Below are 137,951 nucleotides of genomic sequence, written 5' to 3'. Positions count from 1 at the left end.
GATGATGAATCCCAGCTTGTTCACACAACTTCTGGAACCTTTCAGACAGATACTTAGTGCCATTATCTGTTCTTAAAGCCTTAATCTTGCAACTAGACTGATTTTCAGCCAATACCTTAAATTTGTTGAAGGCTTCAAACACTTCAGATTTCTGCTTCAAGAAATAAACCCAGCAAAACCTGGTTAGATTATCTATAAACAGTACAAAATACTTATTTTTATTTAAGGAAGAGGTCTTCATTGGTCCACAGACATCAGAATAGACTAACTCAAGTCTTTCTTGAGCCCTCCATGCCACATTAGCAGGAAAAGGTAACCTGGTTTGCTTACCAAGCTGACAAACCTTACAGACAGTGTCTTTGGCATCAACTTTTGACATGTCTTCAACTAAGTTCAACTTGTACAACTGATCAAGTGACTTGTAATTAACATGTCCTAATCTCCTGTACCATAGACCAACATCATCAATAAGGCTGGTGTAAGCCTTCTTCTCAAGTTGATTGACATCAAGCATAAAACATCTGTCTGTCATTGCTACTGTGACCAACTCCTGACCATAAGAGTCTTCAACAATGCATGAGTCACTCTTAAAAGCAAGTGAGTAACCTTTTTCTACAAGCTAACCAATACTAAGTAGATTCTGATCTATGTCAGGTACAAAAAGTACATCAGAAATCACTTTGTTACCTAACTTTGTATTGATCACCACATTGCCCCTGCCTTTGGCTTCAATCAGGTTTCCATTACCAATCCTGATCTTTGAGGCAAAACTTCTGTCGAGCTCCTTGAACAGCCTTTCATCAACTGCCATGTGGTGTGTGTAGCCACTATCCACTAGCCAGTCACAACTAACCTTGCTCGAGGTTGCAAAACAGGAGGCTGTAAAAAGATGCTCCTCCTAAGGTTGATGATCCTCAGCAGCCTTAGCTTGCATTTGTTGCTGAGCTTATGCCTTCCCTTTATTTTTGCATACCTTCTCAACATGTCCCAGCTGTTTGCAGCTCCTGCACTGAACATCTGGTCTGTGCCAGCAGTTCTTCTCCAAATTTGAAGTCTTCTTGCAGTGAATGCATGGTGGAAATCTATTATTCCCTGCATCTCTCCTTGATTTCTCCCTTCTATCGACCCAAGGTTTCTTCCCCTTTTGACTAGAACCTGAGCCTTCTTTGGCCTTTGCTTGAAAAGCTCATTTAAGATGCTCTTCTTGCCTATTGGCCCTCCTTTGCTCAAGTGCATATAGGGAATTTACCAACTCAGACAATGAGATGGTTGATAAATCCCTCGAGTCCTCCAATGAAGAAATCTTTGACTCAAACTTCTCTGAGAGAGTTGTAATGACATTTTCAACAACTCTGCTCTCACTGAAATTATCACCAAGGAGCCTAATGTTATTGACTATGGCCATTATTCTGTCAGAGTACTGCTTAATGGTCTCTGACTCTCTCATCTTTAGATTCTCAAAATCCCTTCTAAGGTTGATCAGCTGTTACTGCCTTGTTTTGTCTGACCCCATAAACTCCTCCTTTAGCTTCTCTCATGCTTGCTTTGGTGAATCACAAGCCATTATTCTTGTGAAGATCATATCAGAGACCCCAATTTGCAAGCAGGCCATTGCTTTATGCTTCTTGGCACACTCTTCACTGTGTTGCCTTATCTGAGCAATGGTTGGATTGGCCCTCAATGGGGGTCGTTCAGCATCATTCTCGATCACACTCCACAAATTATGTGCTTGAAAGTATGTCTTCATCTTAACTACCCAAATGTGGTAGTTTTCTCCAGCAAACACAGGTGGTAGTGGTGGTGTGAAACTCATCTTTGCAACAAACAAACAGACCAACAAAAAAACAGCTTCTGCTTCTTTTCTCTCAAACACAACCAAGGTCCTCAAAGACTTAGGCTCTTGATACCATTTGTTAGGTTTTTTACACAGGAAGAAAAACAGAACTAATTTACCCGGATAAAATATGAAGCTCTTGTTGAAGCTAGAGCAACAAAGCAATAATTTCGGATAAAATATGAAATAAGTTTGAGATTCAAAGAAATGAAAGTTGCAAGGAAAGTAACCAAAAATAGAAGCAAAAGGGGTGAGAAAACTAAGAGAACAAGAATCGGCTATTCTCATTACATTCATTCATCAAATGTATGATGCACATATATAAAACTACAACAATATTTTTAACTTGTAGAAGTGAACAAACATTAAATTCATCCTAATGGTAACCTAAGACCTGTCTAAAACTGGAAAGTATTTGACCAACTCTATCCAGTCAAAAAGTTTTCTGTCATATCATATACAGATCGTCTGTTGTAAAAAAAAATACTTCATCTGGATAGCATACGTACATTTGTAGTTGCTATATTTCATCCGGGTAACATACATACTGCTGTTTGTTGCCACTTTTAACAATTTGAAACCCTGAAATAATTTCCTCTCTAGTCGCAAATTTTTTAGCACCTGACGGTTCATTTGCTACCTGAGTTATCGTATCATTCATCGTACTCGCCACTACCAGGCCGAAGCGTTCTGATTCACTAACATTCTGAGCGTTATATGTCGAATAACTAGGTGTTTCAGCCACAACGGAAAATATATTTTTATCCGAGTATCGTAGGAGACGTTGGTCATCCCAAACCACCGCCGTTGTTTCAATAGGACAAAATCGGGTAACATCGGTGACAACAAAAGTGACACACGCTTGGCAAAGGCTAGTTGAAATATCCCTACGGCAAAGAAAAAGACCGTATACTATGTCAGGGCTCTTGCCTGAGGTTGTGTTGTAGAAACCATCTCTATGGGTGACATTTGATGACAGTGAAGACAAGAGGGTATCGCGGTTGGCTTGACAAGTGCTGTTTATGGTGAAAGTGGTGGTGTTTGGACAATCGTGGTGGATATAAGTAGGCGGTCGAACCTGAGCTTTAGTTGCAGGACTAAGCAGGGAAAGGACTATTACTAATAGCCACAAGTTTATAAAAGTCATCACCTTGTTTTAGCTTGGATTATAAGACAAGAGATACCAGATTTATAAATTATAAAATGGGTTGTTGTATAAAGGGCAATATTTTTCGCCATTGCAGAAAATTCGTTGATCCTTTACTAAAAAAATTGAGTCAAATTTTTGGATTGTATTAGTCTACAATGAAGACTAGAAATCTCAATCAAACTGGAAGCTAAGAACTTAAAAGAGTAGGGTCAAAAATGAATACTCAATGAGCCAGTTGGCCACGACTCTCGGTGGGTCGAAACACTCAAGTAATCGGATTGCAGTAGTACTGAGTAATCTAATCTGTTCCACTTGAAGGGGTTTTTGGATTGTAGTAGGCAAGCACTTTCAGTTTGTTGTTTTCTCGTGCATATGTGTAATAATAGAGAATTTTAAGTCATGGTCTTGGTTTTTTTAAAAAAAAAAAATTATTTCCTCTTTTGTTATTAATTGATCGAAATCTCATAAATATGACAAAGCAGTTTATGGTCCAGGAAACTACACTAGTCAGCCACAATTTTGCAACACGACTATGGGCAGTAAATTTGACAAAAAAAAGAACAACATTTCTTCATTGTTTTTTTCTTCATAAGCAAAAATTTCCACTTTGTCATGAAAACAAAAATGAACATGTGTATTCTTCGTTTTTGAATCCAAAAGAAGATTTCTATAAGAAATTCCATTTTCCCATAGAAATAAGTTTGGTTAATAAAGACTAATAAATGAGAAGATTAATTGCAGAGAAAATAGAAAACGATTCATACATGAGAATTACACAAAAATCCAAATGAGGCCAGTGACCTAGGTTGGGTCATGACACTCCTTTTTACATTTAATTCTAAGTCTCATCGACACTATATCCTAATTATATTATATTATATTATATTATATTATATTATATTATATTATTCTAGCTAAGGAAATAATAATCTATATTTACATTATAATTTTATAAAATTGATTTTAAATAAATTATCACTTTATTTAAAATTTTACTTGTTGACGAACGTCGGTAGATAGCTATCTACCTTAAGGTTGAGGATGATGATGCATCCGTTAGCCATATTACCGAGGGTATAATTCCGTAATAGATACCTCATTGATAGACGACGGCGTTGATTGAGTAGTAGATTGGTCCAATTCAAGCCCCTTGTTTGGCATCCTCCCATCTGTTCTACTATCAATGACAAATGCTGGTCGTTTAGGCATTAGTAGTTTGGCAGAGTGCCTATTAATCCTTAGAACAATGGTAGCCATCGTTGGCCTGTCAGCTGGATCTTCCTGAGCACATAATAATCCGAGTTGGATGCATTTGGTGACTTCATTTCTCGAGTAATCATTCCTCAGAACAGGGTTCAACAATTCTAAGGGTCTCTCATCCTTCCATAGTTTCCAAGCCTGCATTGGTTCATCAGAGATTCAATAAGTTCTATATAAAAAGATATTTGAACAAAAAAGGCGAAAAGAATTATACGCACGTAGCTAATGAGGTCCTCAGCACCATCTGTTTCATAGAAATCTCTGTTCCTTAGGCCACTTATGATTTCTAGAACTAAAACACCAAAGCTATACACATCCGATTTCATCGAAAATTGCCCATGCATTGCATATTCTGGAGACATATAACCGCTGTCGAACCAATACAATTTCAAGGTAATTGAGGTATTAGATTCAACAATTAGGCTGAACAAAGTCAGAACTTACTAGGTTCCAACAATCTTTCTAGTGGTTCCTTGAGTTTGATTGTAACGCCCCCACACCCGAGACCGTCGCCGGAGTCGAGTATGAGGTGTTACTAAGCTTAGTTTAACATTTTTAGAACTTTGGATTATTTGTTTCTACATTCACAGTTTTTAAGCTACTTGCGTCACAGTCACAAGAAAAATCATATCTCGAGTTACAAAACTCAAAATTAAGATCCGTAAATTTTCCCTGAATCTAGACTCATATAACTATCTACTAATTTTTTTCTAGAATTTTTGGTTGGGCTAATTAGTACAGTTTATTAGTTAAAGTTACCCCTATTTCAGGACTCGACTGGTCTGACCTCTGTTTACTACGAACCACATTTCTATCTGTACAAAATTCATATGACTATGAGATTTGTTTATACTAAAACTAGACTCAATAAGGATTCTGAAGATATAAAATACACCACCTAATTATATCTTTACAATTTATGGTGAATTTCTAAAGTAGGAACAGGGGATTCTGAAACTGCTATGACTCTGTTTCACTAAAATTAAAATATCTTCTAACATATACTTCCTTTACTTGTTTCATTTGTTTCATGTGAAATTAGACATAATAAGCTTCAATTTGATATGTATTTCACCACCAAATTCAATTTCTATGATTTTTAGTAAATTTTCAAACTCGCATTAGTGTTGCTGCAGTATTCTGTTTATGGTAAATTTCATCCTTTTTATGAGTTTTTATGCACTAAGTATCTTAATAGTTTTCCTTAACATCAAACATAATCTAAACTAACCATTTTCATAATTTATCATTATCAAGCATTTCCTCAACCATTTCATAACCATACCATAAGATCATTTACACAAAATGGGTATATTACTATACATACCATACTTAAATTTACAAGCCATTTACCAAAAGTCTTCTGGATAGTGTGACTGAGCCTTCGACCTATCCCGACTCCTGAGCTGGCTTGTCCAAAACTACAATGAGTAAGAAGGAGGGAGTAAGCATAAATGCTTAGTAAATTCATATGCAAATAATAAGTAACATAACAAACAGTTATACCAGTCAACATTAGCATACATCACTAAAACACATATCACATTTTTAATCATTCTTCATCATCTTATTATCTTATCGTGGTTGTATCAATACTCAACCCGAGGGTTAAATACATACCTGTCCAAAATATCCATTTCATATCACTTACCAATATGTCTCTTTACATCTCGAAATTTTCCTCCATTTGAGTAGAACTTTACCCGTTGAACACATCGAATATAATTCGGATACATGGATAACTTGCACATAAGTGCCATATATACAATCAAGCAATCATGTAACCCGCCCATAAGCGAACTCGGACTCAACTCAACGAGCTCGGCGTTCGCATCCATAAGTGAACTCGGACTCAACTCAACGAGTTCGGATGCCTAGTTACATCTCACGAACTCGGACTCAACTCAACGAGTTCGAACATTCGCATCCATAAGTGAACTCGGACTCAACTCAACGAGTTCGGATGCTCAACCATCCTAGTGACATGTCACTTGTATCCTAATCTATTCCTAAGGTTCAAACGGGCTTTTCCTCGAACACTTATCCTTGCCGTCTTCCGTAGAATGCCAAATCAATACTCGGTAACAATTATATTTAACAAGTAGTTCACATAATTTACATATTATTTGAAATTAACCACAAAGCATACATTTCATAATAAAATTCAGCATAACACATAATTAATATCAATAACTTAAAAATAACAACTATGCTACATTATTTACACATGAACTTACCTTGGTACCAAAATACAAAGATTTTGCAATTTAGTCCACAATCTTTTCTTTTCCTCGATTGAGGTCGATTCCACGCCTTTCTTGATTATGGAGCTTGGAAGCTTGAAACAAACCCTAGCTATGGAGAACCCTTGAAATTTCGGCCTAATGAAGAAGATGGACAAAATTGGCTTTTAATTTTGTTTTTAATTCATTTTAATAACTAAATGACCAAAATACCCTTACTACTAAACTTTCCAAAATTCCTTCCATGTCCTAATTTTGTCCATGAACTTAAAATTGGTCAAATTGCTATTTAAGACCTCCTCATTAATATTCCAAAACAATTTCATACTAAAACTTCTAGAATGCAAGTTTTGCAACTTATTCGATTTAGTCCCTACTTTCAATTTAAGCACTTTAGGCATAGAATTTCATCACGAAATTTTCACACAATCATGCAATCATATCATAAACATCAAAATCATTGTAAAATAATTATTTCTATCTCGGATTTGTGGTCACGAAACCACTATTCCGATTAAGCCCTAATTCGAATATTACAACTCTCCCCTTTTAAAGATTTTCGTCCTCGAAAATCTTACCGTAAAAAAAGGGTATTGGTTTCTCATAGTTTCTTCAGTTTCCCATGTGGTCTCTTCTACCCCATGCTTTTGCCACAACACTTTCACAAGTGCAACACTTTTATTTCTTAGTTGTTTGACTTCTCGAGCTAAAGTCTTAATCGGTTCTTCTTCATAAGTCATATCCGGTCGCAATTCAATTTCTGTCGGTGAAATTATATGTGAAGGATCCGAACGATACCGACGTAACATAGATACGTGAAACACATCATGAATCTTTTCTAATTCGGGTGGTAACGCTAGCCGATATGTTCCCGGTCCAACTTTTTCAATTATTTCATACGGTCCAATAAAACGCGGACTTAACTTGCCCTTTCGTCCAAATCTAAGGACTTTCTTCCATGGAGACACTTTCAAAAATACCTTATCAACAACTTAAAACTCAATGTCCTTTCGCTTTAGGTCTGCATAAGATTTCTGTCTATCTGAAGCAGCTTTCAAACAATCTCGAATTATCTTCACTTTTTCTTCAGTTTCTTTTATTAAATCAACTCCATAAATCTGATTTTCCTTGAGTTCAGTCCAATACAAAGGCGTTCGACACTTGCGACCATACAATGCTTCATAAGGTGCCATTTTCAAGCTCGTTTGATAGCTATTGTTGTAAGCAAATTCTACCAACGGCAAATATCTTTCCCAACTTCCTTGAAATTCCAATACACAACATCTGAGCATGTCTTCAAGAATCTGAATTACTCTCTCGATTGTCCATCGGTTTGTGGATGAAAAGCAAGATCGAAATTTAACTGCACCTAACGCGTCTTGCAACTTTTGCCAAAACCGCGAGGTAAACCTTGGATCTCTATCTGAAATAATCGATAATGGTATTCCGTGTAATCTAACAATTTCTTTAATATACAGTTTAGCCAACTTGTTAAGAGAATAATTCGTACGTACCGGGATAAAATGAGCCGACTTAGTTAATCTGTCAATTATTACCCAGATGGCATCTTTCTTTCCCGAAGTCAATGGCAATCTGAAACAAAATCCATAGTAATCCGATCCCATTTCCATTCGAAACCATAATAGGTGGAGTAATCTCAAGGTACTTGGTGTTCACTTTCACCGTTGACAAATTAAGCATTTGGACACAAACTCGATATATCTCTTTTCATTCCATTCCACCAATACATTTTCTTCAAGTCATTATACATTTTCGTACTACCGGATGAATCGAGAAATAACCACTATGTGCTTCCTCTAGGATCTTTTGAATCAATTCCTCATTCTTGGTACACAAATCCGATCTTTAAACATTAAGCACCCATCGAACCAATTCAAATCGATCCGTATCGACTTCACTTTATTTTCTTTTGGCTAGCAAATCTTGATCATTTTTCCGAGTTTCGAAATCTCTTGTAAAACATTGGTTTTGCTCTTAACTCGCTAGAATCGAACCATCATCGACACTTTCAACCGAGTGTTCATAACTCTCAAAGCAAACAACAACTTTCGCTCAAAGCATCAAGAACCACATTCGCTTTTCCGGATGATAATTAATAACAAGCTCGTAATCTTTCAACAACTCCAACCATCTTCATTGTCTCAAATTCAAGTCTTTTGTGACATCAAGTACTTAAGACTTTTGTGGTCGGTATATACCCGACATTTTCACCATACAAATAATGTCGCCAAATTTTCAAAACAAACACCACCGCAGACCAATTCCCAATCGTGAGTAGGATAATTCCCCTCATGAGGTTTTAAGCGCCTCAAGCATATGCCACCACTTTTCCTTCTTGCATGAGCACACACCCCAAACCATTTAGAGAAGCATCACTATACACCACAAATTCTTTACCGATTCGGTTTGTACTAACACCGGTGCCTCTGTTAATAACTTTTTCAATTCTTCAAAACTCGTTGACATTCTTCCGTCCATTCAAATTTAACATCCTTTCGAGTAATCTAGTTATAGGAGCAGCAATTATAGAAAATCCATTTACAAATCGCCGATAATACCCACTAGCCCCAAGAAACTTCTAACTTCGATTACGTTTTTGGTGGTTTCCAATCAACAATGGCTGAAATTTTACTAGGATCAACCCGTATACCATCACGAAACAATATGACCCAAAAATCCAACTTCCTGAGCCAAAATTCACTTTTACTAAACTTAGCATACAAATGCTTATCTCTCAAAGTTTGCAAAACTATCCTCAAATGCTCAAGATGCTCTGTCTCATCTTTTGAATAAATTAAAATATCATCTATAAACACCACAACAAATTTGTCCAAGTATAGCCGAAATATGCAATTCATTAAATCCATAAACACAGTAGGAGCATTTGTCAATCCGAATGGCATAACTAAAAATTCATAATGACCATACCTTGTTCTAAAAGCGTTTTAGGTACATCCGACTCCTTTACCCGCAGCTTGGTAATACCAGATCTCAAGTCAATCTTTGAAAACCATGTCGCTCCTTTTAGCCGATCAAACAAATCATCAATTCTCGGTAACGGATACTTGTTTTTGATTGTCACCTTGTTTAACTGCCGATAGTCAACACATAATCTCATAGAACCATCCTTCTTTTTCACAAATAACACGGGAGCACCCCAAGGTGAAAAACTCGGTCTCACAAAGCCTTTATCACCAACTCTTGCAATCTGCGACTTTAATTCTTTCAACTCTGTTGGTGCCATTCTATATGGAGCAATCGAGATCGGAGTGTTCCGGTATCAAATCAATACCAAATTCTACTTCCCGATTGAGGCAAACCCGACAATTCTTCCGAAATACATCCGCAAATTCACACACAACCCAAGACCGATTCAACTTTCTTTTCAACTTCTTTTGTATTAATTACATACGCCAAATAAGCTTCATAACCCTTTCTCGATATCTTTGAGCCGACATTGAAGAAATCACACTAGGCAATGCCTCGATTTATCCGATTCAACCCAGAGTTTCACCATTTCCACACTTTAATTCTATAACCTTTTCTTTGCAATTTACTATAGCATCATGCAATGTCAACCAATCCATACCCAAAATAACATCAAATTCATCAAACGGCAACAACATCAAGTCGGTTGGAAAGTAATGATCCCGAATCATTAAAGGACATTTCTTACATACTTTATCAACAAATACACATTTTCCTAACGATTCGACACTCTAATCATAAATTTCGTATTCTCAACGGTATATTCATACTAGACACCAATTTCATGCACACATATGAATGAGTAGAACCGGATCAATCAAAGCAATAACATTAACATTATAGAGAAAATGTACCAGTAATCACATCGGTGAGGAAGCATCTTCACGCTTTAATAGCATAAGTTCTAGCGGAGCCCTCCTTCAGGTCTAACCGGTGCATCCTCGGCTACATTCTTCGCTTGTTTCACTTCCAACTTTTCTGGATACCTCCCCGAGTCCGCACCACTAGCTTTTACATTCTGAAATTTTTCTTTCTCAGCTCTCTCTGGGCGGTCTCTAATAAAATGATCCGGAGAACCACATCGAAAACATTCATTTGCTCTGCACGGACCAAAATGATTTCTACCACACCGCTGGCACTCGGGTTTAACAAATCTCGTATTTCCCACACTAGCCGCAGAAGTAGTCTGAGATTTAGGACCCACATTTCGCTTCTTAAAATTTCCATATGATTGCCCAGCTGAAACTTGGGAACGAGGATTCATATTTCTTGACTTTCCGGTTTCTTTGTGAGGTGCATTACTCATTGGTCTTTTCTTCCAATTTCGTGTTTGATTCTACCTTTTCTTTTCCTTCAGTAATTCTTCAGCCTTGCAAGCTCGATCGACAAGTACCACCATTTCTTTTAGTTCAAGGATCCCAACAAATACCTTAATGTCTTCGTTAAGCCCGTCTTCAAATCGTCGGCACATCTTGGCTTCTGTAGGAACATATTCCTTGGCATACTTACTTAATCGAACAAACTCCCTTTCATATTCTAAGACTGTCATATTACCTTGCTTCAGCTCAAGAAACTCTTTACATTTCTGATCAATAAATCTTTCACTAATATATTTCTTCCGAAACTCTTCTTGAAAGAATTCCCAAGTTACCCTCTCTTTCGGTACCACCGAAATCAAAGTCTTCCACCAATTATAGGCTGAATCTCTCAACAAAGATGTAGCACATTTCAAACATTCTTCAGGTGTACAAGATAATTCATCAAATACCCGGATAGAATTTTCAAGCCAGAACTCTGCTTTCTCTGCATCATCATCAATATTTGCTCTAAATTCTTCAGCCCCTTGTTTACGAATTCTATCAACGGGGGTTCTGTGAAATTTTATCATATCCACTCCTTGAGGCATTGGAGGCATAGGTTGAGGAATTGGGGGAGGTGGGGGAGGTCGTACATTTGGGTTCGTACGAACGAACTCAGTGTACCATGCACTCATCATTTGGAGAAAGGCTTCCCGATCCCTTTCTCCTCCTCCCTGACCAACAGTAGGGGGTGGGTTTTTAGTCGGCGCTGCTCCATTAGCCGGAGCTGGCGCATTACTCTGTACTTCATCTGCCACAGCTGGATCGGGATCCATTTACTATATAAAAAAAAATTCATTTAAAAAGGTCAGAAGTCGTCACACTATCACAATTCATACATATGGCATGTATAGCAAAATCCGTACATACAACACGTAGTCCGAGAACCGACTAAACCTGGCTCGATACCACTAAATGTAACGCCCCACACCGAGACCGTCACGAGTCGAGTATGAGGTGTTACTAAGCTTAGTTTAACATTTTTAGAACTTTGGATTATTTGTTTCTACATTCACAGCTTTTAAGCTACTTGCGTCACAGTCACAAGAAAAATCATATCTCGAGTTACAAAACTCAAAATTAAGATCCGTAAATTTTTCCTGAATCTAGACTCATATAACTATCTACTAATTTTTTTCTAGAATTTTTGGTTTGGCCAATTAGTACAGTTTATTAGTTAAAGTTACCCCTATTTCAGGACTCGACTGGTCTGACCTCTGTTTACTACGAACCACATTTCTATCTGTACAAAATTCATATGACTATGAGGTTTGTTTATACTAAAACTAGACTCAATAAGGATCCTGAGGATATAAAATACACCACCTAATTATATCTTTACAATTTATGGTGAATTTCTAAAGTAGGAACAGGGGATTCTGAAACTGCTATGACTCTGTTTCACTAAAATTAAAATATCTTCTAACATATACTTCCTTTACTTGTTTCATTTGCTTCATGTGAAACTAGACATAATAAGCTTCAATTTGATATGTATTTCACCACCAAATTCAATTTCTATGATTTTTAGTAAATTTTCAAACTCGCGTTAGTGTTGCTGCGGTATTCTGTTTATGGTAAATTTCATCCTTTTTATGAGTTTTTATGCACTAAGTATCTTAATAGTTTTCCTTAACATCAAACATAATCCAAACTAACCATTTTCATAATTTATCATTATCAAGCATTTCCTCAACCATTTCATAACCATACCATAAGATCATTTACACAAAATGGGTATATTGCTATACATGCCATACTTAAATTTACAAGCCATTTACCAAAAGTCTTCGGATAGTGTGGTGAGCCTTGACCTATCCCGACTCTGAGCTGGCTTGTCCAAAACTACAATGAGTAAGAAGGAGGGAGTAAGCATAAATGCTTAGTAAGTTCATATGCAAATAATAAGTAACATAACAAACAGTTATACCAGTCAACATTAGCATACATCACTAAAACACATATCACATTTTTAATCATTCTTCATCATCTTATTATCTTATCGTGGTTGTATCAATACTCAACCCGAGGGTTAAATACATACCTGTCCAAAATATCCATTTCATATCACTTACCAATATGTCTCTTTACATCTCGAAATTTTCCTCCATTTGAGTAGAACTTTACCCGTTGAACACATCGGAATATAATTCGGATACATGGATAACTTGCACATAAGTGCCATATATACAATCAAGCAATCATGTAACCCGCCCATAAGCGAACTCGGACTCAACTCAACGAGCTCAGGCGTTCGCATCCATAAGTGAACTCGGACTCAACTCAACGAGTTCGGATGCCTAGTTACATCTCACGAACTCGGACTCAACTCAACGAGTTCGGACATTCGCATCCATAAGTGAACTCGGACTCAACTCAACGAGTTCGGATGCTCAACCATCCTAGTGACATGTCACTTGTATCCTAATCTATTCCTAAGGTTCAAACGGGCTTTTTCCTCGAACACTTATCCTTGCCGTCTTCCGTAGAATGCGAAATCAATACTCGGTAACAATTATATTTAACAAGTAGTTCACATAATTTACATATTATTTGAAATTAACCACAAAGCATACATTTCATAATAAAATTCAGCATAACACATAATTAATATCAATAACTTAAAAATAACAATTATGCTACATTATTTACACATGAACTTACCTTGGTACCAAAATACAAAGATTTTGCAATTTAGTCCACAATCTTTTCTTTTCCTCGATTGAGGTCGATTCCACGTCTTTCTTGATTATGGAGCTTGGAAGCTTGAAACAAACCCTAGCTATGGAGAACCCTTGAAATTTCGGCCTAATGAAGAAAATGGACAAAATTGGCTTTTAATTTTGTTTTAATTCATTTTAATAACTAAATGACCAAAATACCCTTACTACTAAACTTTTCAAAATTCCTTCCATGTCCTAATTTTGTCCATGAACTTAAAATTGGTCAAATTGCTATTTAAGACCTCCTCATTAATATTCCAAAACAATTTCATACTAAAAACTTCTAGAATGCAAGTTTTGCAACTTATTCGATTTAGTCCCTACTTTCAATTTAAGCACTTTAGGCATAGAATTTCATCACGAAATTTTCACACAATCATGCAATCATATCATAAACATCAAAATCATTGTAAAATAATTATTTCTATCTCGGATTTGTGGTCACGAAACCACTATTCCGATTAAGCCCTAATTCAGGATATTACAACTCTCCCCCCCTTTTAAAGATTTTCGTCCTCGAAAATCTTACCGGTAATCAGGTGTGGGTATTGGTTTCTCATAGTTTCTTCAGTTTCCCATGTGGTCTCTTCTACCCCATGCTTTTGCCACAACACTTTCACAAGTGCAACACTTTTATTTCTTAGTTGTTTGACTGCTCGAGCTAAAATCTTAATCGGTTCTTCTTCATAAGTCATATCCGATCGCAATTCAATTTCTGTCGGTGAAATTATATGTGAAGGATCCGAACGATACTGACGTAACATAGATACGTGAAAGACATCATGAATCTTTTCTAATTCGGGTGGTAACGTTAGCCGATATGCTACCGGTTCAACTTTTTCAATTATTTCATACGGTCCAATAAAACGCGGACTTAACTTGCCCTTTCGTCCAAATCTAAGGACTTTCTTCCATGGAGACACTTTCAAAATACCTTATCACCAACTTGAAACTCAATGTCCTTTCGCTTTAGGTCTCGCATAAGATTTTCATCTATCTGAAGCGACTTTCAAACAATCTCGAATTATCTTCACTTTTCTTGATTTCTTTTATTAAATCAACTCCATAAATCTGATTTTCCTTGAGTTCATCCAATACAAAGGCGTTCGACACTTGCGACCATACAATGCTTCATAAGGTGCCATTTTCAAGCTCGTCGATAGCTATTGTTGTAAGCAAATTCTACCAATGGCAAATATCTTTCCCAACTTCCTTGAAATTCCAATACACAACATCCGAGCATGTCTTCAAGAATCAATTACTCTCTCGATTGTCCATCGGTTTGTGGATGAAAGCGATCGAAATTTAACTCGTACCTAACGCGTCTTTCAACTTTTGCCAAAACCGCGAGGTAAACCTTGGATCTCTATCTGAAATAATCGATAATGGTATTCCGTGTAATCTAACAATTTCTTTAATATACGATTCAGCCAACTTGTTAAGAGAATAAATGCGACGCAGGGATAAAATGAGCCGACTTAGTTAATCATCAACTATTACCCAGATGGCATCTTTCTTTCCCAAGTCAATGGCAATCTGAAACAAAATCCATAGTAATCCGATCCCATTTCCATTCGAAACCATAATAGGGTGGAGTAATCCACGAAGGTACTTGGTGTTCACTTTCACTGTTGACAAATTAAGCATTTGGATACAAACTCGATATATCTCTTTTCATTCCATTCCACCAATACATTTTCTTCAAGTCATTATACATTTTCGTACTACTCGGATGAATCGAGAAATAACTACTATGTGCTTCCTGTAGGATCTTTTGAATCAATTCCTCATTCTTGATTTACACAAATCCGATCTTTAAACATTAAGCACCCATCGAACCAATTTCAAATCGATCCGTGTCGACTTCACACTGTTTTTTTTGGCTAGCAAATCTTGATCATTTTTCCGAGTTTGAAATCTCTTGTAAAAACATTGGTTTTGCTCTTAACTCGCTAGAATCGAACCATCATCGACACTTTCAATCGAGTGTTCATAACTCTCAAAGCAAACAACAACTTTCGCTCAAAGCATCAGCAACCATATTTGCTTTTCCGGATGATAATCAATAACAAGCTCGTAATCTTTCAACAACTCCAACCATCTTCGTTGTCTCAAATTCAAGTTTTTTGTGACATCAAGTACTTAAGACTTTTGTGGTCGGTATATACCCGACATTTTCACCATACAAATAATGTCGCCAAATTTTCAAAGCAAACACCACCGCAGCCAATTCCAAATTGTGAGTAGGATAATTCCTCTCATGAGGTTTTAACTGCCTCGAAGCATATGCCACCACTTTTCCTTCTTGCATGAGCACACACCCCAAACCATTTAGAGAAGCATCACTATACACCACAAATTCTTTACCTGATTCGGGCTGTACTAACACTGGTGCCTCTGTTAATAACTTTTCAATTCTTCAAAACTCTGTTGACATTCTTCCGTCCATTCAAATTTAACATCCTTTCGGAGTAATCTAGTTATAGGAGCAGCAATTATAGAAAATCCATTTACAAACCGCCGATAATACCCAGCTAGCCCCAAGAAACTTCTAACTTCAGTTACATTTTTCGGTGGTTTCCAATCAACAATGGCTGAAATTTTACTAGGATCAACCCGTATACCATCACCTGAAACAATATGACCCAAAAATCCAACTTCTCGGAGCCAAAATTCACTTTTACTAAACTTAGCATACAGCTGCTTATCTATCAAAGTTTGCAAAACTATCCTCAAATGCTCAGCATGCTCTGTCTCATCTTTTGAATAAATTAAAATATCATCTATAAACACCACAACAAATTTGTCCAAGTATGGCCGAAATATGCGATTCATTAAATCCATAAACACAGTAGGAGCATTTGTCAATCCGAATGGCATAACTAAAAATTCATAATGACCATACCTTTTTCTAAAAACAGTTTTAGGTACATCGACTCCTTTACCCGCAGCTTGGTAATACCGGATCTCAAGTCAATCTTTGAAAACTATGTCGCTCCTTTTAGTGATCAAACAAATCATCAATTCTCGCAGCGGATACTGCTTTTGATTGTCACCTTGTTTAACCGCCGATAATCAACACATAATCTCATAGAACCATCCTTCTTTTCACAAATAACACGGAAGCACCCCAAGGTGAAAACTTCGGTCTCACAAAGCCTTTATCACCAACTCTTGCAAGCTGCGACTTTAATTCTTTCAACTCTGTTGGTGCCATTCTATATGGAGCAATCGAGATCGAGCTGTTCGGTATCAAATCAATACCAAATTCTACTTCCGATGAGGCAAACCCGCAATTCTTCCGAAATACATCCGCAAATTCACACACAACCGGCACTGATTCAACTTTCTTTTCAACTTCTTTTGTATTAATTACATGCGCCAAATAAGCTTCATAACCCTTTCTTAGATATCTTTGAGCCGACATTGAAGAAATCACACTAGGCAATGCCTCTGATTTATCTGATTCAACCTGCAGAGTTTCACCATTTCCACACTTTAATTCTATAACCTTTTCTTTGCAATTTACTATAGCATCATGCAATGTCAACCAATCCATACCCAAAATAACATCAAATTCATCAAACGGCAACAACATCAAGTCCGCCGGAAAGTAATGATCCCGAATCATTAAAGGACATTTCTTACATACTTTATCAACAGTCACACATTTTCCTAACGGATTCGACACTCTAATCATAAATTCGTATTCTCAACGGTATATTCATACTAGACACCAATTTCATGCACACATATGAATGAGTAGAACCGGATCAATCAAAGCAATAACATTAACATTATAGAGAGAAAATGTACCGGTAATCACATCGGTGAGGAAGCATCTTCACGCGCTTTAATAGCATAAGTTCTAGCCGAGCCCTCCTTCGAGTCTAACCGGTGCATCCTCGCTACATTCTTATTGCTTGTTTCACTTCCAGCTTTTCTCGGATACCTTCCCTCGAGTCTGCACCACTAGCTTTTACATTCGAAATTTTTCTTTCTCACTCTCTCAAGCGTCTCTAATAAAATGATCCGGAGAACCACATCGAAAACATTCATTTGCTCTGACGGACCAAAATGATTTCTACCACACGGCACTTTCGGGTTTAACAAATCTCGTATTTCCACACTAGCCGCAGAAGTAGTCCGAGATTTAGGACCCACATTTCGCTTCTTAAAATTTCCATATGATTGCCCAAATTGAAACTTGGGAACGAGGATTCATATTTCTTGACTTTCCGGTTTCTTTGTGAGGTGCCTTACTCATTGGTCTTTTCTTCCAATTTCGTGTTTCAGATTCTACCTTTTTCTTTTCCTTCAGTAATTCTTCAGCCTTGCAAGCTCGATCGACAAGTACCACCATTTCTTTTAGTTCAAGGATCCCAACAAATACCTTAATGTCTTCGTTAAGCCCGTCTTCAAATCGTCGGCACATCTTGGCTTCTGTAGGAACATATTCCCTGGCATACTTACTTAATCGAACAAACTCTCTTTCATATTCTGAGACTGTCATATTACCTTGCTTCAGCTCAAGAAACTCTTTACATTTCTGATCAATAAATCTTTCACTAATATATTTCTTCCGAAACTCTTCTTGAAAGAATTCCCAGGTTACCCTCTCTTTCGGTACCACCGAAATCAAAGTCTTCCACCAATTATAGGCTGAATCTCTCAACAAAGATGTAGCACATTTCAAACATTCTTCAGGTGTACAAGATAATTCATCAAATACCCGGATAGAATTTTCAAGCCAGAACTCTGCTTTCTCTGCATCATCATCAATATTTGCTCTAAATTCTTCAGCCCTTGTTTACGAATTCTATCAACGGGGTTCTGTGAAATTTTATCATATCTACTCCTTGAGGCATTGGAGGCATAGGTTGAGGAATTGGGGAGGTGAGGAGGTCGTACATTTGGGTTCGTCTGAGCGAACTCAGTGTACCATGCACTCATCATTTGGAGAAAGGCTTCCCGATCCCTTTCTCCTCCTCCCTGACCAACAGTAGGGGGTGGGTTTTTAGTCGGCGCTGCTCCATCAGCCGGAGCTGGCGCATTACTCTGTACTTCATCTGCCACAGCTGGATCGGGATCCATTTACTATATAAAAAAAAATTCATTTAAAAAGGTCAGAAGTCGTCACACTATCACAATTCATACATATGGCATGTATAGCAAAATCCGTACATACAACACGTAGTCCGAGAACCGACTAAACCTGGCTCTGATACCACTAAATGTAACGCCCCCACACCCGAGACCGTCGTCGGAGTCGAGTATGAGGTGTTACTAAGCTTAGTTTAACATTTTTAGAACTTTGGATTATTTGTTTCTACATTCACAGCTTTTAAGCTACTTGCGTCACAGTCACAAGAAAAATCATATCTCGAGTTAAAAAACTCAAAATTAAGATCCGTAAATTTTCCCTGAATCTAGACTCATATAACTATCTACTAATTTTTTTCTAGAATTTTTGGTTGGGCCAATTAGTACAGTTTATTAGTTAAAGTTACCCCTGTTTCAGGACTTGACTGGTCTGACCTCTGTTTACTACGAACCACATTTCTATCTGTAAAAAATTCATATGACTATGAGGTTTGTTTATACTAAAACTAGACTCAATAAGGATTCTGAGGATATAAAATACACCACCTAATTATATCTTTACAATTTATGGTGAATTTCTAAACTAGGAACAGGGGATTCTGAAACTGCTATGACTCTGTTTCACTAAAATTAAAATATCTTCTAACATATACTTCTTTTACTTGTTTCATTTGTTTCATGTGAAACTAGACATAATAAGCTTCAATTTGATATGTATTTCACCACCAAATTCAATTTCTATGATTTTTAGTAAATTTTCAAACTCGCGTTAGTGTTGCTGCGGTATTCTGTTTATGGTAAATTTCATCCTTTTTATGAGTTTTTATGCACTAAGTATCTTAATAGTTTTCCTTAACATCAAACATAATCTAAACTAACCATTTTCATAATTTATCATTATCAAGCATTTCCTCAACCATTTCATAACCATACCATAAGATCATTTACACAAAATGGGTATATTGCTATACATGCCATACTTAAATTTACAAGCCATTTACCAAAAGTCTTCGGATAGTGTGGTGAGCCTTGACCTATCCCGACTCCTGAGCTGGCTTGTCCAAAACTACAATGAGTAAGAAGGAGGGAGTAAGCATAAATGCTTAGTAAGTTCATATGCAAATAATAAGTAACATAACAAATAGTTATACCAGTCAACATTAGCATACATCACTAAAACACATATCACATTTTTAATCATTCTTCATCATCTTATTATCTTATCGTGGTTGTATCAATACTCAACCCGAGGGTTAAATACATACCTGTCCAAAATATACATTTCATATCACTTACCAATATGTCTCTTTACATCTCGAAATTTTCCTCCATTTGAGTAGAACTTTACCCGTTGAACACATCGGAATATAATTCGGATACATGGATAACTTGCACATAAGTGCCATATATACAATCAAGCAATCATGTAACCCGCCCATAAGCGAACTCGGACTCAACTCAACGAGCTCGGGCGTTCGCATCCATAAGTGAACTCGGACTCAACTCAACGAGTTCGGACATTCGCATCCATAAGTGAACTCGGACTCAACTCAACGAGTTCGGATGCTCAACCATCCGAAAGTGACATGTCACTTGTATCCTAATCTATTCCTAAGGTTCAAACGGGCTTTTCCTCGAACACTTATCCTTGCCGTCTTCCGTAGAATGCGAAATCAATACTCAGTAACAATTATATTTAACAAGTAGTTCACATAATTTACATATTATTTGAAATTAACCACAAAGCATACATTTCATAATAAAATTCAGCATAACACATAATTAATATCAATAACTTAAAAATAACAATTATGCTACATTATTTACACATGAACTTACCTTGGTACCAAAATACAAAGATTTTGCAATTTAGTCCACAATCTTTTCTTTTCCTCGATTGAGGTCGATTCCACGTCTTTCTTGATTATGGAGCTTGGAAGCTTGAAACAAACCCTAGCTATGAAGAACCCTTGAAATTTCGGCCTAATGAAGAAGATGGACAAAATTGGCTTTTAATTTTGTTTTAATTCATTTTAATAACTAAATGACCAAAATACCCTTACTACTAAACTTTCCAAAAATTCCTTCCATGTCCTAATTTTGTCCATGAACTTAAAATTGGTCAAATTGCTATTTAAGACCTCTTCATTAATATTCCAAAACAATTTCATACGAAAAACTTCTAGAATGCCAGTTTTGCAACTTATTCGATTTAGTCCCTACTTTCAATTTAAGCACTTTAGGCATAGAATTTCATCACGAAATTTTCACACAATCATGCAATCATATCATAAACATCAAAATCATTGTAAAATAATTATTTCTATCTCAGATTTGTGGTCACGAAACCACTATTCCGATTAAGCCCTAATTCAGGATATTACATTGATCAATTCCAAAAATTTTTGCCATGCCAAAATCCGATATTTAGGGTGTCATGTCTCCATCTAATAATATATTGCTGGCCTTGAGATCACGGTGAATGATTTTAAGTCGAGAATCCTCGTGCAAATAAAGAATTCCACGAGCAATTCTTCCAATTATCATGTATTGTCTCGACCAATCCAATTGTCCTTCCTTCGCACGATCTAAACAAAAACAAAAAATTGTGTTTAAAAACCACCCTTAAAGCAAACGCAAATTCTCAAAATGGTCATTGCAAAGTATGTGAAAAATACCAAAAATAAAATAGTCAAGGCTCTTGTTGGGAACATATTCGTAGAGAAGTATCTTTTCATCTCTTTCCAAGCAAAAGCCCAATACGCCGACTAGATTTCTGTGTTGAAGCTTGGCTATCAATACGACCTCGTTTTCAAATTCCTCAGTGCCTTGTCCTGAACCTCTTGATAACCTCTTAACAGCTATTTCTTGTTTGTTAGGTAGGATACCCTAAGCATATGCAAATTAATAACCAATCATTAAAATGCGTATTTAGACCAAGTTTTTTCTCAAATTGGTTGGACTCTGTACGAATAAAATGACCAAGTACCTTGTAAACCTCACCAAAACCTCCTTTGCCTAGCTTGTTGGCATCTGAAAACTTGTCTGTTGCAACTTCAATTGTGGTAAAATCATACTTCAATGATTTTATAGTGGTTATGTCATGTCCTGCCAAACAACAAAATGGTGAAAGGGTGACAAATTTTTTTGTGAAAGACAAGGAAATAAAATAGTTATGGCTCAATAGAAGCACAAGCTTAATCATTCCCTCTACCGTTTTCTCCGTGGATAGTATGGTACTTTCTTGTTCCCCTCTTTAACAGCCAACAAGTCAAAATGAAAAGCAAAATGAAGGCAGCAATTGGAGCAACAATGGCAATAATTATTGACCATGATCTTCGGCCATTCCCTTCTGAAGCCATGATATATACCGTTAATATACTATGTAGTCAGAAAGAGTGTCTAGGTGGTAGACTATTAGATTAAAAATCTATTTCCTCTAGCTTTATCTTTTTCATGATCTAACCCAAAATTATGAATGAACAGTAAGGATAAACCTGGAACTAGAGGAGGTGGAAGAGATGCAACTGCTATTTGATTTAGATTATAGAACAAGTAAACTTCATATCTGACGTTGCAGCTAGGACTCAAATTCTTCCTTATTGGAACCCACCCATTGTTTGAAAAGTCAAAAAGGGTGGGCACCGAAAGTAGAAAGTAAGATTGGTTGGCAAGTTGGGTTAAAAGTTGGCATGGGATAATTGCAATTTTGGTCCCTAATTGTATAGGGACATTGCAAGTTGATCCTTGAACCTCAACTATAAATAGGTCTAACCATTTCTTACTTTCTTCATCCCACATTTGCCATTCTCTACTTAAGGCATTGTTCTCTCTCCCTATTTGTAAATTTCACTTGTAATTTTTTGGAGTGAAATATATTTGGTAGTGTCCGGGACGTAGGCAAAATTCTTGAACCTCGTTAAAATTCGGTGTTCTTTATTATTTATTTTGCATATTTTGTGAATGTGATTGTAGTGATTTATTGTGCTATTAAATTACGATAGAGGGATATTCTGGCTAGGAAAGACTTGGTATTTAAGTGATCTTCGTGATCTACCTCTCTTTCCTGGGAATTGAACTTATTGCTTCTGTGTAAGTAGAAGGAACATCATTATCTGCAATTGGAAGTGCATAGGCCACTATATCATCAAAGCGAGCAGGCTTACGAATCTCTCTTCTTGGCCTCCTATATGCAATTGAATCTTATTGCTGTAGAGGTTCTTGGGTAGGAACCTCTTCATCATTTGTCCCTCCAATATTAGCTGGATCATCGTTAACCTTTTCAAGCTCCACCTGCTGCAAAGTACTACTGGTTTTGTCATCCTTTTGTGAATCATTGTACTTTAACATGGTTGATTCATCAAAAGTCACATCTCTACTAAAAACAATCTTCCTTGTATCAGGACACTAGAGACGGTATCCTTTTACTCCATCAGTTATACCTAAGAATAATGCTTTCTTTGCTCTTGGGTCTAACTTAGATTCTTTTACATGATAATATGCAGTGGAACCAAATACATGTAAAGAATCATAATCGATGTGATTTACAGTCCACATCTCCATAGGAGTTTTTCCATTTATTGCAGCTGATGGCAAACGGTTAATTAGATGGCACGCATATTTAACTGCCTCAGCCCAAAAATTCTTGCCCAATCCAGCATTGGACAACATACATCAAACTTTCTCCAGTATAGTTCGATTCATGCGTTCTGCCACCCTATTCTGCTGTGGTGTAAAGTGGAAGCAAGCAATGAATGAAGAAATGCAGTCTTTTCATAAAAATAGGACCAGGGAGTTGGTGACACTGCCCAAGGGAAAGAAGGCAATTGGATGCAAATGGGTATATGCAAAGAAGGAAGGATTTCCTGGTAAAAATGAGATTCGATACAAGGCTAGATTGGTAGCAAAGGGTTACGCTCAGAAAGAAGGAATAGACTACAATGAAGTGTTTTCTCCAGTTGTGAAGCATTCGCCTATTCGGATTTTGCTAGCCTTGGTTGTGCAATATGATCTTGAACTAGTTCAGTTTGATATGAAGACCGTGTTCTTACACGGTAATTTGGAAGAGGAAATCTATATGACTCAGCCAGATGGATTCAATGTTACTGGAAAAGAAAATTGGGTTTGCAAACTGACAAAGTCGCTTTATGGATTGAAGCAATCTCCGAGGCAGTGGTACAAGCGATTTGATCAGTTCATGAAAGGGCAAAAGTACACAAGAAGTAAATTTGATCATTGCGTGTATTTTCAGAAGCTACAAGAAGGAACTTTCATAGACTTACTATTATATGTTGATGATATGCTAATAGCATCTAAGAGCAAAATTGAGATTAAAAGATTGAAGACTCAACTCAATCTCGAGTTTGAGATGAAAGATCTAGGAGAAGCTAAAAATATTCTCGGCATGGAAATATGGAGAGATAGAGCTCATGATAGAGTTAGCTTGTCTCAGAAGCAGTATTTGAAAAAGGTACTACAGCAGTTTGGCATGAACGAACAGACAAAACCTGTAAGTACCCTGTTGGCTTCTCATTTCAAGCTTTCTGCACAGCTATCTCCTTCGACGAATATAGAATGAGAATACATGTTGCAAGTTCCGTATTCTAATGCAGTGGGTAGCTTGATGTATGCAATGGTGTGTACAAGACCCGACATTTCACAAGTAGTTAGTATAGTGAGCAGGTATATGCATAATCCTGGAAAAGGACATTGGCAAACTGTGAAATGGATTCTACGGTATATTTAGAAGACCGTGGATGTTGGATTACTGTTCAAGCAGGATAATACACTTGGTAAATGTGTTATTGGGTACGTTGATTCTGACTATGCCAGTGATTTGGACAAGCGAAGATCAACCACCGGTTATGTGTTTACACTTGCTGGAGGACCAATAAGTTGGAAGTCTACACTACAGTCTACAGTTGCATTGTCAACCACAGAAGTCGAGTACATGACTAAAACCTTGGGATTGGTCCAGGAGCATGTTAACGTGTATTGTGATAGTCAAAGTGCTATTCATTTAGCAAAGAATCAAGTTTATCATGCACGTACAAAGCATATTAACGTAGTTTCCACTTTGTGCGGAAAATTATTGATGAGGGAAAAATTTGTCTTCAGAAGATCAAGACTGCAGATAATCCCGCAGATATGATGACCAAGGTGGTAACAGTAACCAAGTTTGAAAATTGTTTGAACTTGATTAATATCCTGCAAGTTTAACAGTTGAAGAAGGCACTATCAAGTATTGTTGTCAAAGGCAGAAAGAATTGTGTGAAGATAAGATTATCCTAATCAAATCTTCAAGGTGGAGATTATTGGAACCCACCCATTATTTGAAAAGCCAAAAAGAGTGGGCACCGAAAGTAGAAAGTAAGATTGGTTGGCAAGTTGGGTTAAAAGTTGGCATAGGATAATTGCAATTTTGGTCCCTAATTGTATAGGGACATTGCAAGTTGATTCTTGAACCTCAACTATAAATAGGCCTAACCATTTCTTACTTTCTTCATCCCACATTTGCCATTCTCTACTTAAGGCATTGTTCTCTCTCCCTATTTGTAAATTTCACTTGTAATTTTTTGGAGTGAAATATATTTGGTAGTGCCCGAGGACGTAGGCAAAATTTGCTGAACCTCGTTAAAATTCTGGTGTTCTTTATTATTTATTTTGCATATTTTGTGAATATGATTGTAGTGATTTATTGTGCTATTAAATTACGATAGAGGGATATTCTGGCTAGGAAAGACTTGGTATTTAAGTGATCTTCGTAATCTACCTCTCTTTCTTGGGAATTGAACTTAGTGTGATTTTTTAGTACAATATTTTTACTCTTTCACACGTTTCCGCACAACATTCCTCCTTGGCTTCTTCTTGGAAGGTTTCCAGTTACATATCGCAGGCATCTGTCGCAATCAGAGGTTGGCAAATCCGGTGTACATTGAGCAAGGGTATATAGTGTTCGAAAACTCGATGTAAAATTGGCATCTGCCTCTCTAGTCCCGAATTTTTTAGCACATGGTGCTGCGTTTGCGGCTTGGGTTGTTGTACCACTCATCACTTCTTGAACTTGGCTGTCGAAACGGACTTGGTCACTGATGTTCTGGATGTTGAACAAGATAATTGCAGGTTCTTCAGCCACGGCGGAAAATATATTTTTGTACGAGTATAGTAGGAGGCACTCGTCGTACCAAACCACCGCTTCTATTTCAACAGGACAACGTTGGGAAATGTCAGTAGAGCCAAAGGTGACACACGCCTGACAAACGCTGGTAGAAAGATCCCCACGGCAGAGGAAAAGATCGTAAACCGTGTTGGGGTTTCTGCCTGCGGTTGTGTTGTAGAAACCATTACCACAACTGCCATTAGACGATAGCGAAGTTAAGAGGGTATCACGATTGGCTTGGTAAGTGTTGTTTTTGCGGAAAGTGGTGGTGTTAGGACAAATGTGCCAGAGATAAGTAGGAGGCTGAGCTTCAGTTACAAGGCTAAGCACGGAAAAGACTATTACTAACAGCCGCAGGGTTATGAAAAATGTGGAGCTCTGCATATTTTTCCTTTTTTTTTTTTTTTGCTTTATCTCCTTGTTTGGATCTAAGACGAGAGAGGTCAGCTATATAAAATAATTTATGACATGGCTGCTTTTACTAAGAAAAAACGTTGTGTATAATTAATCTACAAGGACGAAATGGGATGGAATTTAATGATAAATAATATTCAATGTGGAAATTGACTATATTACTTCATCCGGGATGATGAAAGCAATCCATCGACATATATTACGAAAACATGACATATATTACGGTAAGTCATCTCATCTCTCAGATGCCATTCCATCCAATTAGTTTTAGGTTAGATAAATTTGGGTGAATGAATCAAATATCATAGTTTGCGCACAAATTTGGGTGTATAGCTTTCTCTGTGATTGTAAATTTATTGGAGAGAACCGGGTACCTATGAGTAAGTTGATCAATCCCTATCAATAAAGAAAATAAGAAAAAGTAAACTTTCTTCAAACTACTCTATTTTTCCATAGAAACACTTATTGATAATAAATGAGAATATTAATTACGAAGAAAATGAAAAGGGCGTATCCAGATGGAAATTACTGGGGAAGGATAGTGTTATTGTTTTGATTTATTTTTCATTCGTTTTCTTTATATATATATGGATAAAATATTTTTAATTGATGAATTTAGGGTTTTTTTAGAGTTTTTTAGAGTTTGATTTTCGCATATTATAGTTTCAAATGTTTAATTAAATTATAATGATATGATTTGCGGTAAAAGTTCTAACTATTACATATTGTTTTTGAAAATTTTAGGTTAATGATTTGGTGTAATATAGTTTTGGTTACACATGGTTTTATTTTTATTGTATATAAAATCAATCGCAGATTAAGGTTTTTCGATTTTTATGGAACCATTTAGATAATTTTATTTTTGGTTATTTCGGATCTGTAGTACGATTTAAATTTTCAATTTTGACTTTTGACTGTTATGAAATTTTAAATTTAAATATCGGTATATTAATATATATATTATAAAATAACTTAGTTGAAACAATAAGTTGCCAAAGTGACATTTGTTATTGAAATTATTTTGTTTTAAAATATAAAAGTTTGTATGTATATTACTTAAGCTACGTTAATATTGATCAGTCCAAAAGAAACTTAATATTTAACAAAATTACATATGGAACTGTAGTAATAAACATGTGATGATTATTTGGTTTCACATATGAGTAATAAGTCAGTCCAAAGAAAATTTTATTATTCAATATATTTTTATTATTAGCGTTTGATTACTACAACGAGATACCACTTACAAGTTAACAATGGAATGATTGGTATCCTGAGATGGGATTTACCTTTATTCAAATTATTCTAGTTTAAATTTTTAGCCTTAGAGGTTGTTTTATTCAATTTAGCTATTATTACACCTGCCAACATCACAACCAACATTAACTTGATTCTTATGTTAAATGGCACCAACTTTAAATCATGGCAAGAGCATTTTATGATTGTTCTTAGAGTCGTGGATCTCAACCTTGCGTTAACGACTCATTCTTCTTCACCACTTACAAATGAGAGTATCTCTGATAAAAGAAGTGAGATGAAAAGGTGGGAGAGATCAAATAGCATGTGTATGGTGATCAGGGGCGAAGCCAGAAAAATTTTTTAGGGGGAGCCGGAAGAAATTTTAATTTTTTATAGTTTATATCTTTATAATTTGTAAAGGATTAAATCGAATTTTTATAATTTTAGGGGGCAAAGTGCAATTTTACCTTTACTAATTTAAATTTTTTTTAAATTTTTAAGGGCTTAAAATGCAATTTTACATTTTAAGGGGGCTGCAGCCCATGCCAACCCCCCTGGCTTCGCCCCTGATGGTGATCATAAAGGTCATTCTAGAAACATTCAAAGGCATTATGTCTGATAAGATTACCACGATTAAGGAATTTTTGGCTAACATTAAAAAGAGATTGTTGAAAAAAAATGGACATTACATATATAATTAGAATAATTATATATTATATATGATTTACTATTATAAAATGCTAACCCAAACTAAAAGTGATCTAATTTAATTAAGACTTATTTGGCTTCAGTTATTAAATAAAGTAGGAGCCAAATATATGTAAATACTCTGTAATTAATTTCTTATTGGTGACAGACTGAATAGAAATTTTAAGTTTAATGTGTAAAAGTTACATAATAGGGTTATGGTCCCAAATTACATGTACTAACTTTTCTAACATCTCATCTTCAGAAAAAAGAGAGGCACTTTCTCTAAAATACTTGTGTGTTAGTTTAGAATATCAAAACCACAGTACTGTGGTTTCAAAATTCATGTTGCGCGGAAGCGTGTAAAAGAGTAAAATTATTGTACTGAAAAATCACACTAAGTTCAATTCCCAGGAAAGAGAGGTGGATCACGAGGATCATTTAAGTACTAGGTCTTTCCTAGCTAGAATATCCCTTTATCGTAATTTAATAGCACAATAAATCACTTCAATCACACTCACAAAATGTGCGAAATAAACAATAAAGGACACCAGAATTTTAACGAGGTTCAGCAAATTTTGCCTACGTCCTCAGGCACTACCAAATATATTTCACTCCAAAAATAAAAGTGAAATTTACAAATAGGGAGAGAGAACAATGCCTTAAGTAGAGAATGACAAATATGAGATGAAGAAAATGAGAAATGGTTAGGCCTATTTATAGTTACGATTCAGAGATCAACTTGCAAAGTCCCTATACAATTAGGGACCAAAATTGCAATTATCCCATACCAAATTTCAAACCAAATTTTGGTGCCACAAATACTCTTATTTTCAGTTCCAACTTTCTGACACCCATATCTTTGACTTTTCAAAGATATGGGTAGTTGCTAATAATCTCCACCTTGAAGATTTGATTAGGATAATATTATCTAGGGGTGAGCAAAACTCGATTCGACTCGAAAAAATCGAAAAAAAATTCGAATTTCGAGTTAAACGAATCGAGTTATTCGAGTTAATCGAGTTATTCGAGTCAACTCGAATTTTTTTTTCGAATTTCGAGTTCGAATCGAGTTGAGTTTTCGAATTCGAATAACTCGAATAAATCGAATAATTCGAATATCAAACTATAATATTTTACATTTTTACCCCAAACTCCCAAACCTTTTTACTTTTCCCTTAAAACTTTTCCTCCTTCCCACTTTCCCCCCAAAACTTTTACTCCCCTTCAATCCCAACCCCCAAAGCTACCCAAAATCCATTTCCCACTAAAATTTTACTCTCCCATTTACTTTTTCTCAAAATTTTATTCCCAAAAACACTCAAAACTTTTTATTTTTCCCCCATAATTTTTACTCCCTCCCATTTTCCTCTTAAAATTTTTACTTCCTTTTAATCCCACCTCCCATCTACCCCAAATCCACCCCAATTTTTTTTAATATTTTCCTCCAAAATTTTACTCTCCCTATTTACTTTCCTCAAAACTTTTATCTCCCAAAACTTTTTATTTGCCCCTAAATTTTTACTTCTCACCCTATACTCTCAAATAAAAATTAAAATTATCTAAAAAATCACTAAACATAAATAGTAATAATTTTATTTATATCTACTATTTATATTATTAAATTAAATTTCACATTTTATATTATTTATATTATTGGATTGTTTAGTCATATTGAATATTTATATTAAAATTAAATTATTAATTATGCTATTAAATATTCATGTTAAAATTTTATATTGGTATCAATTTCACATTTTATCTTTAAAATAATTTTTATTAAAAATCACATTTTACATCTAATATATTTTTAATTGAAAATACATAGTGACAAGAATCAAGATAATTGAAGCAACTAAGCAAACAAAGAAGCTAACCCGTATATAAAAGATTAATAAATAAATTATGAGGTGATGAAAGTTAATAAAAATTTTAATTAAGGTGGATAAATTTTATTACGATGGGTGACAGTGGTTACAAGGACCCAAAATCATTTTTTAAAATTTAACTCGAACAAATATATTCGATTCGATTCGATTCCAATTCCATCTCACTCGACTCGATTCGAGAAAATTTCAAATAAAGTTAGGATGATAAAATAAGATTCGAAAACTCGATTAACTCGAAAATTTTTGATTCGATTCGATTCGATCGAATGCTCACCCCTAATCTTATCTTCATACAATTCTTTCTGCCTTTGACAATAATACTTGATAATGCATTCTTCAACTATTAAACTTGCAGGATATTGATCAAGTTCAAACAATGCTCGAACTTGGTTGCTGTTACCACCTTGGTTATCATATCTGCGGGATTATCTGCAGTCTTAATCTTCTGAAGATGAATTTTCCCTTCATCAATAGTTTCCCGTATGAAATGGAATCGTATGTCGATATGCTTTGTACTTGCATGATAGACTTGATTCTTTGCTAAATGAATAGCACTTTGACTATCGCAATACACGTTAATATGCTCCTAAACCAATCCCAAGGTTTTAACCATACCTTGTAACCAAATAGCTTCATTTGTAGCCTCTGTTACAGTCATGTATTCGGCTTCTGTGGCTGACAACGCAACTGTAGACTGTAGTGTAGACTTCCAATTTATTGGTCTTCTAGCAAGTGTAAACACATAATCGGTGGTTGATCTTCGTTTGTCCAAATCACTGGCATAGTCAGAATCAACGTACCCAATAACACATTTACCAAGTGTATTATCCTGCTTGAATAGTAATCCAACATCTATGGTCTTTTGGATATACCGTAGAATCCATTTCACAGCTTGCCAATGTCCTTTTCCAGGATTATGCATATACCTTCTCACTATACTAACTGCCTGTGAAATGTCAGGTCTTGTACACACCATTGCATATATCAAGCTACCCACTGCATTAGAATACAGAACCTGCAACATGTATTCTTGTTCTGTATTCGTTGTAGGAGATAGTTGTGCAGAAAGCTTGAAATGAGAAGCCAATGGGTTACTTACAGGTTTTGTATGCTCATTCATGCTAAACTGCTATAGTACCTTCTTCAAATACTACTTCAGAGACAAGCTAACTCTATCATGAGCTCTATCTCTCCATATTTCCATATCGAGAATCTTCTTAGCTTCACCTAGATCTTTCATCTCAAACTCGAGATTGAGTTGAATCTTCAATTTTTCAATCCCAACTTTGCTCTTAGATGCTATTAGCATATCATTAACATATAAGAGCAAGTATATGAAAGTTCCTTCTTGTAGCTTCTGAAAATACACGCAATGATGAAATTTACTTCTTGTGTACCTTTTCTCTTTTATGAACTGATCAAATCGCTTGTACCACTGCCTCGGAGATTGTTTCAATCTATAAAGTGACTTTGTTAATTTGCACTATCAGGGTTACTTGTTACTTCTGTGTAAGTAGAAGGAATATCATCATCTGCAATTGAATGCATAGGCCACTATCTCATCAAAGCGAGCAGGCTTACGAATCTCTCTTCTTGGCCTCCTATATGCAATTGAATATTGTTGCTGTAGAGGTTCTTGGGTCAGAACTTCTTCATCATTTATCCCTCCAATATTAGCTGGATCATCATTAACCTTTTCAAGCTCCACCTGCTGCAAAGTACTACTGGTTTTGTCATCCTTTTGTGAATTCTTATACTTTAACATAGTTGATTCATCAAAAGTCACATCTCTATTGAAAGCAATCTTCCTTGTATCAGGACATAGGAGACGGTATCCTTTTACTCCATCAGTTATACCTAAAAATAATGTTTTCTTTGCTCTTGAGTCTAACTTAGATTCTTTTACATGATAATATACAGTGGAACCAAAAACATGTAAAGAATCATAATCAGTAGCAGATTTACCAGTCTACATCTCTATAGGAGTTTTTTCATTTATTGCAGCTGATGGAAACAGATATATAACTGCCCCAGTACTATGGAGAAATGGATCATTTTTGTACTCAGTACCATTATCTGATCGAAATCGTTTGACCTTTCGACCAGTCTGAGTCTCCACCATCTTCTTCCATTTCAAAAATACATTTAAAACTTCACTTTTTCTTTTCATTAGATACACCAATACTTTTCTTGAATAATCGTCAACAAAAGTAACAAAATAGTGCATACCTCCTAAAGAAGCCACTTTGGTATGTCCCCATAAATCACTATGAACGTAGTCTAGAATTTCTTTCGTATTGTGAATTGCTGGACCAAATTTTACCCTCGTCTGCTTGCCCAGAACACAATGTTCACAGAATTCCAATTTGCAAGAATTCGCACCTTTCAACAAGCCTTGCTTCGCCAAAGTCTGTAAAGCTTTTTCACCAGCATGTCCCAATCGCATATGCCATAATCTGGTAGCCTCTGAATCTGCATCTTTCGCAGAAACTGTTGATGTTGATCCAATAATTGTACTTCCATTTAAAAAGTACAAGTTATTTCTTCTTGTGCCTTTCATCACCATCAATTCCCTAACTACTACCTTTAGTAATCCATCTCTCAAAGTGATTGTGAGCCCTTTAGATTCTAGGGCTCCTAATAAGATGAGATTTTTCTTCAAGCTAGGTACGTAGCGAACATCTGTCAAGACTTGGATTGAGCTGTCGTGATTCTTTAATTGGATTGTACCCACTCACATTGTCTTACAAGCACTATCATTGCCCATAAGAAGAACTCCACCTTCTAACTTTTTAAGACCAGAAAACCAGTCCTTATTAGGACACATATGGTAAGTACATCCCGAATCCAAAATCCACTCATCCATATGACATGCCATTGCCATGCCAACCAAGTTAAAGTCTGACTCATCATCATGCTCCGCTACACATGCATTAGAAATAGCCTTGCCCTTTTGTAACTTAGGACAATTCTTTTTCCAATGCCCTTTCTCACGACAAAAGGCACATTCATCTTTGGTGGGTCTCTTCCGTTTGGACTTTCCCCTTCTATTAGGTTTACTGCTGCGTAAACGACCTCTTACTGTTAAGACTTCTGCAGTTGTATCTCTGTGATCTCTTTTATCTTTCTTTCGAGTTTCAGATCTATCCAACGTACTACAGACTGCATCAAATGTGATCGTGTCCTTCCCATGAAGCAATGCGATGGTAAGATGATCATATTCATCAGGCAGGGAATTCAACAACAATAATGCCTTGTCTTCATCTTCAAATTTCTCATCCAAATTTAGCAAGTTTGCTAAAATTTTATTGAATGAGTTCACATGGTCATTCATCGACATACCGGGCGCATATATGAATTGATAAAGTTTCTTTTTCATATAAAGCCTATTTTCAAGACTTTTCGTTAGAAACTTTTCTTCCAGTGTATCCCATAACTTTTTCGCTGATGTCTCCCTCATGACAGAGTACTTCTACTCTTTGGCCAAACATAGGCGAATTGTACTACATGCCTGTCTATTGATCTTGGCCCACTCTTTGTTATCAATCTTGTCAGGTTTTTCTTCAATAGCTATATCCAGCTCTTGCTGACATAAGACATCTAGGATCTCACATTGCCACATACCAAAATTATTGGTACCATCAAATTTCTCTACTTCAAATTTTGCATTGGTCACAGTAGTCCTTGCTGATGACGATGCTTCTGCCATTTTTCTCCTCAATCCCAACTACTGTATATGTGAACAGTATCGTATACGTGAATAGTACTGTAAACGGTCGTATTCCCCAAGTACGAATCTAGCTCTAAAACCAATTGTTGCACGGAAGCGTGTAAAAGAGTAAAATTATTGTATTGAAAAATCACACTAAGTTCAATTCCCAGGAAAGAGAAGTGGATCACGATGATCACTTAAGTACCAGGTCTTTCCTAGCCAGAATATGCCTCTATCGTAATTTAATAGCACAATAAATGACTACAATCACACTCACAAAATGTGTAAAATAAATAATATAGGACACCAAATTTTTAACGAGGTTTAGCAAATTTTGCCTACGTCCTCAGGCACTACCAAATATATTTCACTCTAAAAATACAAGTGAAATTTACAAATAAGGAGAGAGAACAATGCCTTAAGTAGAGAATGACAAATATGAGATGAAGAAAATGAGAAATGGTTAAGCCAATTTATAGTTGAGGTTCAGAGATCAACTTGTAAAGTCCTTATACAATTAGGGACCAAAATTGCAATTATCCCATGCCAAATTTCAAACCAAATTTCAGTGTCATAAATACTCTTATTTTCGGTTCCAACTTTCTAACACCCATATCTTTGACTTTTCAAAGATATGGGTAGTTATAATAAGTGATCATGGAAATTTGGCCCTACCACCCAAAGCCCCTTAGAAAAATGAGAGGGTTTGGGTAAAATATAGGCCGAAAAATGGGCTTGGGAAAAAAATGAGGCCAGTTTTGAAAACGGGCGGGCCTCGAGTAAGAGTTTTTGGCTCGGCCCGGCCAATTATTATATATTAATATATTTTTTATTTTATTTTAATCATTTTAAATTTTAATATAACTTTTTTTATTATATTCTCAATTTGTGTATTGTTTTAAAATTGTTTTAATATTATTTTATTTGTCTTAATATTTGTTTTATGTTTTAAATATATTTGATTTATTATATTTTTAAAATTTTTATTTAATGAAATAAGCAAAAAAAATTAATATGGGTCGGGCCGGTCCGGACTCGGGCTTAGTAATTTTATTTCGGACCGGGCTTGGACAAATTTTTAGGTCCATATTTCGGACCGGGCCCGGGCCTAGTAAACGGGCTTAAAATTTTATTTGGGCCCGGCCCGGCCCATGATCACCTCTAGTTGCTAATAATTCAAATATAAAGTAATGATGAGAAAATTTGAAGTAATTCCTTTCAAATGCATTGCATCAATTGGATTTAGATTTGCTGGTTTAGACAAGAAAATAAAAATGTAAAACTTTTACATCAGCTTGAATGTCTAAAACAACGATCAAATTAGCGAGGTGAGAAATTAGAAACTGTAATCTCATTAACTGAAAAGACTTCCTCACTTGAAATGGGTTCAATTGATTTTGTAACAACACGTCCAACAGAAAATGCTGGTTCAGTTGGATGAGGAAGCTTTATGGTACCATCGCTTGCCAACATGAAAATCACAGATGACATGGTTGGTCTGTCTGATGGGTCTTCCTGCACGCACAATAACCCAATATGAATGCATTTAAGCACTTCAGATGCCACACACGAGGGGACAAGAAGTTGATCTATTAGTTCTATTCCTTCACCCTTGGACCATAGTTTCCACGCCTACAATTGTAGCTTAAAATTGTTAGTATAATCCGTACATTAAATAAATTGTTTGAAGACAAAAGAAAGGATGAAAACATACAAAAGTTAGCAAGCTTTCACCACGCTTTGCAAGATGAAAACCATTGTTCTTTTTTCCACTTATTATCTCCAACAAAAGTACTCCAAAACTAAAAACGTCAGATTTGATAGAAAAGAGCCCTTCCATAGCATATTCAGGAGCCATATAACCACTATTTTAATTCATAAGAGATAACAAACAAAAAAAGATTAAAAGAAAATTAGATTATATCGTAGCAAATTTTAGAAACAAAAAATTATTAAATACCATCAAGCAATGAGTATATATATATACTTACTATGTTCCGACTACTCTATTGGTGTTTGCTTGGTTTATATCTTCACAAAAAATTCTTGCCATACCAAAGTCTGAAATTTTCGGATTCATTTTATGATCTAGTAAAACATTACTAGCTTTAAGGTCTCTGTGTATAATTCTGAGGCGAGAATCTTCATGTAGGTACATAATACCTCGGGCAATTCCTTTAATAATATTGAACCGTTTTTGCCAATCCAATTGTGTAGCCAAATTTGAATCTGATATAAATGTGAAAAAAAAAGAGTAAAAAACAAGTGATTACATTTTCATTACTTCATTTACTTGTCAAGGTTGTTGATTAGTTAAAGGTTTAGGGAGCAAACCGAACAGGAAGACGTCTAGGCTTCTGTTGGGCATGAATTCATATATAAGCAACTTTTCATTTTTCTCTAAGCAGCATCCTAAGAGTCTCACAAGATTTTTATGTTGTAATCTAGCAATTAACAGGACTTCATTCTTGAATTCAACAAGCCCTTGACCCGAAGTTCTTGACAGCCGTTTAACTGCAATTTCTTTACCATTTGCTAGTGTACCCTGAAACAATTGTTTCAATTATATAACTTCTCTGGAATACTTACATACTTATTGATTCACACAGATCAACTCTAAAGCTACCATATAGATAACTGTAATTACCTTGTATACAGGACCAAATCCACCCTCTCCGAGCTTATTTTCATCAGAAAAATGATTTGTCGCTGCATGTAGAATATCCAATTGTATAGAAGGAAACTCTTGAGACCTCTCCCAATTTTCTCCACTAAAAGTTTCCTTTGAGTGCTCATTTTCCAAGTCTAGCAGTTGAACTTCGTGGATATTTTCTTTGTCTGTAATGAAAATCAAAATGTGATCGGAATAAGAATATAAAACGAATTTGTAATGCTTATCATGAAGTTACTCCATTGCATACCTTCACTGTTTCTCCTCCTCCATATAAAGAAACCAGAGATAAAAACCACAGCTACCCCAAATATCACCGATAAACTTGTAATGAGTATTCGAATTCGGTTTAATTTGATATGTTTCTCTCCCCCTAAATAAGAGCAGAAGTTCTCAATTCAGTTCATGGTAATCCTTATGAACACGGGATTTTTCTCTTTTCTTAACATTGATAGGTTCAAATGCACTTTCCACAGCCAAATTATACACATCCATCCTATAACACACTCTTGATTACAAGGCAATCGTGATGATAAATGTGCACTTCTGGTGTGCAAAATGCTCGGGAATTATACATAATGTTAATTAATTACAAACCAAACACAACAAAACATTGCCTCCTAATAAAAATAACAATGCTATTGATATTTAAATTTCACCAAATAAGTAAATTCCAAATAATCCATGTGTCAAACTCAATTGATATGAAATCAAATTTATATTAATTAATCAAATGTCGAATCCAAAATATCTCAAAATTTTAAAATACTAATCAACCAAATGTCGAATCCAAAATATCTCAAAATTTTAAAGGCACGAATTAGTTTAACCTAATTTAGCTCGATCCGAATTCAATCAAACCCTTCAATTAATGGTTCTAAATTGATTTGTTTATGGATTGGTCTACTTGTTTAAGTTTAAAGGCTTATCCGAAATATGAAAAGTTTGAAAAAAAAATATAAGACTCAAAAAATGGGTTTAGATATAAAATTTAAATCCATTTAAAATGTGAGTTGAATTTGAGCTTCAAAATTCAAGTCTTGATTATGTAATTTATATCATATAAAATTAAGGTTTAATATAGCATTTGGTATTTGAACTTGGCATTTTTTTAATTTGGTATCTAAACTTTTTTTTTAGCCCAATTTGGTACTTGAACTTGACACTTTTCCTAATTGGGTACCTAAACTCTTTGTGGACCCAATTTGGTACATGAACTTGGCATTTTTTCCTAATTTAGTGCCTAAATTTTATACCTAAATTTATTAAATGTTATACAAATTACGTAAAACACTAATGGTGTTATTTTTTTTGTTATGCTATAAAAATATTATCGGTGTTAGAGGAAGTTAATGTAAAAAAAGGTATTGAGCTATGATTAGAGAATTAATATTAAATAAGAGAAAAAGAGTTCTAAAACCCAAATTAAAAGAAATTCATAATTTTTTATTAATAAAATAATTAACTAAATAAATAAAACTAAAAGTAATTCAACATATAAAATACAAAAAAATCATATCATCTGTAACATGTCGATGATACATTGATGCTACCTCATAAAAGAATAACATTGTTAGTATATTGGAATAATTTGTAAACGTTTGAAAAGTTTAAGTACTAAATCAAAAAAAAAAGATTAGGTACCAAATTAGGAAAAATAGTCAAGTTCAGGTACCAAATTGGACCTCAAAAAGATTAAGTATTAATTTAAGAGAAAGTGTCAAGATTAGTACTAAATTAAGAAAAAGTGTCAAAATTTTTGAGTACCAAATTAAAAAAAATAGTAACCAAATGAGCAAAAAAATCAAGTTCAGAAATCGAATATTATATTAAGCCTAAAATTAAATATGTAATAATATAGTACTATGTAAACATTAAAAAGTATGCTAAGTTATCTAAATTTAATGTTTTAATAAAAGAAAAACATCTAAAACATTAAATTAAAAATAATAAATTTTAAAAAATTAATATGAATAGAAAATATTAGTAAATTTCAACAAAAATTAAACCTATATTCAAGCACAGCTAGGCCTGGGTAAACATAAATTGCACCCAATGTTTTGGTAATTTCTGGTCCGACTAATTCGATCGTTTGGTGTGATTTTATTAAATAATTTTATAAAAATAGAAAATAGAAAAACTCGATTCAACTAGTTGAGTTTTTTTGGGGGCTAAAATCAATAGGAAAAAAAAGGGAAGAACAAAAAATTATGGTGAGAGCAACCTTTAGCTGGAAGAGCTGCAACCGCGGTTAGATTAAAGAAGGGGTTAAATTCATATCTGACGCTACAGCTTGGATTGAAAGCTCTTCCACCTTGCCGTCCAGCCGGAATATATGCTCTGGCTCGTCGCAAACATCTACCGCAATCCGCACCTGATAAGTCCGGTGTACAATCGACCCTGATGTACAGTGTTTGAAAACTAGATATATTCTCAACTCTAGTCACGTATTTTGAAACACCTACCGGTCTACTTTCCGCCATGGCTATAGTTTCATTGATCACCTTCAGAACAAACTTCTCGAAACGGTCTTCCTCGGAGATAGTCACAATCGAAGACCTACCGCTCAAGAAGTAAATTGTAGGGGTTTCAGTCACAACCGAAAAGATGTTTCGGTTCGAGTAGCGTAGGAAGCATTCTTCGTACCAAACCACCGCCGTCTTGTCGAGGGGACAACGTCGGGAAATGTGGGTGGCGGCGTAGGTGACACAAGCTTGGCAGGCGCTGGTAGAAATATCCGCACGGCAGAGGAAAAGACCGTATACCATGTCAGAGCTATTCCCTGCGGTTGTGTTGTAGAAAAAAACGCCACGGGTAACATTAGACGATAGCGAAGACAAAAGGGTATCACGGTTGGCTTGGTAAGTGCTGTTTATGGTGAAAGTGGTGGTGTTTGGACAGGATGGGATTCCAATTCTATGCTGTTGAGCTTCAGTTGCGGGGCTAAGCAAGGAAAGGACTGTTAGTAACAGCACCAGGTTTATGAAATTGGTGGAGATGTGCCTATGTTTTGTAATAGAAGGCATCTCCTTATTTTACCTTGGCATCATAAGACTGAGAGACCAACTTTATAAATCTGTCCTGTCAGCCATAAATTATAAAGTTAATTCACTTTTGGGGACTATTGGAATCTCTCTAGTTGACCTATTGGTTAAGCGCTTTTACTCTTCGATAGTTGTAAGAAATATCTAGTTATGATGTGCATGTGTATTGATGGTGATTTACTTTTGTCAATTGTGTACGAGATTTGTAAAAGTTATTATGAAAATATGTTTCTAAAGTATTTATTTAATTTGTTATATAAATTAAAGATTATTTTAAAATATACTATTAAACATTTGGTGAATCACAAGTTAACAACATGATTGAGCCGATAAAAAACTCTTACTGTGTAAATTAAAATAAAATGATATATTATAATAAAGTAAATAAGTATATAACCCAATAGACACACATCGATTATTTAATACTAATTTAAGAATGAAAGGATACAAATATGAATATTATATCCAACACATGAATAAGATAAGAAGTGAAGTTGATAATTGAGACCCAGCATCCTAAATGTGAGTGCTTATTGGACCCTCCACACTACTACCAATAATGTTAAGTAACGATGATGATCTAGTAATTCACCCAATCCTTTTGTTATTGGACGAATATTTTAAGAAATTATATTTAATAAATGGGTAAACTTCATTTTATATTTTTGTCATTAAGTTAAGTTTTTTAAAAGTTTAGTTAGTAAATTTTAAATGACGATTTGATAGAATAATATTTATTGAATAAAAGAATATATTTTAAATTTAAATTAATCTAATAGTCGATATCAAAATTGAAAAATTATTTGAATTTTAATATAACATAACATTAAAAAATCATGTTGAGATGTATTTGAAAAGTCGTAATAATTAGCACAATCTTCATCCATTCTTAAAAGAGAAAAATAGAAAAATATAATGAATGCACTTAATTACATTCAATTCGATAAGTCCACTAATACATTATAATATACAGAAACATCACACATATGAAAGAAGGCATTGTAATATTTGAAATACAAAAGGGATAGTCCACTTTCAAGTATTCGTATCATGAGTTCACATTAGTGATTCTACAATATTACAACTCGTGTGCATTACTATCATTACTATTTCTTTATTATAATCCAAACTTTTAAATAAACTATATGTATTTATAAGATGTGGAAAGTTTTCACTCATCCGCCATTGTTGAATTCTCATTCAATGAATTTGCCCCTGCATTTACGATGGCAGGCTATAGGTGCATTGTATTTATTATCCTTTTATAGTTCATTGTGTTTAAAATCGAATCAAAGTAGATTGGATTAATTGAATCAAGAATCGATTGAAATATTGATCTGGAATAAGAGGTTGAATCAATTGACTCACAGATAGAGATATTCATGTGTCAGGTCGAGTCGGGTTCGGGTAAAACTTAAGCATGATATTAATTTTTTATGCTTGCCAAGCTCAGCCTGGCCCAAAACATAAGCTTAAAATTTTGTCTAAATCCGTCCATATTTATAAAAGATTAACTTAAGCACATTTCAGACCCACTTATATTTTTTTAAATTATTTTATTATTTTAATTTAATATTTTTATTTATTAAATTTTTTATAAAATCATCTTAACATTATTTTAATGTTTACATTAGAATAATATTATATATTTAGTATAAGTTTATTTTTTTTCTGTGTTATAGATTACATAATACAAAGTAATATAAACTTAAAATCGGGTCAAGTTTGGCTGGGCCAAGTTTGAGCCTTGAATGTTTAAGCCCGAGACTAACTCATATCTTAAATGGGCCTAATTTTTTTGCCAAACCCATTTTTGGGATTAATATTTTTACTCAAACCTTCCCAAATTTCAAACGAACATTCAGGCCTGGACAGGTAGCCTGACCATAAACAAGTCTACTCACAAACCAATTGAATTGATTGATCGAATAGATTGAACCAATTTTTTATTTTTTATTTTTAAATTTTTTTAAATAATTTATCTAATTAAATCAAATAAACCGATCAAACTAAAATCTAGTGGTCTAACCATTTTGATCACTGATTCGGTTCTAAAAACCTTAGCTAGTTCTCAAACTTTACGAGAACCTTAAAATTTGAAAATTTCCCCAAAACTAAAATTTATCAACATTTTATTTGAATCTAAAGAAAGAAATATTAAATTATTAACTGATACTATCATACTAGTTTTTTTTTGTCTATGCACAAGTTTTGTTGTTTATATCAATTTTAATATTTTGTATTTATTTAATATTTATTATAAAATTTGTTTCGCTTCAATAATACTATGGTTGAGAATGTAAAAATACAAATGTTTGAATTTTAGAATTATACAGTTTGTATTATGATGAATATAAATTAAGAATGGAAAATTTTAATATTTAAAAAATTTGAATTAATTACTAATATTCATTGAAATTTTAAAAAAAATTGTAATGATCCAATTTTAGCCGATGTCAAAAATGTAATTTTGGAACTTAATTTCAGTATATCGAGTCTATGAAATATTGAATAGAAAGATTTACATATTTTGTATAAAAATATATTAGTTGACAGTTGAATAATTAAATCGAGAAAGTTATTAATTATAATATAGAGATTAAATTGTAATGTACAATCATTATTAAATTTTAATTTATAATTGCTTGAGGGCTTAATTATTAATTAACCAAAGGACTTAATGGTTATTTAACCATTATTAAATTGACTTAGTGGGATGGGCTGATCATGATCATCCATTTCCACTAACTTTGTCATGATTAACTATTAGCCATTAAATTAGAATCAATTAAGGTAAACTAGTGTCTTAATGACATGTTTATAAATATGAAGTGGAGAGAGAATATATATATATATATATATATATATCATCCTCTCCACCATTGTCGTCCATTGCTAGGAAATGAAAAGAAAGAATCTTCTTTTCCTTTTCAATTTGCTCCAAAATCTTTAAGGTAAACATACTTTTCTTTTGAATTCTTTATGAAATTATGGTCTTGTAAACTAGATTTAGTAGACCCATGTGTTTAGAAATTTGAATTGGTTAATGTTCACCAAATTACCATGTTGAACCTTAGTGAAATTTGAGTTGATTATGATGAATTATAACAAAATATGTATGGATTTTGTTGATATTATATTAGAAAGGTAGTGAAATTAGCTTAGTATTAAAGGTTTAGATATATAGTTAATTTTGATATTAGGGATTAAATTGAATAAAATGAAACTTGTTAGAAAATTTTATCATAGATTGAAAGCTTTGGATCCCTAATGAAAGAATATGAAACTTGATTTTGATTCAATACTAGATATTGAAACATATGAGCATTTCAAATATAAGGACTAAAATGAATAAAATGAATAAAATGTAAACTATGTTTAATTGATATGATTTTCATGTGATTGCGTGAAAACGAATATTATTTCTATAATCAAATTATTGTGCATGGCTAAAGATGACATCAGGCTATCTAGAGATAAATAAAAGGTGAAGCCCATAGACAAGTAGCCTATTTCGGTTTGTGCTACCATGACTTGTTTTAGTTCATAGTTTAACTAAACATTAAATTGAGTAAGGAAAGTTAAGTTTTACCTATGACTTAATGTTTAATTGTAATTGCTCTTTGATGAAAGATGTTGTGATAACATAAATAATGACATGAATATGTGAAAATATAGTGTTAGAATTAAATGACCCGAATCCTGATTTAAATAAAATACAGTGGTAAAATAAAATAAAAGTAAAATCCATTTAGAACTACACTTCTTTTATTTTATTTTAGAATAATGTCTTTTAAACCTTATTAAACTCTATCTATTTTATATTTATTAGAATAAGGTATTTCAATCTTACTAGAATATGGCTTTACAAAGCCTATAAATAGACATAGTTTATTTCTCTTGTAATTATTTGAATTCGATATAGTGAATTTTCTTCCCCTCTGCCCGTGATTTTTTCCCGAAAGGGTTTCCACGTAAAAATCTGTGTGTTCTTTATTTTATTTTTTATTTTATTTTATTTTCACAAATTGGTATCCGAGCTTCCGAGTAGTTTATCTCGATCACGGTAATGGCGTCTTTGAATTATGAAATTCCGCTGTTGGACCGCAACACCAGATTTGCATTGTGGAAGATTAAGATGCAAGTAGTTCTTGCGCAAATGGATCTGGAGGATGCCTGCTAGGGATAGATAAGATGCCTTCAACATTAACAGATGAAGAAAAGAAGCGTAAGGATCGAAAGGCGTTAACACAATTACATCTGCATTTGTCTAACGAAATTTTATAGGATGTTATTAAGGAGAAGACCACCGTTGCATTATGGAAGAGGCTAGAAAAAATATGTATGTAGAAAACTCTAACAAGCAAGTTGCATATGAAGCAGCGTTTTTATACTCATCGTTTGGAGGAAGGTGCGTTTGTACACGAATATTTAACAGTGTTTAAAGCAATTCTCTCAAACTTGGAGGCCATAGAGGTTCAGTATGATAAGGAAGATCTAGGTTTGATTCTACTTTATTCATTGCCTTCGTCTTATTCAACCTTTAGAGACATGATTTTATATAGCCGCGAGTCTCTCACAGTTGATGAGGTTTATGATTCTTTGACCTTGTATGATAAGATGAAGCATCTTGTGGTTAAACCTGACTCTCAGGGAGAGGGTCTCATTATTCGTTAGAGACAAGATCGGAATGCTGATAATGATCGTTGTAGGACACAGGAACGGAATCCTTATAGTAAATCTAAGGGTAGATCAAAGTCTTCAAACAGAGGTAAAACTTGTAACTTTTCCAAGAAGAAAAGGTACATTAAATCTAAGTGCTATAAGCTACAAAACAAGATTAAAAGGGAGGCTACAAATCAAAAGAGAAAACAAACAGAAAATTCTGGTGAAGCTGATATTGTAGAAGACTGCAGTGATGGTGAACTTCTAGTCGCTTCTGTCAATGATTCTAAAGTAAGTGAGGAGTGAATACTTAATTCAGGCTGCACCTTCCACATGAGTCCTAATCGGGATTGGTTTACAACTTACGAAAACAGTGTCTGAAGGTGTTGTTTTGATGGGAAATAATGCTTCATGTAAAATCGCAGGTGTTGGAATAATTAAAGTTAAGATGTTTGATGGAGTTGTCAGAACACTTAGTGACGTACAACATGTTCCAGAATTGAAGAGAAATTTAATTTCGTTAAATACTCTTGATTTAAAAGGGTACAGATATTTAAAGATTTCCAAAGGTTCCCTTGTTGTGATGAAAGGGCAGAGAAAGACTACCAAGTTATATATTTTGCAGGGTTCTACTGTTACTGGTAATGCAGCTGTCGCTTCCTCTTTCTTGTCAGATAATGATATTACTAAAATTTAGCATATGCGCCTAGGGCATATGAGTGAGAATGGCATGGCAGAATTGAGTAAAAGAGGACTTTTTTATGGGAAGGAATTTACAAACTGAAGTTCTGTGAGCACTGTATTTTTGGAAGCAAAAGAGAGTTCGATTCACCAGAGGAATCCATAACACGAACGAAACGTTAGAGTATATTCATTCTAATCTGCAGGGGCTATCCAGAGTGCCTCCGAGAGCTGGAGCTAATTATATGCTAACTTTTATTAATGATTTTTCTAGAAAAGTTTGGGCGTTCTTCCTGAAGTAGAAAAGTGATGTGTTTTCCGCATTTAAGTCTTGGAAAATTATGATTGAAAAATAGACGGGAAAAAAATAAAATACCTCCGCACAGACAATGGCTTAGAGTTCTGTTCTGATGAGTTTAATAGATTGTGCAAGTCAGAAAGGATCGTGAGACACTTGACAATTCGTCATACTTCACAGCAAAACAGCGTTGCAGAATGAATGAACAGAACGATCATGGAGAAAGTTCGATGTATGTTGTCAATTCCAACTTACCGAAGTCGTTTTGGGCAGAAACAGCCTATACTGCATGTTTTTTGATCAACCGATCTCCATTCGTTGCCATTGAAAAAAAGACTCCACAAGAGGTATGGTATGGTAATCCTGCTAATTATTCTAATTTGAAAATCTTTGGGTGTCTTGCGTATGCTCATGTTGATAATGGAAAATTGGAACCGAGATCTATTAAATGTATTTTTCTTGGTTATAAAGCTGGTGTAAAAGGGTATAATTTATAATGTCCTGAAATTAGAAAAGTTGTTGTACAAGTCCAATTTAGCCCTACCCTAACCCAAAAAAAAACTAAACCCAAATTTAATCCCAATACCCACTAAACTAACCTAACTACCTACCCAAACAACAAAATCAGCCCAAATGGCCCAAACCCAAGCGCATTAGTCAAACTAGGGTTTCAAAAAAGTTGAAACCCTAGCTTATCTTCTGCCACCAGCCGCACCTACCCTAGCCACTGCCTCTGCCATGCCGCAGACATCAGCACGCCACCGCCCTTTGTCACCGTCCAACTTGCACCTGCAAAACATCAATGAGAAAAGACAGCAAACACAAAAAAAGCATGTAAATGGCTATAAAAAGCCAAGCCTAAAACCATTGTAAGGATTCGGCAATTGGAGAAATACAAAAAAATGATTTGATTTTTCTTTAAGAACAAAAAAACAGCAAACAAGCAAATCAAAAAACAAATTCATCGCACAAAGGTTTTGATTTTTTTTAGTTTACTCTTCTTCTTTTTTCTTGAATATACATATACATATTTCCTTTATTTTCTTTTTAAAAAAAACAACATATATATAGATATATACAAAATAGAAGAGAAAAAAGAATAAAAAACACACCTTTTGGATTTTTCAGCCACTGTGCACGGTGGTCGGCGACAGCGGCCGACACTGCAGCCATCGCCGAAGTCTTTACCAGATCTCGGGCTTGCAGAGAAAACAAAAGAAGAGGGAGAGAATTTGTTTTAGTTTTTTTTTTAGGAAGTGAGAAAAATGAATTTTTTTTTTTTAAATTTTGGTTTATATAATGATGCAAAACGGCGCCGTTTTGGGCCTTAGCCTTAAGCACCAAAACGACTCCGTTTACAACCCTGACCTGCACGCTCCGACCCGACCCGCCTCAAGATTCGTGTGTTTTTAAGCGGAAGGGTTAATTGTACTTTTAGCCTTTCCGCTTTTTTATTGTTTTGAAATTAGATTTTTCATTATTTATAATTTGACCCTGTAATTTATTTTGACTTTCAATTTGGTCCTCTTGGTGCTATGCGTTTTGGGAGGATGGGATATTGCCCATTTTGGTCCTCCCTTGTTATCCGCGGCCCAAATTGGTCCTTTTTTTTGTATTTTTATTCCGAATTGGCCCCGAACTTTCATTTTAAGTTCAATTTAGTCCTTTTAAGTTATTTTTGCCGGTGTTGCCATTAACATTATTATTATTATTATTATTATTATTATTATTATTATTATTATTATTATTATTATTATTATTATTATTTAGTTATATTACTATTATTGTTATATTATCATTATTATTCTTACTATTATTATTACTATTCTTGTTATTTTTATTAACATATTATTTTTACCATATTATTATTTCCTTTTTTATATATTATTATTGTTATTAACATATACTATTATTATTAATGTACTATTATTTTCTATTTATTACTATTATACTTATTACTATTATTAATACTTTTTCTTTAGTACTACCACTATTATTATATTATTTATCTTATTAATGTACTATTATTTTTCCCACTTAGCTATTATTACTATTATTATTTTTACTATTATAATTATTATTAATATTTTATTATTCTTTTATATTGCTTGTTTGTTTTATTCCTCCATTTCTATTCTCATCATTCTTGTTATGCGTTTATTTTTATTCTGTTATGTTCGTTAATATCGAAATTCATATTTGTTTGTTCATTCTTCGCTATTCCATTTTACCACAAATTTATATTAACCTTTACCCGACAAAAATAAGTCTTTCATAAAAGCGATATTCCGTATTTGAAAATTCGAGAAAATCGTGCCCTAACTTACTAGGTTTCGATTTTTTTCTCATTTAACCTAAATAACGGAATATTCTTTTTAATTGCAACACGAGTTTTGAATAAAATACTTATTCTCAGAGATACGAGGTGCTGTGTCCTAACTTACTGGATATGACATCTTGTTACCTCGAGATGAGATTTTCACAAACAAAGGCAATATTCGGTATTCGGAAGTTTGAGATATCGTGCCCTAACTTACTGGGTTTCGATTTCCCTCGTTTACTCTAAATAATCGAATACCTTTTAAAAAAAAGTTAAAATACACGAATTTTAAGGCAAGCTCATTCTCAAAAAGTTCGAGATGTCGTGTCCTAACTTACTAGATGTGACATTTTATCACTTTGAGACGAGAAGGTCTTTAACATTTGAGTGTATTTTACAAAAGAGGGATCATATTTTAAAGTCTTTCAAGCTTTCAATTTTCGATACTAAGGCACTAATTAATCAACTAGGTACCAATTTTTTGGGCGTATCGAGGGTGCTAATCCTTCTTCGAGCGTAATCGACTCCTGAATTCATTTTCTAATTTTCGTAGACTAAAAAATTATCGTTTTAGTAAATCTTAACTTTTATTAAAATGATTAATTTGAGGTGACCCGATCACACCTCGTCAAAAAGGATTGGTGGCGACTCTCATTCTTTCGTTTTCATTTTCAAAACCAAGTCGACCCTGTTTTTCAAAAAAAATGGTTTCGACAGTTGTGATTAGCAGAGATGTTGTTTTTGATGAAACTGCTATGCTATCTAACTTATCTCTTTAAGACTCTTCCAATAAAGAAAATCAAAAGCAGGTGGAGCATCAGATTAATACAGAGTCAACTCCTCAAGCCAGTACAAAAATTGAGAATAGAGTTGCTTCTTCAACGCAATACTACATCGTCAAAAACAAAACTAAAAGAGAAATTAAACCTCCAAAGAAGTATGCTGATGTTGATCTAGTTGCTTATGCTTTAAATGTGGCTGAAGATATAGATGCGAATCAAGAACCATCTAATTATTCTGAGGCAGTTAGCTGTGAAGACTCAAAAAAGTGGATGTTTGCTATGCAAGAGAAGATGAAATCACTCCACAAAAATAGAACATGGGATCTTGTAAAACTTCCTAAAGTTAAAAAGGCTGTTCATTGTAAATGGGTGTTTAAAAAGAAAAAAGGGACTCAAGGAGTTGAAAAACCTAGATATAAAGCAAGGCTTGTTGCAAAAGGTTACAGTCAAATTCCAGGAGTGGACTTCATAGATGTGTTCTCCCCTACTGTTAAGTATAGTTCGATTCGAGCTTTGCTTAGTATTATGGCCATACATGATTTGGAGCTTGAACAGTTAGATGTAAAAACTGATTTTATACATGGAGAACTTGAGGAGGATATTTACATGCAACAACCAGAGGGTTTTACAGTCTCAGAAAAAGAGAACTATGTTTGCTTGCTGCAAAAGTCCTTTTACGGTTTGAAACGGTCACCAAGACAGTGATACAAGAAGTTTGATTCCTTTATGACTTCTCATGATTTCAAAAGAAGTAGTTTTGATAGTTGTTTTCTTTAAGAAAAATAGTGATGGTTCTTTTGTGTATCTACTTCTTTATGTTGATGACATATTGATAGTAGCAAAAGATAAAGGAGAGATAAGAAAGGTTAAAGGCCAACTAAGTGAAGAATTAGAGATGAAAGATTTGGGACCAGCAAAGAAGATACTTGATATGGAGATTCTTAGAGATAGAAAAGTAAATAAATTGTACCTAAGTCAGAAGGGGTACATTAAGAAATTTCTTTGCAGATTCAATATGCAATGTGCTAAGCTTATTAGTACTCCTTTAGCAGCCCATTTCAGACTTTCATCGGCTTTGTCTCCACAATCAGATGATGAGATTGAGTACATGTCACATGTTCCATACTCTAATGCACTGGGATCTCTCATTTATGCTATGGTTTGTTCACGTCCAGATTTATCATATGCAGTCAGTACAGTTAGCAGATACATGGCGAATCCTGGTAAAGAATACTGGAAAGCAGTTCAGTGGATTTTAAGAAACTTACGAGGTACTACTGATGTTTGCTTACAGTTTGGAAAAACTAGAGATGGAGTCATTGGGTATGTTAATACTGATTTTGCTGGAGACCTTGATAGAAGAAGATCTCTCACAGGTTATATCTTTACAATCGGAGGTTGTGCAATCAGTTGGAAAGTCACTTTGCAAACTACAGTCGCTTTGTCTACCACTGAAGCTGAGTACATGGCAATTACTGAGGCTTGTAAAGAAGCTATTTGGTTGAAGGGACTCTTTAGTGAACTCAATGAAAACCTTCAAATCAGTAATGTATTTTGTGACAATCAGAGTACAATATTCCTTACAAAAGATTAAATGTTTCATGAGAGAACAAAATACATTGATGTTCGATATCATTTTTTTCGTGATATTATAGCTCGTGGTGATATTGATGTGAGCAAAATTAGTACTCATGAAAATCCTGCAGATATGATGACTAAGTCACTTCCTATAACCAAGTTTGAGCATTGCGTAGACTTGGTTGGTGTCCATTGTTGAAGTTAAACCCTTAAGGGGTTTTATGGAAGAGGTGGAGAACTTGTTCGTTGAGAGTTCGCGATGAAGAACTTGTTCATTGAGAATTTGTGTTAAGGTAGAGATTGTTAGAATTAAATGACCCGAATCCTTATTTAAATAAAATACAATGGTAAAATAAATTAAAAGTAAAATTAATATAGAACTATACTTTTTTTATTTTATTTTAGAATAAGGTCTTTTAGACCTTATTAAACTCCATCTATTTTTATATTGATTAGAATAAGGTGTTTCAGTCTTACTAGAATATGACTTTATAAGCCTATAAATAGACATAGTTTATTCCTCTTGTAATTATTCGAATTCGACATAGTGATATTTTCTCCTCCTCTACCTGTGGTTTTTTCCCGAAAGGGTTTCCACGTAAAAATCCTTGTGTTTATTTTATTTTATTTTATTTTCACAAATAGTTATGATATAAATGAAGTAATAGAAATTGAAAGTATGAACTCATATGTAAATAAAATGTAGACATGGAATTTGATTTGTATGTGATATGTGAGATTATCGTATATATTTTTCATGAAATTGAAACATAGTAATGATATCTAATGTTAAACAAATGATTGAGTATGAACTGAATTTACCATGTAATGGCTTATAATATGTGGATCTTATATATTTTGAAACATTAAATACTTTATTGATGATCTTGGATAAAATCAGATATAACTGACATATTATAAGATTAATGTATATTGGTGGAGTAACCATCATACTTAGATATTTATACCAAAAGTTTAAGATGTTTAGACGACTGTCTTTGGCCCTTGATAACCCGCGTGGCTACGCTAGTGCTATACATCATGTTAGATCTTCAAGTACATATAGAATTCCCCTAGCAATTCCATTAGTAATGTTAATACCTTTGCTTCAATTTAATTGTCTAAGTTTCTTTGAATCTGATGCAAAAACAAATTTCTAGTGAAGAATTTGAGTAATTTCCTTACATTAATTAGATTCAATGGATCAAATTAAACATCTGAAACCAAATATAGAGTTAAGAATAGACTAAACAGGACTATATCTATAATTACATTGATTTAATCATGCCTATTCACAAAAACAACCACATCAACATTCCTGTTATATCATTTGAACAAATGGGAAATTGAAATTTCGGACATCCAATCCTACAGTAGTTAGGTTAAATTCTATTCTTACTCGGAGCCAATTTTTTCAGCGGGCCGAGATATTAGACATTGTCATCTGGTTTATCGACGGATCTATTATTGAAGACTGATAGTTCGTAATCATTCTTCCGACCGAAAATGCAGGTCTTTTGGGTTCGCGAAGCGTAATCGTGTCACTTCCTAAGACAACTACTACATCGGACATGGTTGGTCTATCTGTCGGATCTTCCTGCACGCATAAAAGCCCGACATGTATGCACCTCCTTATTTCGGGTATCGAGCATGATTCCAGTAAACAAGGGTCCATTAATTCCAATTCTTTCCCTTCTTTCCATAGCCCCCAAGCCTGCAAAACCCCAATGCATTTAATCAAAATTCTAGACATCAATGAACATAATGTTACAGCTATACTTACATATGCAAGTAGTGTTTGAGCATGTTTGGTTTGGTAGAAACCGCTGTTTTTTTTTCCGGAAAGAATCTCTAGCACTATCACGCCGAAGCTAAAAACATCGGATTTCACCGAGAATAATCCTTCCATTGCATATTCCGGAGCCATATATCCACTGTTTCACCAGAATGTTTTCTACTTTTAGTAATTAAATATCAAAATTAAAATTACAAAGCAAAGCATATTTAGCTACTCACTATGTTCCCACAACTCTTTTAGTGTTGGCTGCGTTCTGGTTTTCACAAAAGATCCTTGCCATCCCAAAATCTGATATTTTGGCGACCATGTCTTGATCCAACAACACATTGCTGGGTTTTAGATCTCTGTGAATGATTTTAAGCCGAGAATCCTCGTGAAGATAAAGAAGTCCTCTGGAAATTCCAGTAATGATGTCGAACCATGTTTTCCAATCAATTTGTGAGCGTTTCTCAGGATCTGAAATTGAAAAATTAAAGATCAATTAATAAACAAAATAAAAGGGTTAATTTCACCCAATGTCCCCAATTATCGCCCAGAGTCTAAATTGGTCTCTAACTTTAGAACATTGTAATTGAGTCATTAAAGTATCAATCAAGTCTTTTTGTCCACCTAACTTGAATATGACATGTAGCATATTTAAAACACATAGATCAATTTGAAAACATGTCTGTACTTATTAATAATTTGGTTTTGGCATGTTCAAAAAAGAAATAATCCTCCTCAATTTTATTAGTACGGTCTTTTTTTTGTCCTAATTTGGTACTTGAGTATCAAATTTAAAAATTAAAGTGTCAAATTGAGCATTGAAACCAAACTTAAGTGCTTAATTCGGACAAAAACACTTAAGTATTAAATTGGAAAAAAATTCAAATACCAAATGGAATATTCAAGCCAAATTAAGGCACCAAATTAGGACCAAAAAAACTTAAGTACCAAATTGAACAATGAAGTTAAATTTAGTTACCAAATAGTATATTAACCCTTTACAATTTGATCTACACCAAAGTCAAATTGCTTCTAAGGTCCTTGAAAAATTATAAAATTATAAATTAGTATAATGATAAAATTACCTTTTGACCTTCCAAAAATTTTTAATTAAATTCCAACCCCCTAATTTTTCTTTCAACCTTCACCCCTAATCTACATGTTTCGAATATGCTATATTTCTTATTCAAACTAGCATTGAATGCCTAATTTCACAAGTGGATTGATAAAAGTACCTGATTAATCTAATACTTTGATAATTCAATCAAAACATTTTGAAATTTAGGAAGTAATCTAGAGTCTGCACTATAGTTTTGGGACTTTTAGTGGAATTAACCCAAAAACATATAAATAATTTCTAAGCTTCTACCCTAAAGAGAAAGAACAAAAAATAGGGTACCTACCAAAGATGAAGAAATCAAGGCTTTTGTTAGGCATAAGCTCATATATAAGCAACTTTTCATCACCTTCAATTCCACATCCCAATAGCCTTACAAGGTTTCTATGTTGAAGCTTTGCAATCAAAATAACTTCATTCTTCAATTCTTCCAAGCCTTGCCATGATTTTCTTGATAACCTTTTAATTGCCACTTCCTTCCCAATTGGTAACACACCCTTAAAATCATTGAATTCAATTCACAATTTCAGACACCATGAACCAAAATGACAAAAAATTAGACCATAACAACACTCAAGTACCTTATAAACCGTGCCGAATCCGCCTTGTCCGAGCTTGTTTGAATCCGAAAAATCATCCGTAGCTACCCTTATTGTAGCTAAATCAAAGAAAGGAAATTCTTGAGCAGTCACCAATTCGCCTTCTTGTGTTATGATCACTTCTTTGGGACTTGCCAATTCATATAGCAATATTGTCTGGCTTCTTTCCTCATCTGCAAATACATTTCATAAGTTGATCACTTAATACAATATCAAAGACGGTTTTAAATTTCTTTTGTGATTTTACCCTTTTGTTTCCGTTTCTTCCATCGGGTGTATACGAAACCGGAAACAGCGACAAGCGCAACAACCAGTACGGCGGCACATACGACCGCGATAATCATCCCAAAGCTCCATTTAGACCCTGTTTGGAGACCAAACATGTAAGATAAAATGTTTCAAGGAATGAACAAATTAAATGATGTTCATATACCTGTTTTGGATTCAGCGTATATTAATGGAGAATTCATGACATTATAAAATTTATAAATTTGGAACCTCACGTTACAGTTCCTACTAAGAACACTTCCCCCTGTCCGAGACCGGCAACAGCCATTAAGATCTTTAAGTGCTGAAGCTAAACAGCTACGACATGTATCACCAACAATGTCCCTTGTACATTGAACTAACCCATATAATGTTTCCTTTTTATTAACCTTCACTTCTCCAGTTTTGAACATCAACTCGGAATCATACGCTGCATCGTTCGATACATTGTTCATTAAAAACGTCAATACATCATCAAACCGACCGGGATTCGATATGTTTTTCTCTTTGTTGTTCGAATCTGGGTATTTTCCGGTATATACCATCAACGAACTGTTTTGAAATGAGTACTGAACTTGACAATCATCATACCATACGATTGCTTCTAAGGTCTTGCAACCGTCAAGGACGTCTCGGCTAGCGTTTTTAACGCAATTTCGACATAACGTAGCGTTCACGTCTCCCCGACAAAGCGCTCGTGCGTAGACGCGATCGACGCCTTCTCCGATCAAGGTACTATAGAAACCTGTACCCGAAGTATTGGATGGTAAGGAGTCCAGTACCCATTTAAGGTTGTTCTCAAATGTGCTGTTACTTGTGTAATTGCCTGTATTGTCTGAACAAAAAGTATAAAGAGGATTTGAAGAAACTTTAATGGAGAAAATGAACATGATCAACAAAAGCATAGCTGAAAATGCAGAATTGTACATTTTAAAAAAAAAAGAGAAGAAAATTGGAATATGTTTTCATTGGATTAATTTTTTGTCTTAATAACTGTAAATATGGAAGTCGACTTTGATTACTATATTCAAATTTTTAATATGGTCAAGCTAATGAACGTCACGGTGAAATTTACGCTACCGTAGTGAAGCTGGAAATTCACGGATTAAGTCACCCCTGTAATTATTATTATTTAGTCGAAGTATGGTTTTAGTACCTTTACTATACTCAAACTTGGGATATGTTCTTTGTATTTTAAATTCTTCTATTTTATAATATCAAAATATTTATAAATATATTTTAAATATATTCTATATAAAATTTACTTTTTATAAAATATTTATAATTTATTTTTTAAAATTTTATCAAATAATGTTCAAAAAAACATACAGCTCATTTTTTCATTTTCAAAATAAGTTCAAAAACCTAAAACTAGTATGAAGAAATTGAAAATTAAACCAAATTATAATAGATGGTTCATGAAATTTAAAAAACTTAACCGAACCGAATCAAACCTACCTTTAATGTTATTGGCTAATTCAGATGACCACCATTGTTAGCTTTTTCAATTAAAATCATAACTTAACTTTTCTTAAAAACATCTTTTTTTAATAAAAAATTCATGTCAATATTCTTTTAAAAAAAAATCCATGTCAATACAAAGGATAGTTAAAAGAAATCAACATTAACAATTTAACCATTGAAATTAACTAATAACATTATTTAAATTAAAATAAAGAGACTAAATTGTTTGAAATTAAAATATAAAAATTAAATATCAAATTTCAGCATAAGACAAGGACCAAAATCAAAATTTCGCCTATTTTTTTAGTTAAACGTGATTCATAACGATTGACCCTAATAGGACGTCTCAAACTTATCCGATGGAATTTTCTTAATAACATTTCTATCAAATACTGATTAAAATACAGTTGCAATGATACAATCAAGGGAAAATGACGACTAAAATGGATGGTTGAATTTCTAATTTAGAAATTCCAGGGGCACTTGTTTTTGTTTACAAGTGAGGAAAGCTCATAGTTAGTACTGCACCTATGGGTATTTTATATAAATTTTATAAACATTGAAATTGATAAATTTAAATTTCTAGTTGAGTTAAATTCGAGTTAAATTTACGGAAAAAAATAACCCAAAAAAATAAAATTTGATTTTTCTTAAATAAATGTGATTATAGCGAAATCAAAATTCTAATATCAGAGAATTAATAGTCAAGAAAGGCAACCGGAAAAAGACTAGCTTAGGTTAGCTCTAGGTTATGAGGAATAAAATATGTGTACTAATTGTGTAATTGTCATTGTTTTCTCAAGACTAATTTTTTAAGTATGGTCAACTTTTGACTAATATTGTTTTTGTCATTATTTGCTAAGGCAACCAAATTTTTAAGGTCACTTAAATTTACGATTTAATCTCTCTAAATAGTTAGATTAAAATATTACTCTTTTTGATATAATATATAAAATTATCTAAAGTTCTTCTCTACCCATGAATAAGATAATAATGCACTTCAGCGTACTCGAACTTACTTCCTCCAATATTAACAACAATGTCTATGCCAATCAAACTAAGACTCAATTAATTTTTTAAGATATTAATATTTTATCTATGATAGTAATACTATATAAAATACAAGACTTGATTTTATTTTATTTGACCTTTTCAATGTATTGAATGAATAAATTATATATTTATAGTCAATGCTTCTAATTCTACATGAGCACTTAGTTGTTGGTTATGATCAAAACTAAAGGTTTATATGTATGTATGTATGTATGCATTATTTTCATATTAAGCAATTGAATTAAAATTATCTCATAAATTTATATTCATCAAATATGTGTTAATTGGATGAGACATCCCTTAGAAACTACTTTGAAAATGAAATTTTGATAATCAATTAATTTCATTTGTTGGAATTAAAATTCAACTCTTATTTTATGAAATTGAGAAAATTGGGTGGATTGATATAAAGTCAAATATTGATCCTATATAAATTGTTTATCCCTAAGAATAATAAATTAAAAATTTCAAATGAAAATAAAAATAGTCTTTTAAAGTTTTAATGATTTTTAACATAGTAATTATGATAATACTCTAAAATAACGTGTTTTTATATATTAATTATGTGTTTATTTTGAGCTTGAGCCTACTAATTTAAGCTATTTATGTCTTTTTATCTTTTAGGGACTAAATTGGAGGCGAAAAATAAATTCAAGGGAAAAAGTGTCAATTTGGAGATTAAATGGGCCAATATGCAACGTGGGACAAATATGGTGCCAAAAGTGCGAACATGGAAGGCACAAGGACTTAAAAGCAAATAGAAGAGATTTTATTTTGGAAGACTCTATTTTATTTTATTTTATTAGGATAATTAATATTAAGATAATTATTAGGATTATTCAAATTTAGGATTTTATTTTAATTATATTTGTTTATCTTTAATTAAATGTATTTATCTTTTTAGAATTTAAGTTCAATTAGACTATCTCCCTAGCACTATAAATAGGGGGTGAAGTGACTCTATTTGGGAGCATCTTTTCTGTAAACACTCTTCCCCAAAAGTCTTTTGTTCTTTCCATATTTTTTTTTCTTTCAATAAAATTTCTTTTTCCATAATTTTATTTACTTTCCCACCATTATCATAAGCCACTAAAACCCTTCTAGCCAAAAGTTGTCAATATTTCCCCAAAAAGGGTTCTTGAGGCCTAGAATCTGTACTTAGCCTTCTCGCCAAGTATTCATCGTTTCTCCGCACTACGGGATGACGCTTCTATCCATGGCTCTTAAGAAGTAAGCTTTTCAGCATATGCAAAGGCGGCCGCTTTGCATGTTTTGGAAGGATTGCATAGTCGATTCGTTAACTTACTACGTCAGAGGTTGGCGAGCCAAAGAAACAAAATGGCGTGGGATTCGCCATTGAGAAACGTTGATCTAGCATAGATTACTGGCTAGAGTCAGGTTCCCTAAAAATCGTAAGTCTAATCTTTGGAGCTGGTGGTCGTAGGCGTCCTCTTCCACTATAACTGGCTTACCTGAGTCAAGAAGGATCATCCAAAAGCCAAGGATTGAGCCCAAGGCGGAATGAGACAACAGGAGGCTGGAACTTTCCCATAAGAATTTCTTTTCACTTAAAACTCTATTTATTATTTTTATTGTTTTCGTAATCATAATTTCAGTAAACTTTAAATTATGTTTTTATTTTATTTTCGCTTCCAAAATCAATTCTTAAATTCTATTTTTTTTATTTTTTACAGGAATGCAGGTTTTCTTGGGCACGATTCTGCCCAGGATTTCGAGAAACGAGTATTTGTATAATCCGGTTAATGTATAAGAATAATTATTCCGATTAAAAAATAAGAATAATTAGAGATTGAAATTGGACCTTCTGTAATACAAATAATTATTGGGCCCTTTATCTCATATTTGGACCATTGCTTAAAAGTTCCACTTAAAATTGGAGTTGTGCCTATAACGTATATCTATCAATTGAGTGGACCAAGTTGTAGTTTAACTGAGTTAATTCGAGTTCAAGTTATTAAAAATGAAATATTTTAGTTCTATGTATTTAAAAATGATAAAATTGCACGTTAACATTTCTAAATATAAAAAAAAAAATCTATTTAGTCTCTTCAAAAAATGACATTATAAATTAATACATGGTAAAATTATATTTGGATCTCTTAAGTTTTATAATTCAGTTCCAGACCTCTTAAAAAGTTCCTAGCTTGGCCCTTGATTTAGATCACTTCAAGTTCAAAATTTTGAGCTTTTCAAGTTGGGTCATTACAGAATTCAAATCATTTCGGGTGCCGATCACTTTATATTTAGGTCATTTTAGCTCCTTGACCCAAGTCATTTTATTCAAGTTGTTTCAAGCTCATGCCATTTTCGAATTTGCATTTGGATTTATGGTCTAATAAACATAATGATATTGTTTCATTTCATCATATGAAATTATATTTATGTAATAGCCTAAATTTTCAGCGGTGTCGGAACAGTGATTCGAGATCACTAAATCTGACAAATGAGTAGAAAATATTAATAATTCAGTGAATATAAGTTAAGTGTGAAGTTAGGAAAAATTTTGAAATAGTGAATAGTGTACTAGAAATAAAAATTTTAAAAATTAGAATCGGAAATGAGATATCGAGAGTTTAAAAATTTTAAAACGAGCCATAAATATTTTTATAAATATTTATGGAGTGTTAATAAGTTAGTATTAAAGTTTCGTTAAGAAATTTTAAAGTTTCAATAGTTAATTGAATAAAAAGGATTAAATTGTAACAAATGTAAAATTATGGGAAATGATTAAATAGCTTAAATGATAAAAGAAAGAGAGTTTAAAAGGCAAATAGACCCAAGGTCTATTTGGGCTGGACGGCAAGGTGCATGAAATCAGCAGGAAAATTGATGAATTAAGGAAAAAATTGGAATATTGCAAAATTTACTTAATCAACTAGGACTAAAGTGGAATTATCTAGAATTCTCATTATTTTTCTGCATTCTCATCAGAAAAAACACCATAGAAGGGTTTTCTTAAGCTGGTTTTTCATATTTTTACTGCAAGTAAGTTCAATTCTTGATTATTTCTTGAAATTTTTGTGTTTTTATGACTTTTACAACTAGGTCCACTTGTTGAATTCATTAGTTTTTGATTCTATGAAAGAAATTGGAAGTTTTTATGAATATGTGTTGGAAGTATATGATGATTTAGCATGGAATTAGAGTTTTAAATTGTTTATATGCTAATTTTATTGAAAGAATTGAATAGAAAGTGAATGTTTGGGACCTAATGGTGAAAGAGTTTGAAGTTAGGGTTTTATGTGAAAATTATGAATTTAAATAATTTTGAAATAACTTATAATGTCTAGGTAAATCATTAATTGGGAAAAATTAGCTTCATTGAGGGATTAATTGAGCAAGGACTGAATTGTATGAACTGTGAAATTTGGGGAAAAAAACGAAATCAACATTTGCACTAAAACAGTTTTGGACAGCAGCAGTAGTCTAACTTTTAAAAATCACCATAAATTGTATAAATTGAATTAGAAAATGAAAAAAAATATGAAATTAAAGATTATTGAGTTTAGTTTCTCATAGAAGAAACAGTGTAAGCAACGGAATTGTAGATCATGAGATATAATAGATTTTACGAGACAGTGTCAGAATGATTTTGGGTTCCCCTGTTCTGACTTTGGAAAATCATAAAAAATTGGAGAAAAATAATTATGGGCTTAAATTTATATTTTTAAAATGTTTAATGAGTCTATTTTCAATAGAAACAAACATAAACATCATCTGAATTCTGTACGAAGATATAATTAATTTTTAGTGAAGAAGGATCAGAATTGTCAGACAGCAGAACAGGGGTGACTTTAAAGAATAAACTGTACTTATTGGCTAAACCAAAAATTCTAAAAATTTTATGATAAGAAGATATATGAGTCTAGTTTCAAGAAAAATTAGAAGATCTTAATTTGGAGTTCTGTAGCTAAAGATAAAAATAATTTAATGACTATGGCACTGATGGACAGTATTGGAATATACATAAGTAAATAATAAAATTATAGATAATATTACTTATAAGCGGGTTGAAGATTAAGTCAATACTGATAAGTGAATGGTTTTACAATGATAGATCGAGAACCCAAAGCAAGTCGAGGAAAAGAAAAAGTAGCTGGTTAGTCCCTGAACTTTCACAAATTTTGCAAATCGACCCAGGTAAGTTCATATGGTTGAAGTTTAATGATTATATGTTAATTTTATGAATTATATAATGTAATATGCATGATGAAATATATTTATTGATAAATAGAGAATAAAATAACAACATGAAAATCGAATAAATGATTAAATTGAGCGGAATGTCGGATTTGAGTACTTCTGATCAGTGACAAGTGATAAGTGGTAGCCTCAGCTACACTTATCTGATCAGTGATAAGTGACAAGCGACAAGTGATAAGTGATAAGTAGTAGTTTTAGCTACACTTATCTGATCAGTGACAAGTTATAAATGTGATCAGTGTAAAACCGTGGCAGGACTATGACTTCAAAAGGTGATAAGTGATCATACGCAAGACCATAGTTATACTATGGCAAAGTAAAAGTGAAGTACTCAATTTTCCGTAACCATTCCCTAATTTGGTTAAAGAATGATATGTGACAAATGGGCCCAAAAGAATTAAAGGAAATGGATAAGTAGTAGTAAGTTTATACAAGGAAACTCACCAATAGCTGTGGTTGACAGGTGAACTTAATAATTGTGTATATTGTATAAGTGTATAAATATTTGGTAAGATTTATGTTTTATGTCTATGAACTTACTAAGCTTCTATAAGCTTACATGAGTGTAATCAATGTCTCTTGTAGATTGACGTGGAAGTATACGGAGGATCGGATCAACACAGAGGATCACACTATCCAGATTATCTCCGGTAGCTTTTGTAAATTTCTTTTTGATTTATATGGCATGTATAAGGTTTGATGATTATATAAATACTAAGACTTGTTTAAGAAATATACATTAAAGTAAAGAATGATGAATATGTTAAATAGTATAATTATAATAGTAGTATAATTGGGTATCAAATTGATTGAAATGAATTGGTTGGTTGGATTGGTCTCGGTTTTAAAATTTTCAGGGAAGGTTAGATATTTATAAAGGGTTATATTGAGCAGAAAAAAATAAAAAAAAAACTTTGGGATTTTGCGAAAAATTCCCTATGGTTTCGATTTAATTTTGGTTTGGTCTCGAAATATGTTTTAGGCTTTGGAGACCTATCTAAAGGACGCCATGACATATTTTAGTAAATGAATAGTATTTAACTCGTATTAATGGAAAATTAATTCGGTAAACTCTGATAATGCCTCCTACCCTATTCTGGAAAAGAATACGGGTAAGGGGTGTTACAATTTAGATCCCTAAATCCGTGATGGATGAAAAAAAAAAACTCTCTTCTTAAACCGGTCAACAAAATACAAAACCAAGATTAAAAAAAAAACATATTACAACAATAAACATACATAAAGAACCTCAAAAAGCAAATCAAGCACCAACAATGCTTCATAATTTCCATTTTTTCGATGCACGTCGAAGTTTAACCTCCTTATTGTTCAATATCATTCCATCTTTACCAATTCGTATCTTCCCTTCCCTATTAATCCCTTGTTGCTTACTCTTTATGCCCCACGTATAGTACACGATCTTTGTCGACAAATCAACCCTTAATTCAGCTGATGCATTCATTATTTCTTTACGAAGATCGGTCCAAAGACGAGTCTCAACATCCATTTGATCAATCAATCGATGAATTTCACTCTTCTCTCGGTTTCTCCCTTGGTAAAAGCAAGGGATAGTTTTGTTCCCTACTTTATCTTCTCCATAATAGAACGTGAGGAAGGTATCGTAGTACAAGATACAAGAGTCTCTGTTCGGATTTTTGATATCGAGCTCGTACTCTATTCTTCCATGACTGGACCCGTTGTTGTGATTCGTTAACGGGACTGAAAATTTGATGATACTGTAAGCGGGGCTTCTAGGATGTACGGCTAGCCATAGACAAAAAGCAAGAAGGCCTAATATGTAAACAAGCTGGACAAGCCACAAGCAGAGGTTTTTGGTTTCGCACATTTTTGCTGCAAAGAGAAATGAAAAGCAAAGGAGGTTTCCATGAAGGATTTACTGGAATTTTGCCAATTTGGTTTTAATTGTGCGAGGGTAGAGAAAAAAAAAGTGATGGTTTGAGTGAGAATAAAGTCTAAGAATATTAAGAATTTCATTCATTGATGGACATGGGAAGTTTAGCAACAACTTTTATCAGTGTATTTGGCCTTGGTGTGGGTGAATGAAGAACTACATTCTTTTCTTTTAGAGTGTTGTTTTGCTTTTATGTGATTCAAGCTTTCAATAACTAGCTATGAACATTGTTACGGTGAATGAAAATTGATATTTTCGTTGTGTATCCTAATAACAATATTGTCTCAAATATTTCAGTTTAATTTTTTTTTCTATACGAGAATAATATACCTTATCATTATGTTCAATACTACTAAAATTTAAAATTTAATCTCTATTATTTTATTTTTAAGAATTTAATTTATCTATTTTTCAGATTTCAAAATTCAAATCCAATTGTTGATATGCTTAAATTTTTCTTAAATTTATTAGCGTGACATTTTAAAATTAAAAAAAATCTTATTGGCAGCCATTAACTAAAAAACCGAAATTGTAATGAATTTGAATTTAACGAAATAATTTTTTAATATTCTTAGCAATTAGATATAAATTTTGAAACCTAAAAATAAATTAACTAAATTTCTAAAATAAAAGTATAAATTAACTAAATTTCTAAAAATAAAAGTATATATACTAAATTTAAATTTTATAAAAAGTATAATGACTTAGTACATATTTTAACGTTCATTTTACTATATCATACTCTATGTTAACCTGAGATGCCAAGATTTAAAAATAAAAAAAATTAAAATTAAGAATTTTATATGTTGACTTGGAATATATATATATATATATATATATATATATATAAAAGTATTTTTTCAACACTACTAAGTAATAAATAAAAAGAAAATCAATACAATTTAATCTTTGATGATTTTGAAAGTGAGTAAGTAAGAATATTTAACCACGATATTGATGCCCTCCATCAATTCTACATAAATTTTATTAATATAATAACAAATTTAGCTTTTAGTGTTTATACATTTTGTCTATTTTGTCTCAATTTTAAAAAATTCTACAAATTTAGCCTCAACATTTACACATGTTGCAAGCTAGATTTGGCAAATCAAGACCAAATTGACAGAATATAAACTTTAAGAGCTAAATTTGTTATTATATCAATCAACATTATATACAATTAACGAAAAAAATATTAACACTATGATCAATGATCCTTAATTACTCTTTTTCGAATTACATACATTTTTTTTACCAAACAAAACAATAGTACATAGCGTTGTTTCATTGCATGTATTGCATTTAGAAACCTAAATCATTCATCCATAAAGTTTTTTTTTTTTTACAATCTAATTAACATATACAACTCCAAAGAGAAAAAGAAAATGGTAATTACGACAACAAATATATAAACAAGATCAAAAGTAAATCAAGTACTTAAGAGAAACCTAGTACTTCGTTGTTTCCATTTTTTTGATGCATGTCGAAGCTTAACCTTCTTCTTCTTGTTCGATATCTTACCATCTTTACCAGTAGGTATCTTCCCTTCCCTATTGATCCCATGTTGCTTACTCTTTATGCCCCACGTATTGTACCTAATCTTTGTCGACAAATCGACCCTTAATTCAGCCGTTGCATTCATTATTGCTTTACGAAGAACAGTCCAAAAACGGGTCTCAACATCCATTTGATCAATCACTTGACGAGTTTTATCCTTCCCTTGATAAAACGAAGGTATAGCTTTGCGCCCAACTTTATCTTCCCCATGATAGAACATAAGGAAGATATCATCGTAGTATATACCGGAATCTTGGTTTGGGTTTTCGATATCGAGTTCGTATTGTATGGAACCGTGGTCGGATTCGTTGCTTGTATTTGCCCCCGGGATTGAAAAGTTGACGATGGTGTAGTTGGGGCTTTTAGGACGCATGGCTAGCCATAGACAAAGAGCAAGAATGCCTAACAAGCCAATGACTTGGAGAAGCCAGAAGTAGAAGCTTTTGGTTTCACACATTGTTGCAAAGAGAAATGAAAATACAAAGGAGGTTTGAATGGGATTTTGCAAATTTGGTTTAATTGGGAGGGATAGAAAAAAGTGATGGTTTGAGTGAGAATAAAGTTTAAGAATCTTAAGAACTTCATTAGTTGAAGGATATGGAAGTTTAGCAACAGCTTTTATTAGTGCTTTTTGGCCTTTCTTGGGGGGTAAATGACACACTAAATTCTTTTCTTTGGGATGTTATTTTGCTCAATGGGGGACAAGCTTTCAAGGACTAGCTACTAAATATTCCAAGTCAACATGAAATAACAAATAGTTTAAAATTCGACATATTATTACTTCAATTAAAACCAAAAACTTTCATAGGTAAAATCATATTATTTAGAAATTAAAAAGAATATAGTAGTTTTAAGGAATTTTTTTAATATATTAGCCAAAAAGGGGAAATTTTTCCCCTTATAGCACTTTAGTGATAGGAGGATTGGAATAAAATTAAAAATTTGACGGACAAAACTAAAAGTTTTTATTAAAAATTAAGTAAATTGTAGTTTTAACTTTGGATTGTGGCTTAAAAAAATTATAATTTTTATCTAAAAATAAAGTCAATGGTGTCAAAGCCCCTGTTAATTTCCCAACCCTACACCCCTGGTCATGGGACCATTCTAACAGAATTTAAGAACTGAGGCAACTTAATCCTTAATTATTTATGTATGCTTGCTGATACAACATAAATGGAGAGATAGAGAAATGAAAAGGTCAGAAGAAGTGCCGAAACAAAAAGATGAGTAGGATCCTTCATGGTCTGAAGTTTGACTCTAGGATTTGGATCAAAGTCGAGTTATTATATAATAAAATATAATATATATAAAAATTATTATCATCGGTAAACAATGCTAAATACATATAAAAATAATTTAAAAAGTTCCTATCAATCATAATTCCAAACATATAACATTACAAATCAAATAAAAACTGCAAGAATCAACTGAAATAGACAGAACATTTCCTGTTCTTCCAAGCCAGCAATATCAACCCATCTGAACCAACAGCAACATCACAATTTACATGCATTTCATGGTGCACACTCTTCCATGTCGAAATCTTAAATCTAATCACCGACATTATACGTAATCGAAAAACCACAGTTCCATGTTGCCTATCATCGGCTGTTGACAGCAAGCGTAGCTGCACCGACACCGAACTGACCGTACACAACCGTAGTTATTTTTGGTTCTTGTAAAAATGGTTGCAACAATGGGGTCAACCCTATTTGTTTTTGTAATAAACGAACCCTTTCATGGAATTGTAATAGATTCCATTATGCTGGTTCGAATTCCTAGCAGTGACATTGAACGTTATTACAGCATTGTCCAGCCCGGTTTTTGAGCCAAAGTAGGAACCGTGAAATCTATCATGTGGAACCTTGGACGATGAGGGCATAAACTAATCCATACGATGAAAAAAATAATGAGAGCAACTAAAAGGAAAGACAAGAAAATGGCGCATAGTGGTGAAGCTTTCACGAACACGCTGCGCGTAGTAATGGGCGGAGTAGTGGTGTTAAACGGGTTGCGGTTGCAGCCGGGTGTCTCGGATTGGTAACCCGTCGGAACCGGACATCTTTTTTTTTTCCGATGAATTGGAGAAGGGTTTTTCCGAGGAAGCTTTGGTGAATGAAAAGGAAGTATATGTAGGACGGGTGTTTGTATCTAAAGGTGGCACAGGGAAAGAATTAAGGCACGTTAAAAACTTTGGAGTCCTTTTTCTTTTTCTTTTTTTTGCACGGAGATGGCCAAAGAAAGGAATCAGTCTATCTGTCACTCTACAGGTTATCTATGTCTTAAATGATGGTATGCTATTATATTCTACTGCATCAAACTTCATAATTTGTGTTTTGATTATGATTTTCAAATTTCAATATCATTATCGTTATTATATTTTAATACCATAATTATCTGTATTAATCCACTTGCATTTATCTATATTTTGATAATGGAATCACATGCAAGCACATGAATGCGACAACAATACATAATTGAATTATTGAAGTAATTAGCTGTAATGGTCCTCCCGATCCACTTTGCAATAAAAATAACGAAAAGAAACTCGGAATACGAGTTAACTTCACTGTAATCTATGATCAGATCCAGATTTTGACCTTGCCATCAAATTTCTTTCACCACAACCTTCATTCGTTCAGAAAAAAACCATCCGAAATAGTGTTTCCATCAGCGAAGGAAGAAATTTTAGAAATGGCAGAGGGCATTTTGTTCGATCTTACTAGAAAATTGTTGGAGGCTCTGGTATCGTTAGCAGCAGAAGAGCTTGGAGCAGCATGGGGTTTGAAAGAGGAAATCGATAAGCTGGAAAAAACTGCTTTGACTATCAGAGCAGTGCTACATGATGCGGAAGATCAACGCAACAGAAACAATCACCAAGTACTTCTCTGGCTTAAAAATCTTAAGGATGTGCTTTACGATGTGGAAGACTTGTTGGATGAGTTCTTTTGTGATGCTCTTCGGCAGAAAATAGTGGCAGGCGATGGCAAGCTGAAAAAGGTACGCCTTTTCTTCTCGAAATCAAACCAACTTGCTTATGGTCTCAAGATGGCTCCTAAAGTAAAAGCCATTAGAGAGAGACTACATGCTATTGCAGCTGATAGAGACAATTTTCAGCTCAGTAACTGCCCTGTAAAGACACCAATTGAAATTAGGGAGAGGGACCAAACATATTCCTTTGAGCGTTCTGAAGAAATAATTGGAAGAGATTATGATAAAAACAAAATTGTACAACTGCTGCTGGAATCAGAACCAAAACAAAATGTTTCAATTGTTCCCATAATAGGCATCGCAGGACTAGGAAAGACCACGTTAGCTAAAATGGTGTTCAATGATGAAAAGCTTGGAGATCATTTCGAGCTAAAAATGTGGGTTTGTATTTCGAAAAAGTTTGAGTTAAAAGTCATTGTGGAGAAAGTCATTGAGGCCGCGACTAAGACAAAGCCTGAAAGGGTCCTTCAGCTGGAAACACTGCAACATCATCTTCGAGACAGCATTAATAGAAAGAAGTACTTGCTGGTTCTTGATGATGTGTGGAACGATGATCCTGAGAAATGGCGCAATTTACGGAATCTGCTATCAGATGGTGCGAGAGGAAGTTGGATTGTTATCACTACACGCAGCGAATTGGTTGCAGAAATCACAGGCACTGTTCCACATCATAATCTTCAAGGTCTGTCAAGAAGTGAATCTTGGTCTCTATTGAAGCAAACGGCCTTCAAAGAAGAAAGTCGAGAATCTAATAATTCACGCATAGAAGCGATTGGAATGGAGATTGTAGACCAGTGTAAAGGGGTCCCTCTTGCCTTGAGGGCAATAGGAAATAATAAAGTACAGAAGCAGAATGGGTAAAGGTGAATAAAAATGTACATAAATATCTAACTCATGAAGAAAATGGCATCATGCCAATTTAAAGTTGAGTTATGATCATCTTCCATCGCATTTGAAACAATGTTTTGCTTACTGCTCTTTAGTCCCAAAGGGTACTTCGTTTCCGGTGCTAGATTTGATCAAGCTTTGGATGGCCCTAGGGTTTATCCAGCCCCTAAGTGAAGACGAAGATCTTGAAGACGCCGGCTATGAGTATTTCAAGTATCTGGTTTGGAGATCATTTCTTGATTGTGAATCAATGGATTATTTAGGTAAGTGTTGGTTCACAATGCATGATCTCATGCATGATCTTGCATACTCTGTTGCTGGAGAAGAGTATTGCATTGTGGGTTTGAAAACAGAAAATGTAAATGGAAGAAGTCGCCATGTTTCATTTGACGCTCATTTAGTTTCCCCTTTGGAAATTCGGAACACCTTACTTAGAGCAACCAAAGTGAGGTCTTTTGCTGGAAATATGAATTTGCCATTGTTTCTTCAGTATTATATCGCTCCAATAGCCAATTGTAAGTATCTGCGCATGTTGGATTTGTCTGGCTCAAATATTAAGATGTTACCGCATTCCACTGGAAACTTGAAGCATCTAAAGGCTCTTTATCTTTCTAATATTAAATCTCTATTAAAATTGCCTAGTTCATTGCCGAGGCTTCAACTCTTGGAAACATTAGATCTCGATTGGTGCAGTAGCCTTAGAACATTGCCGAGCAAAACAAGCAGATTAGTCAGCCTCAAGCATCTTCAACTTGAAGGTTGTGCTGAATTGGATTACATGCCACGTGGACTTGGGAAACTAACTCGCCTGCAAAAATTATCTTGGTTTGTTGTGGGGAGAACAACAGGTAAGAATGTTGGTCAGTTAAGCTAGTTAAATGAGCTGAACAAACTTGAAGGAAAGCTGCATATGTTAGGTTTACAAAATGCTATTGCGAAGCAGGGATATACATACTTGAAAGACAAACTGAATTTGAAATCCTTAGTATTGGAGTGGGGGTGCAGGGGAGGTGAGGATGAAACGGTCCTTGAATGCCTCCAACCACACCAAATCTAGAGAAGCTGCTGGTGATAGGGTATCCAGGAAGCAAGATGTCAAGCTGGTTGTCTTCAATCACGAATTTAAGTGAACTAATATTAGACGGTTTTGCTAATTGCCAGCATCTGCCACCATTGCATCAGTTGTATTCCCTCAAAGTTATTCAGCTTTCAAGATTAGAAGCTTTGGAGAATGTTTCAGAGACTGAAATGCAAGAAGAGTTGGTTTCGGGGAAATCAACAACAATATTTTTTCCATCCTTGGAAGAACTACAGATAGATGATTGCCCAAATTTTAAAGGATGGTGGAAGGGTGATGTTGGTGAAGCTTCAAATCCACACTTGCCGTGCTTTCCTTGCCTTTCACATTTAACTATCAATCATTGCCCTAATCTAACCACTATGCCATTGTTTCCATCTGTTACGGAGTTGGAGTTGAAAAATACCAGCTCAAAGCCATTCCAAGAGACAATGAAGTTGAAGCTGACAAAAATAGAAGCACCATCATCAATTCTAGATCCTCGCTCCAGACTGGAATATCTGTACATTGATGAGGTCAAAGATCTTGGTTCTATGTCATCATTGCATCAGTTGTATTCCCTAAAAGTTATTAGGCTTTCAAGATTAGAAGCTTTGGAGAATGTTTCGAAGATTGAAATGCAAGAGGAGTTGGTTTCAGGGAAATCAACAACAATATTTTTTCCATCCTTGGAAGAACTACAGATAGATGATTGCCCAAATCTTAAAGGATAGTGGAAGGGTGATGTTGGTGAAGCTTCAAATCCACACTTGCTTTGCTTTCCTTGCCTTTCACATTTAACTATCAATCATTGTCATAATCTAACCACTATGCCATTGTTTCCATCTGTTACAGAGTTGGAGTTGAAGAATACCAGCTCAAAGCCATTCCAAGAGACAATGAAGTTGAAGATGACAAAAATAGAACCATCATCATCAATTCTATATCCTCTCTCCAAACTGGAATCTCTGGAAATTGATGAGGTCAAAGATCTTGATTCTCTGTCATCATTGCATTAGTTGTATTCCCTCAAAGTTATTTTGCTTTCAAGATTAGAAGCTTTGGAGAATGTTTCGGAGACTGAAATGCAAGAGGGGTTGGTTTCAGGGAAATCAACAATAATGTTTCTTCCATCATTAGAAACACTATATATAATAGATTGCCCAAATCTTAAAGGATGGTGGAAGGGTGATGTTGGTGAAGCTTCAAATCCACACTTGCAGTGCTTTTCTTGCCTTTCACATTTAGCTATCGAGCATTGCCCTAATCTAACCACTATGCCATTGCTTCCATCTGTTAAAACGTTGAAGTTGAAGAATACCAGCTCAAAGCCATTTCAAGAGACAATGAAGTTGAAGATGTTGCGCGGAAGCGTGTGAAAGAGTAAAAATATTGTACTGAAAAATCACACTAAGTTCAATTCCCAGGAAAGAGAGGTAGATCACGAAGATCATTTAAATACCAAGTCTTTCCTAGCCAGAATATCCCTCTATCGTAATTCAATAGCACAATAAATCACTACAATCACATTCACAAAATATGCAAAATAAATAATAAAGAACACCAGAATTTTAACGAGATTCAGCAAATTTTGCCTACGTCCTCGGGCACTACCAAATATATTTCACTCCAAAAAATTACAAGTGAAATTTACAAATAGGGAGAGAGAATAATGCCTTAAGTAGAGAATGGCAATTATGGGATGAAGAAAGTAAGAAATGGTTAGGCCTATTTATAGTTGAGGTTCAAGGATCAACTTGCAATGTCCCTATACAATTAGGGACCAAAATTGCAATTATCCTATGCCAACTTTTAACCCAACTTGCCAACCAATCTTACTTTCTAGTTTCGGTGCCCACCCTTTTTGACTTTTCAAACAATGGGTGGGTTCCAATAATCTCCACCTTGAAGATTTGATTAGGATAATCTTATCTTCACACAATTCTTTCTGCCTTTGACAACAATACTTGATAGTGCCTTCTTCAACTGTTAAACTTGTAGGATATTAATCAAGTTCAAACAATGTTCAAAGTTGGTTACTGTTACCACCTTGGTCATCATATCTGCAGGATTATCTGCAGTCTTGATCTTCTGAAGACAAATTTTCCCCTCATCAATAATTTTCCGCACAAAGTGGAAACGTACGTCAATATGCTTTGTACGTGCATGATAAACTTGATTCTTTGCTAAATGAATAGCACTTTGACTATCACAATACACGTTAATATGCTCCTGGACCAATCTCAAGGTTTTAGTCATACCTTGTAACCAAATAGCCTCCTTTACAGCCTCTGTTACAGCCATGTACTCGGCTTCTGTGGTTGACAACGCAACTGTAGACTGTAGTGTAGACTTCCAACTTATTGGTCCTCCAGCAAGTGTAAACACATAACCGGTGGTTGATCTTCGCTTGTCCAAATCACAAGCATAGTCAGAATCAACATACCCAATAACACCTTTACCAAGTGTATTATCCTGCTTGAACAGTAATCCAACATCCACGGTCTTCTGAATATACCGTAGAATCCATTTCACAGCTTGCCAATGTCCTTTTCCAGGATTATGCATATACCTGCTCATTATACTAACTGCCTGTGAAATGTCGGGTCTTGTACACACCATTGCATACACCAAGCTACCCACTGCATTAGAATACGGAACTTGCAACATGTATTCTCGTTCTGTATTCGTCGAAGGAGATAGTTGTGCAGAAAGCTTGAAATGAAAAGCCAACGGGGTACTTACAGGTTTTGTCTATTCGTTCATGCCAAACTGCTGTAGTACTTTTTTCAAATACTGCTTCTGAGACAAGCTAACTCTATCATGAGCTCTATCTCTCCATATTTTCATGCCGAGAATCTTTTTAGCTTCTCCTAGATCTTTCATCTCAAACTCAAGATTGAGTTAAGTCTTCAATCTTTCAATCTCAATTTTGCTCTTAGATGCTATTAGCATATCATCAACATATAAGAGCAAGTATATGAAAGTTCCTTCTTGTAGCTTCTGAAAATATACGTGTAATGGCCTAAATTCAAGGTTATCGGAACAATGGTTTCGTAACCATAGATCCGATTTAAAGAGAAATTTATTTCAATATTGTTGCTTGAAAATTTATATGATAGGAAAATCGTATGAAAATATTGATAGGAAAATTTTATCGATTTAGTGATTAGATAGAAAAAGAAATTATTGAAAAAATTGGGTAAAAACAAGGTATCGAGACCTCTATCTAGTAAAACCGAGTCGAAAATAATTTTATAAATATTTATGATATGTTATTAATGTGGTATTAAAATTTCGTTAGGAAATTTTAATGTTTGGGTAGTCAATTAAATGAAAAGGACTAAATTGTAATAGGTGTAAAAGTTGCTAGAGTGATTAAATAGCTTAAGAGTCTAATGAGAAAGGATTTAAAAGGAAATTAGACCCAAAATTTATTTGGGCTGGACGGAAAGGGTATGAAATCAGCAGAAAAAGTGATAAATTAAGGGTAAAATTGGAATATTGTAAAATTAACTAAATAAAACTAGGACTAAATAGGAAATATCTAGATTTCTCTTCATTTCTCTTCAATTCCAGCAGCTAAAAACGCCATAGGAGGGTTATCTAAGCTGGTATTTCATAATTTTTGCACCAAGTGAGTTAATCCTTGCCTTTTTCTTGTAATTTTTGTGTTTCTAAGACTTTTACAACTAGATCCTACTATTAAATTCATTAGTTTTTGATTTCATGGATGAAATTGAAAGTCACCATGGTTGATTTCTGTAATTTTATGATGAAATATATTGAAATTAAAGCTTTAATTTGTTTTTGAGATGATTTTATTAGGCAATTTCAATGGAAATTGATTTTTAGGACCTAATTGTGAAAATGTTTGGAATTAAAGTCTATTGCTGAAATTCTGATTCCTAAAGGTTGTAAACTAGTTTAAGGTGATAGAATAAAATGTTAATTGAGAAAAATCAGCTCAATTGAGAGGCTAATTGAGTAGGGATGAAATTATCATTTATTAAAAGCTTAGGGGAAAAATAGTAATAAACAGCTTGCACCAAAATAGTTTGGACAGCAGCAGCAGCAGTAGACTAACTTTGAAAAATCACAAAAAATTGTAGGAATCGAATTAGAAGATAAACAAAATATGGAATTAAAGCTTATTGAGTTTAGTTTCTCATAGAAGAAATATTGTAAGCAATGGATTTGTAAATTTTGAGATATAATGAATTTTGTGAGACAAGGTCAGAATGAATTCGGGTTCCCCTATTCTGACTTTGAAAAATTATAAAAAATTGAATAAAAATATTTAGGGACTTAAATTTATATGTCTAGAATTCTGAATGATTCTATTTTTAATAGAAATAAACAAGAATATCATTTGAATTCTGTACAAGGAGATAATTAATTTTTAGTGAAGAAGGGTCAGAACTGTCAGACAACAGAACAGGGGTGACTTTGAAGAATAAACTTTACTGATTGGCTAAACCAAAAATTCTGAAAATATTATGGTAAAAATATATATGAGTCTAGTTTCAGGGAAAATTAACGGATCTTAATTTGGAGTTCCGTAGCTCAAGTTATAAATAATTTAGTGACTATGACTCAAGTAGACAGCTTTGAATGAACTATAAATAATAGTTGAATTATAGAGAATGTTGCATACGAACATGAAATGTATTAAATTGATAATTAAATTTATTTATTTAGATCCAGAAGATTCAAATACGAAGCTAGATCAAGGAAAGGAAAAAGTTCGGGATTAGTAGATTTTTACTGTTTACAAACAAGTATCAAGGTAAGTTCATGTAACTTGAAGTATATTCTTAAATGCTTGAGATTGTATGTTATTGATGTGAATATGATTTGAGTGTTCATTGTATGAAAATTAATGAAACATTGATATATTTGATAAAATGGGAAGAAATCCGGTTGAATAAAAGGAAAATTCGATGGATCTCGAAAAGGAATTGACGGTAAAAGGATCTAGCCCGAACGGGTGATCCTATCTGATATAGCCCTCCCAAGAATATGTGTAAAATGGATTTAGCCGGACGGGTAATCCGAATAAGGGTCTCAATTTAGCTTTGGACTGGTAATTCGGATCCAAGCTCATTAGAGTAATTGTCGTTGCAGGAGATTTAGCTGGGTGGTAATCCCGACAATACTCTATGAGTTTATATATTGCAGGGGATTTAGCCTGGACTAGTAATCCCGCTACAAGGTTGAGGTTCGCGGGAGTGTGCTCTCTGAAATGGAAATGTGCGCACATGAATATGAATTGACGGACCCGAAATTGTACACTAAATGTGTACCTCTGAAAATCCATCGAAATTCCGATAAATTCAACGGGATAAATATGGAAAAATAACAAGGAAATGGAAATCATGGTATTGACGAGCTCATCAATCATGGTATATATATTATTGATATATGGAAATTATTGTACTAACTTGAATGTTGAGTTTGTGCATGTTAGGGTAATAATGCATTGAATGGATATATGGATGTTTATTATATTGTATTGAAAATATTAGGTAAGTATAATTCTTGTTACATGAGCTTACTAAGCACAAAGTGCTTACCCCGTTTCCTTTTTCCCTGTTTTGTAGTGTTAAGAGCTCGGAGGTCGGATTTGGTCGGAGAAACATCACACTGTCAACCTCAGGATTTCGGTATATAAAGAAACTTTATTTTGAAAATCAATGGCATGTATAAGCTAACAAAGTAAATGTTAACGTGAAATGAATGTAAAGTTAGCCATTAGTATGGTTAACAAACCTGGTTTTAGATATGTGATGACGTTATCTTATATAAATGCATGAATCTATCATGAAAATATGTTGAATTGATTTGGTTGATGTGGATTGGTCTCGATTTAATATTACAGGGAAGGTTAGATATTTATAAAAGGGCTATATTGAATATAAAAAAAATTAAATTAATTCGTAAACTTCGGTAATGCCTCGTACCCTATTCTGGCAATGAATACGGGTAAGGGTATTACAATACGCAATGATCAAATTTACTTCTTGTGTACCTTTACCCTTTCATGAACTGATCAAATCGCTTGTACCACTGCCTCAGAGATTGCTTCAATCCATAAAGCGACTTTATCAGTTTGCAAGCCCAATTTTCTTTTCCAGCAACATTGAATCTATCTGGCTGAGTCATATAGATTTCCTCTTCCAAATTACCGTGTAAAAATGCAGTCTTCACATCAAGTTGAACTAGTTCGAGATCATATTGCGCAACCAAGGCTAGCAAAATCCGTATAGATGAATGCTTCACAACTGGAGAAAACACTTCATTATAGTCTATTCCTTCTTTCTGAGCGTAACCCTTTGCTACCAATCTAGCCTTGTATCGATTTTCATTTTTACCAGGAAATCCTTCCTTCTTTGCATATACCCATTTGCATCCAATTGCCTTCTTTCCCTTGGGTAGCGTCACCAACTCCCAGGTCCTATTTTTATGAAGAGACTGCATTTTTTCGTTCATTGCTTGCTTCCACTTTACACCATCAGGGTTACTTATTGCTTCTGTGTAAGTGGAAGGAATATCATCATCTGCAATTGGAAGTGCATAGGCCACTATATCACCAAAGCGATCAGGCTTACGAATCTCTCTTCTTGGCCTCCTATATGCAATTGAATCTTGTTGTTGTAGAGGTTCTTGGGTAGGAACCTCTTCATCATTTGTCCCTTCAATATTAGCCGGATCATCGTTAACCTTTTCAAGCTCCACTGCGCAAAGTACTCTGGTTTTGTCATCCTTTGTGAATCCTTGTACTTTAACATGGTTGATTCATCAAAAGTCACATCTCTCTGAAAACAATCTTCCTTGTATCGGGACACCGAGACAATATCCTTTTACTCCATCAGTTATACCCAAGAATAATGTTTTCTTTACTCTTGGGTCTAACTTAGATTCTTTACATGATAATATGCAGTGGAACCAAATACATGTAAAGAATCATAATCGAGAGTGATTTACGTTCACATCTCCATAGGAGTTTTTCCATTTATTGCGGTGATGGCAAGTGGTTAATTAGATGGCACGCATATGTAATCGCCTCATTAAAATTCCTTGCCCAATCCAAAGATTGGACAACATACATCAAACTTTCTCCAAGATAGTTCGATTCATGCGTTCGCCACCCCATTCTGCATTGGTGTATCCCGACAGTGAAGTGTCGCACAATGCCCTCATCTTGACATACTTGTAGAAATGGATCATTTTGTACTCGGCAATTATCTCGATCAAGTCGTTTGACCTTTCTACCACCGAGTCTCCACCATCTTTTTCCATTTCGAAATGCATCCAAAACTTCACTTTTCTTTTCATTAGATACACTCATACTTTTCTTGAATAATCATCAACAAAAGTAACAAAATAGTGCATTCCTCCCAAAGAAGCCACTTTGGTAGGTCCCCACACATCATCGTGAACGTAGTCCGAATTCCTTTCGATTGTGAATTCTTTGGACCAAATTTTACCTCGTCGCTTGCCCGAACACAATGTTCACGAATTTCAATTTGTAAGAATTTGCACCTTTCAACAAGCCTTGCTTCGCCAAAGTCTGCAAAGCTTTTTCACCAAAGATGTCCCAATCGCATATGCCATAATCGGTAGCCTCTGAATCTACATCTTTGTAGAAAGCTGTTGATGTTGATCCAATAACGCATTTCTATTTAAAAGTACAAGTTATTTCTTCTTGTGCCTTTCATCACCGTCAATTGCCCACTACTACTTTTAGTAATCCATCTCTCAAAGTGATTGTGAGCCCTTTAGATTCTAGGGCCCCTAATGAGATGAGATTTTTCTCCAGGCTAGGTACGTAGCGAACATCTGTCAAGACTTGGATTGAGCCGTCGTGATTCTTCAATTGGATTATACCCACTCCCATTGTCTTACAAGCACTATCATTGCCCATAAGAACAATTCCACATTCTAGCTCTTTAAGACTAGAAAACCAGTCCTTATTAGGACACATATGGTAAGCACATCCTGAATCCAAAATCCACTCATCCGTTTGACATGCCATTACCATGCCAACCAAGCTAAAGTCTGACTCCTCATCATGCTCCGCTACACATGCATTAAAAATAGCCTTGCCCTTTTGCAGCTTAGAACAATTCTTTTTCCAATGCCCTTTTTCACGGCAAAAGGCACATTCATCTTTGGCGGGTCTCCCTTTGGACTTTCCCCTTCTACCAGATTTGCTGCTGTGTGAACAACCTCTTACTGTTAAGACTTCTGCGGTTGTATCTCTGTGATCTCTTTTATCTTTCTTTCGAGTCTCAGATCTATACAACGCACTACAGACTGTATCAAATGTGATCATGTCCTTCCCATGAAACAATGTGGTGGTAAGATGATCATATTCATCAGGAAGGGAATTCAACAACAATAATGCCTTGTCTTCATCTTCAAATTTCTCATCCAAATTTAGGAAGTCTGCTAAAATTTTTTTGAATAAGTTCACATGGTCATTCATCAACATACCGGGTGCATACGTGAATCGATAAAGTTTTTTTTTCATATAAAGCCTATTTTCAAGACTTTTCGTTAGAAACTTTTCTTCCAGTGTATCCCATAACTTCTTCACGATGTCTCCCTCATGACAGAGTACTACGCTCTTTGGCCAAACACAAAGGATTGTACCACACGCTGTCTATTGATCTTGGCTCACTCCTTGTCATCCATCTTGTCGGTTTTTCTTCAAGGGCTATATCTAGCTCTTGCGACATAAGACATCCAGATCTCACATTGCCACATACCAAAATTATTGGTACCGTCAAATTTCTCTACTTCAAATTTTGCATTTGTCACGATGAGTCCTTGCGATGACGATCTTTGCGCCATTTTCTCCTCAATCCCAACTCATCATATCGTGAGCAGATCAGATATCGTAAATAGTATCGTATATGTAAATAGTGTTGTATACGTAAATAGTGCTGTAAATGGTCGTATTCCCCAAGTACAAATCTGGCTCTGATACCAATTATTGCGCGGAAGCGTGTGAAAGAGTAAAAATATTATACTGAAAAATCACACTAAGTTCAATTCTCAGGAAAGAGAGGTAGATCACGAAGATCATTTAAATACCAAGTCTTTCCTAGCCAGAATATCCCTCTATCGTAATTTAATAGCACAATAAATCACTACAATCACATCCACAAAATATGCAAAATAAATAATAAAGAACACCAGAATTTTAACGAGGTTTAGCAAATTTTGCCTACGTCCTCGGGCACTACCAAATATATTTCACTCAAAAAAATTACAAGTGAAATTTACAAATAGGGAGAGAGAATAATGCCTTAAGTAGAGAATGGCAATTATAGGATGAAGAAAGTAAGAAATGGTTAGGCCTATTTATAGTTGAGGTTCAAGGATCAACTTGCAATGTCCCTATACAATTAGGGACCAAAATTGTAATTATCCCATACCAACTTTTAACCCAACTTGCCAACCAATCTTACTTTCTAGTTTCGGTGCCCACCCTTTTTGAATTTTCAAATAATGGGTGGGTTCCAATAGAAGATGATCAAAATAGAAGCACCATCATCATCAACTCTACATCCTCTCTCCAAACTGGATTCTCTGAAAATTGATAAGGTCAAAGATCTATATTCTCTACAAGAGGAGTTTCTGCAAAACCTAACTTTTCTTCAGATGTTGGTGATTAGAGAATGCATTAACTTGACATCAATGCCAGAGGGGATGCATCGTCTCACTTCCTTGATCTACTTGAAAATTATTGATTGTCCCCAATTATCGAAAAGATGCCAAAGGGATACTGGTCTGGACTGGCCTAATATTGCTCACATTAAACGCATTATGATTGAAGAGGGAGGCATTGTGCAAACTCGCAAGGGTTTCTATGGTACAAACTAAAATTCAATCTTCCTTTTACCAAAATTTATACCAATTCATATATATAACTTTCCTTACTTACCTACCAAAAATATAGTAATCATTTAGAATAATGGATGTATAAAAATAGAAAAATTAGTGGAGCTCATCTCACACGCTCACCACTGAAATTCCGTTATGGGATATTGTTGATTTATAGGAACTAATTAATGGAAGGATGGATATTTAGGTGATTTTATTTATTTTTCTCTTTCCTAATACTTCATTTTCAATTGATTTTCAGAGTGAAGAGGCACAGAACTGAAGTGAATGGAACTCTTTTACGAAGCATTAGTGTTGTTTTTTTTTAATATGCAACGGTGTTGGTGTTTCTAGGCTTGGTGGTGATAATGTTTCTCTATTCTTTATTATGCTTTGTTGTATTCCCTTTGGTATGTTTTTTACTTTAAGTTTGGACTTGTTTCTGTTGTTGTTGGGTGGTTTCTTCTAATATGCTCCTTTGTTACTACTTTCTTTTGCCTTTGGACTATGCTGTCTTTTGTTCCACGAAATCTCTTTACTATGTGATCTAATCATAAATCAATTAAAAATTTGAGTAAAACAAGTGCACATATTAAATAGTAGTATAGTTACAGTGAGTAAAGATATCATTCCCACAAAGATTAAAAGTATTAGTAATTAACATCTTTCTATTATTTAACTGATAAATTCAAGTCATCGATTTAAGTATATGCTCATTTATTTTGATAAGTACATATAAAGTATATTAATGGTACCTCACAGTTGTCACCATAGATATAAGTGTTGTGGTCTACTCTATTTATTTTAATTTTGATTAAAATATATTATAAATTATTATATTTTAGAAAAATTTAAAATTTAACCTTTATATTTTAATTTCTATAAATTTAATAATTTCAAAAACAATCTCTATAGGGTGCTTAAATATAATCCAAAAATATAATACTTTACGGTATTTTTAAATAGAACGTCTCCGAAACTATTTAACGGGAGAGTTAAAGAAGGCATTAAAAAATACCAGCTTAAAACCCCTCCCAGAGACAATGGCGTTGGAGAAGACCAAAATAGAAGCACCATCATAATCAACTCGACCTCCTCTCTCCAAATTAGAATCTTTAAACATTGAAGATCCAGATTCTCTATAAAGAGGAGTTTATGCAAAACCTAACTTTTCTTCAAAAGTGGGATACTTGTCGGTACTTTAACTTGACATCGATGTCAATGCCAGAGGTGATGCGTCACCTCACCTCTTTGATCAACTTGAAAATTATTAATTGTCCCTAACTTCAATGGGGATATTGGTATGATGGCTGTAGATTCCACCAATATAAACCTACACCTAGTTTGCAAATTAAAGCGGTATAGGGAGTAGGGTCGATCCCACAGAGACTGGAATTACTGAAAATTGTTTGTTTCTTGACCAGATTAGTGTCTGGGCAGTTGTCGTGCCCGCGACGTTTAGGGGGGAAATAAAATATGAAACCTGAAATAAACACAAGAAAACGTAAAAAGTAAAAAGTAAAAGATGAAATAAAAATAAAAAGATGAAATAAAAATAAATAACAAAATAATTTAAAGGAAAATCAATAAAACTTAGCTCAGCCTTAAGCACGGGTTTTCCCGTCTTTGACCCGTTTCTCGAAATTAGGTGAACTCCTCTTTTTCGATAAGCTAGTTATAGCTACCAAGGACTCCTCAGACACCAACTCTTCCTTTTGTAAATTAGTTATGGAACGTCCTATAACTAACCCTTACCGATCGAACAACCTACGAAACGTTCGTGATTTAAAACTCTAGCAGCTTTGCGTTCTAGAAAAGCCTAGCTCGAACCAATGCCCTCAAACGTTGAGACATTTAAATCCGGTTACTACTTCCCTTGACTGAACCAAACAGCAATCCCCACTTGGCACGCCAATGTGTTCACGGAAGACCAATTAGACAATCGATCCTTTAGGAATTCCAACTATACGTCTAGCCACACTAACTCAAACGACGTCTTTTTTGACTTAGTGTTGTCTTGACTTTGTGAGTTGACGAAGTCATACTCTTAATCCGGAGAAATAATAAATATCGAAAGTTGGGAGTTAAACAGCTCGAGTTCGTAACTCACGGGTTTTTTGACGGGGTTAACACCGGCTTAAAGCTGAAAGGGGTTTAGTGTGGCATGAATTTAATCATGCTTGAAGATTATGGAAATGATAGAAATTATATGAAAAAGGTAGTGGAAATGGATAGGAAAAATTGCAAAGAGAATTAGACAAATTTTGTAAAAGAAGACAAAATAATCTAATGCTCAATTGAATTAAGAAAAGAAAACAAAGTGGATAATGAAATTCCAAAATGAAATAGGAATGTAAAGACAATTGATTAATGGATGATTTCAGAAGAACTAAAACCCCTATTTATATAGATAGGGTTTACTAAAAATAACTTAAGAAAATTAATATAAAATCTAAAATAATAATAATTAAAATAAATAAAATTAAAATAAACTTAAAATAGAATTTCCTATTTTTGGCTTTTTACAAAGTCAAATTTATGACTAGTCCTTGGCTTGCTCCATCTTTTCGCTTTGGCCCATTCCAATAATTTTCTTCTAATTTGGCCCCTTTTCAGCTTGCTTTTGATCAATTGCATCCCTGACAAAAAATAAATCATAAAAACACTTAATTAGTAGGATTCAGTTCATCAATAAACCGAATTAAGCATAAAAAATATGCAATTTGACATGTTTATCATTACTAATATTGCTCACGTTAAAATATGGTACTGAGAATTTGTTTTAATTGCATTGATGAGATTTTTAGAAATGAATGGTGGAAGAATCCAGAATATGCTTTGTTGCTATTTGCTAATATTAAGAGGGCATTATTTTTTTTTTTTATTATTCCATGTAATTAGTTGAACCATAGTTTGTTATTTGCTGTATTGAAACATGCATTACAGGGTTTTGATTCATTATTTTAAAAGAAAATATATAAATGGATATTGGAATTATTTACTCAATATTTTTTAGGTTTCAATTAAAATTTTCGGATTGAGATAATCATTGTCGCGAGAGAAGATCAAAAGCTTTCATATTATTACTTCAATTAAAACCAAAAGCTTTCATAGGTAAAATCATATTATTTAGAAATTAAAAAGAGTATAGTAGTTTTAAGGAATTTTTTAATATATTAGCTAAAAGGAAATTTTTCCCTTATAGCACTTTAGTGATAGGAGGATTGGAATAAAATTAAAATATTTTGAGGACAAAACTAAAAGTTTTTATTAAAAATTAAGTAAATTGTAGTTTTAACTTTTGATTGTGGCTTAAAAATTATAATTTTTATCTAAAAAGCTAAAAAATTAGATTAAATAATTAGAGAGGGTAAAAATACAATTATACTATAAAGTCAGTGGTGTCAAAGCCCCTGTTTCCCAACCCTACAGCCCTGGTCATGGGACCATTCTAAAAGAATTTAAGAACTGAGGCAACTTAATCCTTAGTTATTTATATATGCTTGTTGATACAACATAAATGGAGAGATAGAAAGAGAAATGAAAAGGTGAGAAGAAGTGCCGAAACAAAAAGATGAGTAGGATCCTTCATGCTCTGAAGTTTGACTCTCGGATTTGGATCAAAGTCGAGTTATTATATAATAAAATATAATATATATATAAATTATTATCATCGTATAACAATGCTAAATACATATAAAAATAATTTAAAAAGTTTCTAAATACATATAACATTACAAATCAAATAAAAACTAGACAGAACATTTCCTGTTCTTCCAAGCCAGCAATATCAACCTATCTGAACCAACAGCAACATCACAATTTACATGCATTTCATTGTGCACACTCTTCCATGTCGAAACCTTAATTCTAATCACCGACATTATACCTAATCGAAAAACCACAGATGTTGCCTATCATCGGCTGTTGACAGCAAGCGTAGCTGCACCGACATCGAACTGACCGTACACAACCGTAGTTGTCTTTGGTTCTTGGAAAAATGGTTGCAACAATGGGGTCAACCCTATTTGTTTATCTTTGTAATAAGCGAACCCTTTCATGGAATTGTGATAGATTCCAATATGCTGGTTCGAATTCCTAGCTTGACATTGAACGTTATTACAGCATTGTCGAGCCTGGTTTTTGAGCCAAACTAGGAACCATGAAATCTATCATGGGGAACCTTTGACGATGAGGGCGTAAACTAAGCCATACGATGAAGAAAACAGTGAGAGCAACTAAAAGGAAAGACATGAAAATGGTGCATAGTACTTTGGTGACTCTAGTGGTGAAGCTTTAACGAACACGCTGCTCGTAGTAATGGGCGGAGTGGCGGTGTTTGATGGGTTGAGGTTACTGCCGGGTGTCTCGGATCGGTAACCTATAGGAACCGGACATCGTTTTTTTTTCCCGATGATTTGGGGAAGGGTTTTTTCGAGGAAGCTTGGTGAATGAAAAGGAAGTATATGTAGGACGGGTGTTTGTATCTAAAGGTGGCACAGGGAAAGAATTAAGAATTTCGAGTCTTTTTCTTTTCTTTTTTTTTTTTGCATGGCGATGGTCAAAGAAAGGAACCAGTATATCTGTTTACTCTACAGGTTATCTATGTCTTAAATGATGGTATGCTCTTATATTCTACTGCATCAAACTTTATATAATTTTTGTTTTGATTATGATTTTAATTATTCTAGTAATTAGCTGTAATGGTTCTCCCGATCCACTTTACAATAAAACTAATGAAAAGAAACTCAGAATACGAGTTCACTTCACCGAAACAAGATGTTTCTATTGTTCCCATAATAGGCATCGGAGGAATACGAAAGACCTCGTTAGTTAAAATGGTGTTCAATGATGGAAAGGTTGGGGATCATTTCGATCTAAAAATGTGGGTTTATGTTTCGGAGAAGTTTGAGTTAAAAGTCATGTTGGAGAAAACCATTGAGGCTGCGACTTAGAGAAAGCCTGAAAGGGACCTTCAGCCAGAAATACAGCAACATCATCTTCGAGACAGAATTAAGGGAAAGAAGTAATTGATTTCCATAATTTAATTACGGTTAAAATCAGTCATAACTCTATTTACTATTCATAAATTTATAATTTAGCCTTTATAATTTTATTTATTAGAATTTAATTAGTTAAAAAATTTATTCAATTTATTGGTAGAACATTTTAAAATAAAAAATACTTATTTAGTAGTAAAATAATTAAAAAATAGTTTTATCATGAATTTAAATTTAATAAAATAATTTTAACAGTATTAGCAGTTAGACTTAAATTTTGAAGTAAAAAATTAAACTATTAGAAATAAAAGTATATGAACTCAATTTTAAATTTACTAAAAGTTCAAGGACTCATGATATATTTGTAACCTTTAATTATTCTAATAAATGATGATTGGTTGTGAAGGATATCCATATCTACTTTGCAATAAAAATAATAACAAGAAACAAGGAATACGAATTCACTTTACTGTAATTTTGATCGGATTTGACCTTGACCTTGACCTTGGCATCAAATTTCTTTCACCACAGCCTTTCATTCTTTCCGGAAAACCCATCTGAAATAGTGTTTCCAATGGCAGAGGGCATTTTGTTCGATCTTGCTGGAAAACTGTTGGAGGGTCTGGGATCATTAGCAGCAGAAGAGCTTGAAGCGGCATTGGGTTTGAAGGAGGAAATGGAAAAGCTGCCCAAAACTGGTTCGGCTATCAGAGCAGTGCTACGTGATGCGGAAGATCAGCGCAACAGAAATAATCACCAAGTACGTCTCTGGCTGGAAAATCTTAAGGATGTGCTTTACGATGTGGAAGACTTGTTGGATGAGTTCACTTGTGATGCTCTTCGACAGAAAATAGTGGCAGGCGATGGCAAGCCGAAAAAGGTACGCCTTTTCTTCTCGACATCAAACCAACTTGCTTATGGTCTCAAGATGGCTCCTAAAGTTAAAGCCATTAGAGAGAGACTAGATGCAATTGCAGCTGATAAAGCCAATTTTCAGCTAAGTGACTGCCCTGTAGAGACACCAATTGAAGTTAGGGAGAGGGACCAAACATATTCCTTTGAGCTTTCTGAAGAAATAATTGGGAGAGATTATGATAAAAACAAAATTGTACGACTACTGCTGAAATCAGAACCAGAACAAAATGTTTCAATTGTTCCCATAATAGGCATCGGAGGACTAGGAAAGACCACGTTAGCAAAAATGGTGTTCAATGATGAAAAGCTTGGAGATCATTTCGAGCTAAAAATGTGGGTTTGTGTTTCGGAAAAGTTTGAGTTAAAGGTCATTGTAGAGAAAGTCATTGAGGCTGCGACTAAGACAAAGCCTGAAAGGGACCTTCAGCTGGAAACACTGCAACATCATCTTCGAGACAGCATTAAACGAAAGAAGTACTTGCTGGTTCTTGATGATGTGTGGAATGACGATCCTGAGAAATGGCGCAATTTACGGAATCTGCTATCAGGTGGTGCGAGAGGAAGTTGGATTGTTGTCACTACACGCAATAAATTGGTTGCAGACATCACAGGCACTGTTTCACCACATAATCTTCGAGGTCTGTCTAGAAGTGAATCTTGGTCTCTGTTGAAGCAAACGGCCTTCAAAGAAGAGAGTCGAGAATCTAATAATTCACGAATAGAAGCGATCGGAATGGAGATTGTAGACAAGTGTAAAGGGGTTCCTCTTGCCTTAAGGGCAATTGGAAAAGTATTATATAAACGTACAGAAGCAGAATGGGTAAAGGTGAATAAAAATGTACATAAATACCTTACTCATGAAGAAGAAGGTATCATGCCAATATTGAAGTTGAGTTATGACCATCTTCCATCGCATTTGAAACAATGTTTTGCTTACTGCTCTTTAGTCCCAAAGGATACTTCGTTTTCGGTGCCAATGTTGATCCAGCTTTGGATGGCCTTAGGGTTTGTCCAGCCCCTAAGTGAAGACGAAGATCTTGAAGACACCGGCTATGAGTATTTCAAGGATCTGGTTTGGAGATCATTTATTGATTGTGAATCAATGGATTATTTAGGTAAGAGTTGGTTCACAATGCACGATCTCATGCATGATCTTGCCTGCTCTGTTGCTGGGAAAGAGTATTGCATCGTGAGTTTGGAAGAAGAAAATGTAAGTGAAAGAAGTCGCCATGTTTCATTTGACAATTCCTCTGCGGAAATGGGGAACACCCTCCTTAAAGCAACCAAAGTGAGGTCTTTTGCTGGAAATATGGATTTGCCATTGTATCAACAGAATTATATGGCTTCCATAGCCAATTATAAATATCTGCGCATGCTGAATTTGTCTGGCTCAGATATTAAGATGTTACCGCATTCCATTGGAAACTTGAAGCATCTAAAGGCTCTTTATCTTTCTGGAAATAGATATCTATTAAAATTGCCTAGTTCATTGTCGAGGCTTCAACTCTTGGAAACATTAGATCTCAATGGGTGCAGTAACTTTAGAACATTGCCTAACAAAACAAGCAGATTAGTCAGCCTCAAGCATCTTGTAATTGATGGTTGTCATAAATTGGATTATATGCCACGTGGACTAGGGAAACTAACTCGCCTGCAAACATTACGTTGGTTTGTTGTGGGGAGAACAACAGGTAAGAATGTTGGTCAGTTAAGCGAGTTAAATGGGCTGAACAAACTTAAAGGAGAGCTGCATATTTTAGGTTTACAAAATGCTATTGCGAAACATGGATCTACTTACTTGAAAGACAAATTGAATTTGAAATCCTTAGTATTGGGGTGGGGGTGCAGGGGAGGTGAGGATGAAACGGTTCTTGAATGCATCCAACCACACCCAAATCTAGAGAAGCTGAGCGTGATAGGGTATCCAGGAAGCAAGATGTCAAGCTGGCTGTCTTCCGTCACGAATTTAAGTGAACTAATATTATACGGTTTTGCAAATTGCCAGCATCTGCAACCATTGCATCAGTTGTATTCCCTCAAAGTTATTAGGCTTTCAAGATTAGAAGCTTTGGAAATTGTTTCGGAGACTGAAATGCAAGAGGAGTTGGTTTCGGGGAAATCAACAACAACATTTCTTCCATCCTTGGAAGAACTAGAGATAAATGATTGCCCAAATCTTAAAGGATGGTGGAAGGGTGATGTTGGTGAAGCTTCAAATCCACACTTGCCGTGCTTTCCTTGCCTTTCACATTTAATTATCAAGCATTGCCCTAATCTAACCACTATGCCATTGTTTCCATCTGTTAAAACGTTGAAGTTGAAGAATACTAGCTCAAAGCCATTTCAAGAGACAATGAAGTTGAAGATGACCAAAATAGAAGCACCATCATTATCAACTCTACATCCTCTCTCCAAACTGGTATCTCTGGAAATTGATGAGGTCAAAGATCTACATTCTCTACAAGAGGAGTTTCTGCAAAACCTAACTTCTCTTCAGACATTGATGATTAGGGAATGCATTAACTTGACATCAATGCCAGAGGGGATGCCTGGTCTCACCTCTTTGAACCACTTGGAAATTATTGATTGTCCCCAATTATCGAAAAGATGCCAAAGGAATACTGGTCTGGACTGGCCTAAAATTGCTCACATTGAACGCATTCGGATTGAAGAGGGAGGCATTGTGGAACATTACAGGGGTTCCAGAGGTACAAACTAAAACTTAATCTTCGTTTAAAATATTGTTTTTGTTTTATTTTTTTTAGTTTCTAGAATGATATCTTAAAAGGGTTTAATTAAATGGTAATGCATAATTTTTTTTTTAATTATCAATATGCCTTATATATAATGGGAAATAATTAAAGAGGAGATCGTGGATGTATATATAATAAAATTTTAAATGCTTATGTACAAGAATTAAAGTTTTTAAGAATATCTTAACGCAATTTATTTTCATATTAAATATAATTTTTTTAAGAAATATCAAAAGAGTTTTGGGAAAAAACAAATTTTGAAGTGATGAATTAGCATTTTCAAATCATAAATAGATAAAAGTGTAGTATCATTTCTCAAAGGATTCCTACAGTGATCTAAAAAGTAAAAACCATAAGTATTATTATTTCTACCTCATGGAATGGATATCATACAATAGCAACTCATTTAGTAATCATTTATTTAGACAAAGTGTATCAATTTGAAGATATTTCTGGCTTTAATTTAATCTTTAAATTATACTTATTTTCGTACTTTGATATCTAAATTTTTATTTCTATATTTTGGTATTTTGGTATCTCACAGTTAAGACGTTAAAATAAATCAGTCTATCTGAATACATCACATCATTGATGACATGGTAAGTTGACTAATGATGTGGCAAGTTGACTTTGACTTGGTGCATTGACCAAGTTGATGAAGCATTGATCATACATTCATCAGTGTTGACCGATCAAAAATCATTAAAAATATTTTAAAATGAAGAAAATTGCAAAAACTATATATATATATAAAGCTTAGCAAAAGATTATTTAGAAAATTTTAAAATTTATTTAAAATTATATAGAATTATTTCAAAATATTAAAAGTTGTACAAATTCTTAAAAGATATTAAAAATTGTAAGTTAATTGTAAAAATTATTTCACATTATTTTATGTTTCTTTTTAAATTAAAATTTTTATTTTTTTATAAAATTTAAAATTTTTAACCAGTATAAAATTGTAATTTTTTAAAATGTAAAAAATGTGAAAAACATTAAAACTTTTAAAATTGCAAACATTATTTAAAATTTGTTAAAATTATAAATTTGTAAAAATTATAACCAATTAAAAAGGAGGCCCAATTAATTCAACAACAGTCTGCTACCCTAGCACGTTTCTGTCTGCTCTCTGTGGGATTTTTTAGGGTTTTCTTTTGTTTAATTGTTTGGAGTGACAGCAGGGGTTTTATTCAATTTTATTTTTTGTCTTAAGCAAATTGATTCAGCCAATCTAGTTTACGCATCATTATGGAAGCAGAATTGGCGGGGTATCGGTTGATGAAGAGGAAGAAGCAGTATTACAAGTACCGGTTGAACCGAATACAGAAAGAGGAATGGGGGTTTGTCAACTGATGGGGTGTTTTCTGACAGCAAGCATGATTCACCTCCCAGCTATGAAGAGCACAATGACAAATTTATGACATCTGGTTCAGGGGGTTCAAATCTGAAATCTGGGGGAGAAAAAGTATTTATTTCAATTTTTTCAATATCATGGATTTGGAGAGAGTGATAAAGGGTTCACCATGGACTTTTAATAATCACTTATTGGTTCTACATAGGCTGCAATGGGGGAGGATCCTTTGAAAGTCCCTTTAACTTTTTCCCCTTTTTGGGTACAATTACATGATGTTCCTGTTGGTTTTTTCTCGGAAAATCTAGCAGTTCAAATGGGCAATTTTATAGGAACTTTCATGGAGTATGATAGTTCAAATCTGGGAAAACAAAACAGTAATTTTATTGGAATAAGAGTCCAGATTGATGTATGACGGCCTTTGAAGAGGAAAAAACAAATTATGTATTACGTAAAGTGTTCCTATGTCAGATTTAAATATGAAAGATTATCACTATTTTGTTTCTATTGTGGACAACTGGACTATAGTGACTCTTTTTGCGATGCAAAGATGGCTTTAGGAGTGGAAATTGTTGAAATGGGATGGGACTTATCTTTAAAGGCACAATCATGTCGAGCTAGAACGATGAATAGTGTGTGGCTACGGGAAGAAGGAGAGAGGGAGTGGGGTGAAAGTAAGGAGGGAAGACAAATTTTGGGAAATAATTTGAGGGATTTAGGGCCAAGTATAGGCAGCAGAAATAATGTAGATCCCATAATTAACTTGGAGGGAAGGTTAACTAATTCATGGAAAGGAGGAGAAAAATCAAATGAAGGTCAGTTTCATACCTTAATGGAACATAAAATTATATGTTAATATGAAATAAAATTATATTTTTATTTCTACTTTAAAAAATAATAAAATTTTAAGTTAATGTTTAACTTTTTTTTAAATATAATTTTATTCCAAATGCCACTCATAATTCCATTAAACATAAAAATATTACAAATCAAATGAAATAAACAAGAAATGAAAATGCAAAGAATCAACTGAAATAGACAGAACACTTCCTGTTCTTCCAAGCCGGCGATATCAACCCATCTGAACCAACGGCAACATCACAATTTACATGCATTTTATGGTGCACACTCTTCCATGTCGAAACCTTAAATCTAATCACCGACATTATACCTAATCGAAAATACACAATCCCATGTTGCCTATCATTCACAAACTCCTTCCACCGCCTGCTGTTCACAGCAAGCGTAGCTGCACCAATACCGAACTGACCGTACACAACCGTAGTTGTCTTTGGCTCTTGGAAAAAAGGGTGCAACAATGGGGTCAACCCGATTTGTTTATCTTTGTAATAAACGAAACCCTCCATTGAGTCGTAATAGATTCCAATATGCTGGTTGGAGTTTCTGGCTGTGACATTGAACGTTATGACAGCATTGTCGAGCCCTGGTTTTTGAGCCAAACCAGGAACCGTGAAATCTATCATATGGAACCTTGGACGATGAGGGCGTAAACTAAGCCATACAATGAAGAAAACAATTAGAGCAACTAAAAGGAATGACAAGAAAATGGAGCATAGTACTTTGGTGACTCTAGTGGTGAAGCTTTCACGAACACGCTGAGCGTAGTAGCGAGCAGAGTGGTGGTGTTTGACGGGCTGTGGTTGCGGCCGGTTGTCTCGGATCGGCAACTTGTCGGAACTGGACATTGTTATTCGATGAATCGGAGAAGGGTTTTTCCGAGGAAGGTTTGGTGAATGAAAGGGAAGTATTTGTAGGGAAGGGTGCATGTTGAAGAAATTGGAGTCTTTTCTTTTCTTTTGCATGGCTATGGTGGAAGAAAGGAATCAAATCAAATAGCCATTTTGTTTACTCAATTAATGGGTTATGGATACCTTAAATTATGGTATGATCTTTATATTCTATTGCATCAACTTTTTAGTTTTTGTGTTGGATATCAGAATATATGCTCAGGAGCTAATTATAAATATATATTAAAAGGTAAATTTATTAATTTATCCCGTGAATGGAATCATACAATTTAGAGAGAGAAAAATAGTAAACACTCATTGTAGATGGTGAAGGACAAATTCTATCAACACAACAAATGTTTTAGCCTTAGCATCAATAGAATATTATGACACATTAAAAATTGATTTTGTCACAACTCAAGCATAAGACATCTAAGTAAATGCAAGCATTTACTATGTTAATGAAATTAGCCCCGGATGATCCAAAGCGGCGAGCAAAAATCGACAAAATAATTTAAACCAAATTTTTATTGGGGGGATAAAGTACAATTTTACCTTTATTAAATTAAAATTTTAACTGAATAATTTTTCATTTTAGGGGAGGTCGGGGCCCTTGCCATCCCCTAACTACGCCCTAACAATAACAATAATGTAAATTAAATAAATACTGATATGTATTATAAAAATTTAATTTAATCTTTTAAAAGTTAAAAATATATAAATTATTAAAAATTATAATTTAATTTCACTTCCTAAAAAGTTTTTCTAACTTGCGTTTGAGGTTGAATGACAGTGGATATGAATTTTCAGAATATCAAACTTTAAAGAAAAGGATAAAGAAGAATTTAAGAAATGTTAAAGCTGTTAAGATGTAAAGGTTTCTTGTAATCTATGGGCTATGGCATGTGGGAGCTGAAAAGTTTGTATATATTTTAGGATAAAGAATATTATTTTTAAACTATTTAAAATAGAATCCAAGTCTTTATATTTTTATATTTTAAATCTAATTACTTTATTTTTATTTCAAAATTATTTTTACAACTTATTAACACCTTTATTTTTTTTCTTTTAAATTTAAGTTCAATACAATTGTTTTTATTATGTGGTTATTAAATAAATAATTTTTTTAAAATATTATACTAGAAAATTTAACTGAAAATTTTAATAGATTAATAATTAAACTTAAAATTTAAAAATAAAAATAAAAATTTTAAAATAAAAATAAAATGATTAAATTTCAAAATTTGATGTTAAAAAGTAAATGATTGATGTTTGGATTAGATTTAGTGGTTTAGATTTTTATAAAAGGATAATTTATTTCAATTTTCTAATAAAATAAAATTAACTTTAATATTTTTTATATCAAGTGATTTTATCGTTGAAAATTTTAATTTAAGTAAAAATTAAAATGATTATTAAACACATCTTATATTAATATAGAAACGAAAAGGATAAATATCAATACTATACAAAAATATTGATTGAATGTGCAATATTATACATAAACTTTAATTTTATGTGACTTTATACATCAAATTTTGAATTGATTCATTCTTCACAAATTACTAACAATGTTCTGGAATTAGTACCATTTTACGTTGATATATTGTGTACACAAACGCTTATATTAATCTGAGATGAAAATAAATGTACATATTTATTTCTTGAAATGTCTACGATTGAATCAAAATTTCACATATACATACGAACAACAACTTAAGTTTCATATATATAATTATACTAAATCAAAATTGAATATCAAGTTTTCTATTGTATCAAAATTCATGTATAAAATTTATCCCGAATAAAAATAATGCCATTGAAGATATAAGAATTTCATGCCAATAGGACCAATTTTGCTTCCATCTTTTTTTATTGAAATGAATTCTTTCCAATTGCGCCGATCCAATGTGACCAAATAGGGTATGCTCGAGGGGTGAACGGCCCATTAAGCAAACGGCCCATTAACCTATATATAATTTAAAGTAAATATTGATGAATTTTGATTCGAACCCAAAAATTTAAATCCCAAAAAGACAACAATATAAACTCGGTTAATTAGATTTTAAAATTGACACGAACTAAAAATAACTTACATTTAAAATGGTTTGATATGAAAGACCTAATTTACAAATTTAAATAATTAAAACTCAAAATAAATTAAACTCAAAATTAACGTAAATATGAAATAACTTGAAACCCTAAATGATAAGAATAAGAGGATTTAAAATATGATGTGTTAAACCCGAAATAAACAGGTTTGCAGACATGTGTTAGGCATTGAAATGGATGTTAACCGCATACATAACATATGGAACATCCATCACTTAAAACAAAAACAATTATAACTCTGCTGACAAAAACATATTGCATTGGACAAAATTCCTATCTGTTTCATACATTGTCCATTTCCTTCAAACACCTTTGTCTTACATTCAGTTTATATATATATATATATATATTCATGCCGGCCCATGATGGAACTGTTTTGTCTTCTTAGCAGTTGCTATTATAGCCTTGGTTAATGCTGTTAAAAAATTATCACACAAATAAGCTAAGTTGGTGCTTTGTGTTTTTTTTCTATGATGGCATTCATCAAAGTTGCAGGCATAGTGTTTTGTGGTTGTAGTTGTAGCCAATATGTGTATGATTATGGTATTGATTATCTGCATCAATTATGGTTGATAATTATTGGTGGTGATTAGGGTTAAAGGGACAAGTATTACCATATGATTATCAAACTATGTAAATATTCATCATTATTTAGCCTACACCAAATCTAAGTGGAAGCTGCAATCATTCTTCTCTTCCTTAATCTCCTAACTTCCATCACCTAACACTTAACAAAATTATAAGCAAAGTAAAGAGAATATCTACTATATATTTGAAGACAAGGAAGGGGTGGTGCATGGTATTAAGTTTTCGGAGGATTTATCTTGACTTGAATGGAGTGGTTGTTAAAATTTTATTAGAGACGTTTATTTGACACGTATTCAAATCATGTGATCCTCATCTCTACTTTCAATATTATATTACAAAAAGTTTCGGAGAATATTTAATTAAATATTTGAGGGTTTAATGATGATTTTAAAAATGCTATTTTTAGAAATATCTAAAAGCTTAAGGAAAATTTTATAAATTTTTGGATAGTAGCGCTTTTTTGTTTTTTTTTTGTTTTGTTTTGTTTTTGTGTGTGTGTGTGTGCGCGCGTGTGGGGCGGGGGAGGATGAGTGGGTGAGAAAAAAATTGGAGATAAAGGAAGGATAAAAAGAAGAAAAAAAATGGAAAAACAAAAGATTCCTTTTTGTTTTGTGTTATTTAATTATTTGTTTAAAGATTTATTGTTTTTATGTATTAATAAATTATATATTTTACGGATTGAGAATATTATAAGTGTCATTATACTCATTTTATATGTAGTTATAGTTATTTAATCTTTTTTTTAGTTTTTCTTAACTTGGTCCTTAAATTTTTTTATCTACGTTAATTCTAGAATTTGACAATATATTTTAATTTGATCCCTAATCTTGAATATCACTAAATTATTGTCAACTATTTCTTCTTCTTTTTTAATAGACTGAATGTGGTATCATATTTTAATTCAATCATATTGTATAATTTCGATCTCAGTTTAATTTATATTTCACATAATTTATCATTATTAAAATTATGATTTTTAATTAATTACTTGAATCCGGGTGTAGCAAGAGTATAAATCTAATATCAATAGACTTAAACAACAACACCCATAATTTGCAATTACACAAGTATTTAATTGATTTATATTATATTATATTATATTATATTATCTCCATATATATATATATATATATATAAATTTATTCGGTGGTCGAAACCTGAAGTAATACCAGCAAGCAGACATTATCAAAATTGTAATCCAAATAGGAAAAAACATAAAATTTGCAATTGAAAGAGATAATTAATGAACCGATGATTGGCACATTAAGTTTTGGTAGGCCCTTCAAATATAAATTTGTCCCTTTTATTTTGTACATAAAATTGATTCATACCCACCACCTAATCATTATATATAACTCACCGAGTATTAATTCAGTTGGCATATATTTTTTTAATTATATATTTAATAATTTTTTACGACTAAATTGGCTCGTAAATTATACCTCAATTCATTATATATATTGTCTCATTTTAGTTAATGTAGTGTCCAATAAAAATATATCATGTGTCACATTCTTATTAATTGGTTTTTTTTATACTTCTTATTTGTTGGTATTAATTTTTAGTTAATTTACAAATAAATTATTTTAGTAAAATATAAGAAAATAAAAGATAAATATAAATATAAAAGGTATAATCTTCAAATTGATTTTTTTATTTACTTCCTTTCATATAACATCACCATTCCTAATATTTGTTTTTTCGATACAATGCTTAGAACTAACTATAGCCGCTTCTCAACCTTTAAACAAAAGGATAATATATTTTAGCATACTCAAACTCATGTCATCTTGTACTAGTAACAATACGATATCAACTCAATCAAGTTTTCAAATAATAATAAACAAGATTTAAGGATAATATGGTATAATTTTTTCAAATAACCATGTGACAACAAAAGGACGTCACATTCACCATTTTTAAGGAAACTTGACCTATTATAATATTAATTAATACTAAATAAAGTCCAATATCAACTCTTACTTCTTCACTTTATATAACATAATTTATATATTTTGAAGAATTTCGTTATAGTTTCTAATTATTTTTGTTTTTTTAACATAATATTTAAATTTATTTATAGTCCCTCCTCAATTAATAAATAAAAGGATGATGCGCTTCAACACGTTTAAACTCACATATTCTTACATCAACAACAATACATATATCAATCGAGTCAAGATTTAATCACAATATATCTCAAAACCCATCTTAAACAATTTCTTTGTATAAAAGATATGACATTGCTTCAACAAGTAAAACATTTTTTATCTTTTAATAGAAGTAATAATCTAAAGGGTATATAAGCAATTATTATATACCAAACTCCACATGATCAGCTGCCCACTCTGTATATTTTACTTACTATAAATAAATTATAAAAATATTCACAATTTTTTTATTATTATGAAGTACATAAATGTTCCATTCCATTCCAATGCAATCCAATCAGTGCCATACCACCAACTCATCCCATTTTATATATATTCCAAATTTTCTTTTATTCTTTTATTTGCATGCTTCAATTACATCACCATCACCATCATCGTCATCATCGTCTTCTTCTTCTTCTAAACCAAAATTCCCAATTCGTTTTCTTTAACAAAAAACTGAAACAAAATCTCTCTCTTTGGTAGCTTCAGCAAACTCAGTTCATTTGACACCATATATGTCAGTTAAACTACCTGTCTTTTTTTTCAACAAAGAACAAGAGTTGTTTTTTTTTTTTTTTTTTGTCTTCGTTAAACAGGTTTGGTTGATTCATATATTCATATATTCATATACATATACATATACATGCATATATATATATATGTGTGTGTGTGTTCAAAGTTTTTTTTTTTTTAATTCTTATTTTATATTTCAATCAGGTGTTAATTACGTCTCCCCATTGGAAAACGCAATAGAATCTCTTCTATTATTATATTTTATTATTAATTTCCCTTCATTTTCCCGAGAAAATTATGGCCATGACGGAAAATCCAAAGTTGGTAAGCACAATATCTCTCTCCGGGATTTTCAGTTTTCTGCAAATATTTTTCCCAACGGAAAATTCAATTCCATTAATTTCTGATTTTGATTTAGGATTCCGTATCTTCCTACGATGGTGGTGGGTCGGAAGAAAGGATATCCACACAAAAGAATTCGGGTTCGGATCATATCAATGGAGATAATAAACCCGATAGTTTTGTTATTGATATTGAAAGTTTCTCTCATGGAGGATCCAATATTAAAGAAACCATCCCAAATTCAAGAATCACAGTAAGTTTTCCCTCTTTAATTTATTTTCTTGGAAAATCTCAAATATGCTATTTCGCTTCCCAGTTTTATTTTTCATTTAGCCATCTCAATATAATAATATATAATTAAAATGTCATTCTCAAGAATTACATTTTGTGTTTTTTTTTTTTCTTTTTATTAATTGCAGAGAAGCCTTTCTCGCAAAGGGTCTCAGAGAGGTGATAGAGATTCTTTTGTTTCCAACTCTTCTTCTTCATCAGGAGGTACAAAATTTAAATCGTCCCATTGTTACTTTGTCTGTTCTTGAGAAAATTTTCCCGGAAAATAATGGACGGAATTTACCAGTTTTTCCCAAGCTTATAGTGGTTTAATTTTCTCTATCTGTATTGAATATTTTAATTTTCTCTATCTGTATTGAATATTGGTCCGTTGCTTCTTAATTTGCATATGCTGAGTAGACAATAGTGACATGTTTGTTGTTTCACGTAATGTAGATTTTAGTAGTTCAATACACTCTCGAGTTTAAAAATATTTTAATTGAATTTTTCAAAATATTAGATAATATTAATTGAATTCTTCCATGAAATATCAACTCAAATATCTCTATATGGGATCGAATTATAAACACGTATATGAATCACACGTATATCTATCACATGTCTGTTTTTTTATTGTTTGGTTTGAAGTATAGATTCTCTTGGACGCGTGTTCTTTGTATGCACGTATTGTCGTGAAATTTATGTTAAAAATTAACTGTTAATTTGCATATATATTTTATTTCTGAGATTGGGGATGGGATTATTAAATGTTGAACTAAAACATGATAGGGTCGCCGGAAAAGCTAATGGTGGTGGCGGAAGAGTTCACCGATCATTTAAGCAATCCACAAGTCCATCATCAGCTCATTAGTATGACATCTGGTAATAGTATCACAGCAGCAACTGAAAGTAGATCCAATTTCAGGAGAAATAGTATCAAGCGATCTCCTCTATTAGATCCCAAGAGGATTCTCATGTTCTTTGCCACCTTGTAAGTTTTTTTAACCTAAACTATTATGATCTTTAAGTCAATTCCAGTCAGATCATCCATGAAAGTATGTTTCGTTAGGGCTTGTGTGCAAGATCCCCAGGCCTCCTTTGATCACTCACTTAAGACCTCATCAATACAAATGTCTGCTTGTCTGCAAGTCACGTCCATTACACTGAAAACACTCGCTTTCCACCGCCAGTTTCCTTTGTCTAACTCGTACAATCCAATCAAATCATCCATAAAAGGACTTTACCGTCAAGAGCTGATCAATACAAATGTCTGCTCATCTAGGGGATTTCTAACTCGTACTATCCAGTCAAATCATCCATATGTGTGCAGACCCCTGGTTCTCTTTTGGCCTATAAAACGAACTTCCATCCCTTCTTTGGGGTATGTATATGATATGGTTAACTTTCTTAGTAGTTTTCGGCACACATGAACCGCCTTTAACAGTCAACCCTAGATTCTGCATCAACAATATGTTATATTGAAAATGAAAATTTTCTTCTTCTTTTTATTTTAATGGCAGGTCGAGCATGGGTACAATTTTGCTGATATACTTCACATTGACAATTAGCCGAACAAATGCAGATGAGAATGCTTTAGATTAAGTGCGTAGTTAGGAACCATACCCTCTCGCCAACCTATATAAGCTGATTAAAATGTATGTTGCTATATGTAGCACACACATGGGAGTTTAATTCATGCCCGACAAATATAAATGGGTGCAAGTGGTTGATTGTGAGTGTTTTCTTCCTTTCTTTATTAAGAAATATGTTTGCTGTTGATGAGAATTATATAACACCGGTTAGTGAAGGAAAATTTCCAAAGTTTTAGAAAAAAAAATTGTATATTTGCACTATGAGCATTCAAATTTAGAAATTTCAACTCGGATCTATTCCAACTTAAACTCGATTGTATTACTTGAATCCAAATAGACCCAAAACAATCTAAATGGAAAATAATTTATACAAGTATCCAAAATAAAATGATTAAAAGTCAAAATAACTTTGCCTCAAACTTTAATTTAAAATAAACCTCAAACTTAATTCATCACAACTTAAAGCAAATTTGAACCCTAAATCATCTGAATATGAAACGACTCAAATTTAAAACGATTCAAAAAATTTAATTTAATTCAAATTAACTAAGACACAAAATTAACCCTACTTTTCAATTTAATAGGTTTTGAAGCTTCTTACATTTTCTTATCCAAAAATTGTCTTGAGGATTAAAGGGTGTACTTACAAGATTGTTTTTCAAATTAATGATGTTTCAAAAATTCAATCGCCAAATCGAAAAAATTATTAATTCTCAGTTTAATCGTGAATCTAACAATAATTGAAAATTAATTAAAATTAAATCAATTCAATAGTTGGTTGTTGTTTTTTTGGTCTCTATTTCTGATATTTTATTGATTTCAAGCAGTTCACTCAATGTTCAATTTAAACATGTAAACCAATATGCTAATTAATTCTCAATCAAACCGATTTATTCGACCGACTCCATTCGGCTCCAACACCATGACAAATTACTACTTTGCACCTAAAACAATAGTGGAAACTTACTAACAGAATTTAGTAGCCCAAAAGTTAAATTGGGCTGAAAAGATTATATTGCAAATTTCTTGGGCAATGGAAAACCATTTAAAAGGGCTGATTTTGCTTTCAACTGTACTTATACACTTGAGCACTTAATTAATGTTAGCCTAATAGCATAACATAAACATGAGCAGACTAGGACAAATCTTTAGTGGAATCTCATATTCTTCTGACAGTTGAATTTGAAAAAAATATAAAAACTTATAGCATAATTTAACTTACAAATAATAACCTAACTTATAACTATATCTAGAAGGTCATCGTCCATTGGATCAAGTGGTGTAGAACTTGATGTGTCTTTAACAAAAGTCTCGAGTTCGAGGAAAATATAATATCGATCGAGTAAGCTTTATCTGATCGATGTTTACTCGGCAAATATTTATTTTTATACAAGAAACCTTGGAAGCCCTATTTTATAACCATAATTTTGAACATCTTCGTGTACTTGTTGTCTATATTCCTTAAAGCTAAAGCTTCTATAAACCGAAGGCTTATTGCTACTACAACTCTCAATCACGGTGTCATACGATGGACAAAGGAAATAAGCAACCGAGCACCTTTCTTTCGTCGGATTAGTAACCGCACAATGTTGTATACTTTTATAACAATCATTGCTCCATGCTTGAAATAAATCTCCAATGTTTATAAACAAAGCTTCAGGGTTTGGTTTAACTGCAACCCATTTCCCATCTTTCACTAATTGTAACCCTCCAACTTGGTCTTGGTACAGTACAGTGAGGAAATCACTGTCTGTGTGTGGCATTAGACCGAACAAAGGGATCGGACATGGTGGGTATCTGTTCAACCGGAGATAACAAGTGCTCGGTAATGTATTTTCTTGGAAGAACGTGGATTTTTTACCTGATTTCTCTGCTAAAATTTCGGCTAGTTTTTGAGCAAGACTGGCAACTTTTGTAGCGAACTGGTGTAGGGATGATGAACTGGTTTAACACATTGAAAAAAAGAACTAACTAAATGAGTAAAATAATAATAGTTTGAGACTTATGATTATTGCTTTTATTTGTGAAGAGTCGGGTCCAAAACAAAACGGTGATACTGTATTGACAGGAGCCTCATGCAAAGGTAAAAAAAATGCCAGAGAGATGGTGGAACTGATTAGTTCACCCGTTCATCAGTCTACTAGTTGTATAAAAAAATCATAAAAATTTAAAAAAATCATTGAACTGGTATCAATTCCTTTAAAATCATTTTCGATATAGATATTTTAATTGATTCTTGATCCAATTAATCCAATAAGTTAGTCCAATCTGGTTCAAATATCATTGAAAAACATTAACTTTTGTTTGGCTCCAAAATATATTTTTAAAATCATTACGCTTTGGTTAAAAATGCCATAAAATATTTTTAATTTTGTGTTTGTACTTTTATTTATAAGAACTTAGCCCTTCTATTTTTAGATTTTAGATTTCAAAATTCAGATATAACTATTAACATTATCAATTTTTTTGTTAAATTTATTCTTGTTATATTTTGAAATAAAAAAAACTCTCACTTAATAGCTATGAAATTAAATAATAACGATGTAATTAACCTTAATTTAACACACAAATAATATTATAAATGGATAATTAGACTAAATTTTAAAACATAATAAATAAATAAACTAAATTTTAAAAATAAAAATATAAAAACTAAATATTCATTTTTCAAAAATATTACAATATCTTAATCAAGAAATTTTTAACTAGCAATAGACTTGGTACGTGAGAAAGGTGCCGATGCTGCTGGAGGATACATGGAAGAGAGGAAAAGAACATATGCATGCAATTGCAAGGTAAGGAAATCCTCATGATACGTTGAATGGTTTTATGGTAATAAGTTTTAGGTTAAATTCTGTCATTAGCCCTTATACGATGCATAAGTTCTGAATTTAATCATTGGTCATAATTAAAATATACCATGTTCTTTGTAAAAAAATTATAATTTAGTCCTTATGCTTTTATTTTCAAGAATTTAGTCCTCTACTTTTAAGATTCTAAAATTTAAGTCCAGTTGTTAATCTGTTAATTTTTGTTAAATTTTATTAAATTAAAAAATACTCACTTGGTAGCCATTTAAGTAAAAATAATGACATAATTAACTTGAAATTAACAAAAAAAACACTTAACTATGTTACTAGTTGAACCTAAATTTTGAAATCTGAAAATAAATGAACTAAATTCTTACTAGTTGAACCTAAATTTTGAAATCTGAAAAATAAATGAACTAAATTCTTAAAAATAAAAGTTGAAAGACTAAATTCTAAATATTTGAAGAGTATATGGACTTATAGCATACTTTAACCTTTGGTCATGAAAATCCTTGTACTTTTAAAATTTAAAACTTTTAGTTGTGATTAAATGGCTGCTATTAAATTTGATATGACAATAATATATTATTACAATGTAATGCCATGTCAACTAGCCATATTATAAATGATTTTGTCCCTAGACTTAGTTCATATTCTTTAAATTGAGTTAATTTGACCCTACTACTATTATAAATGTTATGACTTAATCCAAATCATTTATATTTGGATAAAAATATTCATTAGTCAAAGGTTGAGTGAATTTTTTAATGGTTAAATGCTCAAAGTGAAGCCTAACCTTTTAGGGTTATTCAAATGATGGCCAAACCTTTCAACATACTTATATAAGGATTTAACCTTTACAAAAATATTCAAGTGAAGATCAAATCTTTTAAAATGATCAAATAAGGATTAAATATTTTCAAATGTGCTCAAATAAGGACTTCTCAAATTCGTATATTACGTTTCAAATTATGTTTTTATTTTATTTTATTTTCTTTTTAAGTTAGACCCTTATATAACCATTTTAAAAGGTTTGACGCTTATCTAAGTAACTTCTAAAATGTTCGATTTTAATTTAAGTATTTTCCCTTTTTAAATCACAAATTTTTTTTTTTTCATGTTAAATTGGAAAAAAAAAAAAAGGAACCATATGCAAAGTTCAATATAAATGCATGCAAAGTTTCAAGATTGTAGAGGAAAAAGAAAAAAGAAAAAAAAGAGAAGGGTTTCATTCATAAATACCTAAAAGTAGAAGTATCACCAAGGCTAGAGATATCGGTCATGGGGATATGAAAAGCTTCAGACCATGACAGTTGCCTTAAACAAGTAGCCGTCGGCGTTCCCCACCTGTAACTACCGGCCGACACATTCATGAACTTGTCTTCCCTACACTTATGTTGAAACGGTTGCTTAAACACTTTGACTTGCTCTTCTCTCATCTTCTCCAATACATCCCTCGAAATCCCATGGTTCACCACTTGAAAAAAACCCCACTCATTAGCAGCCCTAGCTATATCATTCTTACACCTCTCCTTCTCCGGCCACTCGAGGCTTAATCGGGTCAGATCAATCGAAGGAAGCTCAAGTTCCTCCACCGCCGCCACCGCCGCGAGCCAGTCGTTGTTTAAAGGCTTAGTGGCGGCAAAAAGGGTCTTGTAGGTTTCATGGAATGGTGGGTCCGAATCCATGCCTAAGGACTGATGATGATTTCAATAAAGATAGAACATTATGATATTATTATTATTGCCCCAAATTCTTTTTAAAAGACATTGGAGACAAAGATGAATTTGCATGTGTTTTTTTATAGCACTTTTGGTGGAGTCAATAGATTTATATTGGTATTTGTTTATGCATTTATTATGTTTATCATCTTTCTACATTCTTCTTCTTACACATCTTTTAATATTATTTATTATTACTATTTTCTCTCTATGCACTAATTTGTTAATTTTCTAATCCAATCATATATATCCAATCATAGGTTTTGAATTCTAAAGATTTTACTTTCCCATTTTCCTATATCAAATTATGAAACATAGATAAGGATTGTGAAAAGGTAATAGGATTATCTATTATGTTGGTATGATAGTGAGGGTGTTCATCATTTTAGATATGACTTAGGGTTGAGTTTAGATGGGCAGTGCGTTTATCTGCTGTTAGTATTAAAACAGCGGTGTCGGTGAGATTAGATACTGTAGTGATACTGTAGCGTGAGACAAAAAGTAAGCTAAACGCACTGCACCGCTATCCCAAACCCACCCATAGATTTGAGTCGCGTTAGTCACGTTGTTATTAGGGTTTTGCCCATCTCTTATAATTCACCGAAAAGCAAAAGGTAAAATCTCTTTTAAAGTTAAAGAGTATATCCATATAAAATTATTTGTTTTGTGAAAAAAAAAAACTTTCACCTAATATATATGTTAATATAATAATATTCTAAATCAATATGATAAAATATCGATCGATTTAAAAATTACACTTATGACAAATACAAATATATTGATGAATTCAACTGTTGATTTGTTAACATATCAATTGTAAAAACAATTACAAAAATATAAAACTATGTTAATCTGCAGACAATATAAGTGGATCTCTCCCATTAATGAATAATATTAATCTTGTAAGATACCTTCCAACCAAATATATAGGTTGAATATATATATATTTTGTATAAAGATATAAACATTTACTAATTTTATACTAAATGCGATGCACGGATTCAACCAATCATGCAAAATGTTTTTATACTAATATTATAGCTTTGTAATATATATTCGCTATATGTATATTACACCAAATTAATATTGGTAATTATGCTACTTTCCCACATATCTATTATAAAACTTCTAACGAGTTAACATCACGGGTTAATTGAATATTTATTTAATTAAAAAATAAAAATATTTTTATTTTTTAAAAGTAATTTATATTTTAAGGTATTTTATCATTTAATATCTGTTATATAAAAATAAAAATATATACAAAATATAATTTGTTATATAAAAATAAAAATATATACAAAATATAATTTGAACGCATAATTCTTTAATTTTCCGCATTTATATTTTACTATTCAACCAAAGCCTTAATTATTATTTATAAATATATTTGTTACATAATTTTATTTTTCACCCATATCGTGGATATGTATTAAAATGATGAAATTAAATTTCATTCATTTAATTTACTGAAAATTAATAAGTTTTATTAAAAGTAAAATTAAGAAGTTAGTGTTTTCATTTTATTTTATTAAATTCGATTCTCATATTTAGAAAATTTTAAAACATTAATCTGATTGGATAATATTATTAAAATTTATAATTAAATAATTAAAAAATTAACACTTCAACAATTTATTTACAAAACAATTTATAAACAACAAATTAGAAAAAAATTAACAAAAATCAAGAGTCCAATAACTTTTATTCTTTTCTAAATTAAATCAATCAAGAGAGGCTAATTTAGGGCTCCCTAAAATATAAAATTGCTATTTAGGCTCTTTAATTTTTAAAAAAATAAATTAATAAATATAAAATTATACTTTAACCCTCTAGAATTATAAAATTTGATTTAATTTTTAAAAATTATAAAATAAACTATAAAAAATAAAATTTCTTTCGACCCTAAATAATTGTTTTGGCTTCGTGATTGCTAATAAAACTTAGAATTAAACTATCTCCAAAAACAATTTTTTTATCAAAATTTAGATAAATTTGAACTTTAAATTAAAATGCAAATGGAGGGGATGTAAAATAATAATAAATGGCAGTGAATTTGACAGCTACAAGAGAAGAGACCCATGCAAAATGCATTCATTGAGTAGGACCTTATTTCCATGTCGGCTGTCATTCCCAACTATATATTACATATAAAGATCATAAAAGACAGTTTATTAAAATTATTATTTATTAGTCCCTTTCAAAAATTTATTGTTATTAATGCTAAATGTCATTTCGACTCCCACGTACTATCACATTAGACTAAGTTATTCATATCAATAATAAAGTACATGTAGACTGTCGTACGTATTATCACATTAGATCCATTAAAATTTTAATAAGTTAATAATTTTTTTTCTAAAACAAGACAATTTAACTAAAATTTAAAAGTTGAAGGCCAAAATAATAAAATAAATAAACATAGGGACTAAATTATCATTATATCTTTCACTATATTTGGAAGTTGGTAAATTTCTTTATGAGCAACAAGCTTTGTTTTTTAGCATAGATTGATGAATGGCCATTTGGGTCATCTCAATGTTCCATTTTGGGCACACTCACATCACGTGGATTTGCAACGGGAAAGTGGCACAAATCTTCCTATTGGATTCTTATACAGGGATAAAGCACCAATCATTCATTGAACTTAATTAATAGCTTTTTTTTTCAATTTAGTCCTTAAAATTTTTGTTGTTTATATTATTCTAAAACTTAACAATTTTTCTTGGTTTTAGTCCATGTGTTCACAAGGATCAAAATTAGAAAAAAAAAATTGTCTAAGTTTCAAAACTAATGTAAACTTAAAAAAAAAAAGGATCAAATTGAGAAAAAAACCAAATTTAGAAACTAAAATTACATTATCCTTTTATATAAAAGAATATAATTGACTTTTAGTTGGAAAAAGAATACTTTAGGTGACGTCACACCACTTTTTGAAATATATATCTCCACATTTTAATTAATTATTGAGTGAAAAATTTTAATAAAAGGATAACGCGTTACAACACATTTAAACTTATATTCTTCTGCATTAACAATAATACTTATACCAATCGGTAATTATTAAAGAAAATTCTTAAATAAAATATAATTTTTTAACATAATCTTTTATTTATAGTACTCGATTTTAAATTTTATATAAAATTTAAATTCTTTATCACTCAATCTAATCAGCATTATTTTTTACAAAATCTGTAATTAATTTAGATATAGTGTGCTGCAATCAGCAATCATAAATTTCATTCATTAAAATCAAATCAAGAATGCGACCCCTTCAAGCTGTGGTACATGAATATCCTTTTCTTTTCCAAGAAATTAGAAAAGATATTTTAATTTGACTATTTTTTAAGTAAAAGGGTAAAAATATAATCCTACTCTTTACCCTTATAATCTCATCTAACCAGGTTAATATTTGTCTTTATGGCTATAAGTCTCCACCATGTTGTTGAAAACGTGCTGAGCTATAATATGATATTTACCTGTATGAACATAAAAAAAGAAAAAAAAAACAACAAAAATGGAAAATTAAAAGATGAAATTTGAAGTCAAGTATCAGATAACAACTAGAACATCACTGTACGTAAATATCTACATCTACCAATACATTTTCAGCTTATCTATATATCCTTATTGAAAACAACTATACTTAAGGAAAACGATGCTTTAATGCTTATATATACATAAATATAAAGTAGTCATATACACCTATATATATAGGTGAAGGGGAGACACTGTGTGAATGCTTTAAATTGTGTAGTTGAGAGGAAGAATAAAGGACAGATATTTCTATATATAGTAAAGATTTCAATCATTATAATTATTGATGTAAATTATTAGGTTAGGCAAAAACAATGGTGGTGATTGTGAGCTTATGCTTTACAGAAGAACACGCGTCTTATGTGATTATCAGAGAAAATGCAAATGGCTGCACTGTCATGTTGTTCCAAACATATACATATATATATATTTATATCTAGTGTTTGAAATGGGAGTGAAAGATAAAGGGGAGACTTGGAAGAAGGAGAACCAAATGAAAATTTTCATGTAATTTTTGTGAAGGAAAATTTTGGTATACGTTTATATATACTTGGCTGAATCTACACCAATTGAATCCAATCATAAAAAAGAACCCATGGTCTCTGATATATAAAAAGTAGCATGTCTGTAATATACGTAGCACAAACCAGACTCACATGCAGGTTATGAATATTTTTATTATATATATATATATGTGATTTTTACAGAGAAATTCTTTGTAGGAGAGCTTCCATGTGCAATGCTTTGATATAAAACGACATCAGGATCCTTAGTGAAGGATTTATTGCTTAAAATACTTGAAGCAATGGGACTTACCACAATATATCCCTTTCCCTCAGTGTTATTCAATGGACACACTGACTTTTGTTTTGTTAAGAAGATACCAAAGGTTGCAATTAAAGCAACATGGCTTGCGGGGCTGGATATAAACAGGCTTTGGTTTTTAATTCAGGTGTGTCCTCCAATGTTATGAACAATAACTTTATTTATCACTTCAACTGTAATTTTTTATCGGTGAGTCCTACTGGATCATTAGCACAGGGTATGAACAGGTTTTGGTTGTTGATCGTTACCTAACATAAGTCAACTTGCATCTATATATGGAAATATATGTTGGACTCATAGTGAGACAATATTATTCGAGTCACTGAGTTGAGGGGACTGGTGGAGAGGATAAGGGCACTGAGTTTCCTAGATCAGCTTCTCGAACCTCACCTTACCACCTGCTATATAATGGTGATGCACACTATAAAACTATATTTGAATGGGTTTAATAAAAATATTAAACGTGAAAAATAAATTCAGATAAAAACAAAAGTAAGTATATTTAAAATATAGGTTAAGTTTAGATTTTAACATATATTATATAAAAATTGAATAATATAATACTATGTATCGAAAAAATCAAGTTGTTCTATCTTTAATCTAACATGTTTTTTTATAAATAACTAGGAATAATTTAGGTAAGTTTAAAATAAAATTTAAGGTTTTTCAAATTTAGGGCAATTATGTAGGATTTTTATAAAATAATATTAAAAATAATTAATTATAAAAATAGGTCCGAGAAAAAATTAATTATGAAAATGGATTATGAAAATGGGTTGTTTTGAATAATACCTGTCGGGACTGCCTGACATACTGACGATACCATTCCTTTTCCCCTTAATTATCACTCAATCATGTGTTTTAAAAAAAAAAATTAATATCGCTACTATGTCAAGTGACACTGAAATATTTTTTTTCCAAAACATCCGTAAAATTAAAGGTATATCGGTGAAAAATTTTATTTTTAATGTTGTCGCCGATGTGCCAAGTGGCACCGGCCGGTCAAAGTAAAAAAAAATTAACTGTGTAAAAGTTATTTTCATTTTTCAGTTTTTTTTTTCTCTTTCTATATAAAGTGGGGTTTGGTCCCCCTACCCCATCATCCACCGGTGGGGAAAATAAAGTGCGTTATTTTATTTATTTGTGTGCGTGTCTTTAGTGTTGAAATTTTGGGAGGAAGTTTATTTATGTTGGAATTTTAGGAAAAAGTGTTATAATTATTAATATATATTTTAATTTTAATTTTTATAAAAGATATATGTTTATATTTCAGATTATTGTTAATTTTATATATAATTTTTAAGATTATATTTTTGTTTTAAAGAATTGATTTGTGTTTAAGATGTATGTATAGATTAAGATAATTTTAGTGTATGTTTTTTTGTAATAATAATTTGTATATTATGATATTTAAATTTAATGTTTAAGATAATAAAATAATATAAAAAATTAAATAGGGGAAGATTTAATTACGGGATGGGTTGTTTACTACAATTTATTTGTGTTTATATTTATATATTTTCTAATAAAGATACTTAAATTTCAATTAAAAATAAGGGTTATGGTAAATTATTGGTTTTTTGTTTAGTCGGTGATTAAAATTTTTATTGTTTGTGTAGATATAAAAATAATTTTTTTGTTAGAGCAACCAATCACACAACAATGATGATTAATGTGCTGGAAAAAAAATTGTTATTTATTATTCACATGTATATTTATAAAGTTGCACATCATTTTTTATTTAATTGGAAGCATTTAACTAATGCGGTAATTTAATATGGATAGGGTGAGTATCATGTGTTGAGGGCGCGTGTCCATGGTCTGAGCTATCGGCCGGAAGAACGTATTATGCCACACTTGGATGCCATTAGGTTTGGACCAGCGACATTGATATGGATGTTTAAGTTGAAGGCCGACTTAATATCCGCCTTGGTTGAACGGTGGCGCCCGGAGACCCACACATTTTATTTACCGTGTAGGGAGTGCACCATCACCCTAAATGATGTCACATTGCAACTCAGACTCTCAATTCATGGTAACGTAGTCACAGGTTCAAGTAAAGTGTTCGAACTTATGGCGCTCTACTATGAGTTACTTAGCCGCTCGCACGGTGATGATGAAGTTATGCTTACAAGTTTGAAATTTTAATTAATTGTTTTGTGATTATTTAATTTATTTATTATATTAAATAATAAATTATTTTAATTATTTTTTATAATTAATCAAGATGTTTACAACAATTCCAAATACTATGTCCACAAATAAAAAAATCATACGCGGAAGATTTTTTAAACTATCTACTTGAAAATTATTTTTAATTAACTTGATAGGAAATAAAGCTAAGGTAAACTTAGTTCTTTTTCCTATCACTCTACTCACTAAAGAAAGAATTGTATGAAACAAGGGCGTCATGTAATCCTGTATCATTTTTTAATTATTTAATTATATTTTAACAATTTTTTTATATTATTGATATATAATTTTGGTAATTTTTTTTTATACTTTGAACCTTAAATCTTAAACCTAAACCCAACCTTAAATATTAACCCCAAATATTGACTCCAAACCCAAAACCTCGAATCCTAAACTAATTTCAAGATTTGAGGTCGGAGGTCGGGTTCAGGTTAGAGTTTTGGGTTGTGTTTAGGGTTGTGATTTAAGATTTAGAGTTTGGGATTTTGAACTCAAAGTTTAAGATTCAAGTTTAAGGTTTTGGATTCGAATTCAAGATTGGGGTCAAGATTTGGAGTTCTGGTTTAAAGTTGAGGATAAAAAAATTGCCAAAATTATATATGAATGATATAAAAAATAACTGAAATATCATTAAATAATTGAAAAAGAATAGACTGGGAAAATAGTCCAAATAGACTTAGAAGCTCCAATGAAAAGTTTCAGCTAAACTCAACACACTCGTGTTTATCCAAACACCAAATTGTTGCGAGAATGATTGGGAAAAATGTCCAAACAGACCTCACTGATGCCTACTTGCATGCCTTAGTGCTGCTAGATATTTTATCATAGCTCATACACAAATTATATATTCTTTTAAAAAATTGATTCCTTATAACCTTGATTCAATCACAGTCGACAATGAAATGGTGGAGGATCAGTGTCGATAATTCCCAACTAGCCACCAGCCAGGAAGAGCAGCACATTATAGTTGCTTACAAATGGGCCATCAAAAAGTTTCACGTCCTGTCAATACCAGTGAGCTAACCAGCCAGCCTGAAACATGTAGAAATTTATTAGGAAGTGGATCCCTTTTCAAAGGACCAAAACAAAAAAATCTGCAATCAATTAAACACACTGTCGGGGAGAAAAAAAGAGCAGGTGACTTTGTTGCCTCCATTATTATCCACATGGAGGATTGACGAGTCTAGTAGGTTCAATGTTTGAGTGGTGGGATTGGGCCCCCTATTGGTCCCTATATTTTTCATTGTATTCCCACTTAATTATTAAGAGCCCCTTTTTCAAACTTTTTGAATTTTAATATTTCTGGCACGCGATTGTTTGGCCATTCACCCATGCCGACCTGCTCAACATCTCATGTGCATTTGCCTCCATTTGGGATTCCAATTAAAATTATTCAAAACCAGGATTAAACATCAATGATTTGATCTAAAGAGGTTAATTATTTTAAAATTTAAATTTGTTCAATTTAAATTAATTGAGTCTAAAATTAATTTAACTCGTTTTTCTAATTCTAATTCTAATAAAATGATCTTATTAATTTATTAGCATTTGTAATTACACATATATAGAGTTTAATTGGATAATAAGTGTAAATCAGAATTCATGTAACATTACAATAAAATTTGCCAATTTAGGTACATAAACAAAATTAAAGTTCAAGAAAAGATATTGAATTGAGTCTTAATTCAACTAGTATGAGTATTGTTATTTATGTTGGAGGATATGGGCATGAGTGTATTGAAACATACTATTTTCTTATTTATGAGATCAGGAGAGACTATAAATTAGCCTAAATATTATGTCAAACAAAACCGATATGATTAGAACTTATAATAAAATTATTAAAAAAAAAATTGAAAAAAGAGGAAAATATTATGTCAAACAAAACCGATATGATCATAAATTATTAAAAGGATTTATTACCATTGAGAAACATGATAAACTTCTAAAAAGCTTAAACACTAATGATTAACTCATCAGTGCTAAGTTTCGGTAAACTTTGTCCTAACCATCATGCGCAAAGCTAGCGGGCAATCCCGATATAGCCTGCCTTTGACCACTATTTCTTTGAAATTTCCTTAATTTTTTTATTTAAAAATAATTTTGGTCTATTCCAAAAATCTATAATTTGAACTTTTTATCCCCATTTTCCAACACGATTTAGAAAGAAGAAAAAAACTCCATCCTAAAACGATTTTACTTAAATTTAAAAATTAATTTAAATTTAAACTTCAACAAATCCATACTCAAATAAAAGTAATTTAAATTTAAAAGATTTAAATTTGAAATGACTCAACTAAAAACTCGATTCACAAATCTTAATATATTGAATCTTAAATGATCTAAACTTGAAAAAACCCAAACCCTAAATACGATGCACACTATACATCCACGAAACAACAATATTATGCCCTATAGAATAAAAGATATTACGTACTTAAGCGTATTTAAGTAAACGTCATTCAAATTTTATTGTAATAATACCAATACCAATTAAACTAAAGCTAAATTTACGTATTAAACCATATTTATTCAAAGTAATTTCATACTTATATCATTCTATAGTCCTTTGGAAAGAAAAAAAAGTTTCAATACTATTGGAAAGGACAAAAAAGTATAAATTAATGTTTCAATTGAATCCTCGACGTATAGTATAATATTAATTAGGCCCTTTTGTTAGCTTACATGCTAATTTTGGTGTTAAATGGTAGTTAAAATATGACGTGGAATATGTTTAAAACATGTGAATCAAATTATATATATATGTACTTACTGTAAGGATAATTTAGATCTATCACGTTTGAAAAAAAAAGAAAAGAAAGAAAGAACCCTCTTAAGCTTTACTAAAACAATTTTTTTAAATACGTATTATTTAAGTTGTTCATGTGATAAATACACAGAATTTATAATTTTATCAATTTGTTTTAAATATGCTCATTTCTAATTTAAACTTGCATCTAAGTTATTTATGTGATAAGTATACATATATTTATAATTTTATACTTGTGTTTTCCTCAAAAAAAATTAAAGGCTAGGGCGGTGAAAGGACATGATTGGTACAACATTGATATGTTGAGTTCTTAATTAAAACATTTTTACAGTTTAGGAACAAATTTAAGATTGGGCTATAGTTCAAGGACCTTTGATGGAATTAACCCTCAAAAAAAAAGTGGGCTCATGTTAAAAAAAAGATACGAACTATGAGAAGGCCCGGTGAATTAAGCCTACGCATATAAACCATGAGAAGGCCCAGCATCTGATGGACACCCAGCCCAGCCCTAAGTTTGAATAAGTAAATACGTTGACTTTTGTAGTCAAATAGATCAAGCGGTGCATATTTTTTAGTTACAGCAAAAGAAACCAGTTTCCATCTATACAACAACAAAAAAAAAAAAAAAAAAAAACCGAAGCCATTTCGAAGGAAAACCAGAGAAGGGAAAATCAGAGATGGCGCCACCGGGAACAATACGGTGGTGCGCGCTCGTATTGACGCTCTTTTTATCTCTCTATATCTCACCGTCGATCGCCATTTACTGTGACGAAGACGATTGTTATGATCTCCTAGGGTCAGCTCCCTCACTTCGAATTTATCTCTCTCCGTTCATTTTTTCTTTTATTTTAACTTTGAGTTTATATTTTATAGGGTTTCTCAATCTGCTAATGCCTCGGAGATCAAGAAAGCTTATTATAAGCTCTCCTTGAAATAGTGAGTTTTTTTCTTCTTTCCTTTTTCAAAATTCTTCGATCTCTTTCTTGATTTAATTGTATCTTAAACTAGAATTTTTATTAATTTTTCTTTTAGTCATCCGGATAAGAATCCAGATCCGGAATCTAGAAAGCTGTTTGTGAAAATTGCCAATGCGTATGAGGTAAATTACATTCCCTTGTCTTTCAATTTGTGCATTACATTGAATTTGAGATTTTTCTTATCAGTACTGTGAAAGCTAGTGATTAAAAGTAATGATTTTTTGGTTGCAGATTCTGAAAGATGAAGCCACAAGGGAGCAGTATGATTATGCAATTGCACATCCAGAGGAGGTGAATTTTAAGTTTTTGTTTTAAGGCATTTTATGAAATATATAATGATATGTAATATGTAAACTATGCTTTCGTTTAGCTTTGTCACTCTTCTTACTATCGTGGATCATTTGATTTCAATACGGTTGACCTTGTACATTACTCTGTATAATTAATCATCTAATTTCTGTTCGTTTTAGGTGTTTTACAATACAGCTCGTTACTATCGTGCATATTATGGTCACAAAACGGTGAGGATTATTTTATTATATCTGTGATTACTAAATATTCTTTCTGGTTCGGAGTAGGGGTTTTGGATTAACTTGTTTGTTACAATTCTATATGTGTGCTTTCTAGGATACTCGTGCTGTCCTTGTTGGTGTTCTGCTGATTCTTTCGGTGTTTCAATATTTCAATCGGTTGACAAGGTATAATCAGGTGAGTTACCATTGAGTATTATCTAAATATTGGCATTTCTGAATGTCAATCGTATTTGGTCGACTTTGGACGTGCTTAATATTGGTAGATAGACTTATAAGATTGAACTTTTCACACTGTAACCTCTCAGTAGTTTACATGTTACACATTTGACCTTTTTTTTTTTTCTTTTTCCCTGCTTTCCCTTTTCTGGATTCAGGCTGTAGATATGGTGAAGAAGACACCTGCTTACAAAAACAGACTGCGGGCGTTGGAACTTGAACGCAGTGGAGGAACCACAAATAAGAAGAAGAGTAACAGGCAAATTATCAAGTATATCTCATTTACCTTTTTCATTTTTGGCCCATAAAATTAGACTCTGGTGTTGTGGCTTTGTTTACATTAGGCATATATACCGTAGTGTGGTTTTGTTTACATTAATCATATATAGGGTGATGTGGTTCTGTTTACATTAAAAACACATTGAGCAACGGCATATAACAACTTTGTTTTCTTTTTTAATAGAAATTACCATATTTTCTTTGTAGGAAAAAGGAGGAAGATCTCAGCAATGAACTTGAGCTGGACATTAAGGGAGCTGAAAAGCCATCCATCTGGGAATTAATTGGTGTCCGTTTCATTCTCCTCCCTTACACTATTGGCAAGGTTAGGATAACGGCTATTAAGCTAAAATAGCTGCAATTTTGGGTTAAGATTAGTAATTTTGTGAATACCAAATATGTTGGTTATAGTTGAGTGTTTGGTCTCGCTGTTCTTATATTAGCTAGAAACTTCAACCCTAGTTTTTAAACTGAAATTGGTTACTGGCTAAATTTCTGTCTCTCCAGCTATTGTTGTGGTATGGCTGTTGGTTCTGGAGATACAAAGTCAAACAAGCTCCATATTCTTGGGAAGACGCAGCTTACCTGACGAGAAACTCCCTCAGAGTGCCTCTTGATACGTGGCTAAACATCGGTAATTATGCTTAAGTTCCTCCATTTTTCATAAAGGCAACACACCCTTTTAGGCATTTAAACGAGGTTTGATAGATGATAGAACCGTAGAATGAGTGAATGACTTATCAAGGTAGTCATATACTCGTACAGTCATATGTGCTGATCAACATAGTGATTAGTAATTTTGTACTCTTATACTAATTAGATGAATGCAGGTTTCATCCATTCCCTTTAAACTCGTATTTTAATCAAATCTTATTATTTGTGTTTAATAGATGAATCAACAAAGGAGGACCTTCTCCAGAGGCGGTTATGGATAAAGTCCAACTTAGATAGCTACTTATCAGAAATTCGGAAAGAGCATAAACGCAGAAGATAGGAAAGCTTTATCACATTGCTTGCTCGAGATTGTTCACGGAAACTTCTACATTCAAGGCAAAAAAAAAAAAACCCTTTTTACTCATAAGGTGATTTCGATTTTATTTATACTAGAAAGAAGAGAAGACAGTTATTGCTGATCACCAAATTTTGATAAGGAAAGCATCCGAATCTAATTCTTCTAGCAAGGGTACTCTAGCATAATCTTCTATATTTCTAAATACGAAGTTATAGTTTTAGATAGCTGTGTTGATGTTCTAGTAATTGCTGATCAGCTATATTCATATATGAAATCATGCTAACTCGTATCACTGATGATAAATTGTTTGAGTTACTCGTTTGTGATACTGATTTCTTTTTCTAGAGCTGAAAATCGATGAGTTTAGAAAGTTGTCATGTTCATGCTAAAGTTGAAAAATGTTTGGACATCCGAGTTTGATCTTCGAAGAGTGGGAATGTTCAGATGCTTAAGTTAGTAAATGACTCGAGGTCTTTAATCACTTTTTTGAACTTAATCATTCATTGTCACTGCAGCTCGGCAGTTGTGGCAGGTTGCGGAACTAAATGTGCTTTTGTCCAATCATGCATATAGGTTACGATAAAAAGTGTTTGGTGCAGTAATAGAACACATTTTACTCTTAAGGAAAGAACAAGTTTGAGTATTAAAGACAACATTGTTAGGAAGAGATAGTCACAAATCCCGGACATAAACCATGAGGTAAAAAGAAAACAAAAGTTTTCACATATATGATTTCTTCAATTGTATTTAAGATTTTGTACTTATGCGATATGTTATGTTATTAACATAGATTGGTAACTTAGAAGAATTGAATGATGTAGAATATTGGATTGATGAAACAATGTTCTTATCATAACAATTATAATCTATAATCTAATCATAAAATAGAAATGAAAAATACTAAAAAAAGTACAACTTACTTTATTTTTAAATCCAAATTAATTTGGTGAATAATTCAATCGAGCAAAGCAATTGCAATGGAAAAACATTTTTTCTTCAAAAATTAACTCGATTTAAGTTGTTAATTCGAGTTATCAAGTTGGATTATTGTTCACTATTGATTTTTATTCACCGTTTACCTTAAATCGTGAATTTTTTTTTTCAAGTTATTTCAAATTATCATCGATCTATCGTTGATCTTATACACCATCGATCTTCATCAACCATGAATCTGAATTGGAACCCTCCATCAACCTGGTAATATATGATTGTAGATCATTTTATATACTATATGTGATCCAAATATTACGCGATACACGATTATAATTTGTGGATTATTTATATTATTTAGCATAATGAATATAGTGTAGATGTGTAATGTATGATTGCAGCTTTTGTATTAGAAATCGGATTAAATTTTATTTTTTTATTTACCTAAAATAAATTATCTTTTTATGTATTTAAAATGAGTAAATTAATTTATAGATGTTAAATTAAAGAACAAACTAATTATTCTATTAAATTTTTTATCTATTTCTTCTATTAAAATTTCTATACTAATATATTTTTAGAGCTATCGTAAATAGATTAATATAAAATATATTGCTGTTAATTTGTGAATATCATGAATTTCTAAATCAATTTACATGCACCGCACCGCAGTCCCTGCTTCAAAATTTAATTTATTTAAAATTCAAATAAATCCCAAAAGGCCAAACCATACCACCCTCCCTCTCCAAAATACTGCGTCTGTTTCTCTGTTTACCTTCTTTTCCACTTTCATGCACCAAACGCCACTTCTTCACCCATGCCTCGATCTCAGGTCAATTCCCTTTGAAATGATTCTCTCTTTTCCCTCTTTTTTTTTTTTTCAATATTCTCTTCTAAATTTCATGGTTAATTTTTTTGTTTAACAGATTGGACACTTGGTTGCTGTAAATAAGAATCTCGAAGAGGTGGCTTCACTCCCTAAGCTCCCCCTCTTTCACGGCCCTAATTTCATCGGCCGGAACGATGTTTCCGTTCCCGATAAGAGACTCAGCCGCAAACACATTGCTTTAACCACCTCCCCTGACGGCTCCGCCGATTTACTCGTCGTAAAAACTCCGTTATCTTAACTAATTTATTCCTCTTTTTCCTTCTCACTCTCTGTTTTTCATCAATTAGTGGAATTTTTGTAGGAAGGGACTAACCCAGTGGTCATTAGGTCCGGCGAGGTGAGAAAGAAGCTCGTTTCCCGCGAGAAAACAGCTATTAACAATGGTGATATCATAGAGCTGATTCCAGGTAATCACTTGTTCAAATATGTATCAGCTTCAACTGGTGAAAAAAAGAGAAATTTTAGTGAAGCTAATAGCAATGAACAAAGCCCGAAACTTTCTGGAAAGAAAATACGAAATCAAGGTCCCAAAAATGAAGAAAATTCAGCTGACAAATTGAAGGTATTAATTAAATTTGAAGTTTTTTGCTTATTTTTTTCTTTAAAAGCTTTAATTTTTATGGTTTTTACTTGACAGGCAGAGGACAAAAACAGTAATCAAGAGCAAAACTCTGTCGAGGCGATTCGGGGTTTTTGCGTTTCGAATGATAAGTTGCCGCATACATTTCGATTATTGAAAGTTCAAGGCTTGCCAACATGGGCAAATACTAATTCTGTTTCTATAGGGGATGTGATTGAGGTAGTCTAATATTAGTGATTCATGTTATGCATAGCCTATTTTAACTTCATATGTTGCTGCTTGATTGTTTATTACATTGTTAGGGTGATGTTCTACTCGCAGTCCTCTCAAATTATATGGTAGATATTGATTGGTTAATATCAGGTGAATTCGACTTTGGTGTAGTTCTTGTTTGAATATGAGCCTTTTTTTTTTTTTTTGCTTATCTTTATACGGCTTTCATGTCATCCTTTGTGTAGCATGTCCGAAACTTGCAAAAATTCCCAATGTATTGGTTATTCATGGAGAAGGTGATAGCAGGCTGGATCTTATGAAGGTCAGCTAAGGGTCTAAATATATTATTTTAGCTCGAGTTATACGGCTTGTGGATTTTCATGTTATTTGCTGCTCCTTATACAGAGAAGCAAGCCTACCAATTGGATTCTGCACAAGCCGCCCTTACCTATTTCATTTGGGACACACCATTCGAAGGCGATGGTCCTTGTGTATCCTCAAGGAGTGAGAGTTATTGTTCATACAGCAAACTTAATATACGTTGACTGGAATAATAAAAGTCAAGGTTTATGGATGCAAGATTTCCCTTGGAAAGATCAAAGTAACTCTACGAAAGGATGTGGATTTGAAAATGACTTGGTTGACTATCTCAGCACACTGAAGGTACCAAATTTTCGTGCAATATGTGGATCTGAATACGATTTTGCCTTACTAATCAAGTTCGAGTAGATTGGTAGGCAGTTGTCAGGGTATTATCATATAATAATGCCTTTCTTTTCTGGAATTTTCATAGTGGCCCGAGTTCACTGCTAATTTACCGTCTCTGGGAAACTTCAACATCAATTCCGCCTTCTTCAAGAAGTTCGATTTCAGTGAGGCAAAGGTATAATTTTGTCTGTTCAACTAATTTCGTTACATATGTAACCAATTCTGTCTCCATCTCATAATTACATGGGACCATATAAACTCTTTGATAATTTTTCAGGTTCGACTAATTGCATCCGTCCCTGGATATCATACGGGTTCCAATCTGAAAAAATGGGGCCATATGAAGCTGCGAACTGTTCTCCAAGACTCTGTTTTTGATAAAGAGTTTCAGAGATCTCCTCTAGTTTATCAGGTATTGTTGTTGGAGTTCTGTTATGTCGAGTCATGCAGTGGTTTCGGGTGAATTTATTTTCTATATGTCCTCTTGTGTGTGTGGGTTCTTCACCATATAGATTAAGAGAAGAACTAGACGTATGTATTTTGCTTTTGTTGATAGCATTCTTTTTCTTGTTCGACATACTACAGTTCTCCTCCCTCGGTTCATTGGATGAGAAATGGATGGCTGAGCTAGCATCGTCAATGTCATCAGGCTATTCAGAAGATAAAACACCCCTCGGTATAGGGGAGTCGTTAATAATATGGCCCACTGTTGAAGATGTCCGATGCTCCTTAGAGGTACTATCAAGTCGGTTTTTCCTATTAGCCGTTCATATATGCAAGTGCATGGTCGTCCACCAACTATTGTTAGTTCTAAACATAAGCTAAAACTACTCACTTTTTAAAAGCATATTCTGAATTTGGTGTCTAACCAATTCACTCTGGCTTGATTTCGGTACTATTTCTCATTGGGTTTCTGTTATATTTTGTTATTCTACCTGGTTTTCTAGGGTTATGCAGCTGGAAATGCAATTCCGAGTCCACTTAAGAATGTCGAAAAAGGATTCTTGAAGAAGTATTGGGCAAAGTGGAAGGCCAGCCATACCGGGCGCTGGTATGCCTTTTTCATCCTTGGTGAAAGATAAGCTATAAATACGAGTTATTAGTGTTGATTCTTAAGATCCTATTTTTCTTGGTGTTTCAGTCGTGCAATGCCGCATATCAAGACATATACACGCTACAAGGGACAAAATCTGGCGTAAGAACTCATTCAAGCCCTACATATCATTCTCGTAAAAGCATTTATTTTTCAAGATTTGGATTTCCTCCAAAAAAAAAAAAATCGGGATTTAGCTCCCTTTTCTCATCCGGATATCTGAAACTTTCTTCATGCATGCAGTTGGTTCTTACTAACTTCAGCAAACCTTAGCAAAGCTGCCTGGGGCGCCCTTCAGAAGAACAATTCTCAGTTGATGATCCGTTCTTACGAGGTGCATACATCCGACCCGAATGTCTATAATCATCTCATAATTTGAACCCTCTACTTGTTTGTGCTGACAGTATTGACACTATGTTTTCTGTAAATATCCATCTAGCTGGGTGTGCTATTTTTACCATCTCGTATCAAAGTAGACGGTCCCAGTCGTGAATTTTCCTGCACTGATAAGGCAGGTTCATCAAAGGTAAAAATACCTGAATTTCATGAGGAAGATCATGCGAAAAACAAAATGGCTTTTAACCATTACCATTGTTATCTAAATCAGGGTACCGGTAAATCAAAGTCACCCGGAAATCCCATACCAGCAATGACGAAGCTAGTTACACTTGCTTGGCAAGGAAGCAAGACATCCGAAGTAATTCAATTGCCTGTACCATACGAACTCCCTCCTGAACCATATTCATCCCAAGGTTCCTACAGCTTTTATCTCATGCCATCATCACCTTCAATCTTTATAAACTGCGTTTTGTAGTTCATCTAACGTATATACATATACACACATTCACTGTACAGATATTCCATGGTCATGGGACCGGCGATACAGTAAGAAGGATGTTTACGGTCAAGTTTGGCCTCGATAAGTTCAACAGTAGTGCTGTTTAAATGAATCATCATCTTCATTGTTGATTTCTTTTAGATTTTTGCCCATATGGATTTTGTATAGTGTAGGGCTAAACAAAAACCAAGAAAATTGAAAACTGTAGTTTCATTTGGTTTTGGTTCGGTTAGTTGGGTTTTATTTACAAATTAAAATTGTAATTATTTAATTAAATCGAATTTTTTAAAATTTTTTATAATATAAAGCATATAACGTTTAAATTAGTGAAATTACCTTTAAAATATTATATAAAATGAATTTTCAAAAACATATAATATTATATAAAATATTATTCTTACTAATTATCTTGTTTATCAAAATTTACAATTTGTAAGATATGGCCTAAAAGTTTCTTGATTATTTCTCTTCAAAACAAATGATTTTCTTTAAAGTAAAAACAAATGATAATATATATATATATATATAATATTCCTAATAAAATTCATTTTTGTAAAATTTATGGTGAATGACAAATTATTATAGATCATCCTTTTTCTAATAAAAGAAATAAATAAAGGGTAAAAATTGTTGATAAATCGAGTTAAAAATAAAGATATATCAATAGAATTTAGAATCCAATTTCTTATTCTTTAGATATAAACATATTTTCAATTTGATTCACAAATATACTCCATGAGTTGGCGGAAAATTGAATATTCAATTAAATGATTTTAAAGTTGAGGGCCCAATTATAATAAAAAGCATAGTTTAAGGACGTTTAACAGAATTAACCCTAACTCTTACAAAAACCAGTGATAGGAATAAAAAACAAAAAAATCCGCCAATTGTAAATGCATTGATTTTTTTTTTTTTTCAACTTACAAGAACAAAATCCGAACCTTTTAAAGAGCATTTATATCACATAAATTCCACCCTCAAAATCTTCAAAAAAAGAAAGAAATCCAGAGCAGAAGAAGAAAATAAAAACAAAAAATCTGCAGTAAAATCAGCCTCACAGTTGCAATATATCGGATATTAGCTGTTAACAAACACCACATTCCTCGCATTACCAAACCATTCTTTTCTTCAATCTTTTCAAATGGATGTCATCTTTGAAACCCAAAAAGGCAAACCATTTTCCATTGAAGTTGGTTTCTTTGATACTGTTCTTGAAATCAAAGAAAAGATTCATAAATACCATGGTATCCCTATCCCTCACCAAACCCTAATCTTTAATGGCAATGTCCTTCAAGATGATCGTGACGTTGAGTACTGTGAAATCCTTCAAAATTCCCGTATCCAACTCTTGGTTTCTTCTGATTCCGATATTAGTAACAGTAATAAACAACCCCAACCCAATGCCGCCGCCGCCGACCATCAACTTCCTTTGGCAGCCAAGAATGTACAGCTCAACAGCAATACCCCTTCGTCGAAAACCGTTGTTCCTTCAGAAACGGACGTAAACGACAACCCTTTAGGATTAAAAGAGAAGGTGCATGGCCAAATGGACCCGGTTCCCGTTGACAGCCGATCGTCACGGGAATGTGAACTGGCGGAGAATAGTGATGTTGATGTTAATATAAAGCCATCCCCGACCGGGTCCGGTACTGGGTCTGCGGGTATAGCGGCGGGGACTCCGACGGCTGTGAAGAAACTGAAGCTGTTGGTTTTGCCAAAGTGTGGGACGAAGAAGATAGCGGTGGAAGTGAATGCGACGGATAATGTGAGTGAACTGAGAAAAGAACTGCAAAAGTTGCACCAAAGACTCCAGTTTCATTTACCACAAGAAGGGTATTTCTTTATTTATAAACAAAACGTTATGGACGATGATCGGTCGTTTAGGTGGCATCAAGTTGGACAAGGTGACACCATTGAAATCTTTAATGGCAGTGTTACTGGTGGATCATGAAATGTTTTTTTCTGTTCTTTTTCTTTTTCCAGTGTTGATTTTAAACTAGTTTAGTGATAATTAGGATGATTTTGAAAAGATGATAATACTTGGGTTTTCTTTACAAAATTTTATATTTTTGTTATCAATAGTTTTACCCCTTTATTTTGGGTTTTTTATTTTTTATTTGGTTTAATTTCTAAAAGGAAACCATATGATTTTTGTTATGAAGCAATCTATATACCATATGATTAGGGTTTTATCCAATGTGGGTTTATGATGAGAAAGGTTTAACATTGAAATGGTAAAGATAAATTTACCTTTTAAAGTAAGGATGAATAGAATCTAAATATTATATTATATAGGATTAATATATAATTTTGATTTTTTTAAATGCGGTATTTGGGTTATTTTTGTCCATCGATACTTATATTTGACAATAGTTGGTACTCAAAGCTAATGATAAAAGTTAGGTTTTAAGGTTTGATAAAAGTTAATTGTTAATATTATTAGGTTTGATTTTTCATTATTTTGTTAATAGAATAAATTTAGTGCTAATTATGAATCTGTTTAATTTTATGTTTAATTTGTCAAATACAATTCTATATACCGAATTAATTTAGGTTTTAGGGTAAATTTGATGAAAGTTAAATGCTAATATTATTAGCTAATTAATATAAATTTTCATTAAATTAACTCTAAAATCGAAATAAGCATTACTTTCTTCATGTACCAAAATTCATGAAGAACTTTTGTCAAATATAGGTATCACATTAGTTCAAAAACTAACATGAGTATTATATTAGAAAAAAAAGTGTCAAATTTAGATACCAAATTAGGAAACATGATCCTACACCATCTTCCGCTTATGAATAGTCGGATACTCACATATACACGATAAGTAAAATTTATAAATACTATCGAATACATATATATAAAGACTTTTGTAATACCCTGAAAATCTTTACAGTAATATATTATCCTTGATATAATAAAATAAGGAAATAAAGTGATAAAAAGGGAAGTTTTGAGTTATGGCAACATTGGGAAGTAAATTATGATATCTTGATTCAGGAAAGGACTAAATTGTAAAAGTTAGAAAAGTTTTGTTGCCTAAGAGTAAATACTCAAGACTTAAAGGGTTAAAGTGTAAATATGAAAAAGTTGAAGGACCAATAGTGTAAATATTTTAAGGGTAGAATGATCTAGAAATTAAGGAAAATGGATGAATTAGGACCAAATTGAATAAGTGAAGAACTATGAGGGACTAAATTGCAATTTTACCAAATTAAATGATGACTCAAGAATGAAATGGAAACGAAACAGAGAAGAACAGGGGAGAAAGAAAGGAAAGAAAGAAAGAAAGGGAGAAAAGGGAAAATTGATGTTTTGAAGCTTTAAACTTTAATTGAAATCTCGGCTAAGAAAGGACAAGACAAAGTCAACGGGAGTTAGCTCGAAAATTACGCTACCAAGAGAGAAAAATGTTAAGGAGAACATGGGGAGTTAGAATATCAAGTTGGATTCAAGAAATAGAAGCTGGAGGAGAGAGAAAATCAAGTTAAAGATTGGTATCAAGAGAATAAGGTAAGTACATCAAGATTTCAATATGTTTTTAAGTTTGTTATTGTTGATAAATCATGTAAATAATGTTATAGTAGAGTTTTATTACATAAGGTCCTATGTTCCTGATATGTTAGTGAAGAGAAAATAAGAGAAAGTGATGAGAAATGGTGTAGAAAAAGAAAATAAGGGTGTTATAACATGGTAATTAATATCTTGCACTAAAACAGTTATAGGCAAAGAAGAGATTCTAACTTTGAAAAATCACCATAAATTTTATAAATTGAATTAGAAGATAAAAAAAATATGGAATTAAATCTTAATGAGTCTAGTTTCTCATAGAAGAAACAGTGTAAGCAATGAATTTGTAAATTTTGATATATAATGAATTTTGTGAGACAAGGTCGAATGAATTGGGTTCCCTGTTCAGACTTTGAAAAATAATAAAAATGAAGAAAAATAATTAGAGGCTTAAATTTATATTTATAGAATCCTGAATGAGTCTAGTTTTATTAGAAACAAACTAGAACATCATTTGAATTCTGTAAAAGGAGATAGCTAATTTTTAGTGAAGAAGGGTCGAAGCTGTCGGACAGAGAGCAGGGGTGACTTTAATGAATAAACTGTACTAATTGGCTAAACCAAAAATTCTGAAAATTTTATGATAAGAATACATGTGAGTCTAGTTTCAGGAAAAATTAATGGATCTTAATTTCGAGTTCTGTAGCTTAATATATAAATAATTTAGTGACTATGACGCAAATGGACAGCTTTTGAATGTACATATAAGTAAATAGTAAAATTATTGATAATGTTACTTGTTGTATGTTATATAAATTAAGGATGTGGAATGGAGAGGAGGAGGAGGAAAATATGTATGAATATTCATCTAGCATGGCTAATTTGCATGTTTTAGGCTCGTGGACTAAATTGAATAAAAGTAAAATTTTATGGGCAATTTTGTAAAATGTCAGAAATGACTAAATTGCATGAAATAGATTATTTTATTATTTAAATTACAAAAATTTAAAGAAATTATCAATTTAGTTCAAGATCGGGAAAACATGTTTTAGGGATTAAATTGAAAAGTGTTGAAATTATGGAAAATTTTGATATTTTATAGAATTCATGGACTGTTATCATTATATATGAGAATAATAGTTGGAAATAAGGATTAAATTGCAAGAATTTTACTTTCTTGTCCCTAAGGATGAAATCGTCATTAATTAAAGTTTAGGGGCAAAATGGTAATTTTGCCTAGAGCATTAATTAAATGTATTAGAATATGAAATGAATGAAAATGATGATCAAATTTATTTATAAAGATCCGGACGACACAAATACGAGACTTGATTATGGAAAGAAAATATATCGAATAATGAAATAATAAACACGAGCAATCAATGAGGTAAGTTCGTGTAACTTGAATTATATTCTGAAATGCTTGAGATTGTATGTTATTGATGTGAATATGATTTGAATGTTCATTGTATGAAAATTTATAAAACATTGATATATTTGATAAAATGGGAAGAAATCCCGGTTGAATGAAAGGAAAATTCGATGGATCTCTGAAAAGGAATTGACGGTAAAAAGGATCTAGCCCGGACGGGTGATCCTATCCTGATATAGCCCTCCGAAGAATATGTGTAAAATGGATTTAGCCGGACGGGTAATCCGAATTAGGTCTCAATTTAGCTTTCGATGGTAATTGGATCCAAGCTCATTAGAGTAATTGTCGTTGCGAGGATTTAGCTTGGGTGGTAATCCCGACAATACTCTATGAGTTTATATTGCGAGGATTTAGCTCGACTGGTAATCCCATTGCAAGGATGAGGTTCATGTGAGTGTGCTCTCGATATGAAATGTGTAAGACCATGGTTGAAAGATACCATGGCAACTCGATATGAAATGTGTAAGACCATGGTTGAAAGATACCATGGCAACGTGATATGAAATGAACAAGACCATGGTTGAAAGATACCATGGCAACATGACGAAAATGAGTAAGACTATAGTTGAAAGACACTATGGCATCATGTCAAAGATAAATAAGACCGTGGATGAGAGACGCTCTAGCATCTGTTGAACAATTGATATTCAGGTAATATGTATCGATGACGAATGGTTATATGAAATAATTATGAAGATAGATAAACGAAATAAGTACAAGTACATGAAATATAATTTATGTTAAGGTTGATATAAGCTATTACCTAATAAATATACATAAAATATATGGAAATGATGGAGCATGAAATATTGATATAATGAAATGAATGATATATGCTTATGAAGAAAGCGGTAAGAGCATGATATGTTTCATGACATGTACATATATGATTATCTTTGATATGTTGATACAAGGAAATTATGTAATTGAGACTATTATTAAACTCAAGTGCGATATGTCGAGAAAATAGATATATCGATGTTGAATTTATATGAGATATGTGCAAGTATACTAACAATGTTGCTGTTTGATGCTTATACAACTGTCAAACTGTTGATTGAATGGTAATATATTTATTTATATGATGCATTGAATAGGTAGGTATTTAAAATTTTTTTTTAGTGATCTGTAAATGGTAGTAATGCTCTGAAACCCTGTTCTGGCAGCGGATACGGGTTAGGGGTGTTACAACTTTAATTTTGTGTGATTTTATAAATAAAATTTTTTATTTGACTCAATTTTTAAAAATCTGATTAGATTAAATATTAATATAAAATTTATCCCAAAAACATATAAAATTTAATTTTGTTCATTTCAATCCTCCCCTGATCTTATTTTAAAGCACAACCCATTAGCAACAAAAAATGGGCATCGTCTCCCTCAGAATCACCATTCGCCCATTTCAATTAGCTTCATGAGCCCATTCAAGAAAAAGCCCCAAAGTTACCATTTATTATTTTAAATATTAAAAATTTATTTATTATTTCCATAAAAAATATTTAAAAAACAAATTGATTCTTTAATTTAAACTTCTTGGAAGCATGGTAAAGTCAGTCCACCAAGCACCAACTCCGCAACTTGCAGAGAAAATTAAATCCATGTGGGCCGAATGACAAAGACAAGTGGGCCCACTTTACTTTAACGAGTAACTTTCCGTCAATGACGACGTCTCCTTCCCTTTTCTTTCTTTCACTTTAAACCAAACACCTTTAAACGGAATAACTAACGGCAGTGAGACCCACCACCTAACCTTATCATTATTAGATTCCTATTCCCTATGCCCAATTGATTAAGTAACCGTAACCGTGTCCAATAACATTTAAACGTCACGTCTCCTTACGTGTCGAATTTTTATTCGTTTGTCGTTTTCGAAGTTTTCCTATAAAGGAAGCCCACCGCTTGCCTTATTTTCCATCTCAAGCAATTTGTTTGCTCTGTATATTGAAATTTTCCTTCTCGATTTTCTCTTTAGCCAAAAAAGATGCAGATCTTCGTTAAGACTCTAACCGGCAAGACGATCACTCTCGAGGTCGAGAGCTCCGACACGATCGACAACGTGAAGGCCAAAATCCAAGATAAGGAAGGCATCCCTCCAGACCAGCAGCGTCTGATCTTCGCCGGAAAACAGCTTGAGGACGGCCGGACCTTGGCCGATTACAACATCCAAAAGGAGTCAACTCTCCACCTCGTCCTCCGTTTGCGCGGTGGGATGCAAATCTTCGTGAAAACCTTGACCGGCAAGACAATCACTCTCGAGGTCGAGAGCTCCGACACGATCGACAACGTTAAGGCGAAGATCCAAGACAAGGAAGGCATCCCCCCAGACCAGCAACGTCTCATCTTCGCCGGAAAACAACTCGAAGACGGCCGTACCTTGGCCGACTACAACATCCAGAAGGAGTCAACGCTCCACCTTGTCCTTCGTTTGCGTGGCGGGATGCAAATCTTCGTTAAGACGCTTACCGGAAAGACGATCACTCTCGAGGTCGAGAGCTCTGACACGATCGACAACGTGAAAGCCAAAATCCAAGACAAGGAAGGCATCCCGCCAGACCAGCAACGTCTCATCTTCGCCGGAAAGCAACTCGAGGACGGGCGGACTTTAGCCGATTACAATATCCAGAAGGAATCGACTCTTCATCTGGTCCTGCGTCTTCGAGGTGGGATGCAGATCTTCGTCAAGACTTTGACCGGTAAGACGATTACTTTAGAAGTGGAGAGCTCGGATACGATTGATAACGTGAAAGCGAAGATTCAGGACAAAGAAGGAATTCCACCAGATCAGCAAAGGTTGATTTTTGCTGGGAAACAACTGGAAGACGGAAGGACTTTGGCTGATTACAATATTCAAAAGGAGTCCACTCTTCACCTTGTTCTTCGTCTTCGTGGTGGGTTCTAAGCCTTAAGGTCTCCCTTAATGTGGGTTTTCTGGTTTTACGTGAAGGATTGTGCCCTGTAATGGCCTTTTAAATAATTTCTAGTCTTTGTTTACCGGTTGCATCAATGTATGGTTTCTCTTTGAATGGAATTTGCATATTTACCTATATTCTCTATTCTTCGTAAACTATTTATCTTGGATGTGAAAGATTTCCAATAATCTGGAATTAACAAAGGTTTTAAGCTCAAAGAAAAATAAATCAGAGAATACGGTATAAACGCTTGTCATCGAGAAAATCAGAGAAAATATAAGCTATATCAAGAAAATCGCCAAATCCTTGGAATAAATGTGCCTAGGAACTTTTCTAATACGGATTCAAATCAAATCGCAGTTTCTGCTCTCTCATTTTATCTGTTGATTTTCTCGGCATTCAATCAATAGAGTTTAGCCCTCCATTGCTCTTTCACCGCCGTCACCACCACTCCTTTCTCACTTAAACCCAGATCCAAATCCATTTTTGCTCTAAACCCAGATCCAAATTGTTCCCGCAGTCCATTTCCCTCTCTCTTGTTTTCCCCTCTTCTCAAGCAAAGAAACCCTTTACTTTTCCTTACTGGTGTCACTTCCCAAAACGACAACGATACACCACCTCAAACGACACCTTCTCCTCCTCCGCCACCGCAAGGAGCTAAACTCCTCCTTTTCCTCATCTCAATTTCAATAGGCAATAGCAGCAGGGAAAGAAGAATAAGAATAACGAGGGACAAGAACTTGAGACAACCCTTTGGTGCTTCAATGGAAACAAAAGCAGAAGATGAAAGATGATCGTTGCTGCCATGGATGATGTTTTCAACAGCTTGAAAAATCTTCTATTTTTCCAAATTTCAATCTTCTATTTTTTTTTTCTTTCTGCTCGTCCCTTCCCTCCTCAAAATAAATTGTCCCTTCGGCTGCTAATGATGTCTAACCTGACTAATTAACTGGTGACGTTTAATATTAATGAGTCACGTCACTTAGCTTGTTATGTCTATAATTGAAAATATTACTGAATAATTGATTTGTTATTTTTAATGACGTTAGTAATTGTTTTAATTTTTTTTAAAGTTTAATCGCTGAATTGAAAGTTGTGATTATTTTTTTATTTTATTAAAGTTAAGTGACTATTTGTAATATATTACTACCAAAAAATTGACTCTAATATATATTTTATTAATTATAAGAAATTGGTTAATTAATTAATTTAGAAAAATTATGTTCATGATCACTAAACTATTAATAAATTTACGTTTTAGTTACTTAACTTTAAAAAGTTGTAAAATGATCATTAAACTATTTAAAAGTAAAATTTTTTATTTAAGTCATTGGACTATTAAATTCTTTTAACTACTCTAGCTAGTGAGTTTCAAACTACAATTTGACTTTTGGTACAATGAATCAATACATATCTACAAGTAGAAGAATATATATTATATCCAAGTTGATCTATCGATTAATATCCGAGATAAAAAAAAAAAAAAAACTATTTAGATTTTGGTTCGCAGATTCATGACGTTCAAATTGTTTCATATAAAAAAACTGAACTATAGAAGAGAAGCGAAAGAAGAGCTTTTGATTAGTATAGGCAGTGTGAATAAAGGTCATACAATAGTGATTTTAACAACTCAATGACTAAAATGAAAACTTTCAAATAATTCAATAACCATTTTGTAACTTTATGTCTTCTTTGTTACTATAATAACGAAGGTGTCAATTAACTTAAAGTTCAATTGACTATTGGTTAAGATTTATGTTTATTAATTACTTAGTTAAATTTAGGGATTAGTCAAATTAAATTTGATATTCAATTTTTAATTAAATCAATTTAATATTTTTTATACAATGTTTACTTCTAGTCATTACGTTACTTCTTCACTTAAGTAAAATGGAATGGATAGTTTCTTAATTATTATAATAGCAACAATATCAACTTAATTAAGACTAAATCAATAGTCAATTTAATGCTCTACATAACTATTATAATAAACATTATAATTTCATTAGTTAAAATTGTAAATATTATTTATCCAAATTAAAGTAAAAGGTAAAAATACTGAGAAGATCGTTGTATTAGGAGTTGGATTACATTTTATGCTCTATTAAAAAATAAATTAATCTCTATACTTTAAATCAAAGAGCAAACTAGTTATTCTTTAAAAATTCCATCTATTTTACTATTAAAAACGAGTTCATATATCGTTAGAATTAGGTGCATGTGACATTCCACATGTAATTATTTGATTATTTATCAGTCACACCAATTTTTAAAAGATAAAAATTTTGAAAATTAATTTATTCTTTAATCTAAAGTACAAAAATCTCTATTATACTAAATTATAAATTATATATAAGAGTGGAATATGCAAACATCTCAGATCTCATATCATAAATAATAATTACATTATTTAACTCCATTTCGAAAATAAATAAATAAAATACAAAAAAAAATTCTCACCTGATAATAGCTCCTTAAAAATCCTAACCCCAAGGACTCAACGAACACTCCGCAGGCAATTTAGGGTACCGATCAGTATCCTTACAATAATCATAAATCACAAGGTTTCTTTGTACCCAAGCAAAATCCATCTTTTGAGAATCAGTTAAATGCCAAGCCTGGTATTGGTCCCACCATTTCTTAGTAGTAGTCGATACACAAGCAGGGTACGGGTCTTCCCATTGGCACCCATCGACGCTAAAATCCTTGTAAGATGAAACGAACGGAGCTTTTTTCCAGTCGGTTTTCTCGAGCCCACCTCTAGTCGCCCAGTCATCAGCGTTCCATATACTGGAGAATAAGTACATCGGCTTCTCGTTGGGGAAGAAATCGTTTTTCTCGCCGTTGTTTTTGAATACTCTGATCGGAACTCTATCTACGAAGAATCTGTGTTTTCAATGATTGAATTTTCAGTTTCAGATTTGAATAGCAATGTACTTGGGTAGTACTTTATTTGAAAATGACTGATTTTATTTGGTCGAATTCTGGTTTTGGTCCTTTTACTATGCAAAAAATTTCGATTTAGTCACTATTATTTTCTTGGTTTATTTATGCTCTCTGTTTCTATATTCTCTAGAAGTTAAAAATTTAATTGATAATATATAATCAAATTTTAATAATTGAACATTAATTTTATATCAAACCTTTGCATATTCCATCAATAGTTTTATCAATTGAATTTTAATTTTCAAATTAAACAAATAAAGGAATTAAATCTCTAAAATTAAAAATAAAGAGACTAAATTTCTAAAATTTAAAGAATACAAGGAATGAAATTATAATTAATCCTAATATCAGTGTTAACTAAAACTGTTAACCATCGCTCCTAAATTATGACCTAAAATTTTTCTTAAAATATCCAATTCATCATAGTGACATAATTAACTGTTATATTTAGATTAGGTAAAAATATTATAAGCGCATTTTGTCTGTTTACTCATAAAATGTGTAAGCTAGTCTTTATATGTTAGATTAAAGAATAAATCAGTCATTTTCATTAAAAACTTAATTAAAATTGTTATGTCATGTATACCTTATGTTGAGATACAGGGAGTAATTTTAATAGTAAAAACAAATAAATTTTTAACAAAATGACTAAGTTGCTCTATGATCTAATATATAGAAATTAATTTATTAATTTTTTAATAAAAAGAACAAAATGCAATCTAAATTCTAGTACAACGACCTCTATTGTACTAAATTGAAGTAGTAAGATATTTTCCAATTTCAAGCATAATAATGGAGGGACCAAATCAAAATTTGACCAATTTAGGGACTTACACAATTTGGTGGTCATTCCACAGAATGGAATAAGAATGAAACTCTTCAGTAGGATCAAACCAAAGCATATGCCTCATTTCACGACCACCGACCCCATTTTTATACACGTTTGTCTGAATTAAATACGGCTGTCCTGTCCTATTCCCCAAGAACTCAAAATCCAGTTCGTCACGTTCTGGTCCTGCCCCATTTTCAGAACACATCTGCAACACCACCACCCTTTTAAAACTTCACTGATGGAAAAAATATATATCATAATATAAAAAATTATCATAGAAAAAAACACATACATAGTAAGCTGTAACAACGCCAGCAGAATCACCTCCGACTAACTTCAGTTTCATACTGAACCACCCAAATCTATATCTTTGCTTGGTTTGAAATCCACATCCTGAAAAATTGGTAAATCAATCAATCAAATTCAATAATGGAATCAAATTCTATGAAGAGACAAAGTTTAATGACATACCTGTTTCTTTGTCTAAGGAGAGGAACCAGGTGTTACCATCTTCAGAGGTTTTGAAATGATTTTCAGACCACATTATACTGAAGTTGTCTTCAAATGGAGATTGTGAACTAGCTGCTGCTTCAGATGATGAATGAAAAGCGGCTGCTAAAGCTGAAATGAAGAAGAGAGAAGCCATTGGAGAGGCCCTTTTCTTCATTTTGTTAGATTTGATGAGATTGATGGATCTCTGAGGGGGCCGGAATGGGGATTGAATGATGAGTATTTGACGATGGGCGAGTTCATGTATGAAGGGGGTAGAATGGTATTTGTGTCTATTAATGATTTTGATAATGATTTGAATGTTCAAAATTGCCCTGCAATGAGCAATGATACTTCTTATTAAAAATATGTCTATTAATAAAAAGATGAAATAATTTTTTCAATAATGAAATTAGAGAGGTAAAAAAGTCTTTTTATTTATTTAAAATATCAAAGTAATCGAATATATTAAATTTGACTCAAACCGATGTTATAAAGATGATTTTATAGACAAATTAGAATATTATTTGTAATTAAATTTAGAAGGGATGAGGGTATTTTAGGGAATGATCCATGGAGAACAGAAAATTGAAAAGCCAGGCTGCAGTCCGATTGGAATTTACAAGTTATAAAAATGGAGAGTGGGGACCATTTCCTACATGTCATAACATGACTGTTTTTTTTTTTGTCTTTATAAATAAATAATCAGAAAGTTCTTGGATTTGACAACTGGATTTGGCGGTCTGAATTTCGAGACCAACACTGCTTACTTCGCTGTTCACTGTCCCCGGAGCAGATCACTTTAATTGATTCCTTCAATCGTTATCGACTTGTCTGAAAATAGAATATATCAATACATTAGATTCAAAATTAATCTTTTTCCCATTTTTCTTTTAATATATTTTTCTTAAACTCTTTAATGAAGTAGGAAAAATGGCATTTTGTTATACGTAAGTATAACATCAACCCGAGTCTTGGATAGAATTTGGGTCACCTACCCGAGATTTAGATAGGTCATTCCAATTGATTGAGTGAGAAGAGAATTGTGAGATGATAGTAAAGAGTATTTGTGGACCCTCGCAAGTTTAGCTTATACAAATTAAGGGAAAGTCGCAATTTTAGCTTGCATGTGTCAAAAGAGCTCGTAGAAAGGAGACTGCATGCTCTGCAGGTAACTCAGAGAGAAATATATGTCCAACAGACTTGAAGCCCGTATGAAATGTCAATATTGGGAATAAAAAGAACACGTATTCTGTAGTCAACTAAAGTGAAACACGCGTTTAGTAGGTCTGAAATTCACACGGAATGTTAATGCTAAGAATGACGGAATCGAAACAAAACAGTGAAATCTTATCCTGACCAATAATAACATATATAAATATCCAAATATTCCATTAATAAGATATGAGACAAATTCCTCAACACATTAAAAAAATTATGACTTTTTTTTCCTCATTCATATATTTTATCCCCCAATAAGCTCTCAAATGTATGGCACTCAATTTGTATTAAAATTTAGTCTTTTTTTTATCCATTAATTTAGTCTCTTTTTTTTTTTCATCTCATAGAAACTACTCAAAATATTTTATTGCAACTTGAGAGATTAATAATAGTTAAAACACTTCTTCACATGATAGGGAATTGACACATGCTCATAATGTGGCACTCACATGCACCATATTTATAATCCTTGGGGATCACATGCAATAATGTAATAAGAAACATGGGTTGTTAACTGTCAAACAAACCCTTTTGTCCATGTCCGAATTTGTAATACATATACATACACACATTCAACTAGATTTATTGATGCATATTGCTTGGTTCTTGTTGTCTACCTTCATTTGGTTTTGGTTCAAAGAGGACTAAGTAGGTAAACGAAACATATTTTCGTATCTAGATTCGATTCAATTCAATTCAATTTAATTATAATTCGTCAATCTAAATTTTAATGATTTAATTTAAAAATTTAAATTTCAAAATCTAATGACTTAAAAGTAAAAAAAACTTGAACCTAAAATTAAACTGAATCTAAAATGACTTAAAAATTTTAAAACTTAAATTAACTCTTCAATTAAAAATTAACTCCACGATAAGACTATTTATTAAGCGGAAACCTAGTATCTAATAATAATCTACAAATGATTGGAAAAAATGTAAACTCGAGTCATGAAATGGTTATTATTAGGGTTTTATTTAAATATCATATGGGAGAAGATTAATCTAATGACCCTCTTTCATCATGATAATAGCATCCATCTAAAGTGGATTAGGTGAAAAAGGATATATTCCTTACTTTCGTCCCACCTACAAGTTCCTCACTTTTTAACCTTTTGGCTTTCAATGTTTTTTAATATATTTATTTTAGAATTTAATCTTTTTACTTTTTAATTTTTGATATTTAGGTTAAAATATTAACATTGTTAAATTAATTGATATGACATTTTAAATTAAAAAATACATCTTGTTGCTATGTAACTGAAAAATAATTTTATAAAGAACCTGAATTTAACAAAAAATTTAAAATATTAGCAATTGGACCTGAATTTTAAAACATTAAAAATAAAAATATAAATATTAAATTTTAAATTTATAAAGAATACAATAACTTATGGCATATTTTACCTTTTTTTACTCACTTTTTCGTAAGTGACAACTGAGCTGATATGGCTTTTAAACATTCATCCCAAAAAAGTCTACGAATTATAGTGAACTCTTTATACTATAATTTCAATCCACCTCGCAAACATTGCGTATCAATGCAGCAGCGTCGATTCCCCCATCTTCCAAATTACCCTTTAGCTTTGCTTTACCTACAAGCTATGTTCTTTTATGGCATATTCATTTTCCTTATATTTTCAATATGCCATTGTGAGGAACCCTTCTTGCTTGCGTATTGAGCGATATAGGCAATATGGAAGAACAGATCGATTCGGTGGGGAAAGCTTTCGTCGATCATTACTACCATCTTTTCGATAACGATCGGGCGGCGATGTCTTCCCTTTACCAGCCGACTTCCATGTTGACGTTCGAGGGACAGAAATTACAAGGGGTTGAGGACATCATTACTAAGCTTACGCAGTTGCCATTCGATCAATGCCGACATGTGATCAGCACCGTCGATTCGCAACCGGCTTCAGTTACCGGTGGCATTGTTGTTTTCGTCAGTGGTAGTCTACAATTGCCCGGCGAAAACCATCCTCTACAGTTCAGCCAGGTACGTTGCTATTTCTTTGCTCAAATGTTTTGGTGTAATCATGTTTACAGTCCCTGTTTCCTTCTTCTTTTAATTTCAGTAATTTAATTTTGATTTAATAATTAAATCTAATTTTCATTAAATTAGATGTCACGTAATTAAATAGTAGAGGAACTAAAATCATTGATTAAAAATAGAAGATTAAAAATAATTCAAATGTACAAAAGTACAAGGACTGGAACCACAATTACACCCAAATGTTTTACTCCGCACATCCAAGTAAATTATAAGATATTTAAATAATTTAATATAATTGTACATAAAATATTTTAAAAGCTTAAATATAATATTAAATTATATTTAAAATTTTAATATAATAATACATAAATTATAAATTAATCTGATTTCCATATACTTTTAAATAGTTAAGATAAATAAGACTATTTTGATAATTTTTGCTAACACAAAAATCAAAAACACTTAAATACACTGTAATTTTGACCCCAAAAATCAGTTATTCTTGGTTGCTTCTGCTATAGAAACGTACTAATAACTTCTCAAATGCAATGAAAAACGGGATGTTAGTTAATTTCTGACTTAATTATAATTATATGTATTGCAGATGTTTCATTTAAGTCCCACTCCTCAAGGAAACTTCTTCGTGCTGAATGATATATTCCGCCTTAATTATTAATGTTGATATTACATATGGACCAAACATCTATGCTGTAAACTTGTGTTTTTTTTTTTTTTATTTCTTGAATAAAATAAAAGCTAAAGTTGCCTTGCCTTGCATTTCGTTTATTTATATAAATTTTGATACATTTGTTGTGTAATTCGACTTTGTCCCAATTTTTTCAAAGTCGACAAATTATTCACTAGGGAACTCTGATTATCTTCATTCATGCCATTATCAATCATTTCACATATTTTATCCCCTTTATTGCTTTACTTAGATCAAATCGAGTTTAAATGTGGATTTCTCTTAAAAATACTATATGGGCTACGGCTTATTGGCTTTCTTGCCAATGCAGTGCCTCCGTGGTGGACATATGGCCCAAGACAGATGGGCCACAAAGTATAAAGCAATAGCCCCCAATTGTAGTAAACTCATATTTGGACCGGTAGTCAAAAGGCAAGTGAAATGGACTCTTAAACCGGGAGTAAAGCTTTTTCGAATTTTTTAGTAAAGATATATTATCTTGAAATTTTTACTTGGGTATCAACATTTTATCACTCAACTCAACAGATGTTGATAGAAGTGTAAATGAGATATTAATATTCACAAATTATTCAAGTTCGACTCAAAAGAAAGTTTAAATTCAATTTAATAACTATTAAGCTGAGCTCAAAGTACATACTAAGTTGAATTGGAGCATCATGATGCTTGATCGAATGGCTCGCGAGCCTAATAAACTTTTTATTTTCATAGATTTTTATATTATAAACTTACATTTTACTTTTATTATGCAAAAAAAAAATCTCATATTTGAACGAACTAATTAAGTTTATACTCAAGTAATTCGATTAAATCTCAAGGTAAGCTAAATCTTAAACTAAATATTGGATTTTGAGTTGAAAACATGTTAATAATAATAAAAGTTGTGTTTCATTGAAAGAGACAGCTGCCCTAAACGTGGCTGCAACAAGCAACAATTCTCACCATAACTAACCAAATCAGCTATTAATTTCCAAATAGCTGTATTGGATTGCAATATGATTTGGTGACAATCAATTTATGATATTATAAAAATAAACCCCAAAAGAATTTCATAAGCAATATACAACTTCAAATTGGTCCATAGTTGATGAAAATTATATATATATATATATATATATATATGTTAATTATCAAATAATATGAAATGATTCTTTCATGTTTTTGATTTTTTGATACTTTCTTTCCTCTATAGGGACCATCCTTGAAATTTTACCATATTTGCGTTAGGTGAAAAACCAACAAATTTCTATCTTTACTCCTTTTTTTATATATATTTTGTAGGATAGATTTTAAATTATTATTTGTATAATTAGGTTTTCTTTGTGACATTAAATGTGAGGTCAAATTATTTGATTTGAAGTATACTTAAAGCACTTAGTCAAATTGTAAAAATATATCCACCTACTACACAAATGATTTAGATTTAATATACTAAATAAATAATACTCTTAAATTTTAATGATATTATATTTTATTTTTTAAATAAATTAGATTTGAGTTTTTTATATAGTAGGTACAGATATATTTACAATTTGACGCACATGTTTTAAAAATATTCCATGTCAACAGGGGCGAAAGACAAGAACTCTGTGATGAGGGGTCAAGATAGAAGTAAAAAGATTGTAGGGGACAAAAATGTAAATTTTCATTTCACAAAGAAACTAGAAGGTTTTAAATTGAATTATTAATACTTGGGAGGGGTTAAGGTTGGAATTATACCATCAATCAAGGGGGACTAAAGTAGGAATAAACTAGTTACTCAAATTCAATTCGAAAAATACTCAAACTCGATTAGTAATTATCAAGCTAAGCTCGAGTAGTTTGAA

The 137,951-nt window shown here is 32.8% G+C and overlaps 16 protein-coding genes and 1 pseudogene across 20 annotated transcripts; 9 read left to right on the top strand and 8 right to left on the bottom strand.

Moving 5' to 3' along the window:
* Window positions 1–4,012: 4,012 nt before the first annotated feature.
* LOC108464770 (cysteine-rich receptor-like protein kinase 10) lies at window positions 4,013–26,257 on the bottom strand (annotated as a pseudogene).
* Window positions 26,258–34,982: 8,725 nt separating this feature from the next.
* Window positions 34,983–39,509, bottom strand: LOC108451354 (cysteine-rich receptor-like protein kinase 15). Its single transcript, XM_053019907.1, has 7 exons — window positions 38,676–39,509; window positions 36,702–36,824; window positions 36,428–36,618; window positions 36,115–36,325; window positions 35,772–36,009; window positions 35,495–35,645; window positions 34,983–35,412 (listed from the first exon to the last, which is right to left on the bottom strand). The coding sequence occupies exons 1-7, from the start codon at window positions 39,475–39,477 to the stop codon at window positions 35,101–35,103; spliced, it is 2,028 nt and encodes a 675-aa protein (XP_052875867.1). The 5' UTR covers window positions 39,478–39,509; the 3' UTR covers window positions 34,983–35,100.
* An 11,545-nt stretch (window positions 39,510–51,054) lies between these two features.
* Window positions 51,055–53,701, bottom strand: LOC108451352 (cysteine-rich receptor-like protein kinase 10). Its single transcript, XM_053019801.1, has 6 exons — window positions 53,566–53,701; window positions 53,301–53,491; window positions 53,006–53,216; window positions 51,836–52,073; window positions 51,603–51,753; window positions 51,055–51,533 (listed from the first exon to the last, which is right to left on the bottom strand). Exons 1-6 carry the CDS (start codon window positions 53,699–53,701, stop codon window positions 51,234–51,236), a joined length of 1,227 nt encoding a protein of 408 aa, XP_052875761.1. The 3' UTR covers window positions 51,055–51,233.
* A 42-nt stretch (window positions 53,702–53,743) lies between these two features.
* On the bottom strand, window positions 53,744–54,589 carry LOC128279247 (cysteine-rich repeat secretory protein 38-like). The gene has a single exon (XM_053019802.1). It carries the CDS (start codon window positions 54,512–54,514, stop codon window positions 53,744–53,746), a length of 771 nt encoding a protein of 256 aa, XP_052875762.1. The 5' UTR covers window positions 54,515–54,589.
* A 10,629-nt stretch (window positions 54,590–65,218) lies between these two features.
* Window positions 65,219–65,677, bottom strand: LOC108451351 (uncharacterized). Its single transcript, XM_053019906.1, has 2 exons — window positions 65,529–65,677; window positions 65,219–65,438 (listed from the first exon to the last, which is right to left on the bottom strand). The coding sequence occupies exons 1-2, from the start codon at window positions 65,675–65,677 to the stop codon at window positions 65,219–65,221; spliced, it is 369 nt and encodes a 122-aa protein (XP_052875866.1).
* A 578-nt stretch (window positions 65,678–66,255) lies between these two features.
* On the top strand, window positions 66,256–70,192 carry LOC108452340 (disease resistance protein RGA2-like). 2 transcript variants are annotated; one of them, XM_053019834.1, is made up of 3 exons: window positions 66,256–69,481; window positions 69,587–69,714; window positions 69,839–70,192. In XM_053019834.1, exon 1 carries the CDS (start codon window positions 66,490–66,492, stop codon window positions 67,645–67,647), a length of 1,158 nt encoding a protein of 385 aa, XP_052875794.1. In that variant the 5' UTR covers window positions 66,256–66,489; the 3' UTR covers window positions 67,648–69,481; window positions 69,587–69,714; window positions 69,839–70,192. The 2 variants fall into 2 exon arrangements, with proteins under 2 accessions (XP_052875794.1, XP_052875793.1); XM_053019833.1 differs by having other exon boundaries at window positions 69,587–70,192.
* LOC108451350 (disease resistance protein RGA2-like) lies at window positions 67,817–69,465 on the top strand. The gene is made up of 3 exons (XM_017749048.1): window positions 67,817–68,522; window positions 68,680–68,777; window positions 68,836–69,465. The coding sequence occupies exons 1-3, from the start codon at window positions 67,817–67,819 to the stop codon at window positions 69,463–69,465; spliced, it is 1,434 nt and encodes a 477-aa protein (XP_017604537.1).
* A 13,828-nt stretch (window positions 70,193–84,020) lies between the features above and the next one.
* Window positions 84,021–89,565, top strand: LOC108452187 (disease resistance protein RGA2-like). Of its 2 annotated transcripts, none has more exons than XM_053020647.1 (2): window positions 84,021–87,248; window positions 88,552–89,565. In XM_053020647.1, exons 1-2 carry the CDS (start codon window positions 84,200–84,202, stop codon window positions 88,644–88,646), a joined length of 3,144 nt encoding a protein of 1,047 aa, XP_052876607.1. In that variant the 5' UTR covers window positions 84,021–84,199; the 3' UTR covers window positions 88,647–89,565. The 2 variants fall into 2 exon arrangements, with proteins under 2 accessions (XP_052876607.1, XP_017605445.2); XM_017749956.2 differs by having other exon boundaries at window positions 88,507–89,565.
* Window positions 89,548–90,470, bottom strand: LOC108452653 (NDR1/HIN1-like protein 12). Its single transcript, XM_017750454.2, has one exon. The coding sequence runs from the start codon at window positions 90,465–90,467 to the stop codon at window positions 89,670–89,672; it is 798 nt and encodes a 265-aa protein (XP_017605943.2). The 5' UTR covers window positions 90,468–90,470; the 3' UTR covers window positions 89,548–89,669.
* Window positions 90,471–95,612: 5,142 nt separating this feature from the next.
* Window positions 95,613–98,106, top strand: LOC108452531 (uncharacterized). 2 transcript variants are annotated; one of them, XM_017750329.2, is made up of 7 exons: window positions 95,613–95,762; window positions 95,963–96,082; window positions 96,177–96,353; window positions 96,520–96,595; window positions 97,160–97,361; window positions 97,440–97,751; window positions 97,891–98,106. In XM_017750329.2, exons 2-7 carry the CDS (start codon window positions 96,056–96,058, stop codon window positions 97,970–97,972), a joined length of 876 nt encoding a protein of 291 aa, XP_017605818.1. In that variant the 5' UTR covers window positions 95,613–95,762; window positions 95,963–96,055; the 3' UTR covers window positions 97,973–98,106. The 2 variants fall into 2 exon arrangements, with proteins under 2 accessions (XP_017605818.1, XP_017605819.1); XM_017750330.2 differs by lacking the exon at window positions 97,440–97,751.
* Window positions 98,107–99,126: 1,020 nt separating this feature from the next.
* LOC108452712 (gibberellin 2-beta-dioxygenase 8-like) lies at window positions 99,127–102,648 on the bottom strand. Its single transcript, XM_017750510.2, has 2 exons — window positions 102,015–102,648; window positions 99,127–99,903 (listed from the first exon to the last, which is right to left on the bottom strand). The coding sequence occupies exons 1-2, from the start codon at window positions 102,458–102,460 to the stop codon at window positions 99,348–99,350; spliced, it is 1,002 nt and encodes a 333-aa protein (XP_017605999.2). The 5' UTR covers window positions 102,461–102,648; the 3' UTR covers window positions 99,127–99,347.
* A 9,724-nt stretch (window positions 102,649–112,372) lies between these two features.
* LOC108450632 (chaperone protein dnaJ 50) lies at window positions 112,373–115,205 on the top strand. Its single transcript, XM_017748348.2, has 10 exons — window positions 112,373–112,614; window positions 112,692–112,754; window positions 112,851–112,917; window positions 113,027–113,086; window positions 113,266–113,316; window positions 113,423–113,503; window positions 113,703–113,815; window positions 114,031–114,148; window positions 114,331–114,457; window positions 114,714–115,205. Exons 1-10 carry the CDS (start codon window positions 112,496–112,498, stop codon window positions 114,815–114,817), a joined length of 903 nt encoding a protein of 300 aa, XP_017603837.1. The 5' UTR covers window positions 112,373–112,495; the 3' UTR covers window positions 114,818–115,205.
* Window positions 115,206–116,431: 1,226 nt separating this feature from the next.
* Window positions 116,432–120,318, top strand: LOC108450601 (tyrosyl-DNA phosphodiesterase 1). The gene is made up of 16 exons (XM_017748294.2): window positions 116,432–116,597; window positions 116,692–116,871; window positions 116,956–117,216; window positions 117,292–117,453; window positions 117,537–117,597; window positions 117,693–117,769; window positions 117,853–118,110; window positions 118,241–118,330; window positions 118,433–118,567; window positions 118,741–118,890; window positions 119,103–119,206; window positions 119,297–119,350; window positions 119,492–119,582; window positions 119,688–119,774; window positions 119,856–120,000; window positions 120,104–120,318. Exons 1-16 carry the CDS (start codon window positions 116,583–116,585, stop codon window positions 120,169–120,171), a joined length of 1,938 nt encoding a protein of 645 aa, XP_017603783.1. The 5' UTR covers window positions 116,432–116,582; the 3' UTR covers window positions 120,172–120,318.
* Window positions 120,319–121,227: 909 nt separating this feature from the next.
* Window positions 121,228–122,166, top strand: LOC108452728 (ubiquitin domain-containing protein 7SL RNA1-like). The gene has a single exon (XM_017750526.2). It carries the CDS (start codon window positions 121,228–121,230, stop codon window positions 122,035–122,037), a length of 810 nt encoding a protein of 269 aa, XP_017606015.1. The 3' UTR covers window positions 122,038–122,166.
* Window positions 122,167–126,919: 4,753 nt separating this feature from the next.
* Window positions 126,920–128,078, top strand: LOC108453253 (polyubiquitin). Its single transcript, XM_017751256.2, is given in 3 exon segments — window positions 126,920–127,658; window positions 127,661–127,702; window positions 127,704–128,078. Coding segments are annotated over 3 exon segments (915 nt in total). The 5' UTR covers window positions 126,920–127,013; the 3' UTR covers window positions 127,932–128,078.
* A 2,229-nt stretch (window positions 128,079–130,307) lies between these two features.
* On the bottom strand, window positions 130,308–132,509 carry LOC108451853 (probable xyloglucan endotransglucosylase/hydrolase protein 8). The gene is made up of 4 exons (XM_017749544.2): window positions 132,191–132,509; window positions 132,012–132,112; window positions 131,722–131,924; window positions 130,308–130,827 (listed from the first exon to the last, which is right to left on the bottom strand). The coding sequence occupies exons 1-4, from the start codon at window positions 132,384–132,386 to the stop codon at window positions 130,425–130,427; spliced, it is 903 nt and encodes a 300-aa protein (XP_017605033.1). The 5' UTR covers window positions 132,387–132,509; the 3' UTR covers window positions 130,308–130,424.
* A 2,435-nt stretch (window positions 132,510–134,944) lies between these two features.
* LOC108452355 (nuclear transport factor 2B-like) lies at window positions 134,945–136,730 on the top strand. Of its 2 annotated transcripts, none has more exons than XM_053020542.1 (2): window positions 134,945–135,425; window positions 136,439–136,730. In XM_053020542.1, exons 1-2 carry the CDS (start codon window positions 135,123–135,125, stop codon window positions 136,589–136,591), a joined length of 456 nt encoding a protein of 151 aa, XP_052876502.1. In that variant the 5' UTR covers window positions 134,945–135,122; the 3' UTR covers window positions 136,592–136,730. The 2 variants fall into 2 exon arrangements, with proteins under 2 accessions (XP_052876502.1, XP_017605622.1); XM_017750133.2 differs by lacking the exon at window positions 136,439–136,730 and adding an exon at window positions 136,027–136,199 and having other exon boundaries at window positions 134,954–135,425.
* Window positions 136,731–137,951: the final 1,221 nt, after the last annotated feature.

This window comes from Gossypium arboreum, chromosome 10, assembly GCF_025698485.1.
Source record: "Gossypium arboreum isolate Shixiya-1 chromosome 10, ASM2569848v2, whole genome shotgun sequence".
Lineage (NCBI taxonomy): Eukaryota > Viridiplantae > Streptophyta > Magnoliopsida > Malvales > Malvaceae > Gossypium > Gossypium arboreum.
The sequence above is the reverse complement of the archived record's forward strand: the minus strand, read 5'-3'. Positions and strand labels throughout refer to the sequence as shown.

Excerpts from the sequence above, each read along its gene's own strand:
- LOC108451853 (XM_017749544.2), bottom strand. The coding sequence starts at position 132,386 with ATGAAGAAAAGGGCCTCTCCAATGGCTTCTCTCTTCTTCATTTCAGCT. Across the intron at positions 132,113-132,190 it reads CTCCTTAGACAAAGAAACAG|GATGTGGATTTCAAACCAAG; the intron begins GTATGTCATTAA and ends CCAATTTTTCAG. Across the intron at positions 130,828-131,721 it reads TGGAATGACCACCAAATTGT|ATTCTTCGTAGATAGAGTTC; the intron begins GTAAGTCCCTAA and ends TTGAAAACACAG.
- LOC108451350 (XM_017749048.1), top strand. The coding sequence starts at position 67,817 with ATGGCCCTAGGGTTTATCCAGCCCCTAAGTGAAGACGAAGATCTTGAA. Across the intron at positions 68,523-68,679 it reads TGTTGTGGGGAGAACAACAG|GGGAGGTGAGGATGAAACGG; the intron begins GTAAGAATGTTG and ends GTGGGGGTGCAG. Across the intron at positions 68,778-68,835 it reads GGAAGCAAGATGTCAAGCTG|CATCTGCCACCATTGCATCA; the intron begins GTTGTCTTCAAT and ends GCTAATTGCCAG.
- LOC108452355 (XM_053020542.1), top strand. The coding sequence starts at position 135,123 with ATGGAAGAACAGATCGATTCGGTGGGGAAAGCTTTCGTCGATCATTAC. Across the intron at positions 135,426-136,438 it reads ATCCTCTACAGTTCAGCCAG|TGCCTCCGTGGTGGACATAT; the intron begins GTACGTTGCTAT and ends TTGCCAATGCAG.
- LOC108451354 (XM_053019907.1), bottom strand. The coding sequence starts at position 39,477 with ATGCCTTCTATTACAAAACATAGGCACATCTCCACCAATTTCATAAAC. Across the intron at positions 36,825-38,675 it reads TGCAGCTCTTCCAGCTAAAG|GGGGAGAGAAACATATCAAA; the intron begins GTTGCTCTCACC and ends GCTCTTATTTAG. Across the intron at positions 35,646-35,771 it reads AATAGAGTAGTCGGAACATA|TGGTTATATGGCTCCTGAAT; the intron begins GTAAGTATATAT and ends GAATTAAAATAG.
- LOC108451351 (XM_053019906.1), bottom strand. The coding sequence starts at position 65,677 with ATGCCCTCATCGTCCAAGGTTCCACATGATAGATTTCACGGTTCCTAC. Across the intron at positions 65,439-65,528 it reads TATTACAATTCCATGAAAGG|TTCGGTGTCGGTGCAGCTAC; the intron begins GTTCGTTTATTA and ends GTGTACGGTCAG.
- LOC108451352 (XM_053019801.1), bottom strand. The coding sequence starts at position 53,701 with ATGTTTGGTCTCCAAACAGGGTCTAAATGGAGCTTTGGGATGATTATC. Across the intron at positions 53,217-53,300 it reads GATTCGGCACGGTTTATAAG|GGTGTGTTACCAATTGGGAA; the intron begins GTACTTGAGTGT and ends AATGATTTTAAG. Across the intron at positions 51,754-51,835 it reads AAAAGAGTTGTGGGAACATA|TGGATATATGGCTCCGGAAT; the intron begins GTGAGTAGCTAA and ends CTGGTGAAACAG.
- LOC108452728 (XM_017750526.2), top strand. The coding sequence starts at position 121,228 with ATGGATGTCATCTTTGAAACCCAAAAAGGCAAACCATTTTCCATTGAA.
- LOC108452653 (XM_017750454.2), bottom strand. The coding sequence starts at position 90,467 with ATGCAAAAGAAAAGAAAAGACTCCAATTTCTTCAACATGCACCCTTCC.
- LOC108452712 (XM_017750510.2), bottom strand. The coding sequence starts at position 102,460 with ATGGATTCGGACCCACCATTCCATGAAACCTACAAGACCCTTTTTGCC. Across the intron at positions 99,904-102,014 it reads GGTGATACTTCTACTTTTAG|TTCATCATCCCTACACCAGT; the intron begins GTATTTATGAAT and ends GTGTTAAACCAG.
- LOC128279247 (XM_053019802.1), bottom strand. The coding sequence starts at position 54,514 with ATGTACAATTCTGCATTTTCAGCTATGCTTTTGTTGATCATGTTCATT.
- LOC108452531 (XM_017750329.2), top strand. The coding sequence starts at position 96,056 with ATGGCCATGACGGAAAATCCAAAGTTG. Across the intron at positions 96,596-97,159 it reads CTCTTCTTCTTCATCAGGAG|GGTCGCCGGAAAAGCTAATG; the intron begins GTACAAAATTTA and ends AAAACATGATAG. Across the intron at positions 97,362-97,439 it reads CTCATGTTCTTTGCCACCTT|GGCTTGTGTGCAAGATCCCC; the intron begins GTAAGTTTTTTT and ends ATGTTTCGTTAG.
- LOC108450601 (XM_017748294.2), top strand. Across the intron at positions 118,331-118,432 it reads TCGATTTCAGTGAGGCAAAG|GTTCGACTAATTGCATCCGT; the intron begins GTATAATTTTGT and ends ATAATTTTTCAG. Across the intron at positions 118,891-119,102 it reads ATGTCCGATGCTCCTTAGAG|GGTTATGCAGCTGGAAATGC; the intron begins GTACTATCAAGT and ends CTGGTTTTCTAG.
- LOC108452187 (XM_053020647.1), top strand. The coding sequence starts at position 84,200 with ATGGCAGAGGGCATTTTGTTCGATCTTGCTGGAAAACTGTTGGAGGGT. Across the intron at positions 87,249-88,551 it reads ACATTACAGGGGTTCCAGAG|AATTGGCGGGGTATCGGTTG; the intron begins GTACAAACTAAA and ends TTATGGAAGCAG.
- LOC108452340 (XM_053019834.1), top strand. The coding sequence starts at position 66,490 with ATGGCAGAGGGCATTTTGTTCGATCTTACTAGAAAATTGTTGGAGGCT.
- LOC108450632 (XM_017748348.2), top strand. The coding sequence starts at position 112,496 with ATGGCGCCACCGGGAACAATACGGTGGTGCGCGCTCGTATTGACGCTC. Across the intron at positions 112,755-112,850 it reads TATAAGCTCTCCTTGAAATA|TCATCCGGATAAGAATCCAG; the intron begins GTGAGTTTTTTT and ends TTTTTCTTTTAG. Across the intron at positions 113,317-113,422 it reads CATATTATGGTCACAAAACG|GATACTCGTGCTGTCCTTGT; the intron begins GTGAGGATTATT and ends TGTGCTTTCTAG.